The following is a 144179-nucleotide window of genomic DNA, read 5'->3' as shown; positions in this document are numbered from 1 at the left end:
GTCAACCACATCCCCGCTAGAGTGTTGTTTGATTCCGGAGCATCTCATTCCTTTGTCACCGAAGACTTTGCATCAACAAGTAAAATTCAACCCCTCAGTTTGAAACATGTTATGATAGTTCAAATCCCCGGATCAACCACCAAAGCCAGAAAATTTTGCAAAAATGTGCCCATCAAAATCCATGATGTAGATTTCTTTGCAAATCTAATCATACTTGGAACCAAAGGTTTGGAAGTTGTCCTAGGAATGGACTGGATGTCCAAACACAATGGATTGATAGACTGTGCCAAGAAAGCCATAACCATGACTAGCAGCACCGGTATCGTAGTTGAGCACGTCTCTGAAAAACTACCCAGAAAATTTACCTGCAACCAAAGTGTATCCGAGCCAACTCTGGATCAAATCAGGGTCGTTTGTCGCTACCCTGATGTGTTTCCAGATGATCTACCCGGTATGCCCCCGGATCGGGATATCGAGTTTATCATCGAGTTAATCCCCGGAACTGGACCCATAGCCCAGAGAGCCTACAGCATGAACGCAACCGAGCTTGTGGAGCTGAAGAAGCAAATAGATGACATGTTAGCCAAAGGTTTGATTAGACCAAGTGCATCCCCCTGGAGATCCCCCGTCTTGTTTGTCGACAAGAAGGATGGTGCAAATCGTTTATGCACGGACTATCGTAAGCTTAACGATGTCACCATCAAAAACAAATACCCCTTACCCAAGATAGAAGACTTGTTTGACCAACTCACCGGATCCCGAGTTTTCTCCAAGATAGATCTTAGAACTGGATACCATCAACTGAAGATCCGAGCCACCGACATTCCAAAAACTGCCTTTACCACCAGATATGGGTTGTATGAGTACAACGTCATGTCGTTTGGATTGACCAATGCCCCCGCTTATTTCATGAATCTCATGAATAAGATCTTCATGAACTTTTTGGACAAGTTTGTCGTTGTTTTCATCGACGACATTCTCGTCTACTCCAAGTCCGAAGAGGAACATGAACAGCATTTGGAGATTGTTCTAGAAACCCTTAGACAGCACAAGTTGTATGCCAAGTTTAGCAAGTGTGATTTTTGGCTGGAAGAAGTTGGATTCCTGGGACACATCTTGTCTGCAGGAGGAATTGCCGTAGATCCCGCCAAAATCAAAACCGTTATGGAATGGCAAGCCCCAACCACCCAAACCGAGGTCCGCGCTTTTCTTGGATTAGCCGGGTACTACCGCAGATTTGTAGAAGGTTTTTCGAGCATCGCTCGACCAATGACCCAACTGCTGAAAAGGGACAGAAAGTTTGAGTGGACCGATAAGTGCGAAGAGAGCTTTCAACAGCTCAAGAGTAGACTGACAACAGCCCCAATCCTGATCATGCCAGATATCGCAAAGCCCTTTGACGTATATTGCGACGCCTCCAAGACTGGACTTGGATGCGTGCTTATGCAAGAAGGCAAGGTTGTGTCCTACCTTTCAAGACAACTCAAGCAACACGAACAGAATTACCCAACCCACGACCTCGAGCTTGCAGCCGTGGTCTTAGCCCTGAAAGTTTGGCGTCATTACCTCATGGGTAATCGATGCGAGATCTACTCCGACCACAAAAGCCTCAAATACATATTCACCCAGAAAGAGTTGAACATGAGACAACGCCGATGGATCGAACTGATCAAGGATTACGACATGGAGATTCACTACCACCCCGGCAAGGCCAATGTGGTAGCGGATGCTTTGAGTCGACTGCCGTGCCAGTTGAACTCCATGCTCGCAACCGAACAGCCCAGCTTGCACCAAGAGTTTGAACAGTTCAGACTTGAACTTGTTAGTGAAGGATTCCTAGCCAGCATAGAACTGCAACCCACCTTGATTGGTCAGATCAAGGAAGCCCAGAAGGACAACGCTAGCATTGACGGAATCAAGAAACAGATAGCCGCAGGAAAAGCCCCCGGATTCACCGTAGATGAAGCCGGAGTGCTTTGGTACAAAGAACGTCTCTGCGTACCATCGGACTCTAACTTAAAACAAGTCATTCTGCAAGAAGCCCATGACACCCTTTATTCAATCCATCCCGGAGGTACCAAGATGTACCAGGACCTGAAAGAACAATTTTGGTGGCACGGAATGAAGAGAGAGATCGGTAGCTATATCGCTAAGTGTGACATCTGTCAGAGAGTCAAGGCAGAACATCAACGACCCGCCGGACTGTTACAACCCCTCCAAATTCCGGAATGGAAATGGGACTCCGTAGGAATGGACTTTATCACCGGACTGCCCAAATCCAGCAAAGGCAATGATTCCATATGGGTAGTGGTCGATAGATTGACCAAAGTCGCCCATTTCATCGCCGTCAAAACCACCTATCAAGGCCCCAAGTTAGCTGAACTTTACATCTCCAGAATAGTCGCTCTGCACGGAACCCCCAAATCGATAGTGTCAGATAGAGGATCACAGTTCACCTCAAGGTTACGCGAGAAAGTGCATGAAGGACTAGGCACTCGCCTAAATTTCAGCACCGCCTATCACCCTCGGACATCGGACGGTGAGAGAGTAAACCAGATACTGGAAGACATGCTTAGAGCATGCGTACTGGAATACGGATCCAAGTGGGAAGACTGCCTACCTTACGCAGAATTCTCTTACAACAATAGTTACCAAGCTAGCCTACAGATGGCCCCCTTTGAAGCCTTGTACGGAAGGAAGTGCCGTACCCCCCTGAACTGGTCAGAAGTCGGAGAAAGCCAAGTTTTCGGCCCAGATGTTCTTCGAGAAGCCGAAGAAAAAGTTCACAAGATCCGCGAGTACCTCCAGACTGCGCAATCCAGACAGAAGAGCTACGCCGACAAGAGACGTCGGGAGATGACCTTTGAGATCGGAGACTTCGTCTATCTCAAAGTTTCCCCCTTGAAAGGAATGCAAAGGTTCCAACTGAAAGGAAAGCTTGCACCCCGCTATGTCGGACCTTTCCAAGTCCTTAGCCGCCGAGGTGAAGTATCTTATCAACTGGAGTTGCCTGAAGAAATGTCGGCTGTGCACGACGTGTTTCACATCTCACTTCTCCGGAAGTGCCTTGAAGTCCCTGAGAAGACCGATGTGTTCAAGAACATCGATCACCGATCGGTAGATATCAACAAGGATCTGACTTACCGCGAAGTGCCGATTCGCATCTTGGAAGAGGCTTACCGAACCACCCGCACCCGAAGCATCAAGTTTCTGAAGATCCAATGGAGCAATCATACCGAGGATGAAGCCACATGGGAACGCGAAGACTTCATGAAGAAGGAGTACCCAGATCTCTTTAGTACCTAACTTTCTTTTCGATCTCGGGACGAGATCTTTTGTAAGGGGGAAGGGTTTGTAACACCCCAAATTTCAATAAAAAGAAAGTTAGAGAATTCCAGAAAGCAAATTTTCAAACCAACAAAAACTTTTCTATTTGCATATAGTACCCTGCATAGGACTTGTGCATTTGAGTGATATGCCATGATGATTGCTTTTACTTGTATTTGCTATACTCTAAAACCCTAGTGTGACCATATGAAGATCACCAACCAAATAAAACAAAGAGGAAGAAAATCCATAAAATGCAAAACCCTAAAAACCCTAACATATGCTCTATGGCATTTTTATAAATTTTGACCCCAGACCTATTTGGTCTTCACCATTAGTTGAGTAATGTTATTAAACACTTACTACAACTTTTGGAATCAAGGTTTCACAATTCAAATGAATTTCAAACACTTTTCCCACTCACATATGATAATGGTCAAAACTGAAATTTATAGTCTGATCACCACTTTGAGCCCCTGCAATTCAATTTTCCCAAACCAATTCTTGCTAACTCTTTGCACCATTTCAAAGTCAACATCAAGGTGAACAAATTTGGTGAAGATCACCCTGCCAAATTCATCTTTGATCATGAGCAATGCTCATCCAAAGTCTTAACTTTTTAACATATTCAACATTCCCCCACTTAGCCCATTTTGCCAATTTTTGAATTCTAACAATTCCACCACCACCTCAAATCACCTCTGGTCTTTTACAACTAATACCAACACTCACATTTCAAAAACTTTCACCTTTTGAATTATTTCAAATTTGGACAATTTTGTAATTTCCAAAATTGAACACTATTTGGACACTATTTGCTATAGTGATTCTACTCTAACTAACCTACCCCAACCTACACCAAATGGTTCCCCTGCCCCCTCTCACCCTTAATGGCAACATAGAAACCCTAGGGAGAGGAGGAGCAAGGCTAGACATGGCCATGCCGGCCATGTCGCCCAACCCGACAACCTCCCCCTCTCTCCATTGCTTCTCTGCCCTGGCCCCCTCGCCACCATGCGCCAACGAGACCCCTACGCCACCCTAGCACCGCCGTTGTCGAGCTCGACGATGACACACGCCGGAGACAGCGCGCCCAAACTCGCCCTGCATGCCGAGGACGTCGCACGAGAGCGCGCCCTGGACACGCGCCGCGCCACTACCTCGAGCACGCCCTGGTCCCTCTCTCGATAGGTTGAGCACCGCCGTGACACCTAAGCCCCGCCAGACACGCGCCCAGCCCCAACCCGTGACCGCCGGCGCCGGAGACGACGACTTGTTCCCGTACGCGCCGCGGCCGTCGTGGAAGAAATGCGACCTAACCAGGCCCTCCCCGACCAAGCTGTCGCCGCCAATAGCATCGCCAGGAGCCGTAGAACACTGCCACCACCTCGCCTAGCTCGACCACTCGCCGGAGACGCCGCGAGCATGTCGACCACCACCCTGCCCCGCAACCCTTGCTCAATCCTATAAATAGAGAGTTCCCTGGAAGCAACTGAGCAAACCACCTCACTCCCCACCCTTCACCACTTCGCCTCGCCCCGTTAGCCACCTCGATCGTCGCCGGAGCAAGGCCAATTGCAAGATCGGAGCCGCGGAAGCCCTGGAGCAATCGCCATTGATCCAGGCCACCTCGAGCTCTGCCACTGCTACCAGCTGCTTCGCCGTCGTCCACATCTACCTCGCGCACACTGCCATCCCTCGCTGGAGCCGCGGTGAGCTCTCCGACCCCCTACCCTCGCCGCCAACCTCTCTGCCTCTCGCCGGAGAAGACGACGCACCAGCGCCGTCCGATCCCGATCTAATCCTACGTCCCACATTGAAACATACCGCTTCGGGCGTTATGAGCCGCTGACAGGCGGACCCCACCCCGTCAGGCAGCCTGCGCGTCCGTGGACCGTGGTGGGCTGGCTCGGGCCGTTTTTAAATCTTTCGGCCCAGTTAGTTTCCCGCCGGCCCTTTTAGTTCAAACTGAGTTTAATTAATTCAAATGAATTTCAATACTGCCCAAACTTTGAATTTCAACCATTTCAAATTGGCTAAACCAAATTTAGTGAAATTTATGTTGTTAGAAAGCCACTGAAATTCTCTACAACATGCCACTGGCCCCATGGTCAGATTCTTTGTAGAATAAATGTGATAAAAATAACAAGACAGGGACTTTTCCCTATTCAAATAATTCTTAAAAATCAACCAAAATAGATATTGAGTTAATTCCAACTCTAATAGCTCACATTTGACTTACACTAATTGTTTATGCAATAAAATGGTGTGGTCACTTTGCATGATCATGCCATGGTTTAATGAATGGATATTTTGACTAGTTTAACTAGTTGATATTGTCCAAAACTATTAAAGTTAAATTGTGTGAAGTCTTACACTTCATTTAAACTTGTCTCACATGGATTCATGGGATGTTTGGACCCCTGGTCCCAAACTCTCTTAGATGGATTACTTGAGATTTAAATCAAAGGTAGTGTTATTTAAATGGTATGAGGTGATCTACCTCATTTAAATCATTTTCCCAAATGATGATGATGAACATTTGACTTAGGTCAATATGAGTTCATCCATGATTGTTGGAGAAATTAAATCTTAAGAAGATTTCAATGATAGGAAATTATTTCTCAAGAACCCTATGGAAACTATCATTTACATATTAAATACAAAGAAGTGAATTCTATTTAAACCCCACAACCCATGTACTCTAGTTAATTTATTTGTGTGCATAGAGTAGTTTGTGTGTTATATGTGATGTATGGAATAGCCATTGAATTAGTGAGTAATTATACTCGTATTCAAATTTAGACGGTAGCACCGGAGAGTACGCCGAAGAAGAAGGTTGCTACCAAGAGGAGGAGGAGGAACAGTTTGAGAACTACCAAGGCAAGCTATTACCAATGCAAGCTAATATTCTTGCAAAGTGCAAAGCCCCTTGGGGCAAGGCACCATGTTCTTACCTTTTCTTATATGAACCCATCCCAAGTTTTTACTGTACAAGTTTTTACTTGTTTTCTAAATGAGTTACTTTTATAGTTAACTTTGGTCAAAGTACAAGTTGGTTCCTAGAGTAGTGAGTTAGTCTTTTCCAAGCAAAGCAAGTAGCACCCCTCATGAATTAGAGCTAGTGCTAATGAATTAAAACTTGACTACTCTAGATGGGAACAATGTGAATTTGAAGGATTTTTGAAACCTTGGAATGAAGATGCATTCCATTGAATGAATTTTTGAAGGTGAATATGAACAAGAGAAGATGGTGATTTTTGATAAACAATGATGTTGGTTTGAATGCGATACCTTTCCAATTATTAAGTACCCCCACAATACCTGATTATGGGTAGGGCTTAACTGGAAGTTTATGCGTCTTAGTATGGGTTCCCTCTAAACAAGCGTCATCGGGGTTATGCCGAAAGCTGCCTCTACCACAAAAGAAATGATACGATACGATGCGAAATGAGGTGAATGTCCGGCCCAAGCCCTGTGCAGTTCCCAGGCTGACTGTCTGTCTTCACTGGGAGGCCAAGCTCATGGGGAGAGGTGCTCATACTAGGATTCGTAAGTGAAAGGTTATGGTTGATGATCCACGTACTGTGTTACGATGATTCGGGGAAATCCCGACGGATGAAATCAAATGTTGTGGCACAAGTGTGCAACCTCTGCAGAGTGTAAACCTATTCGAATAGCCGCGTCCACGGTTACGGACGGTTGGAAAGGCCATACAGTTTCCGATGTCATATCTTTGAAAATGATGTTAAAAAGGATGATGGTAAAATGACTTGTGGTGGATTGAATTGAATTCCCCACTTGAATGGTGGGAATGACACTAATGTTCCCACTTGAGTTGGTTAGCACTTGAATAAGTTTTTTTCAAACTTTGTGAACTAAAACTAGCTTTATGCAAATCAAACTAGAGCTTAGCAAACCATACTAGGATGTTTAGCACTTACATTAGTACTAGTTTGCGAGTACTCAATGTACTCACGGCTTTGTCCCTGGCTATTCAAATGGCCAGAGTATGAAGACGACCAAGGAGATGACCAGCAGGACGCCTACGACAACTAAGCGCCTTCCGACGTCAAGCGTTGGCCTGTGGACTAGAGAGTCCTTGTATCTTACGCTTCCGCTATGTTGAACTATGAACTTGTGTTTGTTCGTTGATCAATAGATCAACTATTCGTGTAATATGGATCATGTGATTCCAAATTTGTAAGACTTATGGTTTGTAATGAATGATGACTGTGATACTTACTATTATGCCTCGCAACAACAATATTCCTGGGATTGCGATGTATGACATAATAGGCATTCGGACTTAAAAATCCGGGTGTTGACATCTTTACTCGTTGATCAGAGTAGCGCAGTACCGGAAGTTGTTCCTATACCGCCTACACCGGCAACAGAGGAAGCTAATGATAATGATCATGAAACTTCGAACGAGGAAACTACTGAACCTTGCAGATCGACAAGGGAACGTGCCACTCCTGATTGGTATGATCCTTTTCTAAATGTCATGATTGTGGACAACAATGATGAGGACCCTGCGACGTATGAAGAAGCGATGATGAGCCCAGATTCCAACAAATGGCAAGAAGCCATGAAATCCAAAATGGGATCCATGTATGATAACAAAGTATGGACTTTGGTAGACTTACCTGATAGCCGCAAGGCTGTCGAGAATAAATGGATCTTCAAGAGAAAAACAGATGCTGATGGTAATATTACTGTCTATAAAGCTCGACTTGTCGCAAAGGGTTTCCGACAAATTCAAGGAGTTGACTACGATGAGACTTTCTCACCTGTAGCGAAGCTAAAATCTGTGAGGATTTTGTTAGCAATAGCTGCATTTTTTGATTATGAGATTTGGCAGATGGATGTCAAAACGGCGTTCCTTAATGGAGACATTGACGAAGAGTTGTATATGGTACAACCCAAAGGTTTTGTCGATCCTAAAAATGCTGACAAAGTATGCAAACTTCAGCGTTCAATGGACTGAAGCAAGCATCAAGAAGTTGGAACCGACGTTTTGATAAGGTGATCAAAGACTTCGGGTTTATACAGTGTCATGGAGAGGCCTGTATTTACAAGAAAGTGAGTGGGAGCTCTGTAGCATTCCTGATATTATATGTAGATGACATATTATTGATTGGGAATGATATAGAACTATTAAGCAGTGTAAAAGGTTATTTGAATAATAGTTTTTCAATGAAAGACCTTGGTGAAGCATCGTATATATTAGGCATCAAGATTTATAGAGATAGATCAAGATGCCTAATAGGGCTATCACAGAGTACATACCTGGATAAGATTCTAAAGAAGTTTAGGATGGGCGAAAGTAAGAAAGGGTTCTTACCCATGTTACCAGGCAAGGTCTTGAGTAAGACTCAAGGACCGGCTACGGCAGAAGAAAGAGAAAGGATGAGTCAGATCCCCTATGCTTCAGCAGTAGGCTCTATTATGTATGCCATGCTATGTACTAGACCGGATATTGCACATGCTGTTAGTTTGACTAGCAGATATCAAAGTGATCCAGGGATGGAACACTGGACAACGGTCAAGAATATCCTGAAGTATTTGAAAAGAACTAAGGATATGTTTCTTTGTTATGGAGGTGACCAAGAGCTCGTTGTAACAAGTTACACCGATGTAAGTTGGAACACTGATCCTGATGACTCTAAGTCACAGTCTGGGTACGAGTTTATATTGAATGGTGCTGCAGTAAGCTGGGCAAGCTCGAAGCAGTGCACGGTGGCGAAGTCTTCAACAGAATCAGAGTACATAGCGGCTTCAGAGGCTTCATCAGAAGCGGTATGGATGAAGAGGTTCATTGTAGAGCTCGGTGTGGTTCCTAGTGCATTTGACCCACTAGTCATCTACTGTGACAACATGGGTGCCATCGCCAATGCACAAGAACCAAGGTCACACAAGAGGCTGAAGCATATCAAGCTGCGTTATCACTCGATTCGCGAGTACATCAAAGATGGAGAAGTAAAGATTTGCAAAGTACACACTCATCTGAATGTAGCAGATCCGTTGACTAAAGCTCTCCCTAAGGCAAAGCATGACCAACACCAGAATGTCATGGGTGTTAGGTATATTACAATGTAATCTAGATTATTGACTCTAGTGCAAGTGGGAGACTGTTGGAGATATGCCCAAGAGGCAATAATAAAAGTGGTTATTATATATCTTTATGTTTATGATAAATGTTTATATACCATGCTATAATTGTATTAACCGAAACATTGATACATGTGTGATATGTAAACAACAAAGAGTCCCTAGTATGCCTCTTAACTAGCTTGTTGATTAATAGATGATTAGTTTCATAATCATGAACATTGGATGTTATTAATAACAAGGTTATATCATTGTGTGAATGATGTAATGGACACACCCAATTAAGCGTAGCATAAGATCACGTCATTAAGTTATTTGCTATAAGCTTTCGATACATAGTTACCTAGTCCTTATGACCATGTGTTATCACCAGATTTTAACCAAGTCAGGAGTTGGGCCGGGATTGAGATGGGCTTGGAGAATCTGCACAGAAAATATTCATGAATCGGCCTTGTACAAGAGTTTGGGCTAGATTGCCCGTGTATCTGTAAATTATAGTAGGTTACGTGTCGGTTAGAATTAAGAGATAGAGTTTAGCTCGTACACGGTTGGGTTTATTCCCAAGTTAGAAAGTCTACGGACTATAAATATGTATCTAGGGTTATTGAGAAAGGAGGACGATCACGTTCGCAACAAACCAATCTAGGCGCATCGCCACCCCTTGTTTCGAGGGTTTCTTCCGGGTAAGCGCTATGCTGCCTAGATCGCATCTTGCGATCTAGGCAGTATCTTGTTTATTCGTTGTTCATGTGTTGCTCGTACTGAAGCCTTGTTGATGGCGAGCAACACTGTTATATTGGATATGTTAGGGCTAGCATTGGTTCTTTCTCGACGTATTTGCTTAGTTATGCTACCCCTGGATATCTAGCTGCCCTTGCACCCATCTTAGGTGTAAGGGCAGCACCTTGCTTAGTCTTTATTTAGTAGATTCGATCTGTTACGGTTGTTCCTTGTTCTTCAAGGATTAGTTTGATATTGTTGGAGATATGCCCAAGAGGCAATAATAAAATGGTTATTATAATATATCTTTGTGTTTATGATAATGTTTACATACCATGCTATAATTGTATTAACCGAAACATTGATACATGTGTGTTATGTGAACAACAAAGAGTCCCTAGTAAGCCTCTTGTATAACTAGCTTGTTGATTAATAGATGATCATGGTTTCATGATCATGAACATTGGATCTTATTAATAACAAGGTTATGTCATTATATGAATGATGTAATGGACACACCCAATTAAGCGTAGCATAAGATCACGTCATTAAGTTATTTGCTATAAGCTTTCGATACATAGTTACCTAGTCCTTTCGACCATGAGATCATGTAAATCACTTATACCGGAAAGGTACTTTGATTACATCAAACGCCACTGCGTAAATGGGTGGTTATAAAGATGGGATTAAGTATCCGGAAAGTATGAGTTGAGGCATATGGATTAACAGTGGGATTTGTCCATCCCGATGACGGATAGATATACTCTGGGCCCTCTCGGTGGAATGTCGTCTAATAGCTTGCAAGCATATGAATGGTTCATAAGAGACCACATACCACGGTACGAGTAAAGAGTACTTGTCATGAGACGAGGTTGAACGAGGTATAGAGATACCAATGATCAAACTTCGGACAAGTAAAATATCGCGTGACAAAGGGTTTCGGTATCGTATGTGAATGGTTCATTCGATCACTAAGTCATCGTTGAATATGTGGGAGCCATTATGGATCTCCAGATCCTGCTATTGGTTATTGGTCGGAGAGAAGTCTCAACCATGTCTACACAGTTCGCGAACCGTAGGGTGACACACTTAAGGTTTGATGTCGTTTAAGTAGATATGGAATTTGGAATGGAGTTCGAAGTTTTGTTCGGAGTCTCGGATGGGATCCAGGACATCACGAGGAGTTCCGGAATGGTCCGGAGAATAAGATTCATATATAGGAAGTCATTTTCTAGGTTTGAAAATGATCCGGTATTTTCTCTGGAAGGTTCTAGAAGGTTCTAGAAGAGTCCGGAAGAAATCAGGATGGAAGGTGGAGTCCCAGCCGGCCAGCCTAAGGGAGGAGGAGTCCCAAGTGGACTCCTCCCCATGGTGGCCGGCCACCCCACCAAGGAAAAGGGGGAGCCCCACTCCCCCTAGGTTTGGTCACATGGAAGGTTTATGTTGGGGTCTTATTCGGAGACTTTGACCTAATCCTTGGGGCTTCCACCTATATAAAGAGGGGAGGAGAGGGGCTGGCCGGCCACATCAAGACCACCATGGCCGCACCCCCTCAAGGCTGCCCTAGCCGGCGCCCCCTCTCCCAAACCCTAGCGGTTCCCTCCTACCTCTCTCTCCCACATAGCTTAGGCGAAGCTCTGTCGGAGATCTCCACCACCACCGCCACCACGCCGTCGTGCTGCCGGGATTCCGAGGAGGATCTACTACTTCCGCTGCCCGCTGGAACGGGGAGAAGGACGTCGTCATCAACACCGAACGTGTGACCGAGTACGGAGGTGCTGCCCGATTGTGGCACCGTCAAGATCTTCTACGCGCTTTTGAAAGCGGCAAGTGATCGTCTACCGCAGCAACAAGAGCCTCCTCTTGTAGGCTTTGGAAATCTTCAAGGGTTAGTCTCGTTCATCCCCTCGTTGCTCCCATCTCCTAGATTGCATCTTGGCTTGGATTGCGTTCTCGCGGTAGGAAATTTTTTGTTTTCTATGCTACGAATCCCTACAGTGGTATCAGAGCCGTGTCTATGCATAGATGGTTGCACGAGTAGAAAACAATTGTTTTGTGGGCTTTGATGCTTTGTTGTCTTTAGTTCGAGTACTTTGCATCTTTGTGGCATGGTGGGATGAAGCGGCTCGGGCTAACTTTACATGACCGCATTCATGAGACTTGCTCCACGTTCGACATGCAACTAGTATTGCATAAGTGGCTTTGCGGGTGTCTGTCTCTCCCACCATAGTGAAGATTCAATTTACTCTTTCTATTGACAACATTAGTATCACCGTTGTGGTTCATGTTCGTATGTAGATTGGATCTTACTCGAAAACCCTAAACCACGTAAAATATGCAAACCAAATTAGAGACGTCTAACTTGTTTTTGCAGGGTTTGGTGATGTGATATGGCCATGATGTGATGATGAATATGTATGAGATGATCATTATTGTATTGTGGCAACCGGCAGGAGCCTTATGATTGTCTTTAAATTTCATGTTGAGTAGTATTTCAAAGTAGTTGTAATAGTTGCTACATGAGGTGAACAACCATGAAGACGGCGCCATGGACCTTGACGCTACGCCGATGATGATGGAGATCATGCCCGTTGATGATGGAGATCATGTCCGTGCTTTGGAGATGAAGATCGAAGGCACAAAGACTAAAGGGCCATATCATATCACATATGAATTGCATGTGATGTTAATCCTTTATGCATCTTATTTTGCTTAGATCGCGACGGTAGCATTATAAGATGATCCCTCACATTAATATCAAGATATATAGTGTTCTCCCCTCGTATGCACCGTTGTACAGTTCGTCGTTTTGAAGCATCTCGTGATGATCGGATGTGATAAACTCAACATACAACGGGTGTAAGCCATGTTGCACACGCGGAATACTTGGGTTTGCTTGACTAGCCTAGCATGTACAGACATGGCCTCGGGACAACGGAAACCGAAAGGTTGAACACGAGTCATATGGATGATATGATCAACATGTTGATGTTCACCATTGAAGCTACATCATCTCATGTGATGATCGGTTTTGGTGTAGTGGATTTGGATCGTGTACCACTTAACAACTATGAGGGATGTTGTATTAAGTGGGAGTTCATTAGTAATTAGATTAAACATGAACTAATTATCATAAACATAGTCTGAGTAGTATTTTGAATTAATTTGTAGTATTGGCATCCGTTTTTCTACCAAGCGCTAGTCGTATTATTGAGATAGAAATACTGTTAAAATCTGACAAGAAACTTTACGGACTGGTACCGTATTGTTAAAGAATCAAGAAATGATTAAGTCCTATTGCAAACTTTTAGTAAACCTCACATTGTTGATTCATAGAACTATGGTTTCAATTAGTACCTAAAGTTATCTTGTCTCCGTGAAACTTGAAGTTCAAATCTGTTTGAAAAGAAAGGAGCTGAAAATTTAGTTTTCAGAAATAATCAAGGTATGAGATATATGTGATATCTAAGACCTTATTGCAAGATGATAGAGTATAATTTGGTGAGACTACATAAACTCATAAGTTTTATGGGAATGTATGAAGGTTGAAGACGCCAGGCGTCACAATCCTCCAACTATTGGGGCACTAACGATATTCGCATATCCATGAATTGATCGTCCTTAGTATGCACCGTTGCTAAGACTCGTCGTTTCGAAGCATCTCTTGATGATCGGGTGTTATAGATTCTACGAGTGCATGCAACGGGTGCAAGCCAGATTTGCACATGCAAATACTAAGGTTAAACTTTACAAGCCTAGCATGTACAGACATGGTCTCGAAAAGTCGTCATGATATGATGGATAAAATTATGAGTGAAATTGTTCATCATATTAAAAGGTTACTAATAGTGAAATCCGGAACACTTGTCATATGATGATCAACTTCAAAAGTAAGAACCTCAAGGTTATTGGTAGTTGACCAACAAATCTAGAAGTTATTGATGTTGAAGTGTTTTTATGAATAATGAGGAAAGCTAAAAGAGAAATTACAAAAGATTATTGGCAGAAAGAAAGAAAAGACTAGAAAGTCTAGCTCGGGTGTATATAAATGATATACATGTTATGGATGTATTTCTTGTTTGGTCACATAATGAAATTCTTGGGTATTTGTACCAAGTTGGTTGGTATGAAATGTCATACAATACAACGCAATACAAGAATACGATGGCCTAAGTGACTAATAAGGAACATGGTAATAATGCACGTCTGGAACATAATAAAGTGTTATCATGTTTTTTGTTGGCATTCTATCTAGCACTTAGAATTTATAATAAAGAACTTAATAATTGTTATTTTGCTCTGGTCAAATGAAAACAATGAGTTGTTCAAATTATGACATTACTCCATGTACGATGGATAAGTTATTATAAATCTTAATGGTGAAACACACACACATAATACTGACGCTAAAATACCATAAGGCAAATGATTTGAATTCCACTTATTTGTGGAACCGCCATTTAGGTCATATTGGAAAGGAACGCATGAAGAAACTCCATGCAAATGGATTATTGGAGTCATTTGATTTTTGAATCATTTGGCGCTTACAAATCTTTTCTAAAAAGAGAATGACTAAAATACCGTTCATAGGCCAAGAGTTGAACGGGCAACTAACTTAGTGAAAACATACATGATGATGTATGTGGTTCACTGGACATAGTTGTGTGCGGGAGATTCTTCTACTTCATGAAAACTTCAAACAATGAATTGAGTATATATATGTGGATATATTCGATAAGGAAGAAGTTTGAAACATTTGAATAGATTCAAATAAATTTCAGCATGAAGTGGAAATCATCGTAATAGAAAAATCAAATATCTATGATTTGATCATAGTGGAAATATTTGAATTACTAGTTTTAGTGAACATCTAAGAGAGTTATGAAATTGTTCTACAACTCATGTTTCTTGGAGTATCATAATGATGATGGAGTATCCGAGAGATGTATCCAAACTTTGTTGGATCAATGATGAGATAAAATATTGATGCCATTATATTTTTGTGGATTATGCTTTAGAGACTACCGCTTTTACACTGAATAGAGCATCATCATGATCCGTTGAAATGACATCATATGAGTTATGGCATGGGTATGAACCCTAATAGTCTTTTCTTAAAATTTGGTATGCATAGCATAAGTAAATAAGTTTACAACCAAAATCGGATGAATGTCTTTGTTGGTTATCCCAGAGATTTGATTGGGAATTCTTCCCATGAGAAAAAGACAAAAGTGTTTGTCAATGTTTCTTATTTCCGAGAAATTGTTTCTAGTGAAGTATTTGAGTGGGAGAACAATAGAATTGGATAAGGTTTATGAACCTGAGCATAATGATCAGAGTAGCGCAGCATCAGAATTGGTTCTGGAAGCGGCCACGACGATCATGGCTCTCATGACTACAAAGTGTTATAGCCATGGAGATCGAAGTACATATTGAACCTTGTAGGTATGGTTTACTTTGTGATCAAATAAATGATTTGTGGACAAAGGATTGATTTTGAACAATGATAAACCAACTACAAACAAAGAAATTATGATGGGCCCTGACTCCGTTAAAATGGCTATACGCCATGAAATCCAAGATAGATGAATACTTATTGAAAGTAAATGGATCTATAAAATTGATGAAGCTTAACTTGTTGAAAAGCTGTTTACGACAAAGTTCAAAGAGTTGACTACGATAAGATTAGATCTCCCGTAGCAATGCTTATAGTCTGTGTGGATTATTCTAGTAATCACTACATATTACTTTTATGAGATATGTTAGTAGGATGGCAAAATACATTACTTATCAGAAGTGTGTATTAAAGGTGTATACAAGATACAACCAAGAGTTTTGCTGGTCCGTGGAATACTAGATAGGTATACAAACTTCAATTGGATGAAGTGAGTATCGCGGAGTTGGAATCTTCACCGGATGAAATAGTCAAAGAGTTTTTAATTTCATCAGAGACGATGAAGAGGCTTGCATTTGCAAGAAATTAAGTGGGAGCGCTGAGACATATTTATAATACTTATGTATATGACATATAGTTGGTTATAAATGATGTAATTATATACTTGATTAGAAGGTTTCATTGAGAATTAACTTTAATGAAAGGATATGGACTGAAACATATTTAGTGTCAAGATCTGTGAAGATAGATTAAAACACATAAATAAGTTTAAGTCAAAGTACATAGAATGGATATTGAAGTAGTTCAATATAGAAATATTAAGAAGGCGTTCTTTTCATGCGAAGGTTTAACAAGATTTGAGTGTAATTGACACTCGATGAGTAAAAAAACATAAGTGATTTTAGATCACGAATAATATGTACAAAATCAGATGTCCTATGCTCTTAAAAATGTTATGAGCATATACCAGAATGATTCATGTGATGATCATTGAAAAACAGTAAAGAATATTCTTGAGTACTTAAGAAGAACCAAGGATATATATATATATATAGTTTTGTATGGGGAAATGACAAACAAAACGCTGTAAGGTGTTGCACCGATATTTGTTTTGTCACATATGAAAATAAAATTTCAATCTCAAATTAGACTAAGTGTTGTTTAAAAGGTAGCACAATGAGATAGAAGTTGTCTATGCTAGATTTAGATGAGTTCTAAATGTTGTGACGGATTCTACAAACGAAGGCAGATTATGTCATTGTTTTGACAATGACTGAGGATGTTAAGTCAAGAAGTTCTTTGAAGAACTTGGTGTAGTTCCGATAGTGTCAGAACTTTGAAGCTATATTGTGTGTGACAATATTAGTGACTTATTTCAGACCGCGGAATTAAGGTTCCACCAGAAGACCAAACATATTTAAATGCCGACTCATTTGGAAAATGAGTGATGCGGAATTGCAAAATACATACGGTTCTGAGCATGTCAGGTCCGTTGACTAAAACCTCTCCCGTGAGCAAAACATGATAAAGCACCGGAAGGCCAAGGTGTTATATCTTTACAAATGTAAACTAGATTATTGACTCTAGTGCAAGTGGGAGACTGTTGGAGATATGCCCAAGAGGCAATAATAAAATGGTTATTATAACATATCTTTGTGTTTATGATAATTTTTACATACCATGCTATAATTGTATTAACCGAAATATTGATACATGTGTGTTATGTGAACAACAAAGAGTCCCTACTAAGCCTCTTGTATAACTAGCTTGTTGATTAATAGATGATCATGGTTTCATGATCATGAACATTGGATGTTATTAATAACAAGGTTATGTCATTATATGAATGATGTAATGGACACACCCAATTAAGCGTAGCATAAGATCACGTCATTAAGTTATTTGCTATAAGCTTTCGATACATAGTTACCTAGTCCTTTCGACCATGAGATCATGTAAATCACTTATACCGGAAAGGTACTTTGATTACATCAAACGCCACTGCGTAAATGGGTGGTTATAAAGATGGGATTAAGTATCCGGAAAGTATGAGTTGAGGCATATGGATCAACAGTGGGATTTGTCCATCCCGATGACGGATAGATATACTCTGGGCCCTCTCGGTGGAATGTCGTCTAGTAGCTTGCAAGCATATGAATGGTTCATAAGAGACCACATACCACGGTACGAGTAAAGAGTACTTGTCATGAGACGAGGTTGAACGAGGTATAGAGATACCAATGATCAAACTTCGGACAAGTAAAATATCGCGTGACAAAGGGTTTCGGTATCGTATGTGAATGGTTCATTCGATCACTAAGTCATCGTTGAATATGTGGGAGCCATTATGGATCTCCAGATCCTGCTATTGGTTATTGGTCGGAGAGAAGTCTCAACCATGTCTACACAGTTCGCGAACCGTAGGGTGACACACTTAAGGTTTGATGTCGTTTAAGTAGATATGGAATTTGGAATGGAGTTCGAAGTTTTGTTCGGAGTCTCGGATGGGATCCAGGACATCACGAGGAGTTCCGGAATGGTCCGGAGAATAAGATTCATATATAGGAAGTCATTTTCTAGGTTTGAAAATGATCCGGTATTTTCTCTGGAAGGTTCTAGAAGGTTCTAGAAGAGTCCGGAAGAAATCAGGATGGAAGGTGGAGTCCCAGCCGGCTAGCCTAAGGGAGGAGGAGTCCCAAGTGGACTCCTCCCCATGGTGGCCGGCCACCCCACCAAGGAAAAGGGGGAGCCCCACTCCCCCTAGGTTTGGTCACATGGAAGGTTTATGTTGGGGTCTTATTCGGAGACTTTGACCTAATCCTTGGGGCTTCCACCTATATAAAGAGGGGAGGAGAGGGGCTGGCCGGCCACATCAAGACCACCATGGCCGCACCCCCTCAAGGCTGCCCTAGCCGGCGCCCCCTCTCCCAAACCCTAGCGGTTCCCTCCTACCTCTCTCTCCCACATAGCTTAGGCGAAGCTCTGTCGGAGATCTCCACCACCACCGCCACCACGCCGTCGTGCTGCCGGGATTCCGAGGAGGATCTACTACTTCCGCTGCCCGCTGGAACGGGGAGAAGGACGTCGTCATCAACACCGAACGTGTGACCGAGTACAGAGGTGCTGCCCGATTGTGGCACCGTCAAGATCTTCTACGCGCTTTTGAAAGCGGCAAGTGATCGTCTACCGCAGCAACGAGAGCCTCCTCTTGTAGGCTTTGGAAATCTTCAAGGGTTAGTCTCGTTCATCCCCTCGTTGCTCCCATCTCCTAGATTGCATCTTGGCTTGGATTGCGTTCTCGCGGTAGGAAATTTTTGTTTTCTATGCTACGAATCCCTACAGATATCCATATGGTTAGGCCTTGCAAACGGGTTGAATGATCGAGTAGTGCGCAAGGTACGGTTTGCTGATCCTAGAAGGGACGTTCCGGGAATCAACTCCATGTTGGTTTTTAGGCCTTTTCTAGGGCTGGTTTTCTGTTATCTTTCGTGTCTGCCAGGCTCAACTACGTGTAGGACGTTCCGGTTATGTGGTGAAAACCCTAAATCGTCGTAGATCGTTTTAGCTTAGTTTTGATCAAGCAGGACCACCATGTTATCGTAGATCCAATATGAATCATGGGTGGATCGGCTCCCTGAGCCGATTCACAGGATAACTTGAGAGCCGATCGAGGCTCGTATTTAATGTTTACGTGTCTGCCATGCAGGAAATTAATCGAAGCACCTCATCACCTTCCTGACCAGGTATAGGTCAGGTGGCACGCCCTTGCACCAGCTTGGACATGTGCCGGAGCATTGCGGGCCGTCGCCCGAGGGACCAGGACCCACCAGCAGTCCTGGGAGCCTCCCGGCTCTCCGTGTTGCCCGTCGCTGCTCGCCGGTGGGTTTTGGCAGGCAACACATTCTGGCACGCCCGGTGGGACCTTCTTCTACATCAACTGCATCAACATCTGCACCAGAGATGGTGGAAGACCCAGTCACGTACGAAGATCTGACTGAGGAGCATAAGAAGAAGTATAACGAGCTTAAAGCTCTCTTCGAAGCCGACCTCATCGGCTCTTTTGAGAGGACCCGCACACATGGCATTAGGTGGAAAGGGTTCTCAGCTGAAGGCGCTCTCGATGAAGTGGATCTGTCTACTTCTTCAGAAGAACGCACCAGAGCTCTGCGCCAGGAAATTAATTACATGGTAGCTCATTCGCTACACCGTCATTCCGAGAGCCTGGTGAACGCTTTCGAGCGCGTTGCGGTTCGCGTGGTTCATGAGATCATGAAGCGTCAGTACTCTCCGTCAGGACCTACCCTAGGGACTCACCAAGGAGAAATACCGTTCCAGACCAGACCGTAGCTGCCATTCTCGCTTGCAGCTCCAGAGCCGTCGGGTTCACCGGTGTTCGTCGTCTACAAGGTTGGAGGCGATCCTGCTGATTACCAGTTCCTGCTGGAACCGCCTAAGGAAATCCCGCATGGATATATGTGCACGTACGTGCCAGACTGCAACAACTTGGCGCGCACGAACCAGATTACAGTAGGAGGAATTTCTGGAGCAGCAGGAGGAATTACTGGAGTGGAGGCCGATAAACAGGCGTGGCTAGCTAAATATGCCACTGCAACGAGTCATCAAAGCTCGGCCCCTGCAGCTCCTACAATGGACCAAATCAGTGCAATCTTGAGAGATCAGTTCGGCATGGTGCCAAAAAGGAGGGCAATCGGCTATTCCAAGCCGTACCCCAACGAATATGATTTGATACCACTGCCGCCCAAATATCGGCTCCCTGAGTTCTCAAAGTTTAGTGGGTCAGACGGCTCTAGTTCAATTGAGCATGTGAGCCGATATTTGGCACAATTGGGCATGATCTCCGCATCAGACCAGTTGCGTGTGAGGTTTTTCGCACAATCCCTCACAGGACCAGCTTTTGGGTGGTACACCTCGTTGCCACCAGATTCAATCCGGACTTGGAAGCAGCTGGAAGAGCAGTTTCACATGCAATATCACTCAGAAGCTACCGAGGCTGGCGTTGCCAATCTGGCGCAAGTGCGACAAAAGCATGGAGAAACAGTGTCTGAATACATTTAGCGTTTCAGGACTGTTAGGAACCGATGTTATTCGGCTCGTTTGAATGAGAAAGAAGCAGTTGATCTGGCAGTGTTGGGTCCCGCGTTGCCAATCAAGGATATGGCTTTCCAAGCGGAATACACTTCACTGGCGCATATGGTTCAGAAACTATCATTGTATGAACAGCGCCACCCATAATTGTACCAGGACAAATTCAAACGCCCGGTAAGCCTGGTTGAGACAGAAGAGGATGAAGCCTCTGCTGGAGACCAAGAAGTAGCCGTGGCAGAATGGGCTCGGGGGGGCAAACCCCGTGTCCTGCAAATGGGTTAAACCACAAGGTCATGCAAAAGGGTTTGACTTCGACGTGAGCAAAGCTGAGCAGATTTTCGATCTTTTGCTTAAGGAGAAGCAGCTGAAGTTACCCGAAGGCCATAAAATCCCTACGGCGCAGGAGATGAACGGAAGGCCATACTGCAAGTGGCATCACTCGTTCACCCATACCACCAGCGACTGCAAAGTGTTGCGTCAGCAGATCCAAATGGCGATAGAACAAGGCCGTCTGATTTTCAGCCAGTATGCCATGAAAGTGGACACGCAACCGTTTCCTGCCGTTAACATGGTGGAGTGCAATCACCCTGTGAGACGCCAGCCAGATTTCTCGTTCAGTATTAACATGGTAGGGCCTGTATACCACCCGGGCAAGGATAAAGAAGAGAGCAGTCGTTCTCGTGGCAAGGACAAGGAGGAGGCCGGCCCACGTGACCGGCCCCGATATGATGACAAACGGTACGTCACCGAGGAACAAGTGAGAAGTGTGCGGTATCAACGACCACTCTCCGAGCACCTTCTTAACAAATATGAGCGTCAGTACGACCAACGCCGGCGATACAACGTAGATGACGAGAGAGATCGTCAGTCTAGTGTAAGCGACAGAAAGTATCGTCGGTATGATAGAAACGATGAAGGATATGAGCGCCGCGCTAAGGGAAGGTCAAGGTAGCAAGAAGACCTGGACAGGCACTGGATTGTCCTTTCTTTAAGCATTGCTGGGATTCAGGAATGAGCCGATTGCCTACGATCGACAACTTCCCGGTATGTAGACAGAAGAAGAAGGATATCGGCGACGTGTCAGTGTTCAAACGCCTAGGGCCTCTCCCATCTCGGAACAAGCAAGCTGAGCCCTCTCGGGTGGAAGATCTCGAGGAGTTAGAAGATGGAGAAGAAGAAGAAGATAGATACCACCGGCCAAGGTGGTGCCCTGATGGACTCAGTCACTCTCAAAAGCGTAGGGTTCAGCGGCTACGTAGCTTGGAGGAAGCCGAGAGGTTATACCTGCACACGTTGAGGAAGGCGCGACCCGATCTGGCCACGAAAATTCAGCAAACTTTGGACGAGGAGGGTCGTCCACAGAAGAAAGAATGGCGCCCCAAACAAGAGAAAGCCGATGATAAGGCATCGGCTGGCACAAACATGATGTTCATACTTCCGTCGGAGTTTTGTGCTCCAAGAACAGAAGAGGCACCTGTAGCACAGCTTGACTGCGGCCCACGGCCAGTTGTCTTTGAAAAGCCACGAGAAAAGAGCTACAGACATCTGAAGGCCCTGTACTTAAGAGGTTATATCAACGGGCAGCCTGTCAACAAGATGTTGGTTGACACGGGAGCGGCAGTCAATATAATGCCATACTCCATGCTACGTTGCCTGGGACGCTCTAGCGCGGATCTGATCAAAACCAACGTCACATTGAGCGACTTCAACGGCCAAGCATCAGAAGCGCAAGGCGTTCTGAGCGTGGATCTAACTGTAGGCCGAAAAACCATCCCCACGTCATTCTTCATCGTCGACAGCAAAAGCACCTACGCTGTCCTGCTAGGGAGGAATTGGATTCACGCCAACTGCTGCATTCCATCCACAATGCACCAATGCTTGATACAGTGGGATGGAAATGAAGTGGAGGTCGTCCATGCAGATGACTCAGCCGAAATCTCAACGGCTGGCATGAACATTTGGGAAGCGGAAGACCAAGAGCCACTCTCTGGAGTCAGTTTGGACGGCTGTGAGCGCATCGAAGTGACAAAAAACGGGGTGAGGCTGGTCTTATCCACCGACCTGACAGTGTAGCAAGAGCAAAGTCTATGGACGTACGTGGCAAGGCCGATCCCTGCGATCGGCCCCAAAAAATAAAAAGCAATGATCCTACCTCAAACACGTCACGTAGTCCTAGTAACGGGACTCCTTCCCGTAGTAGAGCACGAACAAGATGTAAACCTTCATTGAGCAATGCAATCAAAATGGGGACCGATTCCAGCAATCGGCCCATATTATCCTCGCCATACGTTTTGCCTGTGTTTAACATCGATCTAGCAGGCGACGGAAAGCTAGTGTATGGGTTTACATCAGTTGATGAGCTGGAAGAGATTGACATTGGTCCTGGGGATAAGCCACGACCAACTTTTATCAGCAAAAAGTTAGATCCGCATCTGAGGAGCCTGATGATAGCTCTGTTGAAAGAATACCCAGATTGCTTTGCATGGGATTACACAGAGATGCCTGGGTTAGACAGGAGCATCATTGAGCATCGGCTCCCTCTCAAGAAAGGATTTCGGCCGTTTCAGCAGCGAGCACGACAAATGAAGGCCGGCATTCTAGAAGAAGTCAAGAAAGAGATCAAGAAGATGTTGGCCGCCGGGTTCATCGGGCCATGCAGGTATGCTGAATGGATTTCCAGTATTGTACCTGTGCAGAAAAAGGACGGCCGATGGCGCGTCGCCATAGATTTTCGGGATCTCAATAGAGCCACTCCAAAGGATGAATATCCCATGCCGGTAGCAGAGACATTGATCAATGCAGCTGCTGGTCACAAGGTTTTAAGTTTCATGGATGGCAATGCTGGCTATAATCAAATTTTCATGGCTCCAGAAGATATACACAAGACTGCATTCAGAGTTCCAGGTTCAGTGGGCTTGTTTGAATATGTAGTCATGACTTTTGGACTGAAGAATGCCGGCGCAACGTACCAAAGAGCCATGAATTACATCTTTCATGATCTGATCGGCAAGTTGGTGGAGATATACATCGATGACGTGGTGGTAAAGTCTGTTTCACTGGAAGGACACTTGGACGATTTGCGACGCATCCTGGACCGAACTAGGAAATTCGGACTAAGAATGAATCCAAAGAAGTGTGCTTTTGGTGTAACGGCCGGTCAATTCTTGGGTTTCTTGGTTCATGAACGCGGAATTGAGATCGGCCTAAAAAGTCAGGAAGCAGTGCAAACAATGCAGCCACCTACTACGAAGAAGGAACTCCAGTCTCTCATCGGCAAAATCAACTTCGTCAGAAGATTCATCTCTAATCTGTCAGGGCGAATCGAGCCGTTCATGGGACTGGTAAAAATTAAATCTGATGAGGAGTTTTACTGGGGGCAGAGCAGTAGCGAGCGTTTGACGAAATTAAAGAGTATCTAACGAAGCCACCTGTGTTGGTTCCGCCCCAGCAAGACAGACCATTTTATATTTACTTATCAGTAGCTGACACTTCCATCGCTTCAGTGGTGGTGCAAGTTTATGATGGTCTAGAGAGAGTCGTTTTCTACCTCAGCAGAAGGATGTTGGATGCAGAGACGAGGTACCCTGAGATTGAGAAGTTGTGCCTCTGCCTATTTTTCACATGCACCAAGCTTCGTCACGTCTTGTTGACAGCAGAAATTATCATCATATGCAAGTCAGACGTAGTCAAACATATGTTGTCGGCTCCTATGCTGAAAGGCCGACTCGGTAAGTGGATGTTTGCATTATCGGAATATGATCTCCGGTATCAGCCTGCGAAGGCAGTCAAGGGACAAGCGTTGGCCGATCTGATTGCTGAACGAATCAATACTGATATAGCAGCACTGTCTGTACATGCATGGGCCATGTTCTTCGATGGATCGGCTTGTGATGATGGTTGCGGCATCGGCATTCTACTCGTGTCGCCCCGGGGGGCAACATATTCCTTCTCCATCAGATTATCTACCCCTTGCACCAACAATGTTGCTGAGTATGAAGCAATACGCAAGGGAATGGAGTTGCTTATAGAAGCCGGGGCAGAAGTAGTGGAGCTTTTTGGAGACTCTAAATTGGTGATTTCCCAACTCACGGAGGAATACAAGTGTGAGAGCGAGTCGCTCTTCCCATTATGGATGCAATGCCGTGAGTTGATGGCACAATTTAGGTACATAAACTTCAATTGGATCCCAAGGTCGCAAAATACCGAGGCCAACGATCTCGCACAGATGGCATCGGGCTACAAGGATGTAGCAGAAGGAGTCGATGTTCAGGTACAGTTCCTGGAACCGGATGACTGGAGAGCCGATATCTTCAATTACTTGAAAGATCCGTCTCGGGGGGGACCTAAACGGATAAGATACAAGGCCATGAAGTATGTCCTTATAGGAGATGACATGTTCTACAGGACTCTAGAAGGGTTACTTCTCAAATGCCTGGGACCAGCCGAGTCGAATCGGCTCTTGCACGAGGTACACGAAGGCGCCTGTGGAACTCACTAGTCGGCTCATAAGATGAAATGGCTGATTAGGCGATCAGGGTTTTACTGGCCCACCATGCTTGAGGATTTCTTTAGGTACTATAAAGGATGTCAAGCATGTCAGATGTTTGGGAAAATTCAGATGGTACCCGCATCAGCAATGAACCCCATCATCAAGCCTTGGCCATTTCGAGGTTGGGGCATGGATATGATCGGCAAAATCCATCCTGCATCGAGCAAAGGCCACGAGTGGATTTTGGCCATTACAGATTATTTCACTAAATGGGTGGAAGCCGTCCCTATGAAGTCAGTAAAATCAGAAGATGTTATCAATTTTATGAAAGAACATGTCATTCATAGATTCGGAATCCCCCAAACTATCACGACCGATGGAGGTTCGGTCTTCATTTCTAAAGAGTCCAGAAAGTTTTGCGACGACATGGGAATTAAGCTGATCCGATCGTCTCCATACTATGCTCAAGCAAATGGGCAAGCTGAAGCGTCCAACCAGAGCCTCATCAAGCTGATTAAGAGAAAAGTTGACGAGCACCCTAGACGTTGGCATGAGGTATTGTCAGAAGCTTTGTGGGCTTATCGCATGTCATGTCATGGAGCTATAAAAACCTCGCCATACCAGCTGGTCTATGGGCAAGAAGCCGTATTGCCTTGGGAAATTACGGCTGGATCGAGACGTGTTACGTTTCAGAATGATCTAACAACTGAAGAATATGCAGCCCTGATGAGTGATAGTATTGAGGATCTAACGGAACTCAGACTTTGGTCGTTGGAGAAGATTAAAGAAAACAAGGCCAAGGTAGCTCGCGCATACAATAAGAAGGTGAGACCAAAGGAGTTTCAGGTTGGTGATCTAGTATGGGAAGCTGTGTTGCCATTAGGAACTAAGGATAAAGCATATGGTAAATGGTCTCCTAATTGGCACGGATCGTACAGAGTCGACCAGGTTTTGAAGGGTAATGCATACATGCTCGAGCAGCTGGACGGTGTTAAATTCCCAGTAGCTGTCAATGGTCAACATCTCAAGAAATATTTCCCAAGCATGTGGGAGGACGGACAGTGAAATATGGGGGCCGATGCATAAAATCGGCCAGTAAAAATTTTTTTACGTACAAATCACAGCCGATGCACGGACATCGACTTTAGAAAAATATGCAAAACAACAAGATACAAGTACAGCCGATGCACAGACATCGACTTCAGACTAAAAGCCGATGCACAGCCATCGACTCTAGAGGTACAAACTCAATTGAGCAGTTATAATATTACATATAGAGGCTCTGCTGAAGGGATGCCTCGAGGATATGAAGGATGCAGCAGCAGAATGTCTGATACCTAAAATTAATGACTGGATGAGACATTAATTCAGGTGTTTACTGTTAAATTCCGACACTATGCTCGGATGGTGACCATTGAGGATTACCTTCAGGCCAGAGATCGTAGCATTGGCGTAAGATGATTTTGCCATTGGATTCGCTGTGGAGTTGAATCTGCGTGATTGAGATCTAAGATTCGCGTGGCCGTGAGTTGGATCTGTTCGAGCGGCGATTTGGGGATCTGAGTTTATTCTCTCAGGCGAAGGTTGCAGGTTACCGTGTGAATAAGCAACTGATTTGGCCTTACTCGCGTTTTATGGTAAAGGCCGATGCGTTGCCATCGGCTCTTTGCGCGTTGACTTGCTTTGACAGTCGGCAAAATTGACATGAAAGCAAAATCGACATAGAAACACTTTCTTCATTAATAGAAGGGGTTTTTTACAGAGAAGAGCCGATTGCTCAAGAAAAGAAAAACAAAAGAGGAGCCGATTACTACTAGTCCTATGCTAGTAGTCCCTAATCTAAGGGCCATCGCTGCCCTCGTCGTCGCCGTCGTAGCTGCCGTCGGCACTGCTGCCGGCGGGCTCCTCGTCGCTGCTCCCGTAGCCCTCGGCAGGGGCATCTTCCTCCTCGTCGTCGTCATCCGACCCCGCGCGGAAGCGCTTCGCCGGCGGGTATTCGTCGGAGGAATCGTCGTCCTCCTCTTCCTCCTCCTCGTCGGAGGAGGTGAAGTCGTCACAGGAGAAGAGGTCATCTTCGCTCTCCGCCTGCAGCTCCCCATCGGCGAGGAACTGGAAGTCATCATCTTTGTCGGTCAAGGACTTGTCATCCTCGGACCAGACGGAGGAGTCGTGGTCCTCCTTGTCCCACTTCTCTGGGGCGCGGAGGTCGTACGCCGCCAGCGAGTCCCACTCCGGCGTCGGCTCGCGAGAGGAAGAGGATAGGGAGGAAAGACCCGATGAGGCAGAGGAGGAAGAGGAAGACATGGTTGCAGAGGAGAGGGCTTTTCGATGGCTAGTGCGGAGCAAGAGGATGAAGAGGCGAACTCCTCGGCGCGGTTAAATAAAGGGGATATAGTGGAGATTTAATGTTACAGCGGTTTCCGAGGAAGTGGTGCCAAAGAACTGTCAAATCGTGCAGAGAAGTGGAGAAGGCAAGGCATCATGATGAAGGATACTGTGACGGTTCTGCTCTGCCACGACATGACCCGACGAAGAAAAAACAGAGTGGTTTTGGAATTATTATTGCCAAAACCAGGGGGCATGTGTTATCACCAGATTTTAACCAAGTCAGGAGTTGGGCCGGGATCGAGATGGGCTTGGAGAATCTGCACGGAAAATATTCATGAATCGGCCTTGTACAAGAGTTTGGGCTAGGTTGCCCGTGTATCTGTAAATTATAGTAGGTTACGTGTCGGTTAGAATTAAGAGATAGAGTTTAGCTCGTACACGGTTGGGTTTATTCCCAAGTTAGAAAGTCTACGGACTAAAAATATGTATCTAGGGTTATTGAGAAAGGAGGACGATCACGTTCACAACAAACCAATCTAGGCGCATCGCCACCCCTTGTTTCGAGGGTTTCTTCCGGGTAAGCGCTATGCTGCCTAGATCGCATCTTGCGATCTAGGCAGTATCTTGTTTATTTGTTGTTCATATGTTGCTCGTACTGAAGCCTTGTTGATGGCGAGCAACACTGTTATCTTGGATATGTTAGGGCTAGAATTGGTACTTTCTCGACGTATTTGCTTAGTTATGCTACCCCTGGATATCTAGCTGCCCTTGCACCCATCTTAGGTGTAAGGGCAGCACCTTGCTTAGTCTTTATTTAGTAGATTCGATCTGTTACGGTTGTTCCTTGTTCTTCAAGGATTAGTTTGATATCCATATGGTTAGGCCTTGCAAACGGGTTGAATGATCCAGTAGTGCGCAAGGTACGGTTTGCTAATCCTAGAAGGGACGTTCCGGGAATCAACTCCATGTTGGTTTTTAGGCCTTTTCTAGGGCTGGTTTTCTGTTATCTTTCGTGTCTGCCAGGCTCAACTACGTGTAGGACGTTCCGGTTATGTGGTGAAAACCCTAAATCGTCGTAGATCGTTTTAGCTTAGTTTTGATCAAGCAGGACCACCATGTTATCGTAGATCCAATACGAATCATGGGTGGATCGGCTCCCTGAGCCGATTCACAGGATAACCTGAGAGCCGATCGAGGCTCGTATTTAATGTTTACGTGTCTGCCATGCAGGAAATTAATCGAAGCACCTCATCACCTTCCTGACCAGGTATAGGTCAGGTGGCACGCCCTTGCACCAGCTTGGACGTGTGCCGGAGCATTGCGGGCCGTCGCCCGAGGGACCAGGACCCACCAGCAGTCCTGGGAGCCTCCCGGCTCTCCGTGTTGCCCGTCGCTGCTCGCCGGTGGGTTTTGGCAGGCAAAACCATGAGATCATGTAAATCACTTATACCGGAAAGTTACTTTGATTACATCAAATGCCACTGCGTAAATGGGTGGTTATAAAGGTGGTATTAAGTATCCGGAAAGTATGAGTTGAGGCATATGGATCAACAGTGGGATTTGCCCATCCCGATGACGGATAGATATACTCTGGGCCCTCTCGGTGGAATGTCGTCTAATGTCTTGCAAGCATATGAATAAGTTCATAAGAGACCACATACCACGGTACGAGTAAAGAGTACTTGTCAGGAGACGAGGTTGAACAAGGTATAGAGTGATACCGATGATCAAACCTCGGACAAGTAAAATATCGCGTGACAAAGGGAATTGGTATCGTATGTGAATGGTTCATTCGATCACTAAAGTCATCGTTGAATATGTGGGAGCCATTATGGATCTCTAGATCCCGCTATTGGTTATTGGTCGGAGAGAGTACTCAACCATGTCCACATAGTTCGCGAACCGTAGGGTGACACACTTAAGGTTTGATGTTGAAATGGTAGAACTTGAATATGGAATGGAGTTCGAAGTATTGTTCGAAGTCCCGGATGGGATCCCGGACATCACGAGGAGTTCCGGAATGGTCCGGAGAATAAGATTCATATATAGGAAGTCATTTTATAAGATTTAAAATGATCCGGAAGATTTTATGGAAGGTTCTAGAAAAGTCCGGAAGAAATCAATTTGGAAGGCGCAGTCCCGAAGGGACTCCACCTCCCATGGCCGGCCAACCCTAGAGGGGGGAGTCCAAGGTGGACTCCACCAAGGGGGCCGGCCACCCCCCCTCATGGAAGGGTGGGAATCCCACTTGGGTGGGAGTCCCACCTTGGGTAGGTTTCCCTACTACATGGAAGGTTTTGGGTTGGGGTCTTATTCGAAGACTTGTATTCCAACACTTGGGGGTTCCACCTATATAATGAGGGGCCAAGAGGAGGGGGCCGGCCACCACAACACCACCACCTTGGCCGCACCCCAAGGAGGCCGGCTGTCGAGGGTACTCCTCGCCAATGCCCTCTGATAGGGGCTTAGGGTTGATGGAATCCTGCAAGCTGACACGAGACATCGGTTCACAGACAAGCGGGGAGAGCGATTTACCCAGGTTCGGGGCCCTCGATGAGGTAAAACCCTTACGTCCTGCCTGTCTGTTCTTGATTATGATGATAATGGGTTACAATGGGATGCCGAATAGTTCGGCTGAGATCTCGTCGAGATGGCTATTGCTAAGGTGACCTAGCTCTAAGCTTTTGCTGGCTAAGATTGCTAAGATTGATCGTGTCCCTCGGCAGCCCCTCTCCTGGCCTTTATATAGGAGGCCAGGTCTCAAGAGGCTTAACCGAATACGACTAGGTTTACAGTAGTTTTAGATCCGATCTTTCCTTGTTCGGCTGCTTCCTTGTCTTGCCCGTCAAGGAACCTTCTGGTGCACCGTCCTAGCGGCCCATCCCGCCTTCAGGTGCCTTCATGGGCCTCCAATTGGTCAATACAGGATAGGGCAATGTCGGTTACCCGAAGGGTAGTGCCCACGTCAGTAGCCCCCGAGTGTCTAGCCGAAGATAGTTCGGGTAGAGACTAAATCATGTCTTCATCTGATGTTCTTCTCCTTCATTGCCCTTGTTCATCTTGAATCTGCTCCGTCTTCATTTTATTGGGTGCGCGTCAGCGCTCCCGATGGGAGTAGCCCCCGAGTCTAGGTACGGATGCTTGCAATCCGTGCGTAGACTTGAGTTGTACCACTCGAATATTCTCCTCTGCCAATGTTTTCCGCAAATCTCCATAGGTCATCCGATATATTTTCTTTATGCAAGGGATAATGAGTAATGTGCCCAACTTTTGTTGGTTAATAGCCGATGGCAAAACAACGTTACCCTACTCAGAATCAAGTCCCCGGGCATGATCCTGGAGTGCAAAAAACTTTTATCGGGTACGCATCGCGCGCTCCCGATGGGAGTATCTCTCAAGTCTGGATGCGAGTGATTGTAACCGAGTGCAGACTCGAGCTATTCAAACAACATTTCTTCAATCCCCTTTTTCCTTCGACTGCTCATTCTGTCGAGTCTTCATTTTATCGGGTGCGCGTCAGCGCTCCCGATGGGAGTAGCCCCCGAGTCTGGGCGCGGGTGTTTGCAGCCGGGTACAGACTTAAGTCGAGCAATTATCTCTTCCTCCAAAACATTTTTCTCTCGAATCTTCATTTTATCGGGTGCGCGTCAGCGCTCCCGATGGGAGTAGCCCCCGAGTCTAGGTACGGATGCTTGCAATCCGTTCGTAGACTTGAGTCCCTCATCCGATAACTTTCCATTTTTCCTTCGAATGCTTCTAGCTTTTTTTATGACGTCACTGTTGACGTGTAACTGTTGTGGGCTGACTGACAGGACTTGACCTGACGGGCCTACCCTAGCTCTGCGCGGGCAGTTTTTAGGGCTTGACCAGTGCACGCGTAGCGATCGAGGTGTCTCCTCGATTTTCGCACAACGTGGGAATAATGGGCCGCCGGTTCCACTCCTTCTTCAAGCGCCACGTGCTTACACAGCTCTTAACTTCTCCTCAAAATCTCCAAAGGGCGAAAAATCCCTAATCTCCTCTACGGTTTCCATAGCATCTTCTCATCCTTCTCCTTCTCCCTCCTTTTGTCGTCGCTGCGCCGCCACCACTGCTTTTCCAATCTTCATCAGATCTCACAATGATGAAGAAGAAGAATCCTGCTGCCGCCGCCAGTTCCACCAGCGGAGGCGCCGCCGCCAAATCCTCTTCTTCTCTTCTGAAGGGGAGCGCTCCGAGCGCTCCTCCCCCAGCTCCGGCGCCGCCAGCGCCGTCGAGTTCAAAGGTCAAGCCCGGAGATTGGGTGGCATCAACCGTCACCAAGCGTGACGAGAAGAGATCCCGAAGCCTGGGATTGATATCTTCCGACGAGGGAAACGTGATCCTTCCAGGTGCGATTTCTCGGCCTGATCCCCCTGCTGGCTTTACCGTGATGTTCTTATCTTTCCTGTACCGAGGCCTTTCGCTTCCCACTCATGGATTCCTCCTCCACCTCTTGCGGACGTACGAAATTCAACTATGGCAACTTACCCCCAACTCAATCCTCCACGTTGCTGTGTTCATCACCCTTTGCGAGGCGTTTCTGGGTATCGAACCTCATTTCGGGCTGTGGAAAAAGATCTTCTATGTGAAGAGGTACAGCAACAGTAATGGATACTTTGTCACCGGAGGAGTGGGGTTTGTAGCTCGTTCGGAGGTCAATTACTTCAATTTCCCAATGAGAGAGTCTGTGCAAGGGTGGAGGCTGAAATGGTTTTATATCAAGGACTCCCTGTCACCCGAATCTCAGCTTCCTTGCTTTGCCGATGTCTCCGAAGCCAAGCCCAAGAATTCCTGGAAGAATATCCTCTCACCCGATGAAAGAGTAGTAGCCGAAGAACTATTTACCAAATTCCTTCGAATCAAAGAGGCCGACGGCCAGACTATGATCGGCACATAGGTGGCAGCGGTATTCTTGAAACGTCGAGTGCAACCAGTCATGGCCAGAGTTCACCCGATGTGGTTGTACTTAGGTCCAAAGGACGAGACCAGGATTAACGCTGTCGATCTGTCGGGAAAGGAGTTGCTTGACGAAGTTCGTCGTCTTACTTCCTTTAGCCAGGAAGATTCGATTCCGCTGATTTCTTCTTATGCTCCCCTTGACGCTGACCATCCACCATCAACGGTATTTTTCTTTCTTTTACGTTCCTACTATGCTGCTTTTACTTAGCCAACATGGTTTCCATTGTTCTTACTTGTTATTTTCTTTGACAGATCCCCATAGTTTCCGGAAATATGCATGATTCACCGGATGATACTTCGGAGGGGAGAGGATCCTCAATCCCCGTAGATTTTCACACTGTCGAGCACACTGGCCCAGAGGACGAATATAATGGTCCGATAGATTTTGAAGTTGCTCACACCGGCCTTCCTTCCTCAGCCGATGACGCTGGTGACGCAGATGGATTAGTGCGTAATGATGATGCTGATCGTGATACCTTTGTTGATGCAGCTGTTGAGGAGGCCAGGGCTTCACCTGCGAAGAGATCAACCAGCGGCTTTGCCGATGAAGATGATCTCTTCGACATGTAAGCAGTTTCTTTTCTGAAGTTACATTTGCCCTTTTATTTTTCATACTCCTTTTATAACCATTGTCAGGCATTCATCTTTGCAGCGACGAAGGCTTTATCGAGCCTCCGACTAAGAAAGCCAAATCTGACGCTGCCCCGCCAGTCGTAGTAGCCTCCGAAGCTTCGGCTCCTAAGGCAGCCCCTACGGCTCAAGCATCGACAGCTTCTTCTCTTTCTAAGGGGAAAGATGCTTCTCCAACTGCTGCCGCCGCAACTCCTCCTTCTATAAGTCCTTTTCTAATTGTGATGCAAATCTCTTGGAGCGTGCTTTGCTTAACAATTTCTTGGTAAAACATCCTTCTTTCTTAAGGACCTGCGAGGCGTTATTTCCTCTTTGGAGGCCTTCGCCTCCCAATTCACTTCTCTGGAAGCTAACAAGGCTCGGCTACAAAAGTAAGTCAAATCTTTCTCCTCAAAATTGGATGGCGCAGTCAAGATAGCTGCTGAGGCTCGCCAAGAAGTCGACTCTTTGAAGGAGGAACTGGGCAAGCTGAAGGAGAAGCTGAAGGAGGAGGAAGCATCCAGGCTGGTGGCTGAAGCTCGGGCAGCCGAAAAGGATGAAGTCCTTCGTCAGTCTTCTTTGGCCTTGCTTGGTAATTTTTTATACACCTCTGTCGATTGATGCACTTATGGATTCGATCCTTTGGCCAATGTATTTTTTCCTTTCTTTCTTCTGCAGAGGCAGTGAACATCCCTGCTGATGCCCTGGACAGAGTTCCAAACAATTCTTCGGCAAACGCTATGTCGATGATTCTTGCCTCTCACCAGCTTACGCGGGAGCTTCTTGTAAAGGGAAAGGGTGCCCTGGCGCGGATGCACTTGATGATTTTTCCCAAGATCAAGCAGGACAAGACCCTGGGGCAGCTGATCGATGCCTTCGCGGTTGACACCAAGGAGGTTATCGAGGTATTCAAGCGTACATCACGCACTTATGGTGCTGTCCTTGCCTTCCAGCTTATGATGGGTTACGGCTTTAAGGGTGATATCGAAGAGATGACTAAGGAGCTGCCGAAAGAGCAAGACGGGCAGCTTGTTGACTTAAGCGCCTTTAAAGCGTCTGCCCTTACTTGTGCTCGCCAGCTCCTTGAACTAGTTTCATCAAGGAAGTCGTCGGCTGGACCCAGTTTATCGACTCAGACCCAGGCCCCTTAAATTTTGTAGCAAACTTATGCCTGAGCTTGATGTGAAACATTGTTCTGCCGCAAAACTTATGCTTGTAATAAACTCCGTGCTAGCAATGTTGTTAGCACACTTTTGTTATAATATTTCTTCTTGTACTTCTCCCGATGGGAGTTACTTCGGATGTTCAGCTGTACCATATCCATCATCCTTTTGTAACGGTGTTTTCTGCAGGTCTTCCCAGTACCCTCGTTTGTTGACGACTCTTCGAGTGCTCTTCCTGAAAGTGATCGGATCCAGCGCATGAAGGATCGGATTACGCAGATGGAAAAGGACCTGCGCATCACTTATGCCTTAGCTGCTATTGTCAATAAGAAGAGCGAGATTGCAGCCGACGTGGAACGGTACACTCTTACTGAGCTGCATAAAGCTACCGAGAGTTTGAACTGTAAGTTCCCTGATTTCTTTGCCTTTTATCAACAACGCCTTGTCTGACTCTTTATCGATTCTTTTGCCAGTCATAGCTTTGAACCGTGCGGAAGAGAACAAGCGGATACACGAGCGAGTGCATGCTTTGACCCAGCTTTCCTCATCCGAAGAAATTTTCTGGCGGGAGCACTCGAAGGCTTCGGCTGTCGCGAAATTTCAGGATCGGGTCCAACAAGTCCACCAATTCTTTGACAAGTGCTACAAAGCTATGAGGGTGGTTTGGAAGACGATGTTTCCTTTGAATGCAATTCCCCCTACGCTTTTGACTTTGATGTCGGAGTTTGGAAACGCCAGGAAGGTTCGGGACTTGGTGCGAGCTCAAGTTTTCGCAGGGGCCAAGTGTACGCTTGCCCTTGTGCTTGCTCGTTATCCCTCAGCATGTTTGCTATCTATTGCCAACGCAACTGGTGATTTCGAAGAACTGTACCCGAAGGTATTATTGCCCGCCAATATAATTATCGACAGGCTTGAGGAGGAGTCAAAGGTACCTGAAGAAAGGGAAACTCCGCAAGGGTGATATCAGGGTGTAAAGTTATTTTTGTAAAGTGAATTGCATTGGCTAGTCTATCCAAGTGTTAGGATTGTTAAGCCGAAACTTTTTATTTGGTAAATACATGAATATGTACTTTTACCGTGCCGTTGGCAAATTTTTGAAGGAGCAAATCTTAATTGCCCGTTAAATGTATGTATACTAGTTGGTCAGCAAATCATTATGAGTGATCAGCTCGTGTTGCAGGTTTTGCTAAACCTGTTGTATGCGCAACTTTGCTTTCAACCGATTATAAGTTTCGACAGTCACTCCCGAATATTTCGGGTGCAATGATTCTGCCGATGAGCCCGTTGTTCTTTGATATTTCCATAAGTAAAATATCGAACGTGGGTTGTATTTATATTTTCCAAACTCTTGCTTTGTATGACACTCGTAGAGGCATCTGAAGCAGAGGGAAGGATTAATGTCCTTGTTTTTCTTTGCAGCACTCGTAGAGGCTTTTCCCTTGGGGCGCGATCCTCTGCCGTGCGTTACGTTACACCGTTGCTTGCAAGCATGGTTCACGGTGGCATGGTCATAGATGCTTTAGATTACTGCAATGCTCAACAAGGAATCGAAACTTAAGTTCTCATTAATACGTAACTAGAGGGCGAAAAAAGGGAGGCCCTGTGTAAAGTAAAGGGGAAAAATTTAAATGCTAAGGAAGTGCTTAATCAAGGAAGGGGTTCTTCTCATCTTCGACAGCATCTTCTGACTTCTTCGCCATGCTAGTGGTAGTTGTGGCGTTGTTGGTTTCACCAGGGGTCTGGGCAGTTATTGCCAGCGTCTTGCTGTTTCCTGTGCCTTCTATGCCGTCCTCTGCCGAAGCTTTTGTTGCAGGAGCTTCTGCTGCCGAGGCTTCAAGGGCAAGGTTGGCTGGCTTCTTCTTGGTTTCCCTGTCATGTTTTTCCTCCTTGATTTCTCGTATCGTCAGCTTGGGCGGAGGGTCGACAATTTCTCGTTGTGGCCCAAACTTTGCAGCAATCCTTTGAAAGTCACGATCACAATTGTCTGAGCGTGAGAAACTTCCATGGACTGTGATGTTCATCCCGTTGTTCCCAGGCATTTTCAGCTTGAGGTATGCATAGTGCGGCACAACCATGAACTTGGCATAAGCTGGTCTCCCGAGTATGGCGTGATACTGTGATTCCCAGTTCACTACCTCAAACTCGATCTTCTCCTTCTTGAAATTGTCGGTTTTGCCGAAGACGACGTTCAGGTGCACTTTGCCAAGAGAGTACGCTGGTGAAGTAGGGAGGATCCCATGGAAGCGAGTGTCTGATTCTTCTAGCATTCTCATGGTGATCCCCATACTTTGGATTGTGTCAAGGAATATCAGGTTGAGTCCACTTCCTCCGTCCATGAAGACTTTGCTCATCTTGAACCCTCCTATCTGTGCCTCGACCACGAGGGCAACGTGTCCTGGTTTTGGTATAGTCATCGGGTGATCCGCTCGGCTGAACGTGATGTTCTGAGAGGACCACTCGACATACTCAGGGATGTTCGCCATGATGCTTTCTGCCAGGTTGATTTCTCGGGTGATCTTCTTCATTTCTCTCCTTGAAATGCATGTCCTGTGGATCATACTCATCTGCCCACGTGGTGGTGGAAATGCCTCGTTGGGTTGATGAGGTTGAGCTTGCTGGACCTGATGTTGCAGTGGGGGTGGTGGTGGTGGCGGTGGTAGCTGTTCGGCACACTTTGGATGAGTTTATGCATATCGATGAACTGCCGACAGTCCCTGAGCAGGTGGCTAGACTGTACTTTACCATCCTTGGAATCGGTATATGAATGCAGGTAGCAAGGGGCGTTGATCTGCTCAGCGTAAGGTAGTTCGGGGGCTCTCTGTTGTCGCGGTTTATAGTTGCCACGGTTCTCAGAGTTGTTCCGATTACCGTCCTGTCGATCATCTCGCCTGTCATCGTACCGATCATCCTGCCGATCAGAGTAGCCTGCGGCCACCAAGTTGTTGTCATCGTAGCTGCGGTTCTTCCTTCTCTTGTTGCGATCCCTTCGACCACCCGAATCATGCTTCGGCTGGTCATCTTCTTAAATCGTCAACAACTGCCGTGGCTTTTGAACGTTGTCTTCGCCATCGGCCCAGCTGTTGGCGATTTCCATTAACTTGGTTATGGTTTTCGGCTTCTTGCGTCCAAGTTCCTCTATATAGCTTTCATGTCGGATGCCATCACTGAAGGCGTCGATTGCTCTGTCGACAGATACGTCTTCCGCAGCGTTCAGGAGCTTGGTGAATCTCCCGATGTATGCGCGCATCGATTCCTTCTGCTTTTGCTGACAATGCCGTAACTCTTCAATCCCGACAGGCCTTTTGTAGGTTGCTTGGAAGTTGGCGACGAAGGCTTCCACTAGGTCGTCCCATGACTTGATGGAACCCTTCGGCAGACCTCTTAGCCAGGCTCGCGCTGAGTCCTTTAGGTAAAGCTGCAGGCACTGCATTGCTGCTATCTGATTCCCTTTTTGCAGAATCACTGTATGTAGATAATCCTCTATCCAGGATCTTGGTTCCTGCTGCCCATCGTACTTGGCAGCGTCGGTAGGGGTGGGTTTGAACTTTTTAGGTGGCATTGCCTCCCGAATTTTGTAGCTTAAACAATCGGCTCCCCTAAGCTCGCTGTCGTTTTCCTGTGTATCGTCCGAAGAATCACTGTCAATTTCCTCTCTGGTGGCGCGTCGCCGCCTTGCTTTGTCGATCCTACTCTGAGTAATTTCATCCCGAGCGTCTCTTGCGTGATGCTTTGAGCCGCTGGCCTGCAACGTGGTCTTGTCCTTCCGCGGAACTAGATTATCTCCTAATATCGCGAGACTTTCTAAGGCACCACGATGAGCCTGAGCCATGGATCCTTCGGGATGCTGGTTAATGAGGTACGCTGCGAGGTTGGCTGTTGCTCCCGCAACGGTTTTTGGCCGTGGCATGCCCGCGGTGTCCGTAGTCATAAAGGACTTGGTCAAGTTTGACGTTATCTCCCTTGCATCATCTTCCGAAAGCCTGGTCATTCTTGATCGATGTTTGCCTCCTCTGTGGGTACTTCGAGAGGCACTTCCCTGCGAGCCCCTTCGTCGCTCACTGGATCGGTCTGCCGCAGATAGGCGTCTCTTGAGGGTGGCTTGCTCCTTAGACAGGCGCTCCCGATTTTTCTCCAATATGGAGTGGTAAGCGTTAAGAGTGCCAACCGTGGTTCCCGCCAGAAGTGGTGTGTTGTTAAGCACGGCTGCCTTGGCTGCTGCCCACTCCTCCTCTGCGATGGTGTGGTCGCTGTTGTTGTTGCTGGCGTTGTTCTCAAAACTAGCTCGCCTGCTGGAACGGGGGGTGCGATCTCCATATCCTCTGTTAGCAACATAAACTTGGAGGGGCGCCACTCTTCGGGTGTTTCCTTGGGTGATGCTGTCGATGTTGTCTTCTCCCGACGAATAGTAGGCATTGCAGATGAACGGCGTGTCGCTCGACCCTAGCCCGTGCCTAGTGTCGCAGTTCATGCAGTAGTACGAGGTTAGCTCCGAGGATGCAGGATCATCGGATCCGACCGTCATGGAGGATGCCGAACGGGGAGTCAAAGGCGCGGACGGACTCGACAGGCTTGTCAGGCCAGCCGAAAGGTCGAGTGACGACGATGCGCTTGGACTCGTTGACCTGGAGATGGGAGACTCCAGCAGCCGAAGAATTCCTTCTGAGTTGACGTTGTAGTGGACGCTCCCGAAGGCCATCTCCATGTTGCCTTGTAGACCGGAGAAAGTCGAGCGAGACGAATCGCTATGTGGGGTGAACTCGTAGGAGCCGAAACGAATCGGGCTTCCCAGACGAGGTGATGACGGTGTTGATGAAGCTGCCGATGACATGGCGGGTTCAGCCGATGTCCGATCTTGTGCTGACAGGTTTCCCACAGACGGCGCCAATTGTCGAGGGTACTCCTCGCCAATGCCCTCTGATATGGGCTTAGGGTTGATGGAATCCTGCAAGCTTACACGAGACATCGGTTCACAGACAAGCGGGGAGAGCGATTTACCCAGGTTCGGGGCCCTCGATGAGGTAAAACCCTTACGTCCTGCCTGACTGTTCTTGATTATGATGATAATGGGTTACAATGGGATGCCGAATAGTTCGGCTGAGATCTCGTCGAGATGGCTATTGCTAAGGTGACCTAGCTCTAAGCTTTTGCTGGCTAAGATTGCTAAGATTGATCGTGTCCCTCGGCAGCCCCTCTCCTGGCCTTTATATAGGAGGCCAGGTCTCAAGAGGCTTAACCGAATACGACTAGGTTTACAGTAGTTTTAGATCCGTTCTTTCCTTGTTCGGCTGCTTCCTTGTCTTGCCCGTCAAGGAACCTTCTGGTGCACCGTCCTAGCGGCCCATCCCGCCTTCAGGTGTCTTCATGGGCCTCCAATTAGTCAATACAGGATAGGGCAATGTCGGTTACCCGAAGGGTAGTTCCCACGTCACCGGCCACCCCCTCTCCCCAAACCCTAGCCGCCCCACTCCCCCCCCCTCTCCCGCAACGCTTAGCGAAGCTCCGCCGGAGATCCCCATCACCACCGCCACCACGCCGTCGTGCTGCCGGATTCAAGGAGGAGCTACTACTTCCGCTGCCCGCTGGAACGGGGAGGTGGACGTCGTCTTCATCAACACCGAACGTGTGACCGAGTACGGAGGTGCTGCCCGATCGTGGCACCGTGATCAAGATCTTCTACGCGCTTTTGCAAGCGGCAAGTGATCGTCTACCGCAGCAATAAGAGCCTACTCTTATAGGCTTTGGAAATCTTGAAGGGTGAGTCTCGATCATCCCCTCGTTGCTCCCGTCTTCTAGATTGCATCTTGGCTTGGATTGCGTTCTCGCGGTAGGAAAATTTTTGTTTTCTATGCAACGAATCCCTACAGTTCCAGGATCGTCAGCAGGCTGGCTCTTCAGGATCTTCTGCAGTTGCACTCTCTGATCAGGACATTCTCAGGGGTCTTCGTGGTCTGCTCGCTACTACAGACTCTACCTCGCCGGGCGCTGCTTTGGATCGGTAGCTCTTCTGGCACTGCGCGACCACCACTTTCTACACAGTCAGGTACGTCCCCGTGGTATCTGGATTCTGGAGCTTCCTTTCATATGACCTCTGAGTCTTCTATTCTGTCTGCTCTTTGGTCTCTTATTTCTCCTGTCCGTGTTGTCACGGCTGATGGTACCTCTATTCCTGTTTCTAGTAGAGGCACCCTTTCTACTCCCTCTTTCTCTGTCCGTGATGTTTCTCATGTTCCTCGCCTTCAGATGAACCTTTTCTCTACTAGCCAGCTCACCAATTCTGGTTGTCGCGTCATTCTTGACGCTGAGTCTTGTGCGGTTCAGGATCATGCACACAGGCCCTGGTTGGAGTTGGCCCTCGTAGCCGTAAGTCTCCGGGGCTTTGGGAGTTAGACTGGCTTCGTGTTCCTTCCGCTGCCACTCCATCTGCCAGTTCTCCTCCGGTTGTTGCCTCTGTCACCGGCTCTTTTCAGCAGTGGCATCATCATCTTGGTCACCTTTGTGACTCTCGCCTGTCGTCTTTGGTTCATCGTGGCCTTCTGGGGTCTGTCTCTGGAGATGGGTTGTTACATTGTCAGGGTTGTAGGTTAGGCAAACCGATTCAGCTTCCCTATCCTACTAGTGTGTCTGTCTCTCACGACCATTCAATTTAGTCCATTCAGATGTTTGGGGTCCGGCTCCCTTCGCTTCGAAAGGGGGCCATCGATACTATATCTTATTCATTGATGATTTTTCACGGTACACCTGGGTGTTTTTCATGCGCTCTCGCAGTGAGGTGCTCTCTATTTATCAGCGCTTTGCGGCCATGGTCCGCACTCAGTATTCCTCACCCATTTGCGTGTTCCGTGCTGATTCTGCTGGTGAGTATATCTCCCAGCACCTTCGTGGTGTCCTTGCTGAGGAGGGCACCCTCGCTCAGTTTTCTTGTCCCGGCGCACATGCTCAAAATGGTGTCGCCGAGCGTAAGCATCGTCATCTTCTTGAGACCACCCATGCTATGATGATTGATTCTTCTCTTCCGCCACATTTCTAGGCTGAGGCTATCACTACGTCGGCCCACCTCATTAACATTCAGCCTTCCGCTGCTCTACAGGGTGGCATTCCTCTCGAGCGTCTCTCTGGTGTTTCTCCAGACTACTCGACTCTCCGTTCATTTGGTTGCGTTTGCTATGTTCTTCTCCCTCCTCGCGAACGCACCAAACTGACCGCTCAGTCTGTTGAGTGTGTTTTTTCTCGGATACAGTGATGAGCATAAGGGCTATCGCTGTTGGGACCCTGTTGGTCGTCGGATGCGCATCTCTCGTGACGTCACGTTTGATGAGACGCGTCCCTTCTATCCTCGCCCCACCCCGGGTACTAACCGGTGGATGATATCTCTTTTCTTCTTTTTCCGGATGCACCCCCTGCTGTCCCTCCTCCTCTCCCTCCTACTTCTGATGCGCCTCCTTCGGCGCCATCCTCTCGTTCGTCTAGTCCACCTAGTACTCCTCGTTCTCCGGCTTCGGATCCTTCCGATGTTGTCCCTCTTCTTCTTCTGATGAGTTGTCTTCTGCCGATGAGCTTCCTCCTTCACGGCCTGTTCGTCAGCGTCGTGCTCCAGTTCGTTACTCTCCTAGTCAGTATGGTCTCTCTGTTGTTTCCGAGCCGACTTCTTATCGGGATGCCGAGCGTCATCCTGAATGGCAGCTTGCCATGGCTGAGGAGATCGCTGCGCTTGAGCGCACTGGCACTTGGGATCTTGTTTCTCCCCCTTCTGGTGTTCGTCCTATCATGTGTAAGTGGGTCTATAAAATTAAGACTCGCTCTGATGGATCTATTGAGCGCTATAAAGCGCGTCTTGTGGCTCGTGGCTTTCAGCAGGAGCACGGCCGTGACTATGATGAGACATTTGCCCATGTGGCTCATATGACTACTGTGCGTACCCTTCTTGCTGTTGCTTCTGTTCGCCGCTGGTCTGTCTCCCAGCTTGATGTTCAGAATGCTTTTCTTAATGGCGAGTTGAGTGAGGAGGTTTACATGCAGCCTCCTCCTGGGTATTCTGTTCCTGATGGGATGGTTTGTTGTCTTCGACGTTCTCTCTATGGTCTCAAACAGGCCCCTCGTGCCTGGTTTGAGCGCTTCGCCTCTGTGGTGACTGCTGCTGGTTTCTCTCCTAGTCTTCATGATCCAGCACTTTTCGTTCACACTTCTCCTCGTGGACGTACTCTTCTTCTTCTCTATGTTGATGATATGATCATTACTGGTGATGATCCTGAGTATATTTCCTTCGTCAAGGCTTGTCTTCGCGATCAATTTCTTATGACTGATCTTGGTCCTCTTCGCTATTTTCTTGGCATTGAGGTTTCCTCCACTTCTGATGGCTTTTCTATCTCTCAGGAAAAGTACATTCAGGATCTTCTTGCTCGTGCTGCTCTTGGGGATGAGCGCACGGTCGATACTCCTATGGAGCTTAATGTTAAGCTTCGTCCTACTGATGGTGATCCTCTTCCTGATCCCACTCGTTATCGTCATCTTGTTGGGAGTCTTGTTTATCTTGCTGTCACTCGTCCTGATATTTCTTATCCTGTTCATATTCTGAGTCAGTTTGTCTCAGCTCCTACCACTGTTCACTATAGTCATCTTCTCCGTGTTCTTCGTTACCTTCGTGGCACGATCACTCGTCGCCTTTTCTTTCCCTGTTCCAGCTCTCTCCAGCTCCAGTGCTATTCGGATGCTACGTGGGCGAGTGATCCTAAGGATCGTCGTTCACTTTCTGCTTACTGTGTGTTTCTTGGTGGTTCGCTTGTTGCTTGGAAGACGAAGAAACAGGTCACAGTTTCCCGTTCGAGTGTTGAGGCTGAGTTGCGGGCTATGGCTTTGTTGATTGCTGAGGTGACTTGGTTATGGTGGTTGCTTGCAGATTTTGGTGTCTCTGTTACGACACCCACTCCACTTTTGTCTGACAGTACATGTGCTATCAGTATTGCACGTGATCCGGTCAAGCATGAGCTGACCAAGCATATGGGTGTTGATGCTTTTTACACACGTGCACAGGTACATGATGATATTGTTGCGGTTTATTATGTGCCTTCAGATTTGCAGTTGGCGGATCTCTTTACGAAGGCACAGACTCGAGCGCAGCATGATTTCTTACTCTCCAAACTCAGTGTTGTGGATACACCATGAGTTTGAGGGGGGGGGGGGGGGGGGGGGGGTTAGATGTATATATCTGTATATTGTAGTTTCCCCATATATGTTAGGGGGCTTTCTGCATATGTGCACCTGTACATGTACTATATATTGTGGCCTTTGGCCCCTGGTAATACAACAAGCATATTGCCCTAAGAGAGGATAATAATTTCTAATATGAAAGTTCAGGAACCAAGCTTATACTTGCACTATAGTGGAGTGAGTAAAACCTTGTTTTCTTTAGAGAACATTTTTTATGGGAAATACACTATTTTGTGTTCTTGCGAGGGTAAAAAGGTCACTTGCATGTCCTTGAAAACTACTTTCTCAATTCACTGGTATTATAAAACTTTTTGTTAGACTAAATTAGTTTGCTACAACGTCTTACATAAAAAACAGAGTAATATGAAAACATATATGTAACGTAAAAGAAAAATCTGCGGATCTAGGCTCAAGATTCGGCAATCTAACTCTAGAAGGAGCTAGTACTGTAGAAGCTAGCGCCCAAAGATTGCGCATATCGCTTGGAAAGATGGCTTCTCCGTCTCCCCATCTCTAGCTTGAGAAATGCTTTCATGCATAGAGCCCCGTGTTCGGCCGGTCAGTTGGAGGAACTTGCCCAAAACGGGCAATTACGAGTAGGTAATAGCTGTCACGAGCCGTTAAATACATCCTCGAAAGCATCGATGCCTAAAAAATGGTGTATGTATCCAGCAATGCGTGTTGCTGGACTGCTACTAGTAGATGATGTGCGGCCGCAAATATATCTTAACAATGATTATGATGGTTAGCGAACACGTATCCTTTTTATTACTCCCTCTGCAACACCAATTTTTTTGATTTAACTTTATTATTTTATATACGCATATATCTGTTTTAAAAATAGGTGTGTGAGCTTGGTGTAGAACAGATGTATCTACATATTAAATGTGTCTACAATATATTTATATCTAGATAAAGTTACCAAAATTATTTTAAAATGGAGGCAATATATGCGTATCTAGACAGACCTGATTAAATTAATTTAGAATAGGGAATATTAGTGTCTAAATAAATACACTAGAATCTGTGACATTTTTTTCTCGAGAGATCGAGGAAGTACTTGAGAAATCGGATAGTCGTTGAACTAGTAACCTGTGCTACGATCGATGATTTAGTTGAGACTTTCCAGCAAAGACACGGTCTGACGTGCAATTCTAGCTAGCTAGGTTGTTTTTGTTAAGATCGAAAAAAAAAAAGGCGCACCGGCAACTGAAGAAAGCAAACATGACATTACATACGTCAACATTGCAACCTAACCCACAAGTGGCCAACCGGGAAAACAGAAAGGTAGCACATACTGTACAAACGGTGACATCGCTGCCAAAGGAGATCAAGTGAGCGAAAGCGCTTTAGTTACGCGCCTCATTTGTCACGACCCACGTAAACGCACTCTCATTTACTCCATTTTGTCCTGAAATAGGCAGGTTGGTTTTAGCTTTCACGTTCTCCGACCCATTGACGCAAGCAAAAGAAAAAGAAAAATAGATGACGATATACAATGTGAGAAGATAATTTTGGAAGGCAAGCTCGATCGGTGACTCTATTTCTTACTACTATTCACTTTCTTTCAAATTGTGTTTGTGAACAACTTTTCTTTTTAACTCGATTGCACACATTTCTACGCTTGTGTCTTTGCGCACTTTTTTCTATATACAATACGGAAAAAAAATTGTGAGTGTTCTACAAATATTAATTTGATAAATTTTAGGCCTTGAATTTTTTTCTATATATATCATTAGAGTTAATTTTTTTATTTCGGCCAAAAGCTAAAACACATGGTAATTCGAGACAAAAAGAGTATCCACAATGGAAAAAAAATATTGTACTTGCAATTGACGCGTGTTTGCCTACGGTGGTTTACGATGACGATATACATGTGACGAGATAATATCGGAGTAAGTTTGATGATTTTATTTGTTAGCCACTTTCTTGTTGGAGATATGCCCAAGAGGCAATAATAAATTAGTTATTGTTATATCTTAGTGTTCATGATAAATGTTTACATCCCATGCTATAATTGTATCAACCGAAACATTGGTACATGTGTGTTATGTAAACAACAAGGAGTCCCTAGTAAGCCTCTTGTATAACTAGCTTGTTGATTAATGGATAATCATGGTTTCGTGATCATGAACATTGGATGTTATTAATAACAAGGTTATGTCATTAGGTGAATGATATAATGGACACACACCCAAATGAGCGTAGCATAAGATCAAGTCATTAAGTTTCATTTGCTATAAGCTTTCGATACATAGTTGCCTAAGTCCTTCGACCATGAGATCATGTAAATCACTTACACCGGAAGGGTACTTTGATTACATCAAACGCCATTGCGTAAATGGGTGGTTATAAAGATGGGATTAAGTATTTGGAAAGTGTGAGTTGAGGCATATGGATCAATAGTGGGATTTGTCCATCCTGATGACGGATAGATATACTCTGGGCCCTCTCGGTGGAATGTCGTCTGATTAGCTTGCAAGCATATGAATGGATCATAAGAGATGACATACCACGGTACGAGTAAAGAGTACTTGTCGGTAACGAGGTTGAACAAGGTATGGAGATACCGATGATCGAACCTCGGACAAGTAAAATATCGCGAGACAAAGGGAATCGACATCGTATGTAAATGGTTCAATCGATCACTAAGTCATCGTTGAATATGTGGGAGCCATTATGGATCTCCAGATCCCTCTATTGGTTATTGCTCGGAGAGGAGTCTCGACCATGTCTGCATAGTTCGCGAACCGTAGGGTGACGCGCTTAAGGTTCGATGTCGCATAAGTAGATTCGGAATATGAGATGGAGACCGAACTTTGTTCGGAGTCTCGGATGAGATCCAGGACATCACGAGGAGGTCCGGAATGGTCCGGAGAATAAGATTCATATATGGGAAGTCATTTTCAGGGTTACCGGAAAAGTTCAGGATTTTTCGGTATTGTACCGGAGGTTCTAGAAGGTTCCGGAGGGTACCATAGTGGGGCCCACCTATCCCGGACGACCAACATGGACCGGAGGGGTCGCATAGGCCCACATGGGCCATGCACACCAGCCCCCCCAAGGCCCATGTGGCTGTACCAAGTGGATAAGATCAAATCCCTTGAAAATAGGGACTTAACTTGGGGGGAAGTTCCCCCCCTTGTTTTGGCCGACCCAAAGGCTTGGAGGAGGGGCCAAGGCAGCCCCCCCCACGCCTATATAAGAGGGAGGGGAGGGCTGGGGCGCAGCACGTCATTTCCCCAAGCCCTAGCCGCCCCTCTCTCCCTCCTCCTTCTTCCTGCGCAGGCTTGGCGAAGCCCTGCAGGAATTTCTCCTCCACCTCCACCACCACGCCGTCGTGCTGCTGGAATTCCGAGGGGATCTACCACACCTCCGCTGCCCGCTGGAACGGGGAGAGGATGGGCTTCATCGACACCGTACGCACGACCGAGTACGGAAGTGCTGCCGGATTGCAGCACTGGGGACGATCGTCTACATCAACAACGAGATCTGATCTCGTAGGCTTTGGAAATCTTCAAGGGTTAGTATCGTATCAATCTCGTTGCTCCGATCTTGTAGATTAGATCTTGGGTGTTCCATAGATTAGATCTTGGATTTATTCGTCTTGCGGTAGGAAATTTTTTGTTTTCTATGCTACGAACCCCATCATTTCTTTCAAACCGTGTTTGCGAACCACTTTCAAACCCCGACTGCACACATTTTCACGCTCCTCGCGCACATTCTTCTACATAATCTACTACTATTAATTTGATTTTTTGGGTGTTGACCCTTTTTGTATGGAGTATATACATTACGAAAGTTTGCAAATTTTGATTTTGATCAAAGCTAAAATGCATGGTAATTTTTACTCTTGCCTGATATTTGTCGAATAAAATCTAAATAAAGTTTTTTATTCATCTCTTTCATACAGAGGCGGGAGGTCTCAACCTCCTTTTCGAAGAAGAAAAATACAAGGAAAGAGTATTATACTCACACTAGCATGTGACATAACACATCTTTGTTTATAATCAAGAATAAAAATAGGGAAAACCTTCAATTCCTCTCTTTGTCCAAATATGGATATATGTTTTAATTAGCTTTCACAGTCTCCCGTCTAAGAGTTTCCGTTTATCATGCTAGCAAACATTTATGATGGTATATCAAACAATAATTCTAAAAGAAAATTTTAGTCATAGTTAATTTCTACCATATCCAACTCCCCGATGCTCTCATTTCGCCCTCCTTTCTCTCTCGTTTCTACCCTTTGAGAGTCGTCTCCGCCTCATCAGCTCCTCTCCCGTTTTCCTCCACCGTCTCAGTCGGCCAACCTAGGGATGCGAGAGGAGGCCATCCTTTCTATGTGTATAGGTCTAGTACTAGGTGTAGCTAGGTCTAGGTTTAGGGCTTGTCCATGTGTTTTCATATAGTCCTTTCAGCATGATGCCATGAATGCTAGGTGCTATGTTGCTTCTGTGCGAGAATTCTCCAATGAACCTTCAAAGGCATATGTTACCTATCTGGGAAGGTCTTCTTCAATAAGTGTGGCCATGGATTTGGGTGTTCTGATCTCCTCTCAAATGTAAGTGAGGTGACGAGCGAGAAGGGGGGAGCTTGCTTGGTTAGGGGTGTTCTAGTTCTTGGCTTGTGATCACGAAGCTGCAACCTAGATTGCATCCTCGGTGGCGCTTCCATGATCTTGGGCCATGTTGCCGTCGCTCAGATAGCCGAAAGGGGTCTGTTCCGACTTCCGAGCTCTATTGTTGGCTTGCTGACGTCACCTCTATTTCAAACTCCCGGTCGGTGTGCCATATGGATGTCCTTATGCTCCAGTGTGGCGTTCTCCAGTTGCATCATGCCAAGTGGTATAGTCCCGGCCGATGGCGTGAAACACGAGCTTGGTGGAGAGGGATTCAACCACGTTCCTTATCTCAGACCTAATTCTGCAAAATATGAGGGCTTACATGTATTTTTTTACTTTATTCAAGGTCCTTAATGTAAAATGTAATCACATCGCACTTTATTAATGAAGTTTCTCGGTCCTTTGGGACCGAGCTAAGTTCAAAAAAATCATAGTTAATTTCTCCAAATTTAGACCCACAAAATCTACAATTTTACATACTTGTGGGTAGAAGTAAGAATCTGCTACACATTTGACAAGTTGTTGGGCTCCCATCCGTGCATGTTTTCTTGATGCGCAGCAAGCACGCTTGTTCAAATTAAAAGAGTAATTTGCACAAACATGCCCCAATTTTTGCCTCGTAACGAGATTCCCGGTATTGGGAGCTTTGTAACAAAAACCCTCCAATAAGTTGTGTTTATTTACAAAACCCAAATAGTCGGGTTTTTTTTATGAAGGCCTCATCAGTCGTATTTGTGGAATTTACTCTATATAAAAGAATACTGCAAAATTTTCATTCATTATCTCTGGGTACGTCCTTTTTTTAAACATGGCAACACTTTGACAAATAAGTTAGTTATAATAAAAAGGTAATAAAAAGAACAAAAACATTGTGGGAGGAGCCCCGAAGCATTTTAACTAAGGTGGGAAATGTGAGAACCGAGCTAAATCGGTGGAATTAATTGGGGTAATTTATTCCGCCCGCGGGATTCGAACTCTTGTCAGCCGATCGAGGGACACCACAGCTCTAGCCGAGCTATGATCCTATTTATTCCGCGCTAGCGAAAAGGTTATGTCGATGATAGCATTGTAAAATAATTTTGGAAGATATAGTCAATGACAATAATTTTATAGATTTATTCTTTCAAATTCTTAGAGCATCTCCACTCGTCCCCCCGACGAGGCCCCCGAGCGACGTTTTTTCCATCCGGACGGCGAAATTCGGCCCAGTCGCGCCCCCGGTTCCTCGTTTTCGTCCGGATTTGACCCTTCATCCATCCGGCGAGCCCACGCCATCCCCGGCCCCCGGCGCGCTCGAGGACTCGGACGGTTAAACCAACCGCCCACGCCCACGTGTCTCCTCTTTCGTCCGGATTCCCCGAGCCATCCTCTTTTTCCCCGAGAAACGCCGCTTGGGGAGCACACGACTGGGAAACTACTCCTCCCCACGCCAAATCTTCCTCCAATCCGGACGAAAAATTCGCCGGATTTGGGCGTGAGGAGGGCCAACGAGTGGGGATGCTCTTAGACACACAAACCCTGCAAAGATCTACACTTGTGCACAAAATTTTAACCATGCAAAAGATCATCGCACATGTCTTGGCGCGTGTGTGCGTGTGCACTCATTCCAATCGAGGAAAAATGAAGATAAAAATCATGCATCGGAGAGAGAGGTCGAGGCTAGCGAGCCGTAGAGAGCAGGTAGGAGTAGAGCGTCAATATCGTCTCATCTCCCACTAGCTTTGGTAGCTGCAGTGGAAGTTACCCACTGTCCACTAACCCCACGATGACCACACGCCCGCCCAATCACTCCCCCATCATTGGACGCCACAAGAACCCAAACCGCAAGCTAGTACTCGTAGCAGGAGTAAAAACTCCACAAAACCATAAAATACTTGGTAGCACTCTAGCAGCAGCGACCAAGAAGAAGAAAAATACTAGTACTGGCTTGGTATTCTTCTCCCATCTCACCCTCTCTCTTGTTCCTGGAGTAGTTGTCCCTGGGAGCTAGAAAAGGCCCCGCCTTTTGGCTCCTTCTTGCGACCTGCTCCGAGGAAGCGAGCGACTCAGCGAGAGCGAGAGAGATGGCGCGCGTGGAGAAGGTTGGCTGCTCCGGCGAAGAGGGTCTGGTGGAGGTTGTGGTCGGCGTGGACGGCAAGGGGGCGATAGAGTGCCGGATATGCCAGGAGGAGGGGGAGGAAGAAGCCATGGACTCCCCCTGCGCCTGCACTGGCACGCTCAAGGTGACCTTCACCTCTCCCTCCCTCCCCCTTTTCTCCCCCTTTCGCTTGGTGGATGTCTGTTTTCTTCCTTGTTGACGAACTGAAGTGTACTGGTTTGTAAATTGTAATAGCGAAGTGAAAACCTGACGATTCTTTGATATGTTCTTCAGAGAGATGGAAAGATTGTCAAGATGTTCTTTTCTTAGTTCCACTTCCATCCCTTCTCTGATACTTCCTACAGTCCACTGTAGGTTGTGCTTTGCGGTCCTGTGTTTTCCTTTCTTTTCTTTCATTTCTTTTAGACAAAGCTTTCTTTTGTTTAATGTTGATGTTAGGTGCATCCCTCCCCCTTTTTTTTTTCCTGAAATTTGTGTTGCTGCTCGGTACTGCCTACTATCACTCTGTTTTGCTCGATTAGTTTTTCTTTTCTTTTGTTGTTTTCCGCACTGGACATCTCTCCACACTGGAATTTAGTGTGATTAGGAGCAGCCAAAGTTCTGTTAAGCAGGGTCCAGAACAGTGCCATCTCGATCGAACGGATTCACGAGAATGTGTTTTGCCTTTTTGGTGACGAACGAAATACTCGTATCGTACTGTTTCCCTGCGTGAACAAACATTCGAGTTTCCAGTAGCTGGTCCATGTTTATCCATCCAAATTATTGCTTGGTCTTTCCAGTTGTCACATAATTGAACAACTGATTGTTTTCTTCCACGTTGGTTTCGCACGTGACCTGGGATTACCCTTCTGAATAAAATGCTAATCGTGTGTCACTGTGTTGCTCAACTGCTGTTGGTTGAACTGCAGTTCGCCCACAGGAAATGCATACAGAGATGGTGCAACAAGAAGGGGAACATTACATGCGAAATCTGCAACCAGGTCGGTATTTCTGTTTCTTCTGTTACAAGGTTACCAGTCATCACAGAGTAATGCTGCACTGCAGAAGAATACTCTGAATTATGAGCAGTCCAATTTTAGGCCAAACTGCACAGCACAAGAAAATAAAATGTTGCTGACTTTTACCTTATGTATTCTGTAATTCTCTATGGAGTCTTCGAGAGTTTATTTATGTTTCCGTTTACCTGCAGGTTTACTCCCCCAACTATATCCTCCCTCCAACCAAATGTTGTTCAGATGAAATGAGCATGGATCTAAGGTACTGAACTGCTGCAGTTCCTTATCACTTGATGAAATTGCCAATATCAGCTAGTATATTTTGTCGTTTGAGGGGAGCAGTACAGTTGCCTTCCACCACAATTTTCCATGGCAATGTAGATGTTCGTACTCTTGCTTCCAGATGCCCTTTTAAAAGTACATGTTCTGAAGCGATGACTCTTTGTTTATGACCAGGCAAAGCTGGGTTGGAAGAATCGATCCCCACGAATCCCATTTCCTAGCGATTGCCATCGCCGAGCAGCAGCTGTTGCACGCTGAATTTGATGACTGTGTGTCCTCAAACTCGAGCGGTGCCACATGCTGCCGGACTATTGCTCTAATTGTATGTTACATGAACTTTCTCATAGTAAACCTTTCTTTATTAGTGTGTAGGATGAACAATAATAATGTTGGTTTTTGCTGCAGTTGATGTTCCTCCTGCTTGTGCGTCATGTAATAGTGATTGTGCGAGATGTTAGCATGCTACAAGACGCAACGGTATTGTTCAGCGTGAGTTCATATAACCTACTTTCTTATTTCACATGTTTTATGCTAGATCGGTATTATGCTTTTTCAACTTGGCTTTCATATGGCACTATACATAGAGGACATTAAATATTTCTTTGATTTCAGGCGACTCTTCAGTTTGCGGGATTCTTTCTTCCATGTTATGTCATAGCACGCTCTTGCTATACTTATCAACATCGGAGGCGAAGACAGGTATTAATTTCTTATAAATCTCCACCGTTCTAGCAATTCAGACTGACTATTCTTCTGCTACTTTTCCGCCCCTTGCACGTAGACATTTGCATTCTATTTGAAGAAGGCAACAACAGTCTAACATGTTCTTTATTTCGAGTAAGTCTAACATGTTCTCTCTACAGGTGTAGGGGATTACCTGAACCTGGAACCAAAACCGCGGCGCTCAAATCAAACCTGTCCTGTGTCAATCTCGGCACTAGATTCAGTTACCCACCAAGAGAGAAAGATGAAGCTTGCGAAGCGAAGCTTCCCTCGGCTTCTGCGGATCTTATGGAGGAAAATGTAGGCAAAATTAGATGGATTGTGGATGGAGTAGCTACAACAGCACCCACCCGTCAAGCTCAACTGTACATATGAGAGCAATTTACAAGCTACAGATGCAAGTTGATGAGTACATTTCCCTTCTTAATTAATTATCGCCATTAGAACAAGTAGGTTGATGCAAGTTGAAATTCGGCGCCCACATTTATGTCTGGAGGAACACAGCCATGCTGGTGGTGATGATGATGACTCGGACGATGAGTTAAGCTCTTGTTTGGTTGCCTACCGCGATGTGCCTTGCTGAATTGGTTGTAACGTCACAGGATATGAATTGGCGTTGAGTCCTATTTTGGATAGACCTTGGCTGGCAGCCGTGCCTATGACAGGTGAGCATCGAGGCTGTTTGGGGACAGGTGTTTCTATGAAGTTTTTGTATTTGGTTCAAATTTTAACAACTCGAAGCTTAGGAAAAAATTACATCTACACCTCATCCAAATAATTCCCAGGTGTTAAACATCTTTGAATCTACAAAAAATGCAGCATGTCTCTATCAGCTGTGGCAAATGAACAAATGAACCAAACAAGCCCGTACAGTTTCCTGTGTTGCAGATAGATTACCCCATCCAGATTTTGGTATATTTTTCGATCTTTACACTAAATAGCGTCTAGATAGATTGAAATTTAGATAAATCGAAGATATTTTTCATGGGACGGAGGGAGTACTTTCACATTTTTGGACCTGACTCGCCGAGATAGGAAAAAAATTGTGCAAACAAAATAATCACCACTCACCAGACTACTGGCCTGCTTATTTGAACAAGTAACAAAAGATGGTGGCAGTATAATTTTGCTCATTGCCCTGTAGTCTTTCTTAGGGTAAAGCTCAAGAAAACATAGAGAAGCATTCCATGTTAGACTGATAGCATACGTTTAGTGGTAGATTACAGTTTAAGCAGCCTGTTTTCTAACAGCGAAAGACGAATGCACATCATATACAACAGGCTGTACCGTAAAAGCAGTTCAGGTGTACGCATGCTACAAGGTTTAAGGTACAGATCACCGATGACCACGATTTTGCTTGCAGAAGAGCCAACATACATATAGGTAGTTCGAGGAACTTGACACAATTAATCAGCTGTCCGATTTCGCTGGCTTCACTTTCTCCTTGAGGAATTGGCGAATATGCTCTCGCTTCCAATTATCGATCCTGAAATTCAGTTGGTTTTAGTCAATGAATTAATTAAGTGAAATCACAGGTTTTACCCAGAGACAAAATATGTTTAGCATATAAGCAGGGGAGGGGGGTGTCAAATTATACAATAAACAACAAGCTACGAGACTTTAGCAAGGACCTAGTGCTCAACTTTCTACTGCAGCAACATAAAACACAAAGAGTTTAATGTCAGTGCATTTATGTTAAATCCACAGCAGTACCCGGGCAAGAACAGATCTATATTTCTTAGCCTACTGCATCAGCATTCAAATCATACTATGAATTAAGTAAACATGGTGAAACGACAGGTAGCAGAAAACATAGCAGTAAGTTACACACAGAAAACATAACCATAAGTGACACATGGTAAATGGTAATGGATTAAGACAGAAGGGTTCTTTTTACTATTATCATTGGGAAGAAGTTCAAGAATGCATGTTATTCTTCACAGGTAACTAGCACTCAGAATCTCGAGTTAAGAAGAACTTGCCTTATAGTCTCCTTCTGGTCACCCTTGTCATCAAGCATTATGAGCTTTGGTGGAGAGCCATAAGCATACCGGGTTTGTACAAAAGGGAAGTCATCTTTGTCCCCTTCGAGGAATCCAACAACTTCCGGATAAAACACCAGCTTTCTCATGCATACTTCAATAATTGCACCAGAGAATACAAGCTGCAAAACCAAGCACCAGAAGATATTATCAAGTAGAAGTACACTGATATATCGTATGTTTAGTGCTCATTATCAGCCTTGAAAGAATGCTATAAATCTCAAGTAGTGTAGGATATACTTTCAAGTGCAGCCTTAAAAACAGCAGGTAACATCCTAAAGAACAAGTTCGTCTATAAACATGCAATGAATATATTATAACCCGCTGTTTGGCACGTCTTACCGCCAATATATATCTTTTAAGAAGAAAAAAAAACTTAACCTGATAAGATCCTAGGATTATTCATACTATAAATCAAGATACAGTCAGAAAATAATACAAAATGGATTCTAAATCAGGAAAAACATAAAACTGGTCCTGGTTGCAGCTTATGACAAGTAAAAACACTTTTCCCCTAGTCAGAATTCATAGAGATACCTTGCTGATAGAATCATCTGAATCATCCTCCGTGCAACATTTACGACAGTCCTCCACCAGTTCTGCAACCACAAAAACAAATATGCTGTAAGACTATTGGAACAAGGAGCGGTGAAGAAAATAAGTTCATCATTAGTTGCTACCCTAACAGAGTAACAGATGGTCATTCACTCCTAACAGAGCAACTGAACAAAACATTTCACCCAAGACAAGCAATGAACAAACTATACACAGTACAGTTCTCCACATTAAAACAGCTTTTCAATGTAAATGCTCCTAGATGAATTCTTAAAAAATACAATGACAGAAATAAAAGATGTTCCATGACGAACAGTGTGCTGAACTTTCTTTTAGATGTGACGGAATAAGAGTGATTCCCCCACTTATTAAGCACCACCTTGGCTGTGTTCATTAATCGATGCAGAGATCAGGAGTTTTGCCTCCTTTATCTTAAAAAAAATATCAAACGCCACCATGTTCTACAACTTCTGACAAGGCTCGAATTTCTCAGTAGAATCAACGTGGAATGTGCGGAATGTGCCCTTCAATTCATACTCTCCCACAAGCCACAGGCCCAAACTGAATACAAGATCACAGCTTCGGAGCTGGTTTCGAGCTTCCGTTACAGAAGGTGGAACTTGTTCCCAGATCTCTTGGAGAAGTCATCATCAAAGAATCTCGAATCGACCAATTCCATTTCCAGGTCCACACTAGTCCTGCCTCCGCATGGAAATTTGAGATCTCTTTATCAACGGCGCATTGCTCCGTGGTCCAATAAAAATCCTAAATTCACACTTTAAGTGGGCTTCCTTAGGTTAATGAGAGCCGATTTGCCAGCCGCAACTTAAATATAGTTGGCATCCCGATCAAACCCGCACAGATTTCGTACTACAAATCCGTCGAGCTGAGAAAGATACTAAATCGCATCCGAATCACCCCTACGCCCTGCTCGGTCCAGATCGCGAACCATATCATCATCATCATCACATGACGAGTGGATGCAGATGCAGGGGCGAGGCAGCCACGCGCGTGACGTACCTTGGTCCTTGACGAACTCGCCGAGCGCGGTGCAGTCGGAGCAGAGGGCGAGGCCGGTGAACCCCAGCTCCTCGCACTCCCTCGTCCCGAGCCGCTCGGCGCCGCGGCAGATGCCGGAGAGGCAGAGGACGACCACGGCGATGGCCGCCGCGGCGGAAAGAGATCGAGCCATCTCACCCGCCCCCGACCGACCGAGGGTTTCGAGCTCGCGAGCACTCCGACGACGACGACGACGACGACTAGAGGCAGCGCAATTGTTTTTTTTTTCTTTCCACAAGAGACTCTGTAGTGCGGAGCTACAAAACAAAGGAGGCCTTCTTACGGGCTCACAATACGGCCCAAAAGGGCTTTGATGGGCCCACTCAGCAGGTGTAGGGAGCAGCGTCGTTCATTTCTATGTTTTCTTTCTGCAAAAAAAAAAATATCTATGTTTTCTTATTCTCAAAAAAAAAATTCTATGTTTTCTTATTGAGGATCGGGCAACTTTACCAGATAGCATTTTTTTTTACAATTGTTATCCCTTGTTATGCTATAAAATTCGATGTTTCGTGATTAGGGTGTAAACGGATAGGATAATTTTCGTGCCGAAACCGGCCCCGAATCCGTTTTAAGGCGTTCATATCCGATTTTAAAGAATCCGGCGGATACAGATATCCGATTTCGAAGTGGTACTCCGGATACGGTATAACATATGGTGTACCAAATAGCACGAGGACATGCATTATCCGAAATTTAATTAGGTTAATTCGAAGGTTTTAAACCAGATAATCCGATTTTGAGTCAAAAGCCAAGGCCAATCTCAAAAGGTTAGTAGTTATTGAGTCATCAAATTTTATTTGGCGAGCATGTTTATTAGTTAATTATATCAATGTTGGTTTTTTACGTAAATTGTGTATATTTTTCCTAACTACACAAGATCAAAAGTTTAAATCCTTCTCAGGATTTGCAAAAAATATACCTATTTACTGATGAGAGCATATATCAGACTATTTTTGTTTCTGGTTGGATTTCCCCCGTTTCTGATTCGAATCCGCAGCCCAGTCCAGTATATCCGCACTCGAATCCAAAATCGATCAAGATCCGCTCCGATATAAATCCGAGAAAAATATATGGTAAATGATATGGTATGAGTGAAATACGATCTAATCCAATCCGTTTACACCCCTACTCCTGACGTCTTTACTTTGTGGAACTAAAATTGTAACGTCCTTTCAATAAAATTATCATTTTTAGTAATAGTAAACAATACAATTTCTTACTATGCACATGACACCCCCTGGCAAGGTATCGATAAAATATGATTGAAATTTGTATTGTCCAACCGATGCAAAGTGTAATTTTATGCCTACCTCTGCGCAATATGTCTTGAATTCCTTGGAGGTGAAAATGAAAAGGAAGAGAAAAAAGACGAAGAAGAACTTCGGATCTCGCATCAACACGCTGATCTTCGGCAGTAGCATCCAAAAAGGAGCCTAATCATGTCAAGAAAGTATAGTGAGGATTGAAAAACTTGTACGCAAGGAAAGGAAAAGGAACACAAAAGGAGGAACTCACCCGCCATATCCAAACTTACGTCAGTCAGCAGGTCAAGCATATAATTTTCTCGAGAAGCAGCCTGTAAGGCCTTGGTAACCGCAGATTCTTTCAAATTTAAGGATTCTTGAGCCTGCTGAAGGGCTATTTTCTCCCGCTCAGAAGATTTACGGGATTGTTCCATGACAATAAGGGACTGTTTTCTTCATGGTTTGGAGTTGTTGATGAAGTTCAATTAATTCTAAGTGATTTGAGTTAGCACACGAAGAATCATCGAGGAAAACATCGTCAGGTATCCGTTTCGAGTGAGACGTAGCAGGAGAAGCAGTGGATGGTCCAGTAGTCTTAGAGCAATTATCAAACACCAACTGGAAGAAAGAAAAGGTCGACATCAATTACTAAATAAAGATTTCTTCTTTTTCATTCATAAGTCGAAATATTTACATAAGCGAGGATTCAGCCACATATCTTAAGGATATCGACATCTATCAAAAGAGAAAAAGAAGACAAATGGAGGGGTAAGTTGGTCTACTTGACCTCCGACTTGGAGGTACTAGAAGAAGCAGTTGGTTTATATCCGAGGAAGGAGAGAATCTTCTTCGAATGCGGCTTGGCAGCCTTCACCAAGGACTTCCACTTCTCCTTGTTTATTCCTTGTGTTTCGTCAGCTTTCGCCCAGTCGACATTTTGTTGACTTTCGGCAACTAGGGCTATGGTCCCTTCGACTCCAACCTTTAAGTTTTCTTGCCGAAAAGCCAATCTAAGATCCTCCTCGGGAAGGAAGCGCCTGGCGAGCTCGGAGAAAGTATCCGGCTGTTTTTGCTTGGGGAAGAAGTAAGGGAAGAGGCGTGTGAACGCGGCTCGCGCACTAGCAATGCTGCTGCGCGCTAAATCCCCATGAAGCTCAAGGATTGAAAGGGTGTCGAGAAGACGATCCTCCTCAGCTTCGTGAAGTCTGAAATTTGCACCCATTTTTCCTGCTGAAACAAAGTTTCGAGTTCATCAATATATGAAGAGAGTCAACCTCAGAAGTGAAGGAGATATGCCCAAGAGGCAATAATAAAAGTGGTTATTATATATCTTTATGTTTATGATAAATGTTTATATACCATGCTATAATTGTATTAACCGAAACATTGATACATGTGTGATATGTAAACAACAAAGAGTCCCTAGTATGCCTCTTAACTAGCTTGTTGATTAATGGATGATTAGTTTCATAATCATGAACATTGGATGTTATTAATAACAAGGTTATATCATTGTATGAATGATGTAATGGACACACCCAATTAAGCGTAGCATAAGATCACGCCATTAAGTTATTTGCTATAAGCTTTCGATACATAGTTACCTAGTCCTTATGACCATGAGATCATATAAATCACTTATACCAGAAAGGTACTTTGATTACATCAAACGCCACTGCGTAAATGGGTGGTTATAAAGGTGGGATTAAGTATCCGGAAAGTATGAGTTGAGATATACTCTGGGCCCTCTCGGTGGAATGTCATCTAATGTCTTGCAAGCATATGAATAAGTTCATAAGAGACCACATACCACGGTACGAGTAAAGAGTACTTGTCAGGAGACGAGGTTGAACAAGGTATAGAGTGATACCGATGATCAAACCTCGGACAAGTAAAATATCGCGTGACAAAGGGAATTGGTATCGTATGTGAATGGTTCATTCGATCACTAAAGTCATCGTTGAATATGTGGGAGCCATTATGGATCTTCAGATCCCGCTATTGGTTATTGGTCGGAGAGAGTACTCAACCATGTCCGCATAGTTCACGAACCGTAGGGTGACACACTTAAGGTTTGATGTTGAAATGGTAGAACTTGAAAATGGAATGGAGTTCGAAGATTTGTTCGAAGTCCCGGATGAGATCCCGGACATCACGAGGAGTTCCGGAATGGTCCGGAGAATAAGATTCATATATAGGAAGTCATTTTATGAGTTTGAAAATGATCCGGTGCATTTATGGAAGGTGCTAGAAGGTTCTAGAATATTCCGGAAGAAAGTCACTTTGGAAGGCGGAGTCCCGAAGGGACTCCACCACCATGGACGGCCAACCCTAGGGGGTGGAGTCCCATGTGGACTCCACCTATGGTGGCCGGCCACCCCCTCCCAAGGGAAGGTGGGAATCCCACCTCTAGTGGGAGTCCTAGCTTGGGTAGGTTTCATGTCATATGGAAGGTTTTGGTTTGGGGTCTTATTCGAAGACTTGTAGACCAACTCTTGGGTGTTCCACCTATATAATGAGGGCCAAGGGGAGGGGACCGGCCACCCCAAGACCACAGCCTGGCCGCACCCCCTTAGTGGTCGGCCACCCCCTCCCAAACCCTAGCCGCCCCCTCTCTCCTCCAACGCTCCCGCACGCTTAGCGAAGCTCCGCCGGAGTTCTCCACCACCACCGCCACCACGCCGTCGTGCTGCCGGATTCAAGAGGAGACTACTACTTCCGCTGCCCGCTGGAACGGGGAGGTGGACGTCGACTTCATCAACACCGAACGTGTGACCGAGTACGGAGGTGCTGCCCGTTCGTGGCGCCGTGATCAAGATCTTCTACGCGCTTTTGCAAGCGGCAAGTGAACGTCTACCGCAGCAACAAGAGCCTCATCTTGTAGGCTTTGGAATTCTTCAAGGGTGAGTCTCGATCATCCCCTCGTTGCTACCGTCTTCTAGATTGCATCTTGGCTTGGCTTGCGTGTTCGCGGTAGGAAATTTTTTGTTTTCTATGCAACGAATCCCTACAAGAAGAAGCTTAGAAAACAGGATTAAGAACTTACTAACAAAGCGCCATTTCTTCTTTATTCTTTTCTTAATACCTTTGCCCCCCCCCCCCCCCCCCCTTCCTTCTCTCGTGTGATGATATGTTACAAATGGTTTTGTTGAGAAAGTAAACTAAGTTGTACATGATCCCCACGTATGTTACACAAAGAAATTAACTACTCCTTCCGTCCCACAAGCGGGGTTTCGGGAGACACTTTTGGTGGGACGGAAAACCACCGGTGAAAGGCGCAAGCAGGTATCAGAGCACATACCCACAATTTTTTGTCGCATATTTTCAGATTAAACCTTCAGATCTATGCATTGGACAGTGGCTTTAAAACAAATCATGTGGGCCAAGTGATAAAAGATTAGTGTTATTGTCTCATTTAGTATGATTTGGCAATTTAGTTTGCCAAAACGTACTATGGAGTATATATTATGGAATAAATGTAGTCCTCCCTCATAAACTGATTTTGCATTTTGCTCGACCAAGTCAGCATTCAGTAACAAGTAGCTTAGACTGATTTTGCAACTTGTTTCTCTAGTCAGAATCCCTCATAAATTGAAGACTCAAAGGACACTTTGCTTTTAGAAACAACTTGAGGAGGGCCATGTAGATTTAATTTCACAATATTTGAAACGTTGAAACACTGCATTAGATTTTCTTTCGAAAAGGTGGCCTTGTTTCCTTTTATTTTTTTACCAAGAAAAAAGATGGCTCGATGGAGGCCCTAGATTTATTTTCCAGTCGCTCGGACCCTATTTCCTTCCCTCTGTCGACGCCCCGACGGCGAGACCCCAATTCTCCCTTCCAGTCCCCTTCACACCCACGGTCAGTCCGGCGATGTGAGAGACTCTTCCCAAGCCCCCCTCCTCCGCCGGAGGCCGAATCGGTTCCCCAACCCTCCTGTAAGCCCTAGATCCTTAGCTCCATCTACTATCTGCTTATCGTTTAACGGCTTTAGCTTGTTCGGTCCATTAATTTTGACCTCACCAACGCTGTTTCTAATAGTAGATATATATGCCTGGTAATGGATTTTTACCTGGCGCGTGTAAACTAGAAACCTTGAGGAATATTTGGGTCTGATGCGCACCTCTCCAGTGTATCACCCTGCTCTTGAAGGAAAAAAAAAAGTAACCTCTTTTGCAGATCGCTGTTTTTCGTAACCCAAATCGTTTCAGCAAGTTAGTACTTAGATCTGTAGATGTACGGTTGGTACAAATGTTCATGAATATACATTTGGTTCTGATGCACACCTCTAACAGTTTCAGCATGTTCTTCCAGAAGAAATGACACCTCTTAATTGGGCTCTTATGCTTCACCTAACCGAAATTTGTTTTCTTTTAGTCCACTGCTTGTTAATGGAGTTTCTGGCTGACGTAAAAAAGATCAATATTCAGTATATACTTTCATGCAGTAATATAAATTTCACCAACCAGCCTTTTTTTCTTTTCTAAATAGAGTTAAAATGGAATGTGTGTTGCCACTGGGGCATAAATGTCGGGATATTGGACATGAGAAATTGGGAGCTCGAGTCCTTCCAGTTGGTATACTCATGCTACTGCTGCTGTTGGTTTCTGTGGTTAGAGGAAAGGAATCAGAGGGTCTTGTTTTGTATTATAGTCATGCACCTCATCATCTAGAAAATTAGTGCTTAGCTTGCTGTCTAAGCTTAGTTGAACCTACTACTTACCATGCCAAATAAATGGTGCCTTAGTGTGCTGTCTACTGCAGCTGTTGTTACCATGTGCAAGAAGCATATATGTGTAGTGCAAGGATAGTATGGCGAATGTAATTTTACTGTTCTTGCCTGTGTGATGGATTTATGGTTCCCCCACATCTTCATGTTATGATAATAATCTAAACTTCATCTTTCTTATAAGATTGAGCTGCTGAACTTTTGTCCTACAATGGTAGAGAACACATATGCACTGCTTCTTGCAGTTTTTACTCTGTTTAACCATGAATCCTACGTCTTCTCTTGTAGACTTGCACTATGGAAGCTGCACAGTCTACGCCTTGGTCAGATCTTCAGCCGGAACTCCTAGGCCTTGTTCTTAGGCACCTCCCCTCCCTGGCTGATCGTGTTCGTCTGAGAGCAGTCTGTCGCCCATGGCGCTCTAATAGCATGTCGCAGCCTCTTCCTCTCCCATTCCCATGGCTCACCCTTCCCGATGGTACCTTCCTCAGCATTCCAGCAAATGAAATTCACCGCGTACCTATACCAGATGGTGCTTGTGTCCAGGGCTCCATTGACAACTGGCTATTCCTCATGCACAAGAGCTCCATGGACAATCATAATGTGTGCTCATTGATGAATCCTTTCTCCAAGGCCACGCTGGAGCTTCCTGATCTAGTCGCTGTTTGGAAGCATCAGACAAGTTACTACTCTCATCGTAAACCATTTTTTTATAAGTTGGTGGTTCCCTCGCCCCTGGACTCATCACCTGATTCCCCTGTTGCTGCACTAATCATGGATGATGGAAATTCACATATACTTTGTATTAGCCAGCCACCAATTGCCACTTCCTCGCTCAGAGCCAGAAGTAATAAGGATCCACGACTGTACCTCAGTGATGTTGTATTTTTCAACAGAAAATTGTATGGGTTGCATGGGTCTGGCAAGCTTTACATCATTGATCTGGACAATGACCTTGGTATATCATCCATCGAGTGCATAATTGACGCTTTGGGCGATATAAGTGGAATACCTCAACACTTGTCCGGAATGGTGTATATGTCGAGAGAGTATCTTGTTGAATGTGGTGGTAAACTGTTGATGGTGATAAGATGGTTTAACCTCATGCCAAAACCAACAGATGATGATGATGTCTTTGAAAATACACGCACTGTTGCACTTCAGGTCTTTGAGGCAGACTTGTGCAGCAGCCCTAATCGATGGAGAAGCGCTACTGAGTTGGGTGGCCATGCACTCTTTGTTGGTCAACGTAGCTCGAAGTCCCTGCCTGCTAGAGAATGCAGTGGGTATCATGAGGATTGCATCTACTTCATGTTTGACTATGACTGGCCGACCTCTTCTGCAAATCCTCTTCGCGACTCTGGTGTGTACAACATCAGGAATGGCACAATAGCGCCATTGATGTCAGGGACATCAGCAGCATCGCTGCATCGTGTTGGGCAGTGGCGTCCGACATGGTTCTTCCCTCCTGAAGCTGTTTGGTCAATCCAGTCTGGGTTCTGCTCATCTTTTATTCTAGCGATCTGTTACTGTATTTCTTTAGTAGTATGATCCTTTACACCTCAAAGTGATCTCATGGATGATCTTATGTGGGATTTATTTGAATGCACAGTCTTTCATGATAGCAACTTGTGTGCCATTTTCATGTGCTTGAACAAACATTATAACATGAAGCTGAAGGAACTTGGGAGTCTTACTAGCCCCTGAATCTTGAATTATTGGTAACTGTGTTTTTGTTGCCTATTGTTTGTCTTTTAGATGCTGGTTTTGTCGTTGTTAACGCGTGTGATGGAACTGATAATGTGATTCCTGAATACTGATATGTTAATTCCATCATTTAGTAGAGAAGAAACCATGGCTTGGTTATTAAATTGTTCATCCTCACGCCATGTTATCTAGCACACACATTGAAACTAAGTGTGAGAATCTGCAATGTGAAGTACATTAAAATTTAAGTTTTCAAATTAGTTGCTGCCGCATTGCAACAGTTCTTTTTTAATTTTCAAGTTATCTCCGTAATTGATAAAAATGGTATAGTGTTCCTCTTTGAGATTAAAAAATGAGTTGAACAATGCAGGTTAGAGCACAGAGTGATACTCGTCATAGATTTCTGTGTATCCACATAATATTTTTTAGTGCATAATCTTTCCACTTGCAGTCACTTCAGGTTGGATTTCTCTGTATGACCACCAGGAAAGGTAGCACATCCTGGATTTGACTGTCATTTAATCCTATTTCAACAGTTAGTGGAAGTGTCTCAAACAATGTAATTTCACAGTTGTGTTTGTAGCAAATTGTCGAGTCTGTGTACTGCAAATATACATGGATATATATTTATGTTTAAACTGCTCTGCCAACCTGAAAAACATACAACACCCCAAAACCCATCTGGTTACATGTTTCTGCCATTCACTCTTATCAAAGAGGACAATGTTCTCACTTGGCATGGCACCGGTCGCCTCACAAAGTGGTTGCGCAAAATGAATATGGCTTACCTGAACTATTCGATGTGTAGATCAGATAGGAGGTGAGCAAGCATCTTATTTTCTTTGTGTGAGCAATACTTTCACGACAACTGAAAATTGAAATGGTAATATGATCTACAATATCCACATGTGTATTGTATTCCTCTGTTTGGCAATGCTACATTTAAATTTGAATTCAAGGGAGTACCCTCCAATCTTTACATTTTTTCGCAGCGAGTCAACCTAACATGCCAGTCTATTCGAACAAAACACGCAGAACGCTAAAATAAGGTAAGGTAAAACCGTGTCTAAAATTTCCTAGATGTTGTACTATTTCTCTATTCCGTTAACCAAATGGGTAACGAGTGCTACAAATTCCCAAACTGTGAGGGCAAAAAAGGCGGAGTTCGCTCTTGTTTTGTCTTTGGAGATTGTTTTGGGAAACAGGATATGCTATTACGTCCAAAGCGAACTCTTTCTCGTCGTCTCAGTTGACGGTGCGTGGTTGTGTTTAAAAACGCATGCATGTATTTGGAAACCTGCCCTGCTAAAAAACTAAACCAAGTAGTGCCTGACGCATGTTAATCGGAGAATTAAACAATGGGATACTGTCGGCGAGACCGCGAGAGGGGCACGCGGGTTCAGAGTTTCACGCCCAGCTGGTTTCTGGATTTCGCAGGTTTCACGAACATGCAAATCTATGATGCGGTCATGTGTCGTCTGATAATAGATTAGTGGTCACAAATTCACTTTTTTTGCTTTATGGTCGAGGTCAGAAACAGCTAGCAGAGACTGGTTTTGCAACTAGCTCGTTCTTTAGCCTTTGTAAATTCAAACTTGAAGGGGCACATTGCTTTCAAAAACTACTTGAGGAGGGGACCCTTTTTAGTAAGGTACGACTGGGTGGATCCAGCGTTTTTCTGTGTTCGATAGCAGCCGCTGTGCCGCTGCTTTGGAACGTGTTGACGCTGCTTAGTGATTACCGAGGCAACCTTGAAACGAACCATCCAACAAGTTAAGGCGGCGATGAACAGGAGGAGGAGGAAGCTGAAAATCAACGCCGACGACGAGACAATAAAGCAAGTCAATGCACGGCACGGGTGTGTGTGATTGATCCCTGTCGCTGGAACTGGAATGGTGTTGCCTTGTAGGTGATGGCATCCGTTGCTAGTTGAAAGGGACTGAAGCTAGCCCATAAAATGGAAACTGCAGATCGATATGGTCATATTGCTGCGTCAGCACTCAGCAGATCAACCAAAGACCTGGAGAATCCTATTCTTATCCATTCATTGACTTCTGAAAATCAACATGAAGGAAAATGTCTCACACCTAGGTCGACAGTGATTAAGCTCATGTGTGCATTACCGACCAATTGAAACCGCAAAGGAATAAGGTCTGATTATAGAGGCTACGCATGGAATTTTTTTTACCTTCCATGCACATATGTGTAGAACTGTAGATCTTACAAGACGACGGATCAGTTGCACGTCTGAACTTAGCTCACCCTAACCTGCGTATTACGTACACGGCGGCTTGGGCAGGTCATGGCGGCGGCTTCGGCATGCACGACGGCAGCCTAGGTTGAGGCACGACGGCAGAATGGTAGGAGCACGGCGGCAGCCTCGGCAGTAAAACGGCGGCGTTGCTGCAGCGGTCTAAAACTGAACCAAGCTGAGCCTGACGCACGTTACTCGAAGAGCTAAACTATGGAATACGATACTACTACCGGCGAGAGCCGCATGCGGGGGTTTCAGAGTTTTCAGAGACCCACCGGTATCTTGATTTCGCATGTTTCATGAACCTGCAGATCTACGCATTTTACAGTGGTTTAAAATTAATGCGGTCATGTCGGCCAAGTGACAATACATTAGAGCTAACTTTTTGCTCGGCGAGGTGAGGAACAGGTAGCAGAGATTTATTTTGCTGCTTGTTTCTTTAGCCGGAATCTCTTTGCGAACTGAAGACTCCAAGGAAGACTTTGCTTTCAGAAACAACTTGAGGAGGGGATACTTTTTTAGTACGGTAGTATGACCGAGGACCTTGCATATTATACGCGACTTGAGGATCCAGCGTTTTTCGGTGTGTGCGTGATGGCGTTTTCCACTGTTTGGACGGCAGCAGGGTGTGCGTGATGGCGTGTTGACGCTGCTTCCATGCGTTACCGTCGTATCCTTCCCGATGCAAAGCTGAAAACAACATACGTTGATAGATCGTGCCTAACCATCCGGTCATCCAGTAAAGTTAGGTATCTCCAACGGTTCGATCTATTTGAGGCATTAAAGGCTTATTTGATTCAAAGGATTTCTAAAAAAAATTATAGGAACTTTACCCATAGAAATTTTTTCTATAGAGCTTATTTAATTCAAAGGATTGAACCCTCTAAAATTTATATAGATTACTTTCTCGTAGTAGAATCATGTAATATTTCTAACAAGAGGTTAGACCTCTTGGAAAAATTCCTACGCACCTATGAAACTATGCTATGCACTCAATCTCTACAAAAATTTCATATGGTTTTACTATGCATAGATCACCATCAGGGAGGCCTTCGAGGGGAGGATACCGTCGTGTATGCGGTGGAGGAGGAGCGCAATGTGGCACACGGGCCGTACCGGGAAGGGATGGGATGGCAACGGAGGGGGCCAACACATGGGTGGATGTAGACCTCGACAACCTCGAGAACTTCAACAACGACGACACGACAAACGTCCTTGAAAAAAAGCGGGCTCTACTCGCATCGGTGCAGGCCACCCAACACGATGAAGTCGCTCGCTAGCTCATGGTTGGCGATCGGCAGGCCCTAGCGGCCTGGCGCATGGCTAGACACATAGCCATCCAAGTCTCATGGCGGCGGCCAACTGCGCGGCACGCGGTGCAGTCCGGCGGACAGAGGTGGACGCTCAGAACCTTGAGATGGTGGAGGCGGTGGTGGTGATGGTGGAGGTGGAGGAGGCGGTGGCGAGGGACAGAGCTCGCTGGTTCGCCGACATGGACGCGGCAAGGCAATGGCAAAAGGAGGAGGAGAGGAAGAGAGAACACCAGGTGATCGATAGGGATGGCTTCATGGTCCTGAGTAGGGTATAGCTTCATCGAGACGCTTTGGAGCGGCCGGGTGTAGGAGGCGGTGGTCTGGGACGGGCGGGAGGCACGGCGATGCCAACCTTTCTAGCCATGCCGGGGCGGAATAGGGCAGCTAGTAGGGCTCACGACGACGAGTAAATATGACCGTCTCAGTCTAGGTTAAACACTCAATGTAGGAAGGCTAATTTTGGGCAGATGCAATGAAAACTGTCTAACTAGTTTATTGAGTCAGTGACATTAGATTAGCATCTAGCGTGGACACGCGAGGACGCGCGACTTGTGAGTGGCGTGTTAGTGTAGACGCCTTCACAGCGATCAAATTTGAGCCTGAAATGGATAGTTCCGTTTGCGTCGGGTCGTTTGGCCGGAATTTGCAACGTCTATCCGTTTAAGTCGTGACGGCGATGAACTTGAGGAGGAAGAAGCTGAAATTTGTTAGAGTAGATATGTGTGTCTTATATTTTGCCCATATGTTAGGGGCCCTTTTGTATATTGCACCTGTACATTGTACTATATATTGTGGCCTTTTGGCCCCCAGTAATACAACACAGATTATTCTCGTATCATGGTATCAGAGCCGTAAGGCTTCTTTTTTACATCGCAGCCGCCGCCGCCGCCCGCCTTGGCATCTCGCCGCCGCGCCCGGTCGCCGCCGCCGCCCTCTCCTTCACCAGCTTCTGCTCGACGCCCGCCCGATTCCCTCTCCGCTCGAGGCCGCCCGCCTGCTCGACGAGGCCGTCCCTCTCCGCTCGAGGCCCCCCGCCTGCTCGACGCCCGCCGGAGGAGCCGGTCCCGATCCGAGCCTCTCCCGACGCCCGCCGGAGGAGCCGGTCCCGATCCGAGCCTCTCCCGCTCGATTCCCTCTCCGCTCGAGCCGCTCCCGCTCGATTCCCCGCCTGCTCGACTCCCGCCGGATTCCCTCTCCGCTCGAGGCCGCCCGCCTGTTCGACGAGGCCTCTGCTTGATCGTGGCCCTGCCCCTGCTCCCGCTCCAGATCGTAGCCCTGCCCTTGATCGTGGCCCTGCCCTCGATCGTGCTTCCGCCCCGTGGCTCGCCCGACGGCTCCCGATCTGAGCGTTTCCTCGTCTAGTTGACAAAAAAAAAAAAAAAAAAAAAAAAGAGAAAAAAAAAAGAAAAGAGAAAAAAAAAATCGACAGAGCTATGTCTTCCTCGTCGGGTTATGTTGCGATTCCTCGCTGCCCGGTGACTTTTGATGGCGCGAATTACCCTGATTTCGCTGCCTTTATGCGCGTCCACATGCGCGGTCTTCGTCTTTGGGGTGTGCTTTCTGGCGAGGTCCCTTGTCCGTCGCGCCCCGTTGCTCCTACGGCGCCTACTGCACCGACGCCCGTTTCCCTTGCCCCCGATGCTTCTCAGGAGGACAAGGATGCAGCCAAGATTGTCGCTGATACTGCTCTGGCTGATTATGACCGGAAGGTTCAGGAGTATTCTCGTCATTGTTGCGACCTACCGGCTGGATCTGACCGACTACACTCGGTGGATCGATGATGATGCTCGTCTGCTGCTGTTCTCACTTCCGGTGTTACGCCTCGATGTCTTTGCCGAGTTCATGAGTCTTCCCACCGCCGCTTTCGCTGGGCTTTTCTTCGTCGGCGCTATCAGCCGTCCTGGGATGCTCTTTATCTGTACGTGGTTCGTCAGAGCATGATCTTCAGCAGGGTGATTCTACTATTGACGAGTTCTATACTCGAGTGCTGCTATTTGGCGTCGCCTGATTCTCTTCGTACATTGTGTGTGGCACCTGTCCCTGTTTGTCGATCGTGCGCGCGGATCTGGAGTTTCAGCGCGTTTTTGAGTTCTTGTCGCGGCTCCGCATGGAGTTTGAGCCGCGTCGTGCCCAGCTGCTTGCCCGTGGTCGTGTTCCGCTCTCTGAGGTACTCGCTGCGCTGCGTGCAGAGGAGACTCGTCTTCGTGGTGCTGGTCTTCTTGCGGTTCCCTCTGCACTTGCTGCTCGTGGTCCTCCTGTGCCGTCTGCTCATGGTTCTCCTGTGCCGTCCGCTTCGTTGCGGTCTCCAGCACCGCCGTTCCTCTCTACTCCGCCAGTCCAGGGCCAGAGTCAGTCTCAGCAGCCTCGTGGTCCTCGTCCTCCCTGTGCCTTCTGTGGCAAGGCTGGCCACGACGTCTCTGGCTGCTGGAGGAGGGACCCCAGCTTACGTCAGCAGTACCTTGATAAGCTTGCTCGTCGGCAGGCTGGTTCTTCAGGATCTTCTGCTGTTGCCCAGGCTGGTTCTTCAGGCTCGTCTGCTGTTGCACTGTCTGATCAGGACATTATTCGTGGTCTTCGTGGTCTGCTTGCTGCTACAGGCTCTTCTTCGACGGGTACTGCTGGTTCTGTGTCTGGCTCTTCTGGCACCGCGCGACCACCACCTTCTACACAGTCAGGTACGTCATCCCCGTGGTATCTGGATTCTGGAGCTTCTTTTCATATGACTTCTGCGTCTTCTATCCTTTCCGCTCTTCGCTCTCTTATTTCTCCTGTCCGTGTTATCACGGCTGATGGTTCCTCTCTTCCCGTTTCCGCCGAGGCACCCTTTCTACTTCATCTTTCTCTGTTCTCGATGTTTCTCATGTTCCTAGCCTTAAGATGAACATGTTTTCTCGCTAGTCACCATCGATTTCTGGTTGTCGCGTCATTCTTGACGCTGATTCTTGTGCTGTTCAGGACCGCCGTACACAGGCCCTGGTTGGAGCTGGCCCTCGCAGTCTTGAGTCCCCGGGCCTCTGGGAGTTAGACTGGCTTCGCGTTCCTTCCGCCGACACTTCATCTGCCCGTTCTCCTGCAGTTGCTGCTTCTGTCACTGGTTCTTTTCAGCAGTGGCATCATCGGCTGGGTCACCTTTGTGGCTCCCGTTTATCGTCATTAGTTCGTCGTGGTCTTCTGGGGTCTGTCTCAGGAGATGTGTCTTTACATTCGTGTCAGGGTTGTAGGTTAGGCAAACAGATTCAGCTTCCCTATCCTACCAGTGCGTCTGTATCTCAGCGACCTTTTGATTTAGTTCATTCTGATGTTTGGGGTCCGGCTCCCTTTGCTTCCAAAGGGGGCCATCGATACTATATTTTGTTTATTGATGACTTTTCCCGGTACACCTGGTTGTTTTTTATGCGCTCTCGCAGTGAGGTGCTTTCTATTTATCAGCGTTTTGTGGCCATGGTTCGTACTCAGTATTCCACTCCCATTCGTGTGTTTCGTGCTGACTCTGCAGGAGAGTATATCTCTCAGCACCTGCGTGGTGTCCTTGCTGAGCAGGGCACGCTTGCCCAGTTCTCGTGTCCCGGTGCCCATGCTCAAAATGGTGTCGCCGAGCGTAAGCATCGTCATATTCTTGAGACTACCCATGCTATGATGATTGCTTCCTCTCTTCCGCCGCATTTCTGGGCGGACGCTGTCTCTACGTCCACTTATCTTATTAACATTCAGCCTTCTGCTGCTCTTCAAGGTGGCATTCCTCTCGAGCGTCTCTCTGGCAGCTTGCCAGACTACTCGACTCTTCGTTCATTTGGTTGCGTTTGCTATGTCCTTCTCCCTCCTCGCGAACGCACCAAACTGACTGCTCAGTCTGTTGAGTGTGTTTTTCTTGGATACAGTGATGAGCATAGGGGCTATCGCTGTTGGGACCCCGTTGGTCGTCGGATGCGCATCTCTCGTGACGTCACGTTTGACGAGACGCGTCCTTTCTATCCTCGTCCCACCTCTGGTACATACCCGGTGGATGATCTCTCTTTTCTTCTCCTTCCTGATGCACCACCCTCCGTCCCTCCTGTTTCTCCTCCTAATGCGCCCCCTCCGACTCCGGTGCCATCTTCGCCTCCTAGTTCTCCTTCCTCTTCTTCTTCTGATTCCGCTGGTCCTCCTTCTCCCTTGTCTCCTTTTCCCTTCCACTATTCTCGGCGTTCTATAGTTCCGGACTCTTCGCCTGATGATCATTCTCCCTCCTCTTCCGATGAGTTGTCTTCTTCTGATGAGTCTCCTAGTTCTCCACCTCTTCCGTCTGTTCGTCAGCGTCGTGCTCCCAACCGTTTCTCTCCCAGTCAGTACGGTCTCTCTGTCGTCTCCGAGCCGACTTCTTATCGGGATGCCGAGTGTCATCCTGAATGGCAGCTTGCCATGGCTGAGGAGATCGCTGCGCTTGAGCGCACTGGCACCTGGGATCTTGTTTCTCCTCCTCCTGGTGTCCGTCCTATCACGTGTAAGTGGGTCTATAAAATTAAGACCCGCTCTGATGGATCTCTTGAGCGCTATAAAGCGCGTCTTGTGGCACGTGGCTTTCAGCAGGAGCACGGCCGTGATTATGATGAGACTTTTGCCCCTGTGGCTCATATGACCACCGTGCGTACTCTTCTTGCTGTTGCTTCTGTTCGACGCTGGTCCGTCTCTCAGCTTGATGTTCAGAACGCTTTTCTTAATGGCGAGTTGAGTGAGGAGGTTTACATGCAGCCTCCTCCTGGGTATTCTGTTCCCGATGGGATGGTTTGTCGTCTTCGACGTTCTCTTTATGGCCTGAAACAGGCCCCTCGTGCCTGGTTTGAGCGCTTTGCCTCTGTGGTGACTGCTGCTGGTTTCTCTCCTAGTTTTCATGATCCAGCGCTATTTGTTCACACTTCTCCTCGTGGACGCACTCTTCTCCTTCTCTATGTTGATGATATGATCATTACTGGTGATGATCCTGAGTATATTGCCTTTGTCAAGGCTCGTCTTCGTGATCAGTTTCTTATGACCGATCTTGGTCCTCTTCGCTATTTTCTTGGGATTGAGATTTCCTCCACTTCTGCTGGTTTTTATATCTCCCAGGAAAAGTATATTCAGGATCTCCTTACTCGTGCTGCTCTTGTGGATGAGCGCACTGTTGAGACTCCTATGGAGCTTAATGTTAAGCTTCGTCCTACTGATGGTGATCCTCTTCCCGATCCCACACGCTATCGCCATCTTGTTGGGAGTCTTGTTTATCTTGCTGTCACTCGTCCTGATATCTCTTATCTTGTTCATATTCTGAGTCAGTTTGTCTCAGCTCCTACCACCGTTCACTACAGTCATCTCCTTCGTGTCCTCCGTTATCTCCGTGGCACGATTACTCGTCGCCTTTTCTTTCCTAGTTCCAGTTCTCTCCAGCTCCAGTGCTACTCGGATGCTACTTGGGCGAGTGATCCTACGGATCGTCGTTCACTTTACGCTTCTTGTGTGTTTCTTGGTGGTTCGCTTGTTGCTTGGAAGACGAAGAAACAGTAGCGGTTTCCCGTTCGAGTGTTGAGGCCGAGCTGCGGGCTATGGCTTCGTTGATTGCCGAGGTGACCTGGTTACGGTGGTTGCTTGCAGATTTTGGGGTCTCTGTTACGACACCCACTCCACTTTTGTGTGACAAGACAGTGCTATCGCATGTGCACGTGATCCGGTCAAGCATGAGCTGACCAAACATATTGGTGTTGATGCCTTTTATACACGTGCTCAGGTGCATGACCAGGTTGTTGCGCTTCATTATGTGCCTTCAGATTTACAGTTGGCGGATTTCTTTACAAAGGCACAGACTCGCGCGCAACATGACTTCTTACTCTCCAAACTCAGTGTTGTGGATCCACCCTGAGTTTGAAGGGGGGTGTTAGAGTAGATATGTGTGTCTTATATTTTGCCCATATGTTAGGGGCCCTTTTGTATATTGCACCAGACATCAGATTATATATCGCGCTTTTTACTTCCAGTAATACAACACAGATTATTCTCGTATCAAAATTCAACACCGGCGACGAGACGGCGAAGCAAGTCAATGCACGGGTGAGCTCGGACAGGAATGGTATGTTGCCCGTAGCTGAGGGCATCCGTTGCTAGCTGACACGGACTCGAGCTAGCCGGCCGGCCGATAAAATGGAACCAATGTCGCGTATGGGCATATGGCTGCGTCAGTAGATCAGATGAAGACCGGGAGCATCCTATTCTTATCCATCGGCTGGCGAAGAATCCACGGCTGGAAAAGAAGAGGATCAGCTATTCCGTTATAAACCAGCACGCATGCCTCATGTGGAGTTGTCGTAGCAGGAAGTTCAGCGTCAGTCTTTTTCACACACGCGCTCAGGCTGGTGTTGCTGATGCGGCCGATGGTGCCCGTGCCAGCCGGATGAGAGCAGGATTTGGAGAACAAGTGTGCGCAGTTGCCAATAGGGTTAGTCAAGGTTCCATCTTTGCCAGGGCATTGCTAGTAGCAATCTTCTCCTCATGCAGCTGCGTGTGGCCGCGACCCTTTCGCCATTGATTGTTTGGACTTGTGAGGAGTACACTTGAATTTGATTGCATCCACGGGATCGATCGCATCATCACCCTTCTAGTTTCCATCTCTTAAATGTGCGCCATGCCACATAAAAAGATTAACAAACCAAGGATGTCGGGGCGGCGGCCTCGGAACTTTAATGGTGTTGAGTGCGTTGATCTTGTGTCCTGTGGGCAACAAGGTTACTCTTGGGTTATCAGCAACCTGTTGGCATAGCTCCTCGGATGGTTGACTTCTTCATCTATGTTAGAGCGTCTCGTGCCTTCTTTTTTTCCTTAGCAGTAATAGTGTCTTCTCTTCGAGTGTTGGTGGGACACCGTTTGGTCTCGACTCTTTTCTTTTTTGAGAATTCACAACTCTTTTATTTAAATAATAATGTGCTGATTATAAACACCGTCGGGTGGCTCCTAGAAATTGCTAGTTTTTACACTTGTTTGAAAAAAAAATCCAATGAGACGACAGGAGATGTACATCCAATGCACCAATTGCTAGTTTTTTTTCCTAAAAAAATGAGGTTCACTTGGTTCGTTCGCAAAAGAACTTTTTCACATCAGTTGAGCTTGAGCATAGGCACCAGGACATTTGAAAAAAAAATTAGTGCTAGGAAGGAACTAGACACTAAATGATATAGTAGAAGTGGGACCTCGACGTGAGAATTCCAGAAATTCGTTCCTGATAGGATTCGAACTCTGGTCGTTGGGGTGCGCCACCACGACCCCAATCACTGGGATGTTAGAGTTATGTAGGCACGAGACAAACAATTCAGTCCTTGGTCTCAAAATACGCTGCTTATGCTTGTCTACATACATTTAAATTTAAATACTATATTTGTAAGGTGTACTTATATTCGTATTTTAAAAAAGTTGAGCTAGAACAGAGAGCAAGAACATTTTTTTCCTATGGCAAAACTCGAAGGGTAGGCAGGCAAGAAGAACGTGTCGTTTTCGCGTGACGACGAACCCGTGCAGGATGGACATGTGATCGTCAGCTGGGTGCCCCTGTCCCTGACATGTGAGCCCAGGCGATGGACGGCTGCTGTGCTGGGAATGGGATTGAGCGTGACGAAACGAAACCTCGGCGGCTCTTTGTGTTCCTCGGTCGCTGTCGGTGGGTGGGTGCGTGCGTGCCATTCTTCTTTCCTTCTCTTCCGTTGGCTTCCTCTGGGCCCCACCCGGCCGGGCCGGGCCGGGCTGGCAGGGCCCCAGCTCCGAGCTGGACGGTTGTTGTCTTCGTACTTCCTGTTAGGATTTAATTAATAGGTTAATTAAAGGGGTAATCCTCCCTCATGTAATTCTCTATGTTGATTGGTTTGTCAACATACACAACTCTTTCTCACACCTCTTCGAACGGACGTGACCCATATTCGCGTCTCTTCACCTTGTATATTAGTTGTGAATCATCAATGGAACAGAACAGTTGAATCATTTGTTGCCTCTCTCGATTACTTCTAACACTTCCCGTAGGCGGTAGCTGCCTTCCATTTCCTTTCTTTTGTTTAACGCAAGCTTACAAAAGGTTAACATGTTAAATTAATAGCTTGGCCATATTTTTTTTTAGCGAAACACAATACAGATTGTATAGTCGTACAAATACATACATACATACACTCACCCTATAAGCGCACGGACGCACAAAGCTACCCACGTGAGCACTTCCGGGTTACTGAGTACTAGAACTGTTTTGGCAGGTCTTGAGATAGACGAAGTCACCACATGCTCCTCGCTGTCGACGGAGACGTCGCCTCTCACTGATAAAATATTTCGCCTTTAATAAGATACCAAAATGTCCAACCTGAGGTTTAAACTATGATAGTCTGAGATATCACTTCCCTCCCAACCACCGAACTACTGGTTGGTTCTCGACCACTGCCAAACTTGTCTGGGTGTCTTTGATGTGCAAATACCCGCACAAAGAAAAATGTAAAATAGGGTTGCATGACTCTTAAACTTGTGTTTTCAAATTGGTTTTTAGTCATAACCGCTCAGGGCGCGACACGTAGCATGCCACGCTGGCAAGTGGAACATGTTCGTGTACGCCTATTTTACGGTAATCCTCTCGCATCCATAAAACTTATGTGACGGCCCACACTTTGGCTGAAACATATATGGATGAAAACGTATACCCGTTATCACGTGTCCCTAACCCGAGACACGGTGTAGAGGCGGGGATTGTCTGCGGAGAGGGAGTGGAGGAGAGGCGGACCTGTGGATCCCATCTCCACCGTTGTGTGCCGCTTCGTCGATGTGGTCGTCTTTAACGTTAGACAATGGTTCTTCTCCACCTCTGCATCCTCTATCTCTCTCTCTCTCTCTCTCTCTCTCTCCCCATCGGCGTAGAAGAGCTCCCTTGCTTCGCCATGTGAGGTCATGGTGTCGTTGACGTGGATCTCCGGCATTCTCGCTTTCCATTCCCCTAATTTTTGCTCTTGTGGCCTCAGCTTCTCCTCGGTGTGGACATAGCAAAATAGGACCTCATAATTGACATGGACACAATATCACACATTCTAACGGAAAACAAGTTCACACGACAAGTATTTCAAGTTCACAAAAGAAAAGAAAAAAAGCATAACTTGCTGACAAATTTGTAGTGATGGCCATGATGTAAACATTTGTCGAGCCGTGCATTTTGTGTCAGCTCTACCCCTGATAACCCTATCTATATCCCCAAAACATCATCGACACACATTCTCTACAAGTCTTAGAGGGTATTTTGCAAGATTATTCGGCCCGACCATCTAACGCTAAACAAAGCCGCGCCACCACATTTTGCAAGATTCTATCTACTTGCACATCGAAGATAAGTTAATTTTTCGATTAATAGGACCCCAACAGGGGAGTCCCAGTTCCATTAATCATAATGAAACCAAGAGTTCAGTGCTCCAACACATGGCTTTGGTCATGCATGTACGGTTCACACAACGTAGCAACTCCGTTAAAACCGTCAAAAAAAGAGTTCAGTGCTCAGGCTAGGCTCACTTAAAACTTAAGGCAAAATAAACAACAAGTTATGTATATGCCGTGTATTTATAACTGAAAAGATGAATAGAGAAGCGCCATCCAAAATACACTTGGGATGGTCGTCATCATCGTCACTACAGTGAGCTCAAGCCCAAGGACTAGCACCGGTCAAGTGCAATCGATCCATTGCCAGTCATTTCTTTTCTTCCAATGTGGTAGATGGTAAAAACTAGGAGTGTCTAATTATGGATGAGCTTATCCACAAATCGATATTCTTGGAGGCTTGGAGTCAGTTGTTAAACTAAAAATCACACATGCTCGTTATCCGACAACATTTTATGTAGGGAGCTTCTCTCTTATCTAAAACATGCACATGTTTTTATATCCATTGCACTAAAAATTCTATTTTAGTGAAGGCTATTTTCTGTCATCCTTAACCATTATCCATGACAACAGCAAAAAGAAAAGAGCAACTTCGTATTTCACCGAATATGTGCTCAAGATTAGCTTAAAAACATCATAACCCCTTATTTGCCTTGGGAAGAAAGAAATTCTAGCCATGTCCTTCTATAGTCGAGAAAAAGATACAGTATTCCCCTGATTAACGGAATATAAGATCTGAAATTATACACACCATTTTCTACTATCTACTATTTCCAAGAATGAAAGATCCTTATCCAAGTTTTGACAAGGCAAAGCTCCCCTAATTAGCGGACCAAAATTTTCCAAGATTACACCGTGAGCAACAACCCCGATCCCCTGCCAAATCGCCCCCTTGATCCCATCCCGTCTCTATAAAACCGGCCGCCTCGCCACCTCACCCAAGAAATTCCCATTCCCCCAACACGCGCACACATCTCCATTCCCCTTCTCCGTCCGTCCCTGTGCTGCCCGTGCGCGCTCTCACCCTGCAACAAATGGCGGGACGGAACGAGCTGGTGGTCAGCTTCGGCGAGATGCTGATAGACTTCGTGCCCACGGTGGCGGGGGTGTCGCTGGCGGAGGCGCCGGCCTTCCTCAAGGCGCCCGGCGGCGCGCCCGCCAACGTCGCCATCGCCGTCGCGCGCCTCGGCGGCGCCGCCGCCTTCGCCGGCAAGCTCGGCGACGACGAGTTCGGCCGCATGCTCGCCGCCATCCTCCGCGAGAACGGCGTCGACGACTCCGCCGTCGTCTTCGACGCCGGCGCGCGCACCGCGCTCGCCTTCGTCACCCTCCGCGCCGACGGCGAGCGCGAGTTCATGTTCTACCGCAACCCCAGCGCCGACATGCTCCTCACCGCCGACGAGCTCAACGTCGGCCTCCTCAAGAGGGTAAAAACCCAATCTTTTCTACATACTACTAGAAGAATCCTTACTACTCTCATGATCTCGTCACACCGTTGTCCCGCGATCTCCGCCTTGGATCCCATCGACCTCATCGTGGGATCTCCCTATCGGATCTGGACGCCAGCGTTAGTTTCCCTGTACTGCTGGTTTGGTGCGCATTAGGTGGCGGCGGCGCGCGGCTGGGATTTCCCTTGTCCTCTTCCACCACCTAACAAAGCGTGTCCTTTTCGCCTCGTGTAATTCGGGAGTGATTGGGTGCTGAATCTTCCCTGGAATCCAGATATTCCTTGGCAAATAAGGTGCTCGTCTTGGGTCGGATCTTGTTGTGCGTTCTAGATTGCTACTTGTTCTTTTCCCGGATCTGATCATGCGTCGTACATATGTGGTTCATCCTAGTAGCATGCATAAATTTGGGGGAGACAGGATGGCTAATCTAGGGAAGGATGTTATGGAACAAGTCAATTTCCCGGTTCTTGGATCCACCGGCATCAGCCGGCCAAGGAGAATACTTTATCCCGTCGCATGTACAATAGTGTCAAACGGGAAGTTTGTTTCCTTTGCTCTAGTGCAATAATTGAGCAGTCTCCACTTGTGTCTGATATATCCATGCTTAGTAAAACTTTTGAGAAAATGTTTGATCTTTGGTACTGTTAGGCACAACTGTGCATGTTGGATGGTTCAGTTGGTATGAATATGGCTACATCTTGTATCTCTGTATGTGTAACAAAATTATGATCCAGAATGACCACATACCATTTGCTGCTAGATAGTTCAGTTGTTCCTGGTAGATTTGTGCCTCTACTTGTAGAATTGATCAAAAAGTATCCAATTCTTATATAATATGACTCTTAAACCTGTCTATTTGCTGTGAAGTTGCTGTACTGCACTTTTTATATGTTTTGAGGGAAAATGTCTCACAACTTATATTGCACACAGGCTGCGGTCTTCCACTATGGATCAATAAGTTTGATTGCTGAGCCTTGCCGGTCAGCACACCTCCGCGCCATGGAGGTTGCCAAGGAGGCTGGCGCGCTGCTCTCCTATGACCCCAACCTGAGGGAGGCATTGTGGCCATCCCGTGAGGAGGCCCGCACCAAGATCTTGAGTATCTGGGACCAGGCTGACATTGTCAAGGTCAGCGAGGTTGAGCTTGAGTTTTTGACTGGCATCGACTCGGTGGAGGATGATGTTGTCATGAAGCTGTGGCGCCCTACCTTTAAGCTCCTCCTGGTCACTCTTGGAGACCAAGGATGCAAGTACTATGCCAGGGTATGCTTGCAGAAGCTTTTACTAGTTATTGTTTGAACTAATGGTTATCTCATCGCTGCCTGTATCCCTTCTGTCCAAATCAATGCTTCATTGGGTTATGGCTTTGCTTAGTATGCCTTTGAGTCTTGAAGACACTCATGCTGTGATAAGTACTTACAGCCTGTTGTATTTGATTGTAGGATTTCCGTGGAAGTGTCCCATCCTACAAAGTACAACAGGTTGATACAACCGGGGCTGGTGACGCATTTGTTGGTGCTCTGCTACGAAAAATTGTCCTAGATCCATCATCGTTGCAAGTGAGTTGCCAAATGTGCTTTAGAATTACTATTCCACAGAAGTAGGTGGTTCACTAATTCATTATCTGCTGACTTTTGCAGGATCAGAAAAAGCTCGAGGATGCGATTAAGTTTGCCAACGCATGTGGAGCAATCACCACCATAAAGAAAGGGGCGATCCCTTCACTGCCCACAGAAATTGAGGTGTTGCGGCTGATGGAGAATGCATAGATGCTTGTGATATTCGCTAGCTTCGAATTCTGCAAATTGTATTGTATGCTGATCTGGACCAGGAGCAAGGTGTACTCCCAAGATATGTCTGCCTTTTTGTTTGCCCTACTCTTCCCTTTCTGAAAGGGGTTTTTGTTTTGGAATTCTAATTTAAATAAGCAGAGCCTTCAATGTCATTTTGTCCTGTTTATGTGATTAAGTAACCAGTCCTTAATGGAAGTATTATTTTTTCTATGCTCTATGACCTTATCGCCCCTAAGGTGATTTTTCTTCTCAATTTTTGACGACCAAACACATGTACACTGATGTTTTGTGATCATACCAAGTGCCAATACTATTGTGATTTTCCTGTTGAGTGATTCGGTTGTTGCTTGTACCAGGCTACCAGCCATTGAGCCGTATCAGAAATCTTGGTCCATAAATTCTGCTGAACGGCTATATCGACAGTTAATTTATGACCCTCTCTTTTGGATTTGAGACGAACGTCTATATCTGCTACTATCTGATTGTGCTGTTGCATGAATGGCGCATTTTGCTGAGGAATATCTGCTGTGTCTGCTAGGCCGTTTCATATGATTGCCCTCTTGTTTAGTTGACGCAGATCCGAAAAGGTAGAACCACTTTGCACTTTAATTACTTTATTTAATTAATGTAATCTTTGAGTTGCAATAAAGGAACCAAGAAATTTGCAAAGAGCCTTAAAAGGCACGTGAAGAGACTCTAATATAGAAAAGCAGTAAGCAGCGGTGACTGAAATTTTAGGCATGTTTTTGGACATGATTTTTTGGCTCATAGGTCAGGAAAAGAGTGAAATTATAGGCATATTTGTGGCCTGAAATTATATACCATAATACTGCCCCCGTTCCTCTTTAATCGACGCAGAGTGGTTCACTTGTGAGAAGCAAACATGTATGGACTGACCCTGATTAAAACGGTACATGTAGTAGAAAGCAGTAAGCTGCGGCGACTTTGCAACTTTCTTGATTCCTTTATTGCAATTAAATGTGTTTTTAAAAATATCGAAAATTTTATTCCCTTCATTCCGAAAAAATCTGCTCAACTTTATCTAAATTCGAATGTATCTATAACTATAACTAAAATATGTCTGCATACATTCGTATATAGATAAAGCTGAGCAACATTTTTAGAAATGGAGGGAGTATAAAACTTCTAGGTGTACGCCGAAGTTCAAAGTTTTGAATTTTTTTGTGGTTGCGTAAAAATACAAAAATATTCTCATTGAAACCTATTTTTAAGCATAAAATTTCTTTTTTTGACATTGCCCAATTTTTTTTTAAGTGACCTTTGTGTGAGAAGTTGACATCTTAAAACATGGTAGCAATAAAAAATCAAAGATGCAATCAAATTTAACATTCTCCAGCTCGTTCATCCGTCCATAGAAAACAAGAAATGCCTCTGTCGTCATAAGGCATGCATCGCACAAAACAATCTGGAAATCGTCGCTGTCACACGATGATCAACAGCAAGAAACAACAAGGACATAAGAAAAAAATACAGACCAAACAACTAGGTCCCTGTTTCCCTATGCTCCCATCATGCATAGGCAACCGTGCACGTAGCTTTTCACTGACGCATTTCGTCAGCACAACAGCCGCGTCACTTTCCCTCAAAATATCCTTGCCGCATCCGGTTGTTCGTACCCGTGACAAGTGAGTTCGCAGTATTTTCGGGAAGACATCGTGTGTCGATTGCACCGATCGAGCGCTTCCGGTCGCCTAGCTATGTCTCGCCCATGCTAGTGTAGTGGTGTTGTGCCCAAGGTACACCTACGACTCAAATTTGAGATACTGACTCTGCTTCACCTTAATTATTTTCTTGAGGTAATCATACTCTTTATTCATTAGTAACAAGGGTGACATCTTTGATCAGCAAGGGTACGATAGAAGTTGGTGGATCATCGAGCCATACATGGTGCTCTTGATACCATGCTATCCTAGCTAGTTCATGGGCTACAATATTTGCTTTGTGACAATTATGTTCGAATTCGATCTTCACAAAATCTGATGCCAAGTGATAACAATCATCCAGAATAGCCGTTGCGACTCTATTTGAGAAACCTGTCATAGCTTGAATGATGTCCATATTATTGGAGCAACGGATAATTTTGGTGCAACCCATGCTTCAACGCTTGAATTTCAGCTGACAGAAAATCATGGACGAACTTGAGCTTGTTGTTACTGACGGCGACAAAATTACCTTTGCTATTCCGGATTATTGCACCTGTAGTGCCCCGGAGATCATCCATATCTAACAAGACATCTACGTTAAGCTTGACGAAATTCTGTATGGGTTTGGATCAACCCTTCACCACCCGTCTAACCTTAGGTGAGCATGCCACAGTGAAATTTGAGTAGGTTGCACCCATTTCCATTGTTGTTTGTGCTGGCAGCTTCACCTTTTCGCCATGAGTTATTTGCCTTCTTTCCCACCACAAATACCAGCAAGTGATCGCCACCCGTTCAGGTTCAAGTGGCCGACCCAGAATTGTTGATCTTGTGTCTATGCTGAATAACATGTATTTTAGTATGGCTTGACCTGCACGGTCAATAGCATTTTCTTCCTCAATCATGTCCTCCAAGCCAAGATTACTCCAAATTTGTTTCGCATGATTGCACTGGAACAACATATGTTTCCTATCCTCCACGCTAGTCTCGTAGATTGGGCATTGGCCACTAACTTTGGCATGTCTATTAGCCAATACTGCTAGGCAAGGACTCGTTTCATGTATCAAGCGTCACAAGTAGATCTTCACTTTTAATGGAACCTTCAAACTCCAAATTTTCTTCCACATAATTTGTATTTGAACAAAAAGATCAAAATAATTTTTTGGTAAAAATTCTGTCTTGATCGGAGTGGGGATAGCATTTTTTGTATGCATGTCTATGGAGTTTTGCATCGCCGAGAGCTTTTTGCGGGAAAACTTGCAAGTCAAGTTTGGGGGGACTAAAACATGTAGATATATAATACTTGCAAATACGATTAGTTCCTCTAATCAATTTTCAAAATCACAAAAAACCCATTTCGTGATAAGAATGTCCTTTCACCCTCAGCTCACCTCACAATTTTCATTTCTGCAGTTCGATACGTCGAATATTCAAAGACCACTTGTTACTCCATACTAATACACATTTGCAATGCGGCTGCGAATCCAGACATCTTTTTTCCTTCCCTTGAAGTATGTTGGTATATCCAAGTATAATGATAGCCACAAACACGACAATATTGGTTCAACTCCACGCCATAACTGCTTCTCAGTAATAAAATGGGTTAGAGTTAACATAATCATATATTTATGCTAAATATTTTTACCATTTGATTATATTTTATCACTAAGTCTCTATTCTTTCTTAATATAATATTAGTTAGTAAGCTTGAGCCTTTTTTTTATTTGTATAAAAACTAACCGTGTAACTATGTTGCAAGATATTAGGATAAAATGTGATTTATCATACATTTAAATACTTGTTTTATTCAATATAACTTCCATTCCACGAATATAGCATTATCTTATTTGTTTTGCTACACCTCATGCACATGAGAAACACCTTGGTTCGTGATTACATCATATGGTTCGTTAAATATATTAAAGTGTATTTAGAAGTGGCAGTGTCTATTGATATATTTAAACACCTTGGTTCATGATCCAAAGCTTAAAAGTATTAACTAATATCTTGAACTTTCTAGTTTAACCTCAACAAGTGGGTTGTCTTTGGAACAATTCTCCCGCACTTTCTTATTTGTTACTTGTTTCTTAGTCAGATACAATTTTCGCATGAGGTATAGCTTAGTCGCCTAGGTTTATTTTGATGATTAGTGACATTTTTCTAAACGACTAATGCACGAATCAATTATATGACAATTATTTTAGTTCCTACAATGGAAGAGCAACCCTCTTTGGTGAAAGTGTAAAAGAAGAAGGCATGCAATTTTGTTGATTGTTGTTGAGAAATATGTAATGATGCATTTGCTAGGCCATTTCATGTGATTGATTGATTTCATGTTTAGTTGATGCAGGTAAAAAAATATAACGCCTTTGAACTTTTACTAATTTAATTAAGTGAACTTTGAAGTGCAATAACTAAACCAAAAAAATTGTAACCGAGACCTTTTTCGATAAAGGAAATATATTAATATCAAAGGATACCAATTACACCCAGCCTCTGCAACAACGCAATGCCCTAAAAAATTACGGACGCACACAACCAAAAAAGAGAAAGAGAAAACTAAGAAATAAAAGTCCCGCTACAGCATCAGAGTCCTAGTAATAGTAATACAACCACCACCAAGATAACACCTGAAAATCAGACTCTTCAAAAGCGACGCCTCCAAGAAGGGAACAGTGCACCAGCGTCGCCGTCGCCCGATCAAAGATCTTAGGTTTTCACCCTGAAGATAGTCTTCGCTCTCAAAACAATGCCTTCAACAAGGACATTGCCAGGCACAACCAGTTAAGGCCAAACCTTGGGTTTTTACCCTGAAAGGTAAGACTCCGAACTTCACATGTGCTGCCGCCCCCACTTCCATACCACTGCTGCGACGACCGGAACACCAAGCAAGCCCCTCAACAACGCAAAGAATTGAACATCCATTAGCTAGTCACCAAATCCGGTCTTCATGATATTCTCTTCTTCTGACTTCACCATGAATTAGCTGTCACTTGGTGTCAACACAGAAAAGAGCTTCGCGCCGCTCCCTCCAGACCATACGGTCGGAATAAAAGTATGTGTGCGCACGACCGAATACCACCGATCCAGCAAACTCCAGACAATAAAAGCACTGTTACACTTGCCGGCGGCGCCTTCCGGAACTCAATACACCAGCCAGATCGCGAGTCCAGGCCTCCGGAAGGTCCTCCTCTTCACCCAAGAGAGGCCCTAGGACCGCCTTTATTCAGGTCGGACCCCCACGCCGGCGACCAATCCGGGCTGGCCATAGCTGCCACCGGAGACACCAAGCATATCGCCGTAATCCGGAGACACCGCACACGCCTGGGCACCACCGCAGCCAAACGCTAGTCCTCCACTGCCGACCACCGATAGGCGAGGAGAAGGGGACCTAGGGTTTCCCCTGCAGCTCGCCCCCACCCCTCCCTCCACCACCGGCAGGGCACACCACCACCTCTCAGCCGTCCTCAGCGTCGTAGAGGTAGCCCGGGGAAGACTCCATGCCATCGACGTAGAAGAAGGAAAGCCTGCCGGACCCAAGGGGCCAGTGCCGCCACCTGCCTTCGCCGCCAGCCGCAGGAGCTTCACCAAGGGCCGCACCTCCGCAGGGCCTTCGCATGGAAAAAGAGGCCTGACGCCACCGAGCCTCCCTGATCCGCGACAGAGAAGGCCGAGGGAAGCCGCCGCCGCGCCAGACAGGGGCTTTGCCTGGTGACGTCCTGGGCGGTGGCGGCGGCGGGAGAGGAGGACGAAGAAGGGGGCGCCAAGGGAAGGGGGAGGGGGCCGCCCGGCGTCGCGCCGCCGCGCGGGTGCGGGAGAGGTTAGGGTCGGGGGGTGCGGGGAAATATGCTTAATCAGCAACTTTATATATCTGTAACTGAGACCTAAACGGCAAATGAAGTGATGTCATGATTTCTGCAATAGAAAACAATAATCTGTTGTACCAATATCGGAGTGCTTGCTTCTTTAGTATTATAGATGTTATTTTGACTGATTGAAATCACGTACTTTTATATATCGGAATCTGGCCACTTCAGGGTACCGATTTCATGGAGTAAGATATAGCTCAAAACATTCGATGCTATTACTTATTCTTGTTGTTGAGTAATATATTGTACTAGGTATAGGTCCCCGTGTTTGTCAGGATTGTACCTGTAATTGTACGTGTGTTCGCCTATATATACATGAGCAGCCGGTCCTATTGCTGCTGTGCAATCTTCAATAACTCTTCTACATCGTATAGAGGTCCTTCAGGTCCTGACCTAGCCGCCGCCCTCTAGCCCCTAGGGCGCCGCCGACCCTCCTCCTCCCAACCCTAGCCACCGCCCCTCTCCTCCTTGGGCGCCGCCGGCTCCACCCCACCCCTAGCCCTAGCCGCCGCTCCTCCCCACCCCGAGCGCCACCGGCCTGCACCCCAACCTTAGCCCTAGCCGCTTCCGCCTCCCACCACCACCACCGCTTCCGCCATGGCCGGTTTCTCCTCCTCCGGTTCCGACCCCTTCAACTCCTCCCGCTCCGGTAGCAGCAACCCCTTCGCCGGCCCCTCCGTCGCCGTCATCCGCGACATCCCCATCACCGAGCGCGTGCCGGTGAAGCTCTCCACCACCGCCACCAATTTCTTCCCGTGTAAGACGTACTTCGAGCTGCTCTTTCGCGAGTATGATCTCCTCGATCACGTCGATGGCACCATCGACCTCCTCGCCATGCCGCATGACCCCGAGTGGCTCGCAATCGATGCCACCATCATCCGCTGGTTCTACCAGACCGTCTCCAACGACATCTTCCGCACCGTCGTCCGCGACGGCGACTCCGCCCACACGGTCTGGGCTAAGATCACCGGTCTCTTCACCGACAACAAAATCCAGCGGGTCACCTTCCTCCAGCAGGAATTCTTCGGCACCCACCAGAACGACTGAAGGAGATATGCCCTAGAGGCAATAATAAAGTGGTTATTATTTATATCTTTATGTTTATGATAAATGTTTATATATCATGCTAGAATTGTATTAACCGAAACCTTAGTACATGTGTGATATGTAGACAAACAAGAAGTCCCTAGTATGCCTCTTAAACTAGCTTGTTGATTAATGGATGATTAGTTTCATAATCATGAACATTGGATGTTATTAATAACAAGGTTATGTCATTGTGTGAATGATATAATGGACACACCCAATTAAGCGTAGCATAAGATCTCGTCATTAAGTTATTTGCTATAAGCTTTCGATACATAGTTACCTAGTCCTTATGACCATGAGATCATGTAAATCACTTATACCGGAAAGGTACTTTGATTACACCAAACACCACTGCGTAAATGGGTGGCTATAAAGGTGGGATTAAGTATCCGGAAAGTATGAGTTGAGGCATATGGATCAACAGTGGGATTTGTCCATCCCGATGACGGATAGATATACTCTGGGCCCTCTCGGTGGAATGTCGTCTAAATGTCTTGCAAGCATATGAATGAGTTCATAAGAGACCACATACCACGGTACGAGTAAAGAGTACTTGTCAGGAGACGAGGTTGAACAAGGTATAGAGTGATACCGAAGATCAAACCTCGGACAAGTAAAATATCGCGAGACAAAGGGAATTGGTAATATATGTGTATGGTTCATTCGATCACTAAAGTCATCGTTGAATATGTGGGAGCCATTATGGATCTCCAGATCCCGCTATTGGTTATTGGTCGGAGTGAGTACTCAACCATGTCCGCATAGTTCTCGAACCGTAGGGTGACACACTTAAAGTTGGATGTTGAAATGGTAGCACTTGAATTATGGAATGGAGTTCGAATATTTGTTCGGAGTCCCGGATGAGATCCCGGACATCACGAGGAGTTCCGAATGGTCCGGAGAATAAGATTCATATATAGGATGTCATTTTATGTGAAATAAAATGTCGCGGAAGGTTCTATGGAAGGTTCTAGAAGGTTCTAGAAAAGTCTGGAAGAAACCACCAAGGAAGGTGGAGTCCACAAGGGACTCCACCTCCATGGCCGGCCAGCCCTAGATGGGGTGGAGTCCCAAGTGGACTCCACCATAGGGGTCCGGCCACCCCCCCCATGGGAGGTGGGAATCCCACCTTTTGGGTGGGAGTCCTAGTTGGGCTAGGTTTCCCCCTCCTATGGAAGGTTTTGGTTTCGGGTCTTATTCGAAGACTTGGACACCAACACTTGGGATCCACCTATATAATGAGGGGCCAAGGGAGGGGGCCGGCCACCCCAAGACCATAGCTTGGCCGCCCCCTTGAGTGGCCGGCCACCCTCCCAAACCCTAGCTTTGCTCCTCCACTTCATATTTCCCGCGTAGCTTAGCGAAGCTCCGCCGGACTTCTACACCGCCACCGACACCACGCCGTCGTGCTGTCGGATTCAAGAGGAGCTACTACTTCCGCTGCCCGCTGGAACGGGGAGGTGGACGTCGTCTTCATCAACAACCGAACGTGTGACCGAGTACGGAGGTGCTGCCCGTTCGTGGCGCCGGAACCGATCGTGATCAAGATCTTCTACGCGCTGTTGCAAGCGGCAAGTGATCGTCTACCGCAGCAACAAGAGCCTCCTCTTGTAGGCTTTGGAATATCTTCAAGGGTGAGACTCGATACCCCCTCGTTGCTACCGTCTTCTAGATTGCATCTTGGCTTGGATTGCGTGTTCGCGGTAGGAAAATTTTTGTTTTCTATGCAACGTTATCCTACAAAGTGGTATCGAGCCGTGTCTATGCATAGATGGTTGCACGAGTAGAACACAATGGTTTGTGGGCGTTGATGCTCTTGTTATCTTTAGTTTGAGTACTTTGCATCTTTATGGCATAGTGGGATGAAGCGGCTCGGACTAACTTTACATGACCGCGTTCATGAGACTTGTTCCTCGTTCGACATGCAACTTGTATTGCATAAGAGGCTTTGCGGGTGTCTGTCTCTCCTACTATAGTAAAGATTCAATTTACTCTTCTATTGAAAACATTAGTATCAACGTTGTGGTTCATGTTCGTAGGTAGATTAGATCTCTCTCGAAAACCCTAAACCACGTAAAATATGCAAACCAAATTAGAGACGTCTAACTTGTTTTTGCAGGGTTTGGTGATGTGATATGGCCATAATGTGATGATGAATATGTATGAGATGATCATTATTGTATTGTGGCAACCGGCAGGAGCCTTATGGTTGTCTTTAAATTTCATGTTGAGTAGTATTTCAAAGTAGTTGTAATAGTTGCTACATGGAGGACAATCATGAAGACGGCGCCATTGACCTTGACGCTACGCCGACGATGATGGAGATCATGCCCGAAGATGATGGAGATCATATCCGTGCTTTGGAGATGAAGATCAAAGGCGCAAGAACAAAAGGGCCATATCATATCACATATGAACCGCATGTGATGTTAATCCTTTTTATGCATCTTATTTTGCTTAGATCGCGACGGTAGCATTATAAGATGATCCCTCACTAAAATCTCAAGATAATAAAGTGTTCATCCTTAGTAGCACCGTTGCCAAGTCTTGTCGTTTGAAGCACCTCGTGATGATCGGGTGTGATAGATTCAATAAGTACATATGACGGGTGCAAGACAGCTTTGCACATGCGGATACTAAGGTGGCCTTGACGAGCCTAGCATGTACGAGACATGGTCTCGGAACACGTGATACCGAAAGGTAGAGCATGAATCATATGGTTGATATGATGAACACTTTGAGTGTTCGCCATTGAAATCACACCTTTTCTCGTGATGATCGGGTTTAGGTGCGGTGGATTTGGTTCGTGTGATCACTAAGACAATGCGAGGGATATTGTTTTGAGTGGGAGTTCACTTAGGTTTTTAATTATGTGAATTAAAATTTGAACTCAATTTGTCATAAACTTAGTCTAAACTATTGCAAATATATGTTGTAGAGATGGCGTCCCCAATCAATTTTAATCAGTTCCTAGAGAAAGAGAAACTTAAGAGCAACGGTAGCAACTTCACCGACCGGTTCCGTCATGTGAGGATCTTCCTCTCGGCGGAAATCTGCAATTTGTGCTTGATGCACCGCTAGGTGACCCTCCCAGAAGATGAATCCGATGAAGTAAAAGCAGTTTACGCGACTCGGAAAACTCGGTACTCTCAAGTTCGTGTGCCATCCTGTGCGATCTGGAATCCGATCTTCAAAAACGTTTTGAGCACCATGAGCCTCCAGCGTTGATGACTGACCTGAAAGCTATCTTCGCGCCTCATGCGGCCGTGGAAAGCTATGAAGCATCTAAACATTACTTCAGCTCTATGATGGAAGAAGGCCGCTCCGGTATTGAGCACATGATCGCCATGACCGGGCATGCGAAGAAACTCGATGACTTGGGAATAGTGATTCCTAACAGACTGGGATTAATCGTGTCCTTCAATCACTGCCACCAAGTTACAAGAACTTTGTGATGAACTACAATATGCGTAACATGAACAAGGAGTTACTCGAACTCTTTGGCATGCTAAAAGCTGCTGAGATTGAGATCAAGAAAGAGCACCAAGTGTTGATGGTCAACAAGACCACCGGTTTCAAGAAACAAGGGCAAGTCTAAGGGAAAATTCAAGAAGGGTGGCAAGAAAGCTGCCACGCCTCCTATGAAACCTAAGAACGGCCCTAAGCCCGATGCTGAGTGCTATTATCGCAAGGAGAAGGGACACCGGAAGCGTAATTGCTCCAAGTATCCGGCTGATCTGAAGAGCGGCCTTGTCAAGAAGAAGAAAGAAGGTATATTTGATATACATGTTATAGATGTTCATTTCACCGGTTCTCGTTCTAGTACACAGGTATTTGATACTGGTTCGGTTGCTCATATTTGTAACTCGAAACAGAACTAAAGAATAAACGACAACTGCTGAAAGATGAAGTGACGATGCGCGTTGGAAACGGATCCAAGGTCAATGTGATCGCAGTCGGCACACTTCCTCTACATCTACCTTCGGGATTAGTTTTAAGCCTAAATAATTGCTATTTTGTACCTGCGTTGAGCATGAACATTATATCTGGATCTTGTTTAATGCAAGACGGTTATTCATTCAAGTCTGAGAATAATGGTTGTTCTATTTTTATGAATAATATCTTTTATGGTCGAGCACCACAAAAGAATGGCTTATTTCTATTAGATCTCGATAGTAGTGATACGCATATACATAACATTGATGCTAAGCGAATTAAACTTAATGATAATTCTATTTATATGTGGCACTGTCGTCTTGGTCATATTGGAGTGAAACGCATGAAGAAACTCCATACTGATGGATTACTTGAATCACTTGACTTTGAGTCACTTGATAGATGCGAAGCATGTCTAATGGGAAAAATGACAAAGACTCCATTTTACGAGTATGATGGAGCGAGCTGACTTATTGGAAATCATACATACCGATGTATGTGGACCAATGAGCGTAGCATCGCGCGGTGGTTATCGTTATGTTCTAACCTTCACAGATGATCTGAGTAGATATGGGTATATCTATTTCATGAAACATAAATCCGAAACTTTCGAGAAGTTTAAGGAATTTCAAAGTGAAGTAGAAAATCAACGTAACAAGAAGATCAAATTTCTACGATCTGATCGTGGAGGTGAATATCTGAGTTATGAGTTTGGCATGCATTTAAAGAAATGCGGAATACTTTCACAATTGACACCGCCGGAACACCTCAACGAAACGGTGTGTCCGAACGTCGTAATCGAACTCTCTTAGATATGGTTCGTAGTATGATGTCTCTTACTGATTTGCCGTTATCATTTTGGAGTTATGCATTAGAGACAGCCGCATTCACTTTAAATAGAGCACCATCAAAATCCGTAGAAACGACACCGTATGAATTATGGTTTAATAAGAAACCTAAGTATCGTTCCTGAAAGTTTGGGGTTCTTGAAGCCTATGTAAAGAAGTTACAACCGGACAAGCTAGAACCCAAAGCGGAGAAATGCGTCTTCATAGGATACCCTAAGGAAACTATAGGGTACACTTTCTATCACAAATCCGAAGGCAAAATCTTTGTTGCTAAGAATGGAACCTTTCTTGAGAAAGAATTTCTCACTAAAGAAGTGACTGGAAGAAAAGTAGAACTCGATGAGATTGATGAATCTATACTCGTTGATCGCAGTAGCGCGATCTGGAAGTTGTACCTGTACCGCCAACACCGCAACGAGAGGAAGCTAATGATAATGATCATGAAACTTCGAACGAGGAAACTACCGAACCTCGCAGATCGACAAGGGAACGTGCCACTCTGATTGGTATGATCCTTGTCTAAATGTCATGATTGTAGATAACAATGATGAGGATCCTGACGTATGAAGAAGCGATGATGAGCCTAGATTCCAACAAATGGCAAGAAGCCATGAAATCCGAAATGGGATCCATGTATGATAACAAAGTATGGACTTTGGTAGACTTACCCGATAGCGAAAGGCTGTCGAGAATAAATGGATCTTCAAGAGAAAAACAGATCTTGATGGTAATATTCTGTCTATAAAGCTCGACTTGTCGCAAAGGGTTTCCGACAAATTCAAGGAGTTGACTACGATGAGACTTTCTCACACAGTAGCGAAGCTAAAATGTGAGGATTTTGTTAGCAATAGCTGCATTTTTCGATTATGAGATTTGGCGAGATGGATGTCAAAACGGCGTTCCTTAATGGAGACATTGAGGAAGAGTTGTATATGGTACAACCCAAAGGTTTTGTCGATCCTAAAAATGCTGACAAAGTATGCAAACTTCAGCGTTCAATCTATGGACCGAAGCAAGCATCAAGAAGTTGGAACCGACGCTTTGATAAGGTGATCAAAGACTTCGGGTTTATACAGGTGTCATGGAGAGGCCTGTATTTACAAGAAAGTGAGTGGGAGCTACGTAGCATTCCTGATATTATATGTAGATGACATATTATTGATCGGGAATGATATAGAACTATTAAGCAGTGTTAAGGGTTATTTGAATAATAGTTTTTCAATGAAAGACCTTGGTGAAGCATCGTATATATTAGGCATCAAGATTTATAGAGATAGATCAAGACGCCTAATAGGGCTATCACAGAGTACATATCTGGACAAGATTCTAAAGAAGTTTAGAATGGACGAAAGTAAGAAAGGGTTCTTACCTATGTTACCGAGCAAGGTATTGAGTAAAACTCAAGGACCGGCTACGACGAGAAGAAAGAGAAAGGATGTGTAACATCCCCTATGCCTCGGCGATAGGATCTATCATGTATGCCATGCTATGTACTAGACCGGATATAGCACATCTTTGTTAGTTTGACTAGCAGATATCAAAGTGATCCAGAATGGAACAACCGGACGGTGGTCAAGAATATCCTGAAGTACTTGAAAAGAACTAAGGATATGTTTCTTTGTTATGGAGGTGACCAAGAGCTCGTTGTAAACGGTTACACCGATGCAAGTTGGAACACTGATCCCGATGACTCTAAGTCACAATGCAGGTACGTGTTTATATTGAATGGTGCTTTGCATGATGGGCAAGCTCGAAGCGGTGCACGGTGGCAAAGTCTTCAACAGAATCGTAGTACATAGCGGCTTCGGAGGCTTCATCAAGCGGTATGGATGAAGAGGTTCATTGTAGAGCTCGGTGTGGTTCCTAGTGCATTGGACCCATTAATCATTTCTTGTGATAACATGGGTGCCATCGCCAATGCACAAGAGCCAAGGTCACACAAGAGGCTGAAGCATATCAAGCTGCGTTACCACTCGATTCGCGAGTACATCGAAGATGGAGAAGTAAAGATTTGCAAAGTACACACTGATCTGAATGTAGCAGATCCGTTGACTAAAGCTCTCCCTAGGGCAAAGCATGACCAACACCAGAATACCATGGGTGTTAGGTATATTACAATGTAATCTAGATTATTGACTCTAGTGCAAGTGGGAGACTGAAGGAGATATGCCCTAGAGGCAATAATAAAGTGGTTATTATTTATATCTTTATGTTTATGATAAATGTTTATATATCATGCTAGAATTGTATTAACCGAAACATTAGTACATGTGTGATATGTAGACAAACAAGAAGTCCCTAGTATGCCTCTTAAACTAGCTTGTTGATTAATGGATGATTAGTTTCATAATCATGAACATTGGATGTTATTAATAACAAGGTTATGTCATTGTGTGAATGATATAATGGACACACCCAATTAAGCGTAGCATAAGATCTCGTCATTAAGTTATTTGCTATAAGCTTTCGATACATAGTTACCTAGTCCTTATGACCATGAGATCATGTAAATCACTTATACCGGAAAGGTACTTTGATTACACCAAACACCACTGCGTAAATGGGTGGCTATAAAGGTGGGATTAAGTATCCGGAAAGTATGAGTTGAGGCATATGGATCAACAGTGGGATTTGTCCATCCCGATGACGGATAGATATACTCTGGGCCCTCTCGGTGGAATGTCGTCTAAATGTCTTGCAAGCATTATGGATCACTAAAGTCATCGTTGAATATGTGGGAGCCATTATGGATCTCCAGATCCCGCTATTGGTTATTGGTCGGAGTGAGTACTCAACCATGTCCGCATAGTTCTCGAACCGTAGGATGACACACTTAAAGTTGGATGTTGAAATGGTAGCACTTGAATTATGGAATGGAGTTCGAATATTTGTTCGGAGTCCCGGATGAGATCCCGGACATCACGAGGAGTTCCGGAATGGTCCGGAGAATAAGATTCATATATAGGATGTCATTTTATGTGAAATAAAATGTCGCGGAAGGTTCTATGGAAGGTTCTAGAAGGTTCTAGAAAAGTCCGGAAGAAACCACCAAGGAAGGTGGAGTCCACAAGGGACTCCACCTCCATGGCCGGCCGGCCCTAGATGGGGTGGAGTCCCAAGTGGACTCCACCATAGGGGGCCGGCCACCCCCCACATGGGAGGTGGGAATCCCACCTTTTGGGTGGGAGTCCTAGTTGGGCTAGGTTTCCCCCTCCTATGGAAGGTTTTGGTTTCGGGTCTTATTCGAAGACTTGGACACCAACACTTGGGATCCACCTATATAATGAGGGGCCAAGGGAGGGGGCCGGCCACCCCAAGACCATAGCTTGGCCGCCCCCCTTGAGTGGCCGGCCACCCCCTCCCAAACCCTAGCTTTGCTCCTCCACTTCATATTTCCCGCGTAGCTTAGCGAAGCTCCGCCGGACTTCTACACCGCCACCGACACCACGCCGTCGTGCTGTCGGATTCAAGAGGAGCTACTACTTCCGCTGCCCGCTGGAACGGGGAGGTGGACGTCGTCTTCATCAACAACCGAACGTGTGACCGAGTACGGAGGTGCTGCCCGTTCGTGGCGCCGGAACCGATCGTGATCAAGATCTTCTACGCGCTTTTGCAAGCGGCAAGTGATCGTCTACCGCAGCAACAAGAGCCTCCTCTTGTAGGCTTTGGAATCTCTTCAAGGGTGAGACTCGATACCCCCTCGTTGCTACCGTCTTCTAGATTGCATCTTGGCTTGGATTGCGTGTTCGCGGTAGGAAAATTTTTGTTTTCTATGCAACGTTATCCTACAACGACATGTCTCTCGACGAGTACGCCCTCAAGCTGAAGAGCCTCTCCGACGAGCTCCGTGACTTGGAGTTCCCGATCGATGACAAAATCATGCTCTCCACCCTGTCGGCGAGCCTCGGCGAGGATCTCAGCAACGCCGCCTCCAACCTCACGCTCCTCACCACACCCACCTTCGAGCAGGCCGTGGCCTACCTGCGCCTCGAGGAGCGCCGCCTCAAGCATCTCCGGGCTCGGGCGGCCCATACCGCCTTTGTCGCTGGCTTCTCCCGCGGTGCCCAGGCTCCCGCGCCTCGCACCCCCGCGCCTCGCCCCACGGGACCGCCGCCGGGTTTCCCCGCAGCCGGTCATCAGGCCGGTCAGACCGGCCCCTGGACCGGCCAGTCCGGTCACCAGGCCGGCCAGACCGGGTCGTGGACCGGTCCAGCTGACGCCCAGGCCGGTCAAACCGGCCCCTGGACCGGGTAGACGGCCACTTCTGGCGGTGGTCGCCGCGGACGTCGTCGCCGTGGTGGTGGTGGCAATGGCGGTGGCAATGGTGGCGCCCCCACGCCTCGTCCACCTCCGCACACCGCCCCTCCGCCATGGACCGCTGGTCACAATCTATGGACCGGGGTTGTTCATGCCTACCCATGCAATGCCGCGCGCCCCCTACCCGGGCATCATGGGGCCGCGTCCGGCCACCCACCAGGTCTTCTACGCGGCGGCCCAGCCCGCCCTCTTCTACACTTGTGTTTAAACTTATCCATCAACAAAGCTGCACCGAACGTACGGAGGGACGGAGCAATAGAACAATGGCCTCTAGAAAAATAGCATGGCTTTGTGCTACACAAGTTGACCACGTAGAGCGCAAGAATAAAAAGAAAGACGCAATCGAACTCAACATTGTCCGTCTGGATCATATAAATATATTGGATTTGCCAGATTTCTTAGAGAATCACTGTCAGCATCTATGCTACTGTACTAATAATTCCGTCGCCGGTGGTAAACCGCACGTACCTGTTTGTGCTTTCATTTTTCAAAGCATTGAACATGCATGCATCTTGAATAAAGCTCTGATATAGAGGTAACTATCTTTGATCTCTCCAAGTGAAATTATGATAAAAGAAAAGCAATCTGGAAATTGTCGCCGTCACAACTAGGAATAATGACAAGAGAACGATAAGAAGAAAAGGTTTGCAAATCAAATTAACTTTGCTCTTGTTTCCCCCGTCTTGCAGCATGCATCCGCATCAGGAATCGGAGCCGTGCAAGTAGCTTTCAGCGGCTTGTTTCATCCGCGTCGCTTTTCTCTATCAGACCGTGCGGCATCAGGTTCTTGATAGCTAGCAAGAGTTCTCTCGCTTCTCATCTGTCGATTGAACCAAGGACTTCTCGTCGTCTGGCTAGCCCAATCTATTTGTGCGAAGACAACGAGTGGTCCCTTCGGCAGCTTCCCGGCGCCAGATTCTCGCTGATCTGAGCCAAAAATGAGGTGCTCTCATCGTGTCGTGGGCAGCTTGTATGACCGCTCACGTACCACTCTAGGGTGAGAGGGACTAGTTCAGATGCGGCCGAGCTTTGCACGAGTTCGGTTCAGTACTGTACCTGATCAACGGTAGAGGATTTTTTTTTTTTTTGAGAAACACAGTACAAACGTAGACGCCCACATACACGCGCATACACTCACCCCTATGAACGCACACACGCACACCCTACCCCTATGAGCACCTCCGAAAGACTGAGGATTTTGGCGAGACTGGCTCTGCATTTTGTGCTAAAACTAAACGGACGGTGAGACGCGAAGCAGCTCTCGAGGCAAAGCGCCGGATGACTGCACCTCGCTAGTTCAGGCGTGCCCGGGAAAGCAAGGAACGAATCCTCCTTGTAGGCTTACTGGACGGCGATAAGGTTTTATCTGAAACATGACCAACTCGGTCGCCATTTGCTTTGGCATGCACTTTGCGCGCTGCAGTTCTCACAAGATGTGCCTTCCATGGGTCGACCTGTACGCATGTTCGTGTTAGGATGAAGGTGCGTCCAAATCGATCTCAAGCGTCTCCTATTTCCCAATTTGCTTCCTAGCATCAGCGTTTAAAAGTTACGAGCTCTGTTCTTCTTTCGGATGTGGAATGGGCTTCTCTTTCGGTAGTGAAATGGAGAGAATCCAGGTTCATCAGTAATCTTAATGCGCTGTTGCATGTACCTGCAGATCTGGTAGGCTCTTCCGTATGATTGCGTTCGATCTTACTTAGTTGACACAGTTCCGAAAAGGTAGTACCCGTTTGCACTTCACTAATTCCTTATGTAAAATTTAAGTTGCAATAAAAGAGCCAACGAGGTTCCGAAGTGCCAACCTTAAATAACATGTGAATAGACACCACTAGGAAGCACTAGGCTTAAAAAAAAAAACGAAAGCAAAACCTTTGCCTCATCTCATTTAAATAGAAGACGTTTACATATCGAAATGCGAGCCAAGGCTCGGCTACAAAAGCCTACTCTCCCAGTATTAGTGACACCAAATGTTTGGCACCGCCTTACACACCAGAAAGACACCTCTAACTTAATCTTTTGCACCACCAAAGTGCGCAGGGAGGAAACATGACGAAAAACCCTCGTATTCCACTCGTTCCAAATCTCCCAAGAAGTTAGCATGATGAGCGAGGCGAGCAACTTTCTTCTAATACCATTGTGGTAGACAACCGATTCCCACCAATCCTTCATGTTGTCGAAGGTGTCCCAAGTGGCGGTTTCTATGGTGGTAAATCCGAGCCATTCCACAATACCACAATCATATTTCAAATCCGGCAGGAGTACCAACACTATAACAAAAGATGCGTCATGGATTCATCTTCTCGTTTGCAAAGTTGGCAACGCCTACAATTTAGCCACCCTCTGTTATGTAGCCTACTAGCCGTTCACACACGGTTTTGTAGAACAAGCCAAGCAAAAAAAGCTTGCACTTGAAAAGGGCCCAATTATTCCACACTATCTCCGAGTACATTCCCAAAGTGGTGAATTTCCAAGTGATGCTAATCGCCGTGCCCTCATAGACATGTTTGTTTTCTTTCCGAGGCTTGTGTATCATAGCTGTTGGTTATAAACTACTACGTACAATGATGACGTGGGTTTAACCCAGTGGTTAGGGTCGCAGTGGAGCATCCTAATGATCAGAGTTCGATCCCAGAGACGAATTACTGGAATTGTCACGCTAAGTCCCGCTTCTACTATATCAATAGTGTTCTAGTTCCTCCTAGACAATGTTTCATTTTTTACATACGAACTACAATAACAATATCCATCATGCACCGATAAATGTGCATGTAGCTACCAGGGACGCATTTTGTTAGTGCAAAAACCATGTCACCTTCGGGTATCTAACCATATTGCATCTGGTTCTGTATACTCGTGACACAGCAAACTCCCACACTACAGGAATCTGCCCAGACGCCGACGGCCGGCTGCCCTCGGCGTAGCCACGCCTGGCCCGACGGCAGCCCTCGGCATATCGTCTCGGCGTTCAGGTCCCTCGGCACCTGGCACGCTGCCGTCGGCGTAGGCCCGGCCGTCGGCGTACGCACCCTATGCCGACGGTGCGGCTTCACCCTCGGCGTCGCTGCCCTCGGCGTGCGCCGTCGCCGTTAACAGAGCTCCCCAGACGCCGACGGTATTCCCCTCGGCATAGCCCAGCCATCTGCGCGCCGTGGGGGCGACGTGGCGCGTCGCGAGGCTGCCACGTGCGGCGTCTACCATATGGGCTATGCCGACGGCAATGCCCTCGGCATAGGCTCGACCATATGGTCATGCCAGGGCCCTATGCCGACGGCATTGCCCTCGGCGTATGCCCTACCATTTGTTTTTTTCGATTTAAACTGGGTTCCAATTCATCTAAATTCAGTTCAGCAGGTCCAATACATCCAAATACATCGAAATTCATCCAAATTCACCATAATTCACATAAATAGCATGAAATCCACATAGTAGCATATAAATACATCCAAATTCATCCAAATTCACCATAATTCACATAAATAGCATGAAATCCACATAGTAGCATACATGGTGTATGTAATAGCATACAAGAGGAGAGTGCCATGTCATCCAATACATAGTAGTAGGTAGCAAATGATGGCAAGCAAGAAGCCCGGTGCCGACTAGCGGAGGAAGGACCCGGGCGGGGTGTGTCCGCCCACATCGTTGGCGAAACGAGCAGCCCGGGGTTGCGCTCCGGTAGAAGCTGCAGAAGAACCACCTGGAGAAGGACCGGTAGCACGCCCAGGAGAAGTCGACGGAGAGGCACCGGGAGTAGTGACATAGGCATCCCAAATGGGCCTGCCGAAGATAGTACCCGGGGTTTACTGAAGGCCCACTACCCGAAGAATAAGAAGATTCGGGAGCCCAAGATATATTAAGGAAAGTCAAGAGTTGTAATAGGAAGTGTTATTTGTAATCTGGCGGGATGAGTTAGAAACCGTCCCGGACTCTGTAACTTGTATAGCACGAATCCCTCGGCTCCACCTCCTATATAAAGGGGGAGGCGAGGGACGAAAAGGGAATCGAATCATTGTCTGCAAACCTTAGTTTTCATATTCATCGAGTACTTTCCGGCTGAAACCTTCGAGATCTACTTACCCACTACTTCCAACTAAACCCTAGCCTACAATCCATAGGCATTGACAAGTTGATACCTTGTCAATTGGCACCGTCTGTGGGAACTAGAGGCGTAAGGAACTGATCTCGATGGCACGCTCAAGATCTTCGACATCGTCAACCGCAAGCAACACAATGGATCGAGGTAAACAGATCGCTGCTGGTCTTGTCGATTTTGTTCCTCACCCACCCTCCCGTTTGGATGCATATGCGTATCTGGCGGAGCCCATGGAGATGACGTTCGGAAGGTTTCACTTTCGCGTCGAGAAGGATCGTATCGTGTCGAGATTCCGATTTCGTCGGGATCGTCGGTGGTCGATTCCGATTTTTCAAACTATGCATCGTCAACCGAGTCAGGAGAAGAAGAAACCTCGGCGACACGTTACGTCAGCACCAGAGCAAGAGAGAAACTCGCCAAGATCTTCAACGACATGTCGTTCGAGTCATCTGCGGACTCATATATAAGCGATGGCTCAAGCGATGTCGACAGTTACGACTTCATCGACAAATCTCTCACAGTGGGCAAGGTCTTCATCAATCTCAACGATGATGTCACCAAACCCAACGTAGATCTGAGTACAAAGTATCATCAGATTTACGTCATTGAAGATCAAGAGGAGACATCTGAGGCGTTCGACAGTTTGGGAAATCCATACGTCGATCCCTCCAATCTGCGACAAGGCCTGGGCAACAAATACGTCGGGCCAGAGCCGCGAGATAGAGTTCAACTTTCACAAGCAGCGTGGGACAGAGCCGCGAGAGCTATGAACGGCACAGAACCAATGGCTACCACAGCCACACCAGAAGAATTGCAAGCATATCAATATAGGCTCGCACGAGCTGCCAGGGAATTGGAAAAACAGACGGTGAGTTGAACGGGAGAAAGGAGGCAGCTTCTGCATCCAGCAGGAGAAGGGCAGATCTAAGTCGACAATCTAGAACTACGGGTGATAGCCACCGGGAGGCGCGGAACAGAGCAAGATCAAGGCTGCAACACATACCCGAAGCAGAAAGAGAGCACTTGGTCCAGAACCTCGACATGTCCTTCATGTCGATAGATACAAGAGGAAACATCATCCCTAAGACACCAGAGGCTGGGTATATGGCGACACATGCTTTTATCCTTGCGTCTAAACCACCTCCAGGTGATCCAAGGGAAACATTGTACAATATGGCGGTAGCAGGAGTTGGAGCTATGGGGACAGCGTTTGTATCAACGCCTCCCGAAGGAGTGGCAAGGCAAAATAGTCCACGACCTGCAGCGGCAACAGCGGCGGACTTGAAGGGCCAAGTGGAGCAAGAGACACAAAGCACAGGCAAGAGTCGACGAGAGCGCGGCAAAGCGAGAAGGGATCATCGGCAATCTCCGGAATTGACCGACGAAGATATGTGTGGCTTGCCATGCTTTACGAGGAGAGTCCGGAAAACTCGAGTCCCCTCAGGATTCAAGTTACCCGATAATTTCAAGAAGTTCGACGGCCTTCAAGATCCAGAGGATTGGCTAGTCGACTATCTGGAAACGGTGAAGCTCACAGGAGGAACTAGGGCAACAGCCATGCAAAGTATCCAGGTGCATTTGAGTGGAGCCGCACGATCTTGGATAAAGAAACTCGCTCCAGGATCCATCGACAGCTGGGAAAGTTTCGAGGATGTGTTCGTCAAGAACTTTAGATCCACGTGCAAAAAACCCGCGTCGTTAGAGGAGTTGAGAGCGTGTCGACGAAGCCGGATGAGCCAATGAGGAAGTACATCCAGAGGTGGAATATCATTAAAAACTCAGCAGAAAATATATCGACGAGAGAGCAATAGATGCGTTTGTCGCAGAGTCGAGCGTGGAGATTTCGTCGAAGATTTGGGAAGGACCAATCCAAAGACAGTATCCGCGTTAATGGAGATAGCAAATAAATGGGCAGACGGAGAAGACGCCGTCCACAACAAACGACACAAGTCGCCGAGAGAGGACCGCGGTCGAAACTATCAACCGAGGCGAAGATTTCCTCGGACGTACCAGAACTACGACGCTCCAGGACAAATTTCGGCAGGTTTTCGGACAAACACAGGAGGAAGCAACAGAGATGATTACCGTGAGAAGCGGTGAGCAGCGAGGTGATAACAGGGATGATTCACGCAACGGGCAAAATAGCGGGCCTAGGTTCCCAAGACCTTTCGTGTCCCCGAAGAGATGATGAACGGACCGTGCCGGATGCATTTTTCCTCGACGACAACGGAAAAAGACAGTCGGGGCACTTGGAGAAGGATTGTCGAAATTTTCAAGCAATGTTGCGGTATGCGAGAGAACGCTAATGCGCGGGCAGCACGAGAGAAATCCTCGAGAACCCGAAGCGAGATTCACTTGCCGCCTCCTCCCGCGATTACAGACGACAATCGGCATCAGCTCAGAATAGCGGCAGCACCTGCACCACCACCTTATGTTGATCCTAATTCCAATGGAGCGGTGTTGATGATTCGAAGGGAAGGCCGTCCACTCGAGCTCAGCAATTAAACTCACGACCGGTCTTTATGGCAGAGAAATTGCCGCCACCAACACTTGAGTACCTTAATTGGTCAGGACAAGAGATCGGCTTCACAATAGCAGATCATGCGCAGCAAGTTCCTCGACCAGGGCAGTCGGCACTTATTACGCGGCGGATTATCGCGGGATTTGATGTCTCTCGGGTGTTCATAGACGGCGGCAGCAGCTTAAACCTTATGTATGCAGATACATTGAGGAAGATGAACATATCCTTAGCAAACTTGAAACCAACGAGACACAAGGTTCCACGGCATCACACCGGAGAAACCAAGTTATCCATTGGGAAAGATCAATCTCGACGTTCGGTTTGGGACCCGAGAAAATTATAGAATCGAGAGGCTCGAGTTTGAAGTCGTGGATTTTCCGTCGCAATATCACGCTCTGTTGGGACGACCAGCATATGCTAGATTTATGGCGAGTGCCACACTATACATACTTGTTGTGGAGGTTGCCTGGACCAAAGGGACCAATCACGATTAAAGGAAGCTTTGCCTTAGCCGATAAGTGCGACAAGGATTTCCACCGGTTGTCGAAACCTTCGGGATGCAAGCTGAGTACTTGGCGTCAAAAAGCATGACTGATTACGACGTCTTGCCCAGACGTTGGAAGGCCAAATAAAGAATCAACTTTCAGTACCGAGAAAAATTCAAAAGAGGTGCAGATTCACCCGACAGACCCAAAAAAGACGACATCTATCGCAAACGACATGGATATCGCATAGGAAAGCGCGCTCGTCGAGTTCCTCCGTGAGCACTGGAAAATCTTCGCATGGTGTCCAGCTGACATGCCAGGAGTACCCAGGGAACTTGCCGAGCACCACCTAAACTTGGATCCACTAGCGAGACCAATCAAACAACCTTTGCGACGTTTTTCGGAACCAAACCGCAAAGCCATGCTGTCGAAATTAATCGACTACAAGAAGCTGGTTTTATCAAAGAGATATTCACGTAAGCCACATGGGTAGCAAATCCTGTCTTTGGTGCCGAAGAAAAACACTAAGGTCCTTCGCATGTGCGTCGACTTTACGTGTGTCAATAAACATTGTCCAAAGGATCACTTTCCCCTCCCGAGGATCGATCAAATTATCGACTCCACGGCTGGATGTGAACGTCTTTCCTTCCTGGATGCATATTCTGGTTATAACCAGATCAGATTGAAAGAAGATGATGAAGTAAAGACCGCGTTTATTACACCTTACGGCGTGTTTTGCTACAGAACAATGCCCTTTGGTCTAAAAAATGCGGGAGCAACATATCAAAGGATGATGCAGAAGTGTTTGGCGACACAGATTGGGAAGAACGTGCAAGTATACATTGATGATGTCGTCATAACATCAAAAAAGGGGGCAACGCTGATCGAGGATCTCAAGGAAACCTTCGACAACCTTGATAAGTTCTGCCTCAAACTGAACCCGACGAAGTGTTCCTTTGGCGTCCCAGCGGAGAACTTTTGGGGTTTCTAGTATCAGCAAGAGGGATTGAAGCAAATCCCGACAAAATACAAAGCTATCGTAACAATGAGGAAGCCAACAAAGTTGAAGGAGATACAACAGCTAACGAGGCGAGTCGCAGCTTTGAGTAGATTCGTCGCTAGGCTGGGAGAAAAGGCACTGCCGTTCTACGCTTTGATAAAACAAGGAGATAAATTTCAGTGGAACGAAGAAGCCGACGAGCTTTCGAGGATTTGAAGCGCACAATTTCGACACCGCCAATTCTGGTGGCACCAAAAGAAAGGGAACCCCTCCTGCTATATATCGCAGCCACACCCCAAGTGGTGAGCACGGTGCTAGTTGTCGAAAGGGAAGAAGAAGGAAAACTCCACGGCGTGCGAGAGGCCGATATACTTAAATCGGCCAGTTCTATCACCATCTAAACAAAGGTATCCGCAGTACCAAAAGATAGCATATGGAGTATTCACGACAGACACGAAAATTGCGCCACTATTTTTCGGCACATCCGATCATAGTGGTCAATGAAGCTCCCTTGTCAAATATCTTGAACAACCCCGGAAGCTACGGGTCGTGTCTCCCTTTGGGGAATAGAACTTTCCCCTCGGGACATCACGTATGAAAAAAGAAAAGCAATAAAATCGCAAATACTGCCGGACTTCATCGCAGAGTGGATGGAGTTGCAAAATACAGGACCTCCAGATTTATCGAGAACTTGGACCATGAACTTCGACGGGTCCAAAAGATCGAAGGAGCTGGCGCAGGAGTAGTACTCATATCACCTGAAGGCGACAGGTTGAAGTACATCCTCCGGATGACGTTCCCTAACGCATCTAACAATGAAGCAGAATACGAGGCTCTCATACATGGAATGAAGATGGCGAAAGCCTGCGGAGCAACTCGACTAAAAATCTTTGGCGACTCACATTGGTGGCACAGCAAGTTATGAACCAATGTGATGCAGTCAATGATAGCATGATGGCATACAAGGAGGTATACAACGAACTCGAGAAGTTGTTCGATGGATGCGAAGTAAACCATATTAGCAGATTGAGCAACGACGAAGCCGATGTTCTTGCAAACATCGGGTCGCAATGCCTTGCAGTCCCGCCGTGTATTCTGGGAAGAAATAACAGAGAGATCCACTAAGTCGACAAAATCAAAAAAGAAGGAGAAGAAACCCTCGGGGGCTACCAAGGAAAAGCAAGAGGACGAAGAAGAAGATCAGGACCTGGTCATGGTGATACAGATACCGTGGATGCAGCCGTACATATCATACATCCCGAGGAAAGAAATACCCGACGATCCGGTTGAGGCAAGGCGAGTAATTCGACGCTCCAAAGCTTTCCACGGTGGTCAAGGGAGAATTGTATAAGCGAAGTATTTCGGGCGTCTTGCAAAGGTGCGTCACACCGGAGGAAGGAAGAATAATTCGAAGGATGTACACGAGGGAATATGTGGCCACCACGCAAGTAGTCGAGCTATCGCAGCCAAAGTTTTTCGAGCAGGATTCTACCGGTTGACGGCAATCGAGGACGCCAAGGACATAGTAAGAACTTGCGACGCGTGTCAAAGGTTTGCCGCAAAACCTCACTCTCCGGCAGCGAGCTAGAACCAATACCATTGTCATGGCCCTTTGCTCAATGGGGACTTGATATGGTGGGTAAGTTACACAAATCCTGGCCAGGAGGAAAGGAGTACATGCTAGTAGCTGTCGACAAGTTTACAAAATGGATAGAAGCGAAGCCGATAAATTCACCAGATGGAGCATCCGCGATAAAATTCGTAAAAGGCCTCGTCTTCAGATTTGGAGTGCCCCATAGCATCGTCTGGACAACGGCAAGAACTTCACATCCCATGAATTCAAAGATTATTGCGAAGAGGTGGGTATCAAGCTGAACTTTGCGTCGATTGCACATCCTCAAACCAATGGGCAAGTCGAGAAAGCCAATGGTATCATCTGCAATGGCATTAAGAAGCGCTTGTTAGGACCACTCGGAAAAAGCTCGACATACCTGGCCGAAGAACTACCAAGCGTGTTGTGGAGCATCCGAACAACACCAAACACAAAGAACGCAGAAACTCCGTTTTTCTGGTTCATGGAGCAGAAGCAGTACTACCAATCGAGATAGAGCACAACTCTCCACGTGTCGCTGAATATGATGAAGAAACATCGAGAAGAGCGCTAGAGGACGACGTCGACGCACTTGATGAAGCTCGAGATGAAGTATTATCTCGGGTAACCAAATATCAACGGGACTTGAAGAATTACCACGGTCGACGTTTGCGGCCAAGATCTTTTCGGGTGGGCGACCTAGTTCTTCGGCTCACGCAAAAAGTCATGAAAAACTCGAGTCACCATGGCTTGGCCCTTACATCGTCACGGAAGTAATCGGAGGAGGAGCATATAGGATAAAGGACAAGAAGACAGGGGTGGAGGAGCCAAACCCCTGGACCGTGGCGCAACTTAGGCGGTTCTACGCCTAGAGTCAAAATATAGTCCTTGTAAAACTTCAATGTACCGAAACGCCCGCGAGTTTTCAGACGCACTCTTTTCCTTTTTCGGGGCACCGAGTGGGGCGGAGAAGGTTTTTAATGAGGCGGGCTCGCGGTGCTGCAATATAATAAAGATAGTGACAATATAACTTTTCTTCTTTATCGACATGACCAAAATCTTTGCTCCGACGAATTTCAATATAGTTCATCGACAAAAGAAAAACCTTGCCTTGGTATTCAAATACCTCGTGAGTCAATAAAAATACAAAATAGTACTCAGTAAAAAGCTCGGGGCTCATATTCACCTTAAGTATATATATGCCTTGGTTTAAAACCTCGCAAATATACAAATATAATAAAGAGTCACCGAAACACTCGGGGGCTAGACAAACAGAGAAATATAATGATTGCTTTACAATATAGTCATGGATTACAAAGAAGAAGTATCTACAAGAAGAAAATAACTAGTCTTGATTCAGTATGTCATCAAGAGTAACTCTGTTTTCCTCAGGAGCAGCACCAAGAAAATCGGCATAATGGCCATCGGCAAAAAAGTCGGCATCCATCCGAAGCAGGTCCTCAATCATTTCTTCGGCTATGGGCGTAACCTTCGTGTTAATCCTGTCAACACCAACTCTCCGACGTTTTACCTTTTGGTGAACCTTCTCGACAACCCGGGTAAGGTCAAGTTTCGAGTGGCGAGATCTGGAGCATGATAAGAGCAAATCAAGCGCCAGCTACTAGTTGAGCTACGACAAAGTCATGGATCTGCGAGCATCCTTAAATCTTTCCATCAATTCAGGAAGAGTTTTTGGTTGGACGTTCCGAGGAAACATGGAGTTGTAAACCATGGACAAGGTCTTGGTACAGAAGTCAAGGAAATCGCGAGTCTGAGAGGTGCGATCTTGAAATCTGACAATTTGGCGGGTCCTCTCCGGGGTAGCCCAAAACAAAGAACCATGGTCCAGGGAAAGATTAACAAGGAGGTTTGTCCTAGCACTTACTCTCTCTTCCTCGGCAGCAGCATCAGTAAAGGCACCTATCAGAACAAAGACGTGGAAACCTTTAAGAGACAATAGCATGAAGATGAAAGATATCAGAGGATGAAACAGGCATACCCGACATATCTGCACTGGCTTCATTCATTAATTCGAGCATGAAATTTTCTCGAGTAGTCGCCTTTTCAGCCTCGGAAGCAGCAAACTCCTTGGCAGCCACGGCCTCGCGAGCTTGCTGGAGAGCAACTTTTTCGGCTTGGATGACTTGCGAGATTGTTCCATCATCACAAGTGTTTGCTTCTTTGCATACTGAAGCTGCTGTCGAAGTTCGTCCAGTTCTTGCGACAAGGTATCGTCGACAGGTGCAGTATCAGCAAAAGTTCTCCTCGCGTGAGAAGAAGAAGGCGACACATTGGAAGGAGCAGAAGTTGGAGTATAATTATCAAATATCAACTGAAATATAAACAGGATAAAATCAAACGACAAGCAAAGATAGAATTTTTCATTAATCTCTTGGAATAATTACAAGGGCATTACAGTGGAGCTAAGGAAATACGTGTCGCTAAACGACTACTTTGGCGACAAAAGCAAAAGAAACAAAGAAAAAGAGGCATGCAACTAGACCTCCGGCCTTGACGAGCTAGGAGTCGACGCTGGCTTAATCCCGAGATAGGCCAAGATCTTCTTCGTGTTGGGCTTGGCTGCCTTGATCAGCGACTTCCACCTTGATTGTTCTATTTGCTCGGTGTCGCCAACTTTCATCCGATCGATAGTCTGTCGTCGTCAAAGAACCAAGGCGACAGTGTTTTCAACGGCAACCTTCATATTCTCTTGGCGCATCTTCAGTCCAAGGTCTTCCGGTGTATTGAACATCTTGGCAAGGTTGAGGAAAGTCGCAGGCTCCTCCTTCTTCGGGAAGAAGTAGGGGAACAATGCCGACAATACTGCATTAGCATTCGATACACCTTCCGAATCTCGGACCCATGAAGCTCAGATAGGAAAGTGCGTCAAGGACCGGATCATCGACAGATTAAATCAGGTCAAAAGCCTGGTTTGTTTGGACTGTCAAGGAAACAAAGTATTAGTGAAAAGACAAGAAACAAAGATTCTCCTAAAAATAGAAGGGAGCAGTAAAAATTACCGAAAGTACGGCGACTCTGAGTCTTCAGGCGCTTGAGGATTCCTTCTTCACGAGAAGCTTGCGCAGCTTTGTGCTCATCTAAAGCAGCTGTAGCATCCTTAAGCTTTTTCTGCAGTTCCTCGACACCAGCAGCTTTCGCCTTGGCTTCATCGCCTTCGGTCTTGGCTTTGCTAGCAGCGAGGTCCACTTTCTTGCGAGCCGCCTCACTTTGCTCAAGTTTTCGAAAGTGCGTCGACGCGTTCGTTAGCCTCTGCAAGTTTCTCTGTCGAGATATGAAAAAAGAGAGGAGAAAGATCAAAAATCGCGACAAGCACCAAGAGAAAAATCAAGGAAAAACAGCAAGAACAAAAGTCGTTACCTTCGGCTCTATTAGCATATTCACGGTACCCAACAAATTGGGAACCGATGCGGAGAAGATCCTTGATCATAGGCTGTTCAACGTGAACACAGAAGAAAAACATCGGCATGAAAAAGAGAAAAGGTGTGAAAAAACAAAATAAGGAAAATATAGATGTCGACAAGCTTACATCATCTAGGAAGCGAGTAGTCGAACCGCCCAACCGAGGGGCAGGTTCAATAATCTTTTCAACCCTTGTCCTTTTTGGCGAAGGAGCAAGGGGGCTTGATGGCGGAGTAGTGGTGACGACATTTTGTTGAGGAGGCGAGGTTTCTTCTCCTTCAACTAGCGTGTCTCGAGGCAAGTACGAGACGTGACGTGCTTGTCCGAGGAGCCACGTCGATAGTTGGAACTTCTTCCTCGTCATCGCTAATAATCAAAAAATCGGCAGCATAAAAAGCAAGACAAGCTAAATATTTCGAGTACAAAAATAGAGAGAAATAAAGACGACTTACGAGCTGATGAGGGATTCGACATAAAGATCGTAAGTTGCCTTCGGATGAGAAGGAACAACTTCTTCAGCCTTAGAGGTGCCGTAATCTTCAACATCAGTCCTTTTCCTTTTGTTCTTGGGAGAAACGGCAGGAGGAAGGGATTGCGTCGATTCATCGGCTTCGGACTCAACTTCTTTTTCATGAGAAGCCGCAGATTTGTGAGAACCCGCGATTTCACTTTCACGAATAGAAGAAGCTTGAGTATCTTCGGCAACGATGGCTGTTCTTCGACTTCTCCACCCTCCGGAAGAGGAGGAAGGAAATCATGGTAGGATGGTTCTAAAAATTAGTGACCGAAGGAAAATTAAAAGAGATGACAATATAATGAGGTGCAGAGAAAGTGCAAAATAAGGTAAAAACTCGGCAAGACAAAATACCTCGGGGAGTGGATTGGCGGCGCTGTACGGTTCCACGCGACAAGAGGAAGGAATTGGGTCTTTACCCAGACGAGAAAGTCTTCGAATCAACTTCTCCAAGTCCTTGGTAGAAAGATCACCGGAGATTCTGTTGGCGTCATTTTTACCACAATACGTCCAAAGGGGATTTTTGCGAGCCTGAAGAGGCTGCACTCTAATCCTAAGGAAGTAGGCTGTGATTTGAACACCAGACAGCTCTTGGCCTCGAGTGTTTTGAAGTTGGCGAATACGGGACATGAGTGCCTCTGTCGCCTTTTTCTCTTCCTCGGAAGCTTCGGCATCCCAGGAGCGGCGGCGTTGGATTCTGGCACTTCCGTCAAAAGGAACTATGTTGTGCTCAACAGAGTTGGCGCTTTCTTCGTGAATATAGAGCCACTTTTTGCGCCATCCTTGGACAGAATCAGGAAATTTGACGTCGAAATAGTCGACGTCGCAAGAACACAGATAACAACGCCACCTATGTTATAAGTGACGTTGTGGGAGCCATTGCGGCGGAGGCGAAAATACGTTTCCACAGAGCCCAATTGGGAGGGATTCCGAGGAAACATTCGCAAAGAGTGATGAAGATGGAAATGTGAAGGATGGAATTGGGGTCAAGCGGTGCAGTTGAATCCCATAAACAAAAAGAAGACCGCGGAGGAAATCGTGGATTGGGGTCGAGAGGCCGCGGATAAGATGATCAACAAAACTAACCCGATACTCCATTGGAGGCTTGGGGTAGCTTTCTTCGCTAGGAAAGCGGATGGCGTCCTCCTTCTTCATGAGGCCAAGCCTCTTCAGCATATTGGAGTCTTGGTTGGAGATTTTGGATCTCTCCCACTCAAGATCCTCGGCGGCCATCTTGGATTCCGGAGTGCTGTGGCGAGTCAGACGCGTGCGCGGTGGCATCAACGGCAATGGCAGAGTAATGTGTGTGCGTGCGGAAGATCGAGAGAAAGATTGGGCGCGAGGAGAGGTTTTGCGAAGAGGAACAGGTGAGCGGCGCAAGCAAGGGGATGAACGGAGGTTGAAGAAAGGTTTATATAAGAATCGGGTGAAGCAGTGTGCCGTTGGATGAAGAGATCGTGTGGTGAGAATAGATCTTCTAGATACAAGGGTAAAAAGGTATTTTTACTGAGATAGGCGTTACTGTACGTGCGCCAGAAAAAGCGGAGGACGTGTGTCCCCCACTTGCACGACGTGTCAACATGGTGGAAGCAATGGACCCACAGGGCAGAAAAATCACGACTATTCGAGAAGGATGAAGTAAATTTGGTTAAGGGAAGCATGTCGACAAGAAAAGTTAAAAAAGATTGGCGACATGAAGAATTATTCAATACTTCGGGAGCCTTTGATCAAAAACAAGTTTTTCCCCAAATGCTCGGGGGCTACTTCGACAAAAAGTAAACTTTCGACTATGGCAATATAGAAATTGCGGGAGCCTACAACCAAGCACAAGTTCTTGGCTGTAGCCTCGGGGGCTACTCCCATCGGGAGCGCTGTTCGCGCACCCGAGAGATAAAAAAAGAGAGAGAAGGAGAAAGAGATCATATTGGGAAGTAATGAAAATATAGCGACAAGGTGGATTAAAATGTTGAGCCTACAACCAAGCACAAGTTCTTGGTTGTAGCCTCGGGGGCTACTCCCATCGGGAACGCTGTTCGCGTGCCCGATGAAATTAACAAAGGAAAAATAGAAAAGCAAGAGAGTATATTTCGAGTTATAATTAACTCTACATATACTCCCATCGGGAGAGCAATATAAGTCATATTTGACTCGATAAAATGTGCCATTCCAACAGCCGGAAAAGCACTCGACAATATATTCTCAGAACGCCGAAGTTGCGATCAATTTCTGAATGCCGCAAATTTGCGAAGGTAAGACCCCAGATCCGTTCTGCTGGGCGTGGCATCGCCGAAGACTGCGCTCTGCTACTTTTATCCGTATCAACAGATACGAAGAAAAATCCTAACGGACGCGTTAGGTACCCGATAAATTTGACTGGGACTCGACAGAATGGTAAGACCTTAAGCGGCACCTGTCGAAGTTTACACCAGTATCCCGAGATCATGTCTAGGGACGTGATTTTGAAGTAGGTTTTTGCGGATTGCCACTAGAGCAGTTAACTAGTACCTGATCCGTCAGATGAACTAGCCCCAACTACCATTATCCCTGTACAATATAGAATCTTATGTGAAGAAATATAAAAAAGTTAAAGCTTTCGAATAAAAATAAACAGTGGAGATTTTCCCTGATTCTACGATTCAAGCAAAATCTCGGGGGCTACTGACATAGGCATCCCAAATGGGCCTGCCGAAGATAGTACCCGGGGTTTACTGAAGGCCCACTACCCGAAGAATAAGAAGATTCGGGAGCCCAAGATATATTAAGGAAAGTCAAGAGTTGTAATAGGAAGTGTTATTTGTAATCTGGCGGGATGAGTTAGAAACCGTCCCGGACTCTGTAACTTGTATAGCACGAATCCCTCGGCTCCACCTCCTATATAAAGGGGGAGGCGAGGGACGAAAAGGGAATCGAATCATTGTCTGCAAACCTTAGTTTTCATATTCGTCGAGTACTTTCCGGCTGAAACCTTCGAGATCTACTTACCCTCTACTTCCAACTAAACCCTAGCCTACAATCCATAGGCATTGACAAGTTGATACCTTGTCAAGTAGTCCCAGGAGTAGTCGACGGAGAGGCACCAGCAGAACGCCCAGGAGACCGATTGTACCGGTTAAGCGCCTTCTCATGCTTAACTCGTCCATGATACAGAAGTTGTGTCCTGTCAAAGATATTGGGACAGGCAGATCGAAAGTGATAAAATCAATATATCGCTACCCCTAATTAAGGGGAAGTGGAATTGGAACTGTGAGACTGTCCAATTGGTGGAAGAACCAACCCGATGTCCTGTGACATTATTTTGGCGCTTCATGTGTATTGAGACTTTCATATAACCCCTCTAAGCCATCGTTCAACACATGGGTATTGGACCAGTAATAAGGGATTATCCTAGACCACACCAAAATTTCCCAACGGGTTCAGATGGGCTCGGCCCCTAAGATCTCTAATGAACCCGCATACCCATATGTAATTCTAGCCGCCATAATCGTGAGTTTACATTGTCCTCTTGATCCGGTGGGGCTCCAGGCAGAGGAGCGCTTTGCTTGATAGCGACATCGCACACGTGTTCCTTTCCCTAATCCCGACGGCGATGCTGCTTGATGCGAGGGTGAGTCTGGCCACTTCTGACTCACATCCAAGTATATCAGCATATCCAAGAGTGATAGATGCCACACACACATCATTGTGGCTCAACTCCTCAACATAGCCATTTGTGTGGCCCGGAACAAGGTACGTTCATCTTATATTTATAATAAACATGTTTACCTTTTGTTTTAATATATCTTGTCATGAATGTGTATTTTTTCTTAATGCAATATTAGTCTATTAAGCTTGTACCCATTTATGTTATTTGTTTCTAAATTACCTATCTAATTATGTTGCTGAGCATTAGGATAAAATGTGATTTATTATACGCCTGAATATATTTTTACTCAACCTTATTTTTGATCCGCAAAACTAATATTAGTGTGTCTTGTTTTTCTATATGCCAGTCACATGTGAAACAACTATTCCCAAGTCATCACTAATAACCATATGATATACACGAGATATAATTTCGAAGACATGGACATGAAGACTACCAATATCCACTAAGAAATAACTATTTCTAAGTCATCGTGAAGACATCGATCTAAACAAGTGAGTCATGCAAGTACAAAAGGAGTTGTGAAGATCTTTAGAAGACTAATAATCCCAACAGGTAACAAACTATTTCTAAGTGGTATGATCCATAATCGATCTCTTAACTTATTATTTTACTTGTCAACATATTATAAAAGCTTCTAGTAAACTAGCTTTACCTGAATATAAGAAACACAAAATGCTATTCTTCGGTAGGTACTTTGTGCTCCTTAAATATACCACAGTGGATTTATAATTGCTCGTGTCTACTGATCTATTTTAATGCGTTCTTACATGATTTAAAGCTTATGCATCTGAATAAATATCCTGAAGTTTCTAGCTTAACCTCAACTAGTGGGTTGTCTTTGGAACAATGCTCCCACACTTTCCTTTTTGTCTCTTCTTTCTTAGTCAAATAATATTTTCACATTAGGCGTAGCTTAGACTTCTAAGTTTATTTCGATGATTAGTGATATATCTTTAAGATGACTAATATACAAATCAATTACATGACCATTTCTCAGCCCTACAATTGAAGACTAACAGTCTTCGGCGAAAATTGTAAAACAAGAAGACACTAGTTTAAGAGAAGGTTGTTGACAAATATGTAGTGATGTACTATATTTGGTACGCCATTTCATACGATTGATTACTTTCTTGTTTAATACTATACGCAGATCCAGAGAACAAGAAAATCTCATTTCTTCTTTTGCTAATATATTAGTATGTTAACTTTAAACTGCAATAAAGGAACCGAGAACGTTGCAAACAGACTTAAACAACACATGATGTGATAATACAATTTCGTAATCTGTAATACAAATAAATAATCTGGTGTAACCATTTTTTAAGGGAGTTTTTCTTTTACTTACTGAATGCTTGCTTCTAAGGTATTATAGATGTTGTTTTGACTTATTAAAATCTCGTCTTATTTTGGATTTGGGTACCGACCGGTTTCATGGAATAGGATGTAGTTCTGACCATATGATGCTATTACTTTCTGCTCGTGTATAAACTGATTCATCAGCGAGGGACTTCGATGTGCGGATCAATAGAAAAATAGCATAGCTTTGTGCTACGCAAGTTGACAATGATTTAAGAACAAAATCCACACTCATAAAAGATTTAAGAACAAAGATGCCCAACCGAACTCAACATTCTCTAGCTCGTTCATTTGCTCTATAAAAGAACAAAGATTTGCCAGCTTTTCTATGGGAGCACCGTCAACATCCATGCTAATACCGTTTCTCAAAAAAGAAAAAAACATCCATGCTAATACCGGCTACTGCGGCTGTGATAATAAAGTATGTATCGCATAAATATAAAGGAAAGTACCATGTGCACATGAGCACAAGTGCTCCTTGGACTTTTGGATTTTTGAAAATTTTCAAAACCTCGCTCTTTTATGTTTTCAAAAATTATGGCATTAAATATGTAGATAGATTTAGACACGAGGAGTGTAGTAAAAAAAGTCCCATTAAAAAATACTTTGTATTTTGGAAAATACAAAAAAGACAAGAAATTTTTCTTTTTTGCATCTCCAAAAATATAACGTATTTTTTGACGAGACTTTTTTTGATTCCAATCCTCGTATACACATCTATCTACATATTTAATGTCATAATTCTTGAAAGCAGAAAAATATGAGAATCTAAAATTTTCAAAAATCTAAAAGTGAAGGGAGCACTGACTCCCATGTGCACAAAATCCTTGTCCCTATTTTGGAAATTGTCAATACTGACAAGAACCATAGGAGTACAGACGACAGTCGAGTTCGGCCAGCCGGACGGGCTTGGGCCGGATGCAGTAGTAATTTTTTTTGCACTTTGAGAATACTGGGCTCTAGCCCAGTATGGCCTCCATGATGCTCAGCCTGGTGAAGCCTGAGCAAAATACAAGAAGAGGCCATTTTCATAAAAAAACATTAAACAAACATAAAAAAGGGGGCAAGTCATAAGTATCTTGTGCACGCAAATACAACATATATGACTGTCTAGAATATACATGAACATTGTGTATAAGTAAATTTGGATGCTCCAAAAGAAAAAGACCGCATATATATACTAACCAAAAGACAACTCGCTGTGACCTATAACCAGCTAGAGAAATGGTCTTCGGTTCTTCTTAGCTTTGAAATTAGCAATAAAATTTTCGTATAGCCATAGCATCAGGAAGGAAAGTATGTTCAAGGTCAAAAATGTCTTCAGCTCGTTTTCTTTCTAAAAAAAGGACCGCATCTTCTCATGTTTCCCCATTGCTACCAAAATCGAAAAAATGCATCAGTTGAGCAATCTAGTGGATTCATGGGATTCTAAATTGCCAGTGCATTTCAATTCACAACCAAAATAAATGATTTTTTTAAACACATACAGAGTACCTCTCGCAGTTGGCTGCTGGCGTGCGGTGGGGTCGCTGGGCACCCTGGCCGGTCAGAGCAGCCTCCCACAGCGTTGGATCGCGGCGGCATGGCGCCAAGGAGGAGGATCGAGGGGCGAGGAGGGGATCAACGGGAGGAGACCTAGCGATTGGCTGAGCCAGCCAGGGAAGGCGGCAGACACGTGTTGTCTCTGTTCGCAACTTGGGCAGCAGCCCACTTTGGTCTCCACGACGTTCCGCCCATGCCAGTACCCGAAGAAGCCACCGAACCTAGGCCCCCCACGAACCAGGGCCACCAGGATGCAGCAGTTCGAGATGAAGAATGGTAAACTACAGCTTCTGAAGAAATCGACCTGAACAACAATCCTTTTTTTTTCGGAAAACAAACCGACACTTGATGCAGCAGTACAAGAAGAAGGAATTATATGGTTGGGGTGAAAAATAGTAGTTCTGCATGTACCCGCTGTTAAATAGATCAGCCACTGGTCTACATTACTTTCAATTTTCAGATACTGTTCTCTGCTTGCAGTTGCAACATCACAGGATGCAATCTATGCAGAGAATCTACAAACGATGCAAAACAGGTCGCACTCTATGTAAAGGTCAGCCACTGCGAGCTCTTTGCAACAATGATGAGCTACAAAACACATCCTCAATTCTTAACAACAATCGTGCTAGTGCCCAGAAATACAAGGAACGAATTAGAAAAAACTAGTACGTACAAGAAACTGCAGCATATATAGCCGTCAGGGAGCATTAGAATAATAGATGAAATGTGAATCCAAAACCTATTTCTTCCTAGTGCACAACAGCGCAAAATAAACAAATTGAGCCTAAGGAGAAGAACCTGGCACGGAAGAATGTTCAATGATCCAAGTGAATGAGCTAAATTCAGAAGTTGGGAAAAACTAGGCCACCATTTTACTACTGGCAGAAATTAAACACCTGATTGGATTACTAGGAAGTAATACAAGACTACATGAGAAGAGCAATTCAATACACATACCATAGGCATCGTTATCAGGCTTGTAGAGTCACATGGTTAACCTCGAAAATTGTTCTGGACATATGGTGTGTGTGTGTTGTTACGGTCTATATAAAATTGATTTATGTTGGGTCTTGATAGAAATTCTGCTTAGTGCTGACAATTTTACAGCTGATCCCTAAACCAATAATCATCTACCAACTGAACAAGGTGATTTTTTTAAAGAAGTTAAATTGATATCTTAACTGAATGGTTTGGTGATGTCAATGGTACAAGGCAAACTTTAAATTCATCAATTATCTAAGGATTCAACCTACACTAAAAGTAAGCTGAGGATAGCCCCACCAAAAAAACTTACAGCTGAAAGGTAAACTACAGCTTCACCAGAACTCAACCAGGGCACAATGTTCTATCAGAGAACAGAACGAAACTGCACCGCAGTTCTATGCAGTTCTAACAGAGGTAGGGTGAGAACTATGCATGTACTAGCTCACCCACTGATCTATGTTGCAGCATTACAAGGAATTTTTGAGCTCTTCTTTGCTGCTTAGTCAAGACATTACAGACTCACAAAGTACTAGATTGCATTGCTAATATGTAAAACAAGGCATTGTAATATGTTAACAGTCCAATTGTAGGAGCTAAATTCAGCAGTTGTCAATAAATGGGCCGACATTTGCTACTGCCAGATATTGAGCACTAGAGTTGCAATGCGAAGTAAAACAAGACAAGTGGGCACATAGAGAGAATTTTGTTGCAGCATTGATGAGCTTCGAAGCACATCCTGAGCACTCCACACCCATCATGCTCCAAATTGTGTTTTACAGAAATGCGCAGAAACCCAACAAGTCACAGACTAAAAATGCAAGTGGAAGCAGTACAACTAGTTAAGCATAGACACCAGGGGTCATTACACAAGTACAAGAAAGTTTGGCAATCTAATCAAGTTCTAATCCTGGGCAACATATGAGCAAATAATAAACCCGTTTCTTTCAAACAAGAGATTGCAAAAATAAACAAGTCCCAATTAGAGTAACGAGGCAAATGCAGGAGCTGATTAAGCAGCAGATTGGACAGGTGATCTGACCTAGAATCAGCCTATTTCTTGGCCAGAACATCTCAAGGCCTAACAAACTAAAAGACTAGAGAGGAAATATGAAGAGTAACCGTCAGCCATCAAGATCACCATCCACAAAGTTGGAACAAGATTGCTCGGCACCTTGTACCATTTGTTGCAAGGCCAGTTCAGAATCCCTTCGGTTGAGTGTGTAGCTGCAGAGAAGCTGGATGATCGTGAAAGGACGGGCAGCGACGAGGACAAACTGCTTCTCCTGCTTCATGAATTCAGCGACTTCGGAGAGCCTCTGTACTTTCTTGTCCCTGAGGTTGTACTTGCAGATGTGAGCCGATGAACCCGAGTGTTGTGTGTAGTAGACGCAGTTTGCCTCGATGCCAGGGAACTTATCAGCATCCACGGTCACGCACCTGTGGTAACCAATGAAGATGGCAAATGTGCCGACGCTCTCCACAGGCTCGATCTTGTCTATCTGGGTGTTCATCTTGAACACAATGGGCATTCTTCCTTCCATTTCGACGTGCAGAAAAACTTGTGCAGCCAAACCCACTACATAACACCGGAACCGGATGTTGTTTACATCATATTCAGGAAGAGCACTCGATAAAAACTTGACAAAATCAGAATGAGAACTCAGAAGATCGGATAGCGCAACAAATGCAACAGCCAACGCCGGTGCAGAGATGTATTGTGGGTAGGCACCAGCTAGGACTACATCCCGGAAAGTATTGTAAACTTTTTGCTGACAGTCTCTAGAGAAGACACTTTCAATTTCCGGAACGGCCGTGTAAAATTTGCGAGACGAGCCACCAAGAAAATAGAGGCAGAACAAGCCGTCATCACGGCCGACCTGGGCGACCCCCGCCTCGAGGGGCACCGGCCATGGGAAACAGGTCAAGCAGCCGGTGAGAGGGTTGAAGACACGAGCTCTGTGAGGAGGGGCCCTGTCTGCCAAGACGAAGAATCCGCTGGGGGTGGTGGCCACGACATAGTATTCACGGAGCAGGGGCAGCTTTTTGTGGAGGAAGCGCCCGGTGTTTGTGTTCAACAGAATCCACATGTCATCGTCGCCTTGGAAGACCTCGTCAAGGATGATCCACCGGAGCGGGTGGAAAACGGGGTCGGAGGGGTTATCCTTGGGGTCGTCGGTGGCGGAGCGCCAGCTGGGGCAGACGGCGCGGAGGCACATGTAGTGGTCGAGGTCGTTGGAGGCAAGGAAGGAGTCGGCGATGCGGCGGACAAGGTCGTCCTGAAGCGAGGACCATTTGGACCAGCCTTCAGTCCCTAGGCCCAGGGCCGGAACCGGCTTCTTGTTGACAAGCGCGGCCGCCATTGCCCCAGGATCAGGTTCCTGCGCCGACATCAACACGCCTCTTTCTTCTTGTCGAAAACCCTAAAATGATTTAATTCTCCCTGTAAAAAAATGTCTTTGTAAGGGAGCATGCAGCTTCATGGAAATAGCAAGAGAGAATGCACTCCATCAGCATCAGCATGTACACATGATTTACAGCAGCACTTTGACAACATTTGAGCAACACTTTTCACAGCATTTCAGCATTACATTGATAGCAGTTGAGCAACTCACTGGTATCATGTCAGCAGCATTTGATACAAGAATTTCAGCTGGACAGCAAATATCTGAATTTGCTACTCGTCTCGAACAATACTACACAGCATGCCAAAAAACGGGAATAAAAATAGGAGACGAACAATAGTACAGAGCAGCAGGGAGGCGCGGCTGCAGCTGCGGGGAGCGAGCAAGGAGGGCGTACTTGTCAGCGGGGCGCCGCGAGCAGGAATCCGGCGTGGCGGCACTGTCGTCGCGGGCGGGTGGTGAGCAGGGAGGGAGGGAAGGCGAACGCGGCAGCCCGAGCAGGGATTGGGTGACGGTGAACACGGGCGGCGCAGGACTGGAGGGAGACTAGAGAGAGGGAGAGGGAGGAGCGGCAAGGAGAGGCGAGCGCCGGCGGCGTGGGGTCGCTGTTGTACGGCGCGCCGCCATGGTCAGGTGTAGTGTAGGGCCAAGGGGAGACGATGGTATCGTGTAGGTTGGGTCGGGCTGTTTGGGCCAAGCAACTTTGGTGTATCCAAATGAGTGATAACTAAACTGCAGTGTTATTTGTTTTTTGCAAAAATTCCGCCAACATATTAATAATCATCAATAGCACTACAAAAAAATTAAAATTTAAAAGTAATAGTAAAAAATTATAAGTAGAACTGCACTGCTATTTTTTTGATAGTACTAAAAACTAAGGGAAACCTTTTTGACGGTGCTATTTCGTCAATAAAAAATTAACCTAAAACTTCAATACTACTTTGGCAACTGATTTTTTCAGTGCTATATTGCAAACAGATCTAGATGAGATCGATCAACAAAACTTCACCATGAGCAACCTAGAAATCTGATACCACATGATTAGGAGATTCCCAGCAGATCCTCCTAGTTGTTGCCCGATCTTTCACAACCAGAATCCGGGATAGTAGATACTCCCAATTACGCGCGGAACGCAACCTGAAGTAGGGGATAAATCCAGTAAGCAACGTGATGGAGATCACCATGCCTCAAGACCAAAGCACGACAATCCTTGATGAACACAAGAACCTCCGCAACAACTATAATAGATAAACGGCGGTGCTGTCCCCAGAGGGATGCTTCACCAAGCACACACACGCCATAGCGTTTAGACTAAACTCAAACTGGTTCTAACCCTAAACCCTAGCCATGCCTACCCTTATATGAGGGGGTGGCCGACCAGCCCCTAGTGGGCCTCTCTACCTTGATTTGGACAGGCCCAAACCAAACTGACTCAACTCATTAAAAACCCTAATTGGTCCACATATGACCATAGACATAAAATACGATAAATAAGATAACTAGCTAGGTGGAGTCCTGAAATTGGGCTTCACCTTGGCCTTCATGCTCGTATCAATCCTTGTCCTTTTTATTGGTCTGGTTCGCAACCATTCTAGCCCCAAATTGAGGTTCCTGGACCATCATCGCTTGTATGCTGAATAGTTCTGCTGCATGGTTGTAGCCTTGGTCGGGGGTTATTGAACTTTTGTTGGTTTGAAGGTGTTCTTTGGCTGAAAGGTGACATTTGTGTTCTTTCGCTGAACCACCGTGGGAAGTTAATTCTGCTGAAGGTTGGCGCCGGTGCCCATCTTCTGCTGCACCACTGCCAAATCAACCACACCTCAAGACCAAAGCACGACAATCCTTGATGAACACAAGAACCTCCGCAGCAACTATAATAGATAAACGGCGGTGCCCGGGAAACGGGGAAAGCAAGGAACGAATCCTCCTTGTAGGCTTAGAGCAACTCTAACAGAGCCCGTTTACAAACCAAAAAATAACCGCCGTTTTACGGGTTCGGGGCGAAAAACGGCGCCGATCAGTGACCGTAAACGGGCCAAAACCGAAAAACTTTTGGTTCAGACAATTAGTTATGTGTTGTAATAATTTGGATGATTATTTGATTAATTAAGATACATTGTTCTATGTGTTGCATATGAAAAACCCTGCTTTTACGGGTTCGGAACCCGCAGGCGCAGAACTGTTTTTCAGTTTTCGTTACGGGCTCTGTTCTGCGCCTGCCATTTTCCGGCCCGTAAACACGAGTTCGGTGCACTGAACTCGGGTTTTTCGGTTCGCGTTTTTACGGGCTCTGTTAGAGATGCTCTTATTGGACGGCGATAAGGTTTTATCTGAAACATGGCGAACTCGGTCGCCTTTTGCTTTGGCACTCTGCGCGCTTCAGTTCTCGCAAAATGTGCCTTCGATCGGTCGACCTGGACGGATGTTCGTGTTAGGATGAAGGTGCGTCCAAATCGATCTCAAGCGTCTCCTTTTCCCCAATTTGCTTCCTGGCATCAGCGTTTAAAGGTTACGAGCTCTGTTCTTCTTTCGGACGTGAAATGGGCTTCTCTTTTGGTAGTGAAATGGAGAGAATTCTGGTTCATCAGTAATCTCAATGCGCTGTTGCATGTACCAGCAGATCTGCTAGGCTCTTCCGTATGATTGCGTTGTTGCTTAGTTGACACAGTTCCGAAAAGGTAGTATCCGTTTGCACATCATTAATTACTTTTGTAAAATTTGAGTTGCAATAAAGGAGCCAACGAGGTTGCGAAGTGCCAACCTTAAATAACATGTGAATAGACTTCACTAGAAAGCACTAGGTTTTTTTTCTAAAAGAACAGAGGTAAAAACTTTGCCTCATCTCATTTAAATAGAAGAAAATTTACATATCGAAATGAGAGCCAAGGCTCGGCTAGAAAAGCCTACTATCCCAGCATTAGTGACACCAAATGTTTGGCACCCACCTTACACACCACAGTGGTCAGGGAGGGAGTAAAGATGATGAAAAACCCTTGCATTCAGCTCGTTCAAAATCTCCCAAAAAGTTACCATGATGAGCGAGATGAGCGACTTTCTTGTAGTACCATTGTGGTAGACAACCGATTCCCACCAATCCTTGATGTTGTCCGAAGGTGTCGCAAGTGTACTACATACCAATTACAATAACAATATCCCTCTTTTGGATGCTCCATCATGCATCGATAAATGCATCGATAAATGTACATACCAATTACCAGGGACGCATTTTGTCAGTGCAACAACCATGTTACTTTCTCGTATCTAACCATATTGCATCTGGTTCTGTATACTCGTGACAGAGCAAACTCCCAACGTTTTTCAGAAAGTAACTTCACAAATTGCACCGGTCAATCGACTTTTCGTGCTTAACTCGTCCATGATAGAGAAGTGGTGTCATGTTAAAGATATTGGGGCATGCAGATCTAGAGTGATAGAATCAATATATTGCTTCCCCTAATTAAGGAGAAGTGGAATTGCAACTGTGAGACTGTTAAATTGGTGGAAGAACCATCCCGATGTCCCGTGACATCTTTTTTGGGCCTTCATGTTTACCTTTTGTTTCAATATACCTTGTCATAAATGTTTACTTTTTCTTAATACAATGTTAGCCTAATAAGGTTGTACCTATTTCTGTTATTTGTTTCTAAACTTTCTATCTAATTATATTGCTAAATATTAGGAAAAAATGTGGTTTATCATACTTCTGAATATTTTTTGTACTCAACCTTACTTTTGTTCCGCAAAAATAATATTAGCTTGTCTTGTTTTTTTATATGCCATTCACATGTGAAACAACTATTCCCAAGCCATCACTAATAACCATATGATCTATACGAGATATAATTTCGAGGACATGGTCATGAAGACTACCAATATCCACTAAAAAAAACTATTTCTATGTCGTTGTTAAGGCATACGAGCCAAACACGTGTGTCATGCTAGTACAAAAGGAGTTGTGAAGATCTTTAGAAGACTAATGATCCTAACAGATAACAAACTATTTCTAAGTGGTATGATCCATAATTGATCTCTTAACTTGTTATTTTACTCTTCAACATATTATTAAATCTTCTAGTAAACTAGCTTTACCTGAATATCTATACTAAGAAACACAAAATGCTACGGAAATTCAATTCGGCTCCCGGGTGCGTATGCTCCCTATACCGAAAAATTATATTTCGAGTTGTCGAAAAAATTTGACAAAAAATTCTACATGTACATCTCCATAATATATGTGCATTCGTCAAGTTTCACGAAAAATTAATATTTTTTGTGATCTATGTAAAAAAGAGAAAATTTATCTTGTAAAAAACATTATTTTTAGCACTGAGTTTTGTCTTTTTTACACACGTCACATGACAAGTACATTTTTTATGAAACAACTTTGTGAGCGTGTAGCACGTGAAGAGGTACGTGCGAATTTTTTGTTTCATTTTTTTGAAATTCAAAATATGTGTAAGATGAATTTCAAAATAGAGGGAGCATATGCTCCCATGTTCCAAAACACCACTCCCATGCTACGACAGGTAGTTTGTGCTTCTTAAATATATTAAGTGGATTTATAATTGCTTGTGTCTACTGATCTATTTTAATGCCTTCTTACATAATTTAAAGCTTAAGCATTTGAATAAATATCTTGAAGTTTCTAGCTTAACCTCAACTAGTGTGTTGTCTTTGGAATAGTGGTCCCGCACTTTCATTTTTGTCTCTTCTTTCTGTCAAATAATATTTTCGCATGTGTAGTGTATCGTTCTAAGTTTATTTTAATGATTAGTGATATCTTTAAGATGACTAATATACAAATCAATTACATGACCATTTCTCAGGACGTGGAGGATATGAACCCAGGTGCATGTGCACCCTATAATGAAAAATTCAAAAAATTGCTATTTCAAAGTTTCAGAAAAATTGAAAAAATGCACACATGTATATCCAATGTTGATACTTATTTGTGCAAATTTTGGCATTAAAAAATGACCATGTGTGACCTACACATAAATGTGAAAAATGGGATTTCCTATTACCGTGAACAGTACACAACTAATCATTATAGTGCCATTTGAATATTTTGTTATTTCCGTGTATGCTACACACAAGTGTATTTTTCTATGAAAGCTTACACAAGTAAGTATCAACAGTGCACACAAATAAATTTATTTCAAATTTTGAGATTTTCAAATAGCATTTTTTCCAATATTAGAGAAAACGGGTGCACCTACGCATCCTGGTATTTGCTCCATTTCTCATCCCTACAATGGAAGACTAACCATCTTTGGCGAAAAGTGTAAAAGAAGTAGATACTGTTTTAATAGAAGGTTGTTGACAAATATGTAGTGATGTGCTGTATTTGCTAGGCCATTTCATACGATTTATTACTTTCTTGTTTAGTACTAGACGAGGTCCAGAGAAGAAAAATATCTCATTTTCTTTTTTACTACTTCCTCCAGTCCAAATTAATTAACTTCACTTTGTCTAAATATGGATATATGTAGTCAATAAAAGTACATTCATATTTAGACAAACTTGAGTCAATTAGTTTGGATCGAAGGGAGTAATGTATTAGTATGTTAACTTTAACTGCAATAAAGGAACCAAGAACATTGCAAACATACGTAAATGACACATGATGTGATATTATGTAATAATCTGTAATATAAAGCAATAATCTTGTGTTACCGATTTTTAAGGGAGTTTTTCTTTTACTTACTGAATGCTTGCTTCTAAGGTATTATAGATGTTGTTTCGACTTATTAAAATCTCGTGTTATTCTGGATTTGGGTACCGACCGGTTTCATGGAATAGGATGTAGTTCTAATCATATGATGCTATTACTCTCTGCTTGCGTATAAACTGATTCATCAGGGAGCCACTTCGATGTACGGATCAGTAGAAAAATAGCATAGCTTTGTGCTACACAAGTTGACAATAAGAAGACAAGATTTAAGAACAAAAACGCCCAATCGAACTCGACATTCTCCAGCTCGTTCATTTGCTCTATAAAAGAACAAAGATTTGCCAGCTTTTCTAGGGGAGCACCGTCAACATCCATGCTCTACCGCGGCCGTGGTAATAAAGTACTTATCGCATAAATAATTTGGAAATTGTCGCCACACTATTAGAATACTGACAAGAACGATATTGAGTACAGAGGACGAGTCGAGTTCGGCCGGACGAACGGGCTTGGGCCAGATGCAGTAGTAGTTTTCTTTTTGCACTTTGAGAATACTGGGCCGGAGCCCAGTATGGCCTCCATAATGCTCAGCCTGGCAGAGCGTGAGCAAAATACAAGAGGGGACCATTTTCATAAAAGAAAACATGAAACAAACATAAAAAGGGGGGAAATTCACATGTATCTTGTGCACGCAAATACAACATATATGACTGGTTAGAATATACATGAACATTGTGGATAAGTAAATTTGGATGCTCCAAAAGAAAAAGACCGCATATACTGACCAAAAGACAACTCGCTCTGACCTATAACTAGCTAGATAAATGCTCTCCGGTTCTTCTTAGCTTTGAAATTAGAAATAATATTTTCCTATGGCCATAGCATCAGGAAGGGAGGTATGTTCAAGTTCAAAAATTTCTTCAGCTCGTTTTCTTTTTAAAAAAGGACCGCACCCTCTCCTGCTTCCCCATTGCTACCAAAATCGAAAAAATGCATCAGTTGAGCAATCTAGTGGATTCATGGGATTCTAAATTGCCAGTACATTTCAATTCACAACCAAAAAAAATGATTTTTTAAAACACATACAGAGTACCTCTCGCAGTTGGCTGCTGGCATGCGGTGGGGTCGCTGGGCACCCTGGCCGGTCGGAGCAGCCTCCCACAGCGTTGGATCGCGGCGGCATGGCGCCAAGGAGGAGGATCGAGGGGCGAGGAGGGGATCAACGGGAGGAGACCTAGCGATTGGCTGAGCCAGCCAGGGTCCAGGGAAGGCGGCGGACACGGTGTTGTTTCTGTTCGCAACTCACCTCTTCGGTTCTGGGTGGTCGGACTGGGAAAAGGGGAAGCAGAATTGGGCTTTCGTCTCCACTACGCTCCGCCCGTGTGAGTACCCGAAGAAGCCACCGAACCTAGGCCCCCCACGAACCTGGGCCAGGGTCACCAGGATGCAGCAGTTCGAGATGAAGAATGGTAAACTACAGCAACAACAATCCTTTTTTTTTTCGGAAAACAAACCGACACTTGATGCAGCAGTACAAGAAGAAGGAATTATATAGCTGGGGTGAAAAATAGTAGTTCTGCATGTACCCGCTGTTAAATAGATCAGCCACTGGTCTACATTACTTTCAATTTTCAGATACTGTTCTCTGCTTGCAGTTGCAACATCACAGGATGCAATCTATGCAGAGAATCTACAAACGATGCAAAACAGGTCGCACTCTATGTAAAGGTCAGCCACTGCGAGCTCTTTGCAACAATGATGAGCTACAAAACACATCCTCGATTCTTAACAACAATCGTCCTAACAATTGTGTTTCTGCAACAATTGTGCCCAGAAATACAAGGAACAAATTAGAAAAAACTAGTACAAGGAACTGCAGCATATATTGACGTCAGGGAGCATTAGAATAACGGAATGAAATGCAAATCTAAAACTATTTCTTGCCCAGTGCACAGCATTGCAAAATAAACAAATTGAGCCTAAGGAGAAGAACCTGTCATGGAAGAATGTTCAATGATCCAAGTGAAGTAGCTAAATTCAACAGTTATCTAAGGATTCAACCTACACTAAAAGTAAGCTGAGGCTAGCCCCACGAAAAAAAACTACAACTGAAAGGTAAACTATAGCTCGACCAGAGCTCAACCAGGGCACGATGTTCTATCAGAGAACAGAAAGATACTGCACCCCAGTTCTATGCACTTCTAACAGAGGTAGGGTGAGAGCTATGTATGTACTACTGCCAGAAAATTTTGCAACTAATGTTCTGTGCTTACCGTTGCAGCATTACAAGGAAATTTTGAGCTCTTGTTTGTTGCTTAGTCAAGACCTTACAAAATTCACAAAGCACTAGATTGCATTCATAATATGTACAGCAAGACATGGTACTGTAATATGTTAACAGTCCAATTGCAGGAGCTAAATTCAGAAGCTGACAAAAAAATGGGCCCACATTTACTACTGCCAGAAATTAAGCACTAGATGGCAATGCTAAGTAAAACAAGAAAAGTTTGCAATCGTACCAAGTTCTAATCCCAGGAAATATACAGCAGTTCCGCATACCATCAGTGAGCAAATAATAGATCTGTTTCTTACAAACAGGAGATTGCAAAATTAAACAAAGCCCAATTAGAGCAACGAGGCAAATGCAGGAGCTAATTAAGCAGCAGACTGAATTGCAAAGAAGTAATACAAGAGAAGTGACACACTAGATAATTAAGCACATTAGATGTAGCATTAGGTTGATACCATGTCCTAATTAAGACATCTTACAGTAGTAGTTCCAGCACAAGTGAGAATCAGCCTATTTCTTGGCCAGAACATCTCAAGGCCTAACAAACCAAAAGACTAGAGAGGAAATATGAAGAGTAACTTAGCGAAAGGGCAGCACCGTCAGCCATCAAGATCACCATCCACAAAGTTGGAACAAGATTGCTCGGCACCCTGTACCATTTGTTGCAAGGCCAGTTCAGAATCCCTTCGGTTGATTGTGTAGCTGCAGAGAAGCTGGATGATCGTGAAAGGACGGGCAGCGACGAGGACAAACTGCTTGTCCTCCTTCACGAATTCAGCGACTTCAGAGAGCCTCTCTACTTTCTTGTCACTGAGGTTGTACTTGCAGATTTGAGCCGACGAACCCAAGTGTTGTGTGTAGTAGACGCAGTTTGCCTCAATCGCAGGGAACTTATCAGCATCCACAGTCAGGCACCTGTGGCAACCAATGAAGATGGTAAATGTGCCAACGCTCTTGACAGGCTCAATCTTGCCTGTCTCGGTGTTCATCTTGAACACAATGGGTGTTCTTCCTTCCCTTTCGACGTGCAGAAAAACTTGTGCAGGCAAACCGACTACATAACACCGGAACCGGATGTTGTTTTCAGTATCTCCAGGAAGATCACTCAAGAAAAAATTGAAAAAATCAGAATGAGACCTCATAAAATCGAATAGATCAGCAAACGCATCAACCAACGCGGGCACAGAGATGTGTTGTGGGTAGGCACCACCTAGGACTGCATCCCGGACAGCATTGTATGCTAATTGCTGACAGTCTCTAGAGACGAAATATTTAACTTCCGGGAAGCCGATGTAAATCTTGCGAGATGAGTCACCGAGAAAATAGAGGTAGAACAAGCCGTCGTCATGGCCGACCTGGGCGACCCCCGCCTCGAGGGGCACCGACCATGGGAAACAGGTTAAGCAGCCGGTGAGAGGGTTGAAGACACGAGCGGTGTGAGGAGGGGTCCTGTCTGCCAAGACAAAGAAGCCACTGGGGGTGGTGGCCACGACATAGTATTCACGGAGCAGGGGCAGCTTTTTGTGCAGGAAGCGCCCGGTGTGGGTGTTCAACAGAATCCGCATGTCATCGTCGCCTTGGAAGACCTCGTCGAGGATGATCCACCGGAGAGGGTGGAAAACGGGGTTGGAGGCGTTATCCTTGGGGTCATCGGTGGCGGACCGCCAGCTGGGGCAGACGGCACGGAGGCACATGTAGTGGTCGAGGTCGTTGGAGGCAAGGAAGGAGCCGGCGATGCGGCGGACAAGGTCGTCCTGGAGCGAGGACCACTTGGACCAGCCTTCAGTCCCCAGGGCCTGAACCTGTTTCTTGCTGACAGGCGCGGCCGCCATTGCCCCAAGATCCGGTTCTTGCGCCAACACCAACGCGCCTCTTTCTTCTTGTTGAAAACCCTCAAATGATTTGATTCTCCCTGTAAGAAAAAACGGCTTTGTATGGGAGCAGCTTCATGGAAATAGCAAGAGAGAATGCAGTTGATCAACATGCACACATGATTTACAGCAGCACTTTGACAACATTTGAGCTTGAGCAACACTTTTGACAGCATTGCAGCATTACATTGACAGCAGTTGAGCAACTCACTGGTATCATGTCAGCAGCATTTTCTACAGAATTTCAGCAGGACAGCAAAATTCTGAATTTGCTACTCGTCTCGAACAATACTACAGAGCATGCCAAATACGGGAACAAAAATAGGAGACCAACAATACTGCAGAGCAGCAGAGAGGCGCGGCTGCAGCTGCGGGGAGCGAGCAAGGAGGGCGTACTTGTCAGCGGGGCGCCGCGAGCAGGAATCCGGCGTGGCGGCACTGTCGTCGCGGGCGGGTGGTGAGCAGGGAGGGAGGGAAGGCGAACGCGGCAGCCCGAGCAGGGATTGGGTGACGGCGAACGCGGGGGGCGAAGGAGGGATACTAGAGAGACGGAGGAGCGGCAAGGAGAGGCGAGCGCCGGCGGCCTGGGGTCGCTGTTGTACGGCGCGCCGCCATGGTCAGGTGTAGGGCCAAGGGGAGACGATGGTATCGTGTTGGATGGGTCGGGCTGTTTGGGCCTATTAATAATCAGGTGTAGGAGTAGGACCAAGCAAATTGAGAACGGGGCAACTTTGGTGTATCCAAGATGAGTGATAACTAGCACAAAATGCCCGTGCGTTGCACCGGGTCTATAATTAATTAAATATTTTTATGTTGAAGTGGGCCCAAATTTTAGTTGTATCATTATTTTTTTAAGTATGTTTGATTTCACCCAATTTTCAGTTATCTTATATGACAATCCTCTCAAAAGTAATAAAAACGTCACTTAATTATTTTTCTTTCTATACATCATGTGTATCAAAAACTATGAAATCATCATGCTCAAAATCACTTGTTAAATTACATGGATATACACTAAATTAATAAAATTTTGTCAAATCGCTAAAGAATTGGATTACATGGAAAATACCAGTTTAATTTTCAAAAGAATGATACCACATAAAAGGATATCAATTATTTGCATCCGATAGGATGGTACCGTTCAAATAAAAAGCGATTAATGAAGCCTTATCCCGTCTTATCATGCTTGGTCGACAATTTTTAAACTTTAGCAGATCTATGAAATGGTCTGATTTTTAAGTGAAAAAATTCTTATGTAGCACAAGGTCATTATAAAATTTCTTAATGAAAAATAATACAATATTATTATTATTATATGTAGAGAGGTATAGATTTTAGTGGCAAAAACTTATTTAACTCACCTCAAATCATCCAGCCTTTAACCAATAGAAAGAAAAGTAAATTTTGCAATCGAAGAAGGAAAAAAAAGTTATATGACCGCACGAAAAAAACTAATTAATTTTCATCATCCTGAATTACTACTTCAAAACAAGAATTAAAAACATCAAGTTAGGACTTTTAATCAGTTTCTTTTACCGGTTACTCTCATTAATGTTCAATTGTGCAGATCCTGTAGCACTCTTCTCTCAAAGACCCATGTCTATTTCAGAAATCTTGTCATCCTACTTCTCGCATGCTTTGGTGGACTGGAGATGCCCAAACTGTAGTGTCGCATTAACCATCCAACAAACTAAAATTATAAGGAAGACCAACAATCACATCCTGATGCCTGCAGGGTGCAGGCAGCTCCCTGTCGGCCACAGCCGGATGCGGCACCCAGAGGCAACGCTCGCCGCGTCGTCCCCGCCATTCCAGGGCTGTCGCTGGCAGTACGTACCTGCGGCGGCAGCATCCCCACCTCTCCCGTTCCTTCTTTACCAGCAATGTGGACTTGCAAGAGCTGGCTCGGCATAGAACGCTCGTGAATAGTTCACAATTGACTGGTGCTTTTGACCAAAGCAAACGTGAGCGTAGCAGCAAGCTAAGCTAGCTAGATGATCCAATTAATTTGGTGTGTAAGATTACCTAAAGCAACATCGATGAGCTGAACATGTTGGATTAAACAAAATGCGCACCAAAGCACAAGCTGGCGTTATTGATCATCAAATCCGTACGAAGCTAGGAAGATGCGCTAATTTATCTGTGGTGCAATAGCAAAATCGATCAGCTGAACCTTTTCGGGGGTGTGGCCAGCCAGCCAGGAAACGCCGCTGCAGCGCGTGGCTTGGAGGCAGGCCACGGCCCGTGCATGTCATTGCTGGCGACATCGCGGCGGTGCAGGAGAGCATCCGGTCGAACACCATTGGTGCGCCGTCGAGCAAATCGGCCGCCGTTGGCGGACCTGGCGCTGGCCGCCTTGGGGCTGCGACTTTCAGCTGATCTGCAATACCGAACACCCCTGCGGTGCCAATCCATCTCGCTGACGCCACCAATTCGACTTGGAAGCCACGCTGAGCATCTCCGTGGGGCCTATGCTTACCAGATTCCCGGTCGGCCTATTCCATTCTCTCGTCTTCGGCCTTGAACAGGTCGAAGCTGCCCCGTGAGCATCAGCGACAGAGAACTCCGCAGAACACGGGAAACTAAGCTCTACGCCGCCGGCGTGGCTCTTCTCCCCTCGCGCGAGTACGACAACGCTCAAGGAATCGCAGTGGCGGCCACCTTCGCGGAGCCAAGCCTGCTCAGCATCCTCGCTGACGCTAGGGAGGGGGACAGCGGTCGCATCGGACGATGCGCCTTCCACGCTCGCGCGGCCTTCTGCAACCCGTCGCTGCATGCGCGCCCTCTCGAACCGATCTGCTGATTCCTCCTGCCATCGCTGGTACGACCATGCCTTTGACTCGCCGAGCTATTCTATTCGCCGGTGGATCGGATGAGTGGACGTTGGGTGTTGGGTAGGACGATGGGGCGGGGGCGGCTCGATCTAAAATACGCCAGAGGAACCAAACCCTAGGTATGGCTGGACATACCGAACATATGTTTGACTTGGCGGTGGCATATCTTGTAATTTCATCTGGAAACCAGGGGTAATTCCAAAACGGACGAAAAAATTAGGGAGAAACCTTACTTCCTTTATTAGTAGGTAAAGACTAAACTGCAGTTTATTTTTTTTTTGCAAAAATTCCGCCAACATATTAATAATCATCAATAGCACTACAAACAAATTTAAATTTAAAAGTAATACTAAAAAATTATAAGTAGAACTGCACTGCTATTTTTTTGATAGTACTAAAAACTAAGGGAAACCTTTTTGACGGTGCTATTTCGTCAATAAAAAACTAACCTAAAACTTCAATACTACTTTGGCAACTGATTTTTTTAGTGCTATATTGCAAACAGATCTAGATGAGATCGATCAACAAAACCTCACCGTGAGCAACCTAGATATCTGATACCACATGATTAGGGGGTTCCCAGCAGATCCTCCTAGGTGTTGCCCGATCTTTCACAGCGAGAATCCGGGATAGTAGATACTCCCAATTACGCGCGGAACGCAACCTGAAGTAGGGGATAAATCCAGTAAGCAACGTGATGGAGATTACCACGCCTCAAGACCAAAGCACGACAATCCTTGATGAACACAAGAACCTCCGCAGCAACTATAATAGATAAACGGCGGTGCCGTCCCCAGAGGGATGCTTCACCAAGCACACACACGCCATAGCATTTAGACTAAACTCAAACTGGTTCTAACCCTAAACCCTAGCCGTGCCCACCCTTATATGAGGGGGTGGCCGGCCAGCCCCTAGTGGGCCTCTCTACCTTGATTTGGACAGGTGATGTCTACGGGTGCTTCTATTCTTGTAGACAGTGTTGGGCCTCCAAGAGCAGAGGTTTGTAGAACAGCAGCAAGTTTCCCTTAAGTGGATCACCCAAGGTTTATCGAACTCAGGGAGGAAGAGGTCAAAGATATCCCTCTCATGCAACCCTGCAACCACAAAGCAAGAAGTCTCTTGTGTCCCCAACACACCTAATACACTTGTCAGATGTATAGGTGCACTAGTTCGGCGAAGAGATAGTGAAATACAGGTGGTATGAATAAGTATGAGCAGTAGTAACGGCACCAGGAAAGTGCTTTGCTGTCCAGGACTGGCGTGTAGTTGATGGTGGTAATATTGCATGCAGTACAGATGCAGTAGAACAGTAAACAAGCAGCGATAGCAGTATTTAGGAACAAGGCCTAGGGATCATACTTTCACTAGTGGAAATTCTCAACATTGCAATCATAAAGGAAGATAAATAAGCACCTCACTATGCTATTCCGAATTACTCTCTGGCAAGATAACGAACTCTAATTCATCATGTAGGCAAACCTTAAAGATGTATTCCCAAGTACTAATGAACACCCCACGCTGTCATTTTGAGCATTCATAGGAGGTACTAACACACCACAATTTCATAGAGACATCCAACTCAAATCATAACTCAGTGAATAAGTATTCTGTGAAATATAGCCTAAGAGACCCACACGGTGCACACACTGTCACCTTTACACACGTGGGACAGGAGTCTCCGGAGATCACATAAGTAAAATCCACTTGACTAGCATAATGACATCTAGATTACAAGAATCATCATATGGATCTCAATCATGTAAGGCAGCTCATGAGATTATTGTATTGAAGTACATAGGAGAGAGATTAACGACATAGCTACCGGTACAGCCCTTAGCCTCGATGGAGAAGTACTCCCTCCTCATGGGAGACAGCAGCGTTGATGAAGATGGCGGTGGTGTCGATGGAGAAGCCTTCCGGGGGCACTTCCCCGTCCCGGCGGCGTGCCGGAACAGAGACTCCTGTCCCCCAGATCTTGGCTTCGCGATGGCGGCGGCTCTGGAAGGTTTCTCGTACCGTGGCTTTTCCGTATCAAAGACTTAGGTCAGGGGCTTCTTATAGGCGAAGAGGCGGCGTCAGAAGGGGTCTGGGGCCACCAGACACTAGGGCGCCCCCCCTGGGCCGCGCCGCCACCATGTGTGGGCCCCCTGTGGCCCCTCTCTGGCGGCTCTCGGGTGTTCTGGAAGCTTCATGCAATCCTAAGACTCTGGGCGTTGATTTCGTCCAATTCCGAGAATATTTCCTTACTAGGATTTCTAAAACCAAAAACAGCAGAAAACAGGAACTGGCACTTCGGCATCTCGTCAATAGGTTAGTTCCGGAAAACGCATAAATATGACATAAAGTATGCACAAAACATGTAGATATCATCAATAATGTGGCATGGAACATAAGAAATTATCGATACGTCGGAGACGTATCAGCATCCCCAAGCTTAGTTTCTGCTCGTCCCGAGCAGGTAAACGATAACAAAGATAATTTCTGGAGTGACATGCCATCATAACCTTGATCATACTATTGTAAGCATATGTAATGAATGCAGCGATCAAAACAATGGTGAATGACATGAGTAAACAAATGAATCATATAGCAAAGACTTTTCATGAATAGTACTTTAAGACAAGCATCAATAAGTCTTACATAAGAGTTAACTCATAAAGCAATAATTCAAAGTAAAGGTATTGAAGCAACATAAAGGAAGATTAAGTTTCAGCGGTTGCTTCCAACTTGTAACATGTATATCTCATGGATAATTGTCAACATAGAGTAATATAACAAGTGCAATATGCAAGTATGTAGGAATCAATGCACAGTTCACACAAGTATTTGCTTCTTGAGGTGGAGAGAAATAGGTGAACTGACTCAACATAAAAGGTAGAAGAAAGGCCCTTCGTAGAGGGAAGCATCGATTGCTATATTTGTGCTAGAGCTTTGGTTTTGCAAACAAGAAACAATTTTGTCAACGGTAGTAATAAAGCATATGTGTTATGTAAATTATATCCTACAAGTTGCAAGCCTCATGCATAGTATACTAATAGTGCCCGCACCTTGTCCTAATTAGCTCGGATTACCTGGATTATCATCGCAATACATATGTTTTAACCAAGTGTCACAAAGGGGTACCTCTATGCCGCCTGTACAAAGGTCTAAGGAGAAAGCTCGCAGTGGATTTCTCGCTTTTGATTATTCTCAACTTAGACATCCATACCGGGACAACATAGACAACAGATAATGGACTCCTCTTTAATGCATAAGCATTCAACAACAATTAATTTTCTCATATGAGATTGAGGATATTTTTCCAAAACTGAAACTTCCACCATGGATCATGGCTTTAGTTAGCGGCCCAATGTTAATCTCTAACATTATGCATGCTCTAACCATTCTAGTGGTAAATCTCCCTTACTTCAGACAAGACGGACATGCATAGAAACTCACATGATATTCAAAAAAGAGTAGTTGATGGCGTCCCCAGCAACATGGTTATCGCTCAACAAGCAACTTAATAAGAGATAAAGTGCATAAATACATATTCAATACCACAATAGTTTTTAGGCTATTTGTCCCATGAGCTATATATTGCAAAGATAGAGGATAGAAATTTAAAGGTAGCACTCAAGCAATTTACTTTGGAATGGCGGAGAAATACCATGTAGTAGGTAGGTATGGTGGACACAAATGGCATAGTGGTTGGCTCAAGGATTTTGGATGCATGAGAAGTATTCCCTCTCGATACAAGGTTTAGGCTAGCAAGGCTTTTTGAAACAAACACAAGGATGAACCGGTGCAGCAAAACTCACATAAAAGACATATTGTAAACATTATAAGACTCTACACCGTCTTCCTTGTTGTTCAAACTCTTTACTAGAAATTATCTAGACCTTAGAGAGACCAATCATGCAAACCAAATTTTAGCAAGCTCTATGTATTTCTTCACTATTAGGTGTAAAGTATATGATGCAAGAGCTTAATCATGAGCACAACAATTGCCAAGTATCACATTTTTCAAGACATTATACCAATTACCACATGTAGCATTTTCTGTTTCCAACCATATAACAATGAACGAAGCAGTTTTAACCTTCACCGTGAACATTAAAAGCTAAGAACACATGTGTTCATATGAACCAGCAGAGCGTGTCTCTCTCCCACACAAGCATTTATTCAAACAAAAACAAAAACCAAAACACACAGACGCTCCAAGTAAAGTACATAAGATGTGACCGAATAAAAATATAGTTTTAAGGGAGGAACCTGATAATTTGTCGATGAAGAAGGGGATGCCTTGGGAATCCCCAAGCTTAGATGGTTGAGTCTTCTTGAAATATGCAGGGATGAACCACCGGGGCATCCCCAAGCTTAGAGCTTTCACTCTCCTTGATCATATTGTATCATCCTCCTCTCTTGACCCTTGAAAACTTCCTCCACACCAAACTCAAAACAAACTCATTAGAGGATTAGTGCATAATAAAAAATTCACATGTTCATAGATGACACAATCATTCTTAACACTTCTGGATATTGCTCAAAGCTACTGGAAGTTAATGGAACAAAGAAATCCATCCTACACAGCAAAAGAAGCAATGCGAAATAAAAGGCAGAATCTGTCAAAACAGAACAGTCCGTAAAGACGAATTTTAAAGAGGCACCAGACTTGCTCAAATGAAAATGCTCAAATTTAATGAAAGTTGCGTACATATCTGAGGATCACTCACGTAAATTGGCATAATTTTCTGAGTTATGTACAGAGAATTAGGCCCAGATTCGTGACAGCAAGAAATCTGTTTCTGCGCAGTAATCCAAATCTAGTATGAACCTTACTATCAAAGACTTGGCACAAAAATGCAATAAAATAAGATAAGGAGAGGTTGATACAGTAGTAACAACTTCCAAGACATAAATATAAAATAAAATTACTGTAGCAAAATAAACACATGGGTTATCTCCCAAGAAGTTCTTTCTTTTTAGCCATTAAGATGGGCTCGGCAGTTTTAATGATGCACTCGCAAGAAATAGTATTTGAAGCAAAAGAGAGCATCAAGAGGCAAATTCAAAACAAATTTAAGCCTAACATGCTTCCTATGAAAAGGGATCTTGTAAATAAACAAGTTCATGAAGAGCAAAGTGACAAACATAGGAAGATAAAACAAGTATAGCTTCAAAAATTTCAGCACATAGAGAGGTGTTTTAGTAACATGAAAATTTCTACAACCATATTTTCCTCTCTCATAATAATGTCCAGTAGCATCATGAGCAAACTCAACAATATAACTATCACATAAAGCATTCTTATCATGAGTCTCATGCATAAAATTATTACTCTCCACATAAGCATAATCAATTTTATTAGTAATAGTGGGAGCAAATTCAACAAAGTAGCTATTATTATTATTCTCATCATCAAATATAGGAGGCATATTGTAATCATAATCAAATTTATCCTTCATAACAGGCGGCACCAAAAGACTATTATCATTATAATCATCATAAATAGGAGGCAAAGTATCATCAAAGTAAATTTTCTCCTCAATGCTTGGGGTACTAAAAATATCATGCTCATCAAAGCCAGCTTCCCCAAGCTTAGAATTTTCCATAGCATTAGCAACAATAGTGTTCAAAGCATTCATATTAATAACATTCCCATTAGCATGCATATAAAGTTCCATGGGTTTTTTAATTCTCTCTTCAAACACATCATGTCCTAATTCAAGATAAAGTTCATAAAGATCTCTCATATTTTTGTTGTTTTCCATTATGCCTAACTAGTGTAAACAAGAAACAAAAAGATGCAATTGCAGGATCTAAAGGAAATAGCTTCGAGTACTTACAACGGCGCCGGAAAATAGCTTAGTAGCCGAGATCCGGAGTGTGAGTACCTTTTACCTTTCCTCCCCGGCAACGGCGCCAGAAAAGTGCTTGATGTCTACGGGTGCTTCTATTCTTGTAGACAGTGTTGGGCCTCCAAGAGCAGAGGTTTGTAGAATAGTAGCAAGTTTCCCTTAAGTGGATCACCCAAGGTTTATCGAACTCAGGGAGGAAGAGGTCAAAGATATCCCTCTCATGCAACCCTGCAACCACAAAGCAAGAAGTCTCTTGTGTCCCCAACACACCTAATACACTTGTCAGATGTATAGGTGCACTAGTTCGGCGAAGAGATAGTGAAATACAGGTGGTATGAATAAGTATGAGCAGTAGTAACGGCACCAGAAAAGTGCTTTGCTGTCCAGGACTGGCGTGTAGTTGATGGTGGTAATATTGCAGGCAGTACAGATGCAGTAGAACAGTAAACAAGCAGCGATAGCAGTATTTAGGAACAAGGCCTAGGGATCATACTTTCACTAGTGGAAACTCTCAACATTGCAACCATAAAGGAGTATAAATAAGCACCTCACTATGCTATTCCGAATTACTCTCTGGCAAGATAACGAACTCTAATTCATCATGTAGGCAAACCTTAAAGATGTATTCCCAAGTACTAATGAACACCCCACGCTGTCACTTTGAGCATTCATAGGAGGTACTAACACACCACAATTTCATAGAGACATCCAACTCAAATCATAACTCAGTGAATAAGTATTCTGTGAAATATAGCCTAAGAGACCCACACGGTGCACACACTGTCACCTTTACACACGTGGGACAAGGAGTCTCCGGAGATCACATAAGTAAAATCCACTTGACTAGCATAATGACATCTAGATTACAAGAATCATCATATGAATCTCAATCATGTAAGGCAGCTCATGAGATTATTGTATTGAAGTACATAGGAGAGAGATTAACCACATAGCTACCGGTACAGCCCTTAGCCTCGATGGAGAAGTACTCCCTCCTCATGGGAGATAGCAGCGTTGATGAAGATGGCGGTGGTGTCGATGGAGAAGCCTTCCGGGGGCACTTCCCCGTCCCGGCGGCGTGCCGGAACAGAGACTCCTGTCCCCCAGATCTTGGCTTCGCGATGGCGGCGGCTCTGGAAGGTTTCTCGTACCGTGGCTTTTCCGTATCAAAGACTTAGGTCAGGGGCTTCTTATAGGCGAAGAGGCGGCATCAGAAGGGGTCTGGGGCCACCAGACACTAGGGCGGCCCCCCCTGGGCCGCGCCGCCACCATGTGTGGGCCCCCTGTGGCGCCTCTCTGGCGGCTCTCGGGTGTTCTAGAAGCTTCATGCAATCCTAAGACTCTGGGCGTTGATTTCGTCCAATTCCGAGAATATTTCCTTACTAGGATTTCTGAAACCAAAAACAGCAGAAAACAGGAACTGGCACTTCGGCATCTCGTCAATAGGTTAGTTCCGGAAAACGCATAAATATGACATAAAGTATGCACAAAACATGTAGATATCATCAATAATGTGGCATGGAACATAAGAAATTATCGATACGTCGGAGACGTATCAACAGGCCCAAACCAAACTGACTCAACTCATTAAAAACCCTAATTGGTCCACATATGAGCATAGACATAAAATACGATAAATAAGATAACTAGCTAGGTGGAGTCCTGAAATTGGGCTTCACCTTGGCCTTCATGCTCGTATCAATCCTTGTCCTTTTTATTGGACTGGTTCGCAACCATTCTAGCCCCAAATTGAGGTTCCTGGACCATCATCGCTTGTATGCTGAATAGTTCTGCTGCATGGTTGTAGCCTTGGTCGGGGGTTATTGAAATTTTGTTGGTTTGAAGGTGTTCTTTGGCTGAAAGGTGACATTTGTGTTGTTTCGTTGAACCACCGTGGGAAGTTAATTCTGCTGAAGGTTGGCGCCGGTGCCCGTCTTCTGCTGCACCACTGCTAAATCAACCTCTTGGTTCTAGTGTTTGTTTCAATCGTAGCCAGGACCTCCGTTTGCACCACCACTAGGCCTGGTGCCTCTAAACTCGTAACGACGGTGGTTCCGATACCCATTGTTACCATTGCCTCGACCAAAAAAAATCATTACCTCCAACGCCTGGGTGAAACTCACCATAGCCACCCGATCGACCTCCACCTTGGAATTCATTGAATTTGTTGAAATTACCCTGATTGTTGTAGTTGGCCTGGTTGTTGAAATTACCATGGTTGTTGAAGCTCTGGTTGTTGAAATTTCCTTGGAATCCCTGGCTACATCCATTCCTTGGATCTTGATATCCTCCTTGTTGAAAGTTGCTTTGGTCAAGTGCCCGATCACCTCCACGAAAGATCTGCCTCGGACCTCCACCTTGTCCTGCCGCATCAACTCTACCACCAGCATGGTGCGCCATTGCGACAACACTTGGCCATTGCCGATCTTCTTGATTGCCACCTGGAGGAACCCTAGGAGAGTATTGGCACGATTGCCTCCACACGAACCCAAAGATCCCCCCCCCCCCCAGTCCAAAACCTGGAGAAACTTCCCTGGGCCCGTATGGCCCATCTTAGGAGTTGACCCACGGAATATATGCAATAGATGGTCATGTGATGTATGCTCGCTCCAACACTTCTCCAATAGGGAAATTTCTAAGTAGCATCGGGGCCATGTGTGTTTTCTGGTTGATCAATAAACATTAATTGTTAAGTAGTGCTTATTATAATCTACCTCACAAATTACAAATAAATAAATGCAATGTCTTCCTTTTCTCTCGTTAATGTTATATATATTCAGGTCTTTTCTTATTCACGTGTGTAGTAAAATTGTGTAACAATTATTTTATTTTTCACAATGATTTAGGTGGACTTGGTAGGCAGTACCCTCAATGTGGTTTGCCAAGTGTCAAACATTTATGGTCTTGATCATAGTTCCAGTAAGAGAAGCAAAATGATGATCATAGTCCTTGTAATATAACTTTCAGGTTTGCGGGTTCCAATATCATATCAAAGTTTTTGGCAAAGGAAATGTGGCTCGAAGACGAGAGACGGCACCAGTTAGCGCAAATATGAGCATGAAACATCACATCCTCCCTCCTTCACCTTGTCGTCAAGAAGTTGGTACAGAGAGGTTTTGGCTTGTTTCCGTCTAGGTCAAAGATTTGTCTGTTTGCTTCACCCAAAAAATCAAATCTGTTTTTTAAGGAATTTTTTTGTGCATGCTAAAAAAATCGATTGAAGAAATTTTGCATGTATATGGCTTTGGCATGCTGACCATGCATGGTTGGCTGTTTGCAGGCGGTGGAAAGCGTGGAGAGGTGCGGCATGATGAACGGCAGGCACACAGAAGGAGGGTGTTGTGGTGAGCAGATTCTGGTGGGGCGCCTCGACGCCATTGTGTACCAAAATCGGCAGGCTAACATCCGAACTGATCCTTCTAATTAGGTGAGCCCTAAGTTCTAATCAATTTAAGTGATGATTTGTTTCATCGATTTGTTATTTTAGTGTCAAATATCGCTCAACTCAAGATTTGTGATGTGGAAAACTCTTGTGATACAGACCAAAAGGAAATTCAATTGATAGTCACTTGTGCGGAGTGTGCTACATGAGCTTGGTCGTTAGTTCAATTGCAGTGGCTGGCAAGTATAGCTAAATTAGCTTGGTCATGCCATATAATTTTTAGCTTTAATTATTATGCGTTGCAAGTTATCTAGCAAAGGTGTATACTACATCCGTTTCAAGAAATAAAGCTCACACGTATTTCAAAACGAACGTTGACCATAAAAATTGAGCAATAAAATCTTGATTATATTATATGTAATTAGTATCGTTGGATTCATATTAAAAAGAATTTTTTAATGATACTAATTTCATACAAACAATATGTATCTATTTCAAATAATTTTGGTTAAATAAAAAACACGTAAAACAAGATTTATTTTGAAATAGGTGTGCACATCATTCCTTGAAAACGAAGTAGTACTTTACTTGTGGGCACCTTGTTCTTAGGAACCCATTCCTCTGCTTTTTATGGGGGCGTCCACCGCGTGTCGAGCTGTAGGGCGGCGGTAGTCACATATAAAGACTTTGTACGGTTCTGTGCCAATCTAAATCGTGGGTGCTGATTACGGGCCGCTTTGATTAGCAGAGCGTTACCTTGTTGCCGTATGATTAGATTAGAAGACCGGTTATTTTTGTCGTTTGTCCGCGGCTGGCGCTTTCGGCATGAGAACGGAGGGAGTACAAACGGAGGGAGTACGACACGGAGGGGCTCTCGATCCTTTGTACTCCCTCCGTCCCGGTTTACAGGGCCTATGCATATCCCAATATCATAAATTTGATCAATATAATACTCCCTCCATTCCTTTCTATAGTGCCTATAGATTTTTGGCATTTGTTTCAGAATATAAGGTTGTAGCTTAGATTTTTTTCAATTACCCCCTCCCCATTCAGCTCCCAAATCGTTCAGCTCCCAAATTTATTATGGTAAGTTAGTAAGATATGGATTTCCCAAATTTTACGTTGATCTCAAATTGTTTAGCTAGGGGTCTTGTGTACAAAATACTCTTGCGCTAATTTCCGTGCTAAAAAACTATAGGCACTATAGAATGGAACAGAGGGAGTATAAGTTTTACAATATAAAAATTATACCATTAGAAAGTACAACATCTGAACTTTCTAATGATATATATTTTTTTAGTATATATATCATGTTATGTTGGTTAAATTAATGATTTAGAGATACACGTACGACCTATAAACCGGAACGGAGGTAGTAGTATTGTAGCGCCAGCTTTTTGTACGGATTATTTAAAAATAACGGAGGAAGTACAACGCTGTACGTTCCGTTAGAAAACAAATTCGGAGAATCTGCATCAACTAATAGAAACATGTCTACTCTTCGGGAAAACCAATCTGCAGCTCGGTCATGTAGCATCCCGATACTCGTACTGTTTTCCATACTGGGTCCCACTCCCACTGCCTGGCCGCTTTTCCTGCCCCCTCCATGCCACACTTCTTACACATATCGACACACGAGGCTTAATTATGTTAGAGCATGTCTAACAGGATCCTCAAAAACCCAACCTTCAAAACCAGTTTGAGGGTTGAGAAATTATCGTTTTGAGGGCCGAAAATCTCTGGTGCAGATCAGTGCCCTCAAACCAACCCTCAAAACAGAAAACCCTCAAAAATCGACAACATGTATTTCAACCAACTTTCATACAACAAACATAACAATAATCAACAACAAATAATTGTTCTAGTTATGATTACAACATCAAATAATTGTTTCAAGCTCACAACAATCATTCTACTTAGTACAACAATGTTTGAATCAAATAGTACATAGAAAAGTAAAACAAATATCCATTACAACAATGTTTGTATCACAAATAGGACATGGAATGAAATATGACCCCGAACAATGGCAAATCTTGCTTGCAAAACACCGAAAGCTCTCTCAATATCTTTGCGGGCTGATTCTTGTGCCCTCGTGAAATTGGCTTCTTTTTGGGATAAGGGCATCCCTCTCCTCTCTTTAATGGACTTCACAAGTGTTGCCCACTCGGGATAAATGCCATCGGTGAGATAGTATCCCATTGTGTACTCATTGTCCATGACCTTGTAATTGCAAGTTGGAGCATCACCTGAAACTAGTCTTGCAAATAAAGGGGACCTTTGAAGCACATTGATGTCATTGAGTGTTCCGGGCAAACCAAAATATGCATGCCAAATCCATAAGTCTTGTGATGCCACGGCTTCAACCACAATGGTAGGATCATGGCTTTTACCGCAATACATTCCATGATATGCCTTTGGGCAATTTTTCCATTTCCAATGCATGCAATCTAGACTACCAAGCATGCCCGGCCATCCCCTTTTTTCATTTGTCTCCATCAACCTCTTTGTATCTTCCTCATTGGGAGCCCGAAGATACCAATCACTATACAACAGGATGACCATCTTGGCAAACCTACGCACGGACTAGGTGGTAGTATCTTGGCCAATGCGAAGATACTCGTCACAGTAGTCCGCGGGTATGCCATAGGCGAGCACCCGCATTGCAGCCGATATCTTCTGGTATGCACTAAATCTCATGGCACCGACAGCATTTCTACGGCGCGTGAAATAATGCGAGTTGGCCTCGCAATCTTTCACAATTCTCTCAAACAAAGTACGGCGCGTGCGGTACCTTCTACGGAAGAGGCGAGGTGGGTATGTCGGTACCTCGGCAAAGTAGTCTTGCATGAGTTGCTCGTGGCCGAGTGCACGGTTCCTCTCGATGCAAAGGCGCCCTATCTGCGACCCCCTCCTCTGGTCCAGCAACTTCTTGCGATCCTCAAGATTTTTCACGGCGAGAATGACGACCATCATCTCCGTGTCATCGTCTTCTATCATCTCCTCAATGTCCGAATCGTCCGAAGAAGACCAATCGGAAAAATCCGACAACTCCATCTATTGTCAACAAATTAAACAACAATCAAACAACAATTAAACACCAATTAAACAACATTAAAGAAAAAAAGGAAAATAAAACTTACTGAGGCCGACGGCGGGGCGGAGGCGAGGTCGGGCGGAGGCGGCGGACGGTGACACGGCGGGGAGGGACTCGGGGACGGGCGGGGACGGGCTCGGGAGGCGAGCTCGGGACGGCGGGGCAGCAGCACGAGGCGGGGCGGACGGGGGCGGACGGCGAGCTCTGGTGTCTACGCACGCTTCTTTTCCTG

The 144179-nt window shown here is 45.4% G+C and overlaps 7 protein-coding genes across 8 annotated transcripts; 3 read left to right on the top strand and 4 right to left on the bottom strand.

Moving 5' to 3' along the window:
- The first annotated feature begins 49911 nt into the window (after positions 1–49911).
- Positions 49912–52704, top strand: LOC127345071 (uncharacterized). Its single transcript, XM_051371479.2, has 7 exons — positions 49912–50278; positions 51063–51134; positions 51344–51411; positions 51606–51753; positions 51837–51920; positions 52044–52130; positions 52295–52704. The coding sequence occupies exons 1-7, from the start codon at positions 50120–50122 to the stop codon at positions 52298–52300; spliced, it is 624 nt and encodes a 207-aa protein (XP_051227439.1). The 5' UTR covers positions 49912–50119; the 3' UTR covers positions 52301–52704.
- Positions 52705–53406: 702 nt separating this feature from the next.
- Positions 53407–56038, bottom strand: LOC127345072 (uncharacterized). The gene is made up of 4 exons (XM_051371480.2): positions 55772–56038; positions 54734–54795; positions 54137–54318; positions 53407–53640 (listed from the first exon to the last, which is right to left on the bottom strand). Exons 1-4 carry the CDS (start codon positions 55941–55943, stop codon positions 53565–53567), a joined length of 492 nt encoding a protein of 163 aa, XP_051227440.1. The 5' UTR covers positions 55944–56038; the 3' UTR covers positions 53407–53564.
- Positions 56039–60819: 4781 nt separating this feature from the next.
- On the top strand, positions 60820–63479 carry LOC127345073 (F-box protein At2g26160). Its single transcript, XM_051371481.1, has 2 exons — positions 60820–60992; positions 62072–63479. The coding sequence occupies exon 2, from the start codon at positions 62081–62083 to the stop codon at positions 63332–63334; it is 1254 nt and encodes a 417-aa protein (XP_051227441.1). The 5' UTR covers positions 60820–60992; positions 62072–62080; the 3' UTR covers positions 63335–63479.
- Positions 63480–77377: 13898 nt separating this feature from the next.
- LOC127345074 (fructokinase-1) lies at positions 77378–79895 on the top strand. The gene is made up of 4 exons (XM_051371482.2): positions 77378–77871; positions 78823–79155; positions 79335–79451; positions 79533–79895. Exons 1-4 carry the CDS (start codon positions 77479–77481, stop codon positions 79659–79661), a joined length of 972 nt encoding a protein of 323 aa, XP_051227442.1. The 5' UTR covers positions 77378–77478; the 3' UTR covers positions 79662–79895.
- Positions 79896–117375: 37480 nt separating this feature from the next.
- LOC127345075 (uncharacterized) lies at positions 117376–119647 on the bottom strand. 2 transcript variants are annotated; one of them, XM_051371486.1, is made up of 3 exons: positions 119360–119647; positions 117998–119000; positions 117376–117892 (listed from the first exon to the last, which is right to left on the bottom strand). In XM_051371486.1, exons 2-3 carry the CDS (start codon positions 118948–118950, stop codon positions 117682–117684), a joined length of 1164 nt encoding a protein of 387 aa, XP_051227446.1. In that variant the 5' UTR covers positions 118951–119000; positions 119360–119647; the 3' UTR covers positions 117376–117681. The 2 variants fall into 2 exon arrangements, with proteins under 2 accessions (XP_051227446.1, XP_051227443.1); XM_051371483.1 differs by having other exon boundaries at positions 117376–119000.
- A 7527-nt stretch (positions 119648–127174) lies between these two features.
- On the bottom strand, positions 127175–129454 carry LOC139830116 (uncharacterized). Its single transcript, XM_071828568.1, has 2 exons — positions 129191–129454; positions 127175–128835 (listed from the first exon to the last, which is right to left on the bottom strand). Exon 2 carries the CDS (start codon positions 128753–128755, stop codon positions 127523–127525), a length of 1233 nt encoding a protein of 410 aa, XP_071684669.1. The 5' UTR covers positions 128756–128835; positions 129191–129454; the 3' UTR covers positions 127175–127522.
- A 13982-nt stretch (positions 129455–143436) lies between these two features.
- Positions 143437–143907, bottom strand: LOC139838219 (uncharacterized). The gene has a single exon (XM_071827601.1). The coding sequence runs from the start codon at positions 143905–143907 to the stop codon at positions 143437–143439; it is 471 nt and encodes a 156-aa protein (XP_071683702.1).
- Between the last annotated feature and the right edge of the window lie 272 nt (positions 143908–144179).

The sequence above is a fragment of the Lolium perenne genome, chromosome 3 (assembly GCF_019359855.2).
Source record: "Lolium perenne isolate Kyuss_39 chromosome 3, Kyuss_2.0, whole genome shotgun sequence".
Taxonomy (NCBI): Eukaryota; Viridiplantae; Streptophyta; class Magnoliopsida; order Poales; family Poaceae; genus Lolium; species Lolium perenne.
The sequence above is the reverse complement of the archived record's forward strand: the minus strand, read 5'-3'. Positions and strand labels throughout refer to the sequence as shown.

What these genes read in the sequence shown, in the direction of transcription:
- LOC127345074 (XM_051371482.2), top strand. Translation starts at nt 77,479, where the DNA reads ATGGCGGGACGGAACGAGCTGGTGGTCAGCTTCGGCGAGATGCTGATA. An exon ending in ACGTCGGCCTCCTCAAGAGG is followed by an intron (nt 77,872 to 78,822) that starts GTAAAAACCCAA and finishes TATTGCACACAG; the next exon opens with GCTGCGGTCTTCCACTATGG. An exon ending in TAGATCCATCATCGTTGCAA is followed by an intron (nt 79,452 to 79,532) that starts GTGAGTTGCCAA and finishes TGACTTTTGCAG; the next exon opens with GATCAGAAAAAGCTCGAGGA.
- LOC127345073 (XM_051371481.1), top strand. Translation starts at nt 62,081, where the DNA reads ATGGAAGCTGCACAGTCTACGCCTTGGTCAGATCTTCAGCCGGAACTC.
- LOC127345072 (XM_051371480.2), bottom strand. Translation starts at nt 55,943, where the DNA reads ATGGCTCGATCTCTTTCCGCCGCGGCGGCCATCGCCGTGGTCGTCCTC. An exon ending in CGAGTTCGTCAAGGACCAAG is followed by an intron (nt 54,796 to 55,771) that starts GTACGTCACGCG and finishes TTGTGGTTGCAG; the next exon opens with AACTGGTGGAGGACTGTCGT. An exon ending in CAGATGATTCTATCAGCAAG is followed by an intron (nt 54,319 to 54,733) that starts GTATCTCTATGA and finishes TTGGTTTTGCAG; the next exon opens with CTTGTATTCTCTGGTGCAAT.
- LOC127345071 (XM_051371479.2), top strand. Translation starts at nt 50,120, where the DNA reads ATGGCGCGCGTGGAGAAGGTTGGCTGCTCCGGCGAAGAGGGTCTGGTG. An exon ending in CATGCGAAATCTGCAACCAG is followed by an intron (nt 51,135 to 51,343) that starts GTCGGTATTTCT and finishes GTTTACCTGCAG; the next exon opens with GTTTACTCCCCCAACTATAT. An exon ending in GCCGGACTATTGCTCTAATT is followed by an intron (nt 51,754 to 51,836) that starts GTATGTTACATG and finishes TTTTTGCTGCAG; the next exon opens with TTGATGTTCCTCCTGCTTGT.
- LOC139838219 (XM_071827601.1), bottom strand. Translation starts at nt 143,907, where the DNA reads ATGGAGTTGTCGGATTTTTCCGATTGGTCTTCTTCGGACGATTCGGAC.
- LOC139830116 (XM_071828568.1), bottom strand. Translation starts at nt 128,755, where the DNA reads ATGGCGGCCGCGCCTGTCAGCAAGAAACAGGTTCAGGCCCTGGGGACT.
- LOC127345075 (XM_051371483.1), bottom strand. Translation starts at nt 118,950, where the DNA reads ATGTCGGCGCAGGAACCTGATCCTGGGGCAATGGCGGCCGCGCTTGTC.